Genomic DNA, 144,179 nt, shown 5'->3' with positions numbered 1-144,179 from the left:
AATGGAATGGATTGGAATGGAATGGAATGGAAAGTAATGGAATGGAATGGAATGGAATGGAATGGAATGGAATGGAATGGAATGGAATGGAATGGAATGGAATCAACCCGAGTAGAACTAAATGGAATGGAAAGGAATGGAATGGAATGGAATAGAATGGAATGGAATGGAATTCAATGGAGTAGAATGGAATGGAATAGAATGGAATGGAATGGAATGGAATGGAGTGGAATGGAATGGAATGGAATGGAATAGAATGGAATCAACCCGACTAGAACGGAATGGAATGGAATGGAATGGAATGGAATGGAATGCAATGGAATGGAATGGAATGGAATGGAATGGAATGGAGTGGAATGGAATGGAATGGAATGAAATGGAATGGAATGGAATGGAATCCACCCGAGTAGAATGGAATGGATTGGAATGGAATGGAAAGAATGGAATGGAATCGAGTGGAATCGAATGGAATGGAATGGAATGGAATGGAATGGAATGGAATGGAATGGAATGGAATGGAATGGAATCAACCCGAGTAGAATGGAATGGATTGGAATGGAATGGAATGGAATGGAATCGAATGGAATCGAATGGAATGGAATGGAATGGAATGGAATGAAATGGAATGGAATGGAATCAACCCGAGTAGAACGGAATGGAATGGAATGGATTGGAATGGGATGGAATGGAATCGAATGATCTCGAATGGAATCGAATGGAATGGAATCGAATGGAATCGAATGGAATGCAATGGAATGGAATGGAGTGGAATGGAATGGAATGGAATGGCATCAACCCGAGTAGAATGGAATGGATTGGAATGGAATGGAATGGAATGGAATGGAATCGAATGGAATCGAATGGAATGGAGTGGAATGGAATGGAATGGAATGGAATGGAATGGAATCAACCCGAGTAGAACTGAATGGAATGGATTGGAATGGAATGGAAAGGAATGGAATGGAATGGAATGGAATGGAATGGAATGGAATGGAATGGAATTCAATGGAATAGAATGGAATGGAATCGAATGGAATCGAATGGAGACGAATGGAATGGAATGGAATGGAATGGAATGGAATGGAATGGAATGGAATGGAATCAACCAGAGTAGAATGGAATGTATTGGAATGGAATGGAATGGAATGAAATGGAATGGAATGGAATGGAATGGAATGGAATGGAATGGAATGGAGTGGAATGGAATGGAGTCAATCAGATTAGAACGGAATGGAATGGAATGGAATGGAATGGAATGGAATGGAATGGAATGGAATGGAATGGAATTCAATGGAATAGAATGGAATGGAAGGGAATGGAATGGAATGGAATGGAATGGAATGGAATGGAATGGAATGGAATGGAATGGAATAGAATGGAATTAACCCGAGTAGAACGGAATGGAATGGAATGGAATGGAATGGAATGGAATGGAATGGAATCGAATGGAATGGAATGGAATGGAATGGAATGGAATGGAATGAAACTGAATGGAATGGAATGGAATAGAATGGAATGGAATTCAATGGAATAGAATGGAATGGAATGGAATGGAATAAAATGAAATGGAATGGAATGGAATCGAATGGAATGGAATGGAATAGAATGGAATGGAATGGAATGGAATGGAGTGGAATCAACCCGAGTAGAACAGAATGGAATGGAATGGAATGGAATGGAATGGAATCGAATGGAATCGAATGGAATGGAATGGAATGGAATGGAATGGAATGGAATGGAATGGAATCAACCCAAGTAGAATGGAATGGATTGGAATGGAATGGAATGGAATGGAATGGAATCGAATCGAATGGAACGCAATTGAATGGAATGGAATGGAATGGAATGGAATGGAATGGAATGGAATGGAATCAACCCGAGTAGAATGGAATGGATTGGAATGGACTGGAATGGAATGGAATGGAATTCAATCAATCCGAGTAGAATGGAATGGAATGGTATGGAATGGAATTCAATGTAATAGAATGGAATTGAATCAACCCGCGTGTAACGGAATGGAATGGAACGGAAAGGAACGGAACGGAATGGAACGGAATCAACCCGATCAGAAAGGAACGGAATTTGGCGGGACGGAACGGGACGGGACGCGTCGGGATGGGACGGAATGGAACGGAACGGAACGGCATGGAATCAACACGAGTAGAATGGAATGGAGTGGAATGGAACGGAATGGAATGGAATGGAATGGAATGGAATGGAATGGAATGGAATGGAATGGAATGGAAATCAACCTGAGTAGAACGGAATGGAATGGAATGGAATGGAATGGAATGGAATGGAATGGAATGGAATGGAATGGAAAGAACCCGAGTGGAATGGAATGGAATGGAATGGAATGGAATGATGAACCCGAGTAGAATGGAATGGTTTGGAATGAAATGGGATGGAATGGAATGGAATGGAATGGAATCGAATGGAATCGAATGGAATGGAATGGAATTGAATGGAATGGAATGGAATGGAATGGAATCAATCCGAGTAGAACGGAATTGGTTGGAATGGAAACGAAAGAATTGGAATGGAATGGAATGGAATGGAATGGAATGGAATGGAATGGAGTGGAATCAACCCGAGTAGAACGGAATGGAATGGAATGCAATGGAATGGAATGGAATCGAATGGAATGGAATGGAATGGAATGGAATGGAATCAACCCGAGTAGAATGGAATGGATTGGAATGGAAAGGAATGCAATGAAATTCAATGGAATAGAATGGTATGGAATGGAATGCAATAAAATGAAATGGAATGGAATTGAATGGAATGGAATTCAATGGAATAGAATGGAATGGAATGGAATGGAATAAAATGAAATGGAATGGAATGGATTCGAATGGAATAGAATGGAATCGAATGGAATGAAATGGAATAGAATGGAATGGAATGGAATGGAATGGAGTGTAATCAACCCGAGTAGAACAGAATGGAATGGAATGGAATGGAATGGAATGGAATGGAATGGAATGGAATCGAATGGAATGGTATGGAATGGAATGGAATGGAATGGAGTGGAATCAACCCGAGTAGAACGGAATGGAATGGAATGGAAAGGAATGGAATGGAATGGAATGGAATGGAATGGAATGGAATGGAATGGAATTTAATGGAATGGAATGGAATCGAAAGGAATAGAATGGAATGGAATGGAATGGAATGGAATGGAATGGAATTGAATGGAATGGAATGGAATCAACCAGAGTAGAACTAAATGGAATGGAAAGGAATGGAATGGAATGGAATAGAATGGAATGGAATGGAATTCAATGGAGTAGAATGGAATGGAATAGAATGGAATGGAATGGAATGGAATGGAATGGAATGGAATGGAATAGAATGGAATCAACCCGACTAGAACGGAATGGAATGGAAAGGAATGGAATGAAATGGAATGGAATGGAATGGAATGGAATGGAATGGAATCAAATGGAATGGAATGGAATGGAATGGAATGGAATGGAATGGAATGGAATGGAATGGAATGGAATGGAATGGAATGGAATGGAATGGAATGGAATCCTCCCAAGTAGAATGGAATGGATTGGAATGGAATGGAAAGAATGGAATGGAATCGAGTGGAATCGAATGGAATGGGATGGAATGGAATGGAATGGAATGGAATGGAATGGAATCAACCCGAGTAGAATGGAATGGATTGGAATGGAATGGAATGGAATGGAATGGAATGGAATGGAATGGAATGGAATGGAATGGAATGGAATGAAATGGAATGGAATGGAATCAACCCGAGTAGAACGGAATGGAATGGAATGGAATGGAATGGGAAGGAATGGAATCGAATGATATCGAATGGAATCGAATGGAATGGAATCGAATGGAATCGAATGGAATTCAATGGAATGGAATGGAATGGAATGGAATGGAATGGAATGGAATCAACCCGAGTAGAATGGAATGGATTGGAATGGAATGGAATGGAATGGAATGGAATGGAATCGAATGGAATCGAATGGAATGGAGTGGAATGGAATGGAATGGAATGGAATGGAATGGAATGGAATCAACCCGAGCAGAACGGAATGGAATGGAATGGAATGTAATAGAATGGAATGGAATGGAATGGAATGGAATGGAATTCAATGGATTAGAATGGAATGGAATCGAATGGAATCGAATGGAGACGAATGGAATGGAATGGAATGGAATGGAATGGAATGGAATGGAATGGAATCAACCAGAGTGGAATGGAATCAACCAGTGTAGAATGGAATGTATTGGAATGGAATGGAATGGAATGGAATGGAATCGAATGGAGTGGAATGGAGTCAATCAGAGTAGAACGGAATGGAATGGAATGGAATGGAATGGAATGGAATGGAATGGAATGCAATGGAATGGAATTCAATGGAATAGAATGGAATGGAAGGGAATGGAATGGAATGGAACGGAATCGAATGGAATCGAATGGAATCGAATGGAATGGAATGGAATAGAATGGAATCAACCCGAGGAGAACGGAATGGAATGGAATGGAATGGAATCGAATGGAATGGAATGGAATGGAATGGAATGGAATGGAATGGAATGGAATGGAATGAAACTGAATGGAATGGAATGGAATGGAATGGAATGGAATGGAATGGAATGGAATGGAATGGAATGGAATCAACCCGAGTAGAATGGAATGGATTGGAATGGAATGGAATGGAATGGAATGGAATGGAATGGAATGGAATGGAATCAATCCGAGTAGAATGGAATGGAATGGAATTCAATGTAACCGAAAGGAATTGAATCAACCCATGTGGAACGGAACGGGATGGGACGGGACGGGACGGGATGGGACGGGTCGGAATGGGACGGAATGGAACGGAATGGAACGGCATAGAATCAACCCGAGTAGAATGGAATGGAATGGAAAGGAATAGAATAGAATAGAATGGAATTGAACCAACCCGCGTGGAACGGAATGGAACGGAATGGAAACGAGCGGAACGGAATGCAAAGGAATCAACCCGAGTAAAACGGAACGGGACGGGACGGGACGGGACGGGACGGAACGGAACCAAACTCAATGGAATCAACCCGAGTAGAACGGAATGGAATAAATGGAAAGGAATGGAATGGAATGGAATGGAATGGAATGGAATGGAGTGGAATGGAATGGAATGGAATGGAATGGAAATCAACCCGAGTAGAACGGAATGGAATGGAATTGAATGGAATGGAATGGAATGGAATGGAATGGAATGGAATGGAATGGAATGAGCCCGAGTGGATTGGAATGGAATGGAATGGAATGGAATGGAATGGTATGGAATCGAATGGAATGCTCAACCCGAGTGGAATGGAATGGAATGGAATGGAATGGAATGGAATGGAATGGAATGGAATGGAAATCAACCTGAGTAGAACGGAATGGAATGGAATGGAATGGAATGGAATGGAATGGAATGGAATGGAATGAACCCGAGTGGAATGGAATGGAATGGAATGGAATGGAATGATGAACCCGAGTAGAATGGAAGGGTTTGGAATGAAATGGAATGGAATGGAATCGAATGGAATGGAATGGAATGGAATGGAATGGAATGGAATGGAATGGAATGGAATGGAATGGAATGGAATGGAATGGAATGGAATCAACCCGAGTAGAAAAGAATGGGTTGGAATGGAATGCAATGGAATGGAATGGAATGGAATGGAATGGAATGGAAGGGAATGGAATGGAGTGGAATCAACCCGAGTAGAACGGAATGGAATGGAATGGAATGGAATGGAATGGAATGGAATGGAATGGAATGGAATGGAATAGAAAGGAATGGAATGGAATGGAATGGAATGGAATGGAATGGAATGGAATGGAATGGAATGGAATGGATTGGAATGGAATGGAATGGAATGGAATCAACCCGAGTAGAATGGAATGGATTGGAATGGAATGGAATGGAATGGAATGGAATGGAATGGAATGGAATCGAATGGAATGGAATAGAATGGAATGGAATGGAATGGAATCGAACGGAATCGAATGGAATAGAATGGAATATAACGGAATGGAATGGAGTGGAATGGAATGGAATGGAGTCAACCCGAGTAGAATGGAATGGATTGGAATGGAATGGAATGGAAAGTAATGGAATGGAATGGAATGGAATGGAATGGAATGGAATGGAATGGAATGGAATGGAATGGAATGGAATGGAATCAACCCGAGTAGAACTAAATGGATTGGAAAGGAATGGAATGGAATGAAATTGAATGGAATGGAATTGAATTCAATGGAGTAGAATGCAATGGAATAGAATGGAATGGAATGGAATGGAATGGAATGGAATGGAATGGAATGGAATGGAAAGCAATGGAATGGAATGGAATGCAATGGAATGGAATGGAATCAACCAGACTAGAACGGAATGGAATGGAATGGAATGGAATGGAATGGAATGCCATGGAATGGAATGGAATGGAATCGAATGGAATGGAATGGAATGGAATGGAATGGAATGGAATGGAATGGAATGGAATCGAACGGAATCGAATGGATTAGAATGGAATATAATGGAATGGAAAGGAATGGAATGGAATGGAGTCAACCCGAGTAGAATGGAATGGATTGGAACGGAATGGAATGGAAAGTAACGGAATGGAATGGAATTGAATGGAATGGAATGGAATGGAATGGAATGGAATGGAATGGAATCAACCCGAGTAGAAGTAAATGGAATGGAAAGGTATGGAATGGAATGGAATTGAATGGAATGGAATGGAATTCAATGGAGTAGAATGGAATGGAGTAGAATGGAATGGAATGGAATGGAATCGAATGGAATGGAATGGAATGGAATGGAATGGAATGGAATAGAATGGAATCAACCCGACTAGAACGGAATGGAATGGAATGGAATGGAATGGAATGGAATGGAATGGAATGGAATGGAATGGAATGGAATGGAATCGAATGGGATGGTATATAATGGAATGGAATGGAATGGAATGGAGTGGAATCAACCCGAGTAGAACGGAATACAATGGAATGGAATGGAATGGAATGGAATGGAATGGAATGGAATGGAATGGAATGGAATTTAATGGAATGGAATGGAATCGAAAGGAATAGAATGGAATGGAATGGAATGGAATGGAATGGAATGGAATGGAATGGAATGGAATCAACCCGAGTAGAATGGAATGGATTGGAATGGAATGGAATGGAATGGAATCGAATGGAATCGAATGGAATTGAATGGAATGGAATGGAATGAAATGGAATGGAATCGAACGGAATCGAATGGAATGGAATGGATTATAATGGAATGGAATGGAATGGAATGGAATGGAATGGAGTCAACCCGAGTAGAATGGAATGGATTGGAATGGAATGGAATGGAAAGTAATGGAATGGAATGGAATGGAATGGAATGGAATGGAATGGAATGGAATGGAATGGAATGGAATCAACCCGAGTAGAACTAAATGGAATGGAAAGGAATGGAATGCAATGGAATAGAATGGAATGGAATGGAATTCAATGGAGTAGAATGGAATGGAATAGAATGGAATGGAATGGAATGGAATGGAGTGGAATGGAATGGAATGGAATGGAATAGAATGGAATCAACCCGACTAGAACGGAATGGAATGGAATGGAATGGAATGGAATGGAATGGAATGGAATGGAATGGAATGGAATGGAATCAACCCGAGTAGAATGGAATGGATTGGAATGGAATGGAATGGAATGGAATCGAATGGAATCGAATGGAATGGAATGGAATGGAATGGAATGAAATGGAATGGAATGGAATCAACCCGAGTAGAACGGAATGGAATGGAATGGATTGGAATGGGATGGAATGGAATCGAATGATCTCGAATGGAATCGAATGTAATGGAATCGAATGGAATCGAATGGAATGCAATGGAATGGAATGGAATGGAATGGAATGGAATGGAATGGCATCAACCCGAGTAGAATGGAATGGATTGGAATGGAATGGAATGGAATGGAATGGAATCGAATGGAATCGAATGGAATGGAGTGGAATGGAATGGAATGGAATGGAATGGAATGGAATGGAATCAACCCGAGTAGAACGGAATGGAATGGAATGGAATGGAATGGAAAGGAATGGAATGGAATGGAATGGAATGGAATGGAATGGAATGGAATGGAATGGAATGGAATTCAATGGAATAGAATGGAATGGAATCGAATGGAATCGAATGGAGACGAATGGAATGGAATGGAATGGAATGGAATGGAATGGAATGGAATGGAATCAACCAGAGTAGAATGGAATGTATTGGAATGGAATGGAATGGAATGAAATGGAATGGAATGGAATGGAATGGAATGGAATGGAATGGAATGGAATGGAATGGAGTCAATCAGAGTAGAACGGAATGGAATGGAATGGAATGGAATGGAATGGAATGGAATGGAATGGAATTCAATGGAATAGAATGGAATGGAAGGGAATGGAATGGAATGGAATGGAATGGAATGGAATGGAATGGAATGGAATAGAATGGAATTAACCCGAGTAGAACGGAATGGAATGGAATGGAATGGAATGGAATGGAATGGAATGGAATCGAATGGAATGGAATGGAATGGAATGGAATGGAATGCAATGGAATGAAACTGAATGGAATGGAATGGAATAGAATGGAATGGAATTCAATGGAATAGAATGGAATGGAATGGAATGGAATAAAATGAAATGGAATGGAATGGAATCGAATGGAATGGAATGGAATAGAATGGAATGGAATGGAATGGAATGGAGTGGAATCAACCCGAGTAGAACAGAATGGAATGGAATGGAATGGAATGGAATGGAATGGAATGGAATGGAATGGAATCGAATGGAATGGAATGGAATGGAATGGAATGGAATGGAATGGAATGGAATCAACCCAAGTAGAATGGAATGGATTGGAATGGAATGGAATGGAATGGAATGGAATCGAATCGAATGGAACGCAATTGAATGGAATGGAATGGAATGGAATGGAATGGAATGGAATGGAATGGAATCAACCCGAGTAGAATGGAATGGATTGGAATGGACTGGAATGGAATGGAATGGAATTCAATCAATCCGAGTAGAATGGAATGGAATGGTATGGAATGGAATTCAATGTAATAGAATGGAATTGAATCAACCCGCGTGTAACGGAATGGAATGGAACGGAAAGGAACGGAACGGAATGGAACGGAATCAACCCGATCAGAAAGGAACGGAATTTGGCGGGACGGAACGGGACGGGACGCGTCGGGATGGGACGGAATGGAACGGAACGGAACGGCATGGAATCAACACGAGTAGAATGGAATGGAGTGGAATGGAACGGAATGGAATGGAATGGAATGGAATGGAATGGAATGGAATGGAATGGAATGGAAATCAACCTGAGTAGAACGGAATGGAATGGAATGGAATGGAATGGAATGGAATGGAATGGAATGGAAAGAACCCGAGTGGAATGGAATGGAATGGAATGGAATGGAATGATGAACCCGAGTAGAATGGAATGGTTTGGAATGAAATGGGATGGAATGGAATGGAATGGAATGGAATCGAATGGAATCGAATGGAATGGAATGGAATTGAATGGAATGGAATGGAATGGAATGGAATCAATCCGAGTAGAACGGAATTGGTTGGAATGGAAACGAAAGAATTGGAATGGAATGGAATGGAATGGAATGGAATGGAATGGAATGGAGTGGAATCAACCCGAGTAGAACGGAATGGAATGGAATGCAATGGAATGGAATGGAATCGAATGGAATGGAATGGAATGGAATGGAATGGAATCAACCCGAGTAGAATGGAATGGATTGGAATGGAAAGGAATGCAATGAAATTCAATGGAATAGAATGGTATGGAATGGAATGCAATAAAATGAAATGGAATGGAATTGAATGGAATGGAATTCAATGGAATAGAATGGAATGGAATGGAATGGAATAAAATGAAATGGAATGGAATGGAATCGAATGGAATAGAATGGAATCGAATGGAATGAAATGGAATAGAATGGAATGGAATGGAATGGAATGGAGTGTAATCAACCCGAGTAGAACAGAATGGAATGGAATGGAATGGAATGGAATGGAATGGAATGGAATGGAATGGAATCGAATGGAATGGTATGGAATGGAATGGAATGGAATGGAGTGGAATCAACCCGAGTAGAACGGAATGGAATGGAATGGAAAGGAATGGAATGGAATGGAATGGAATGGAATGGAATTTAATGGAATGGAATGGAATCGAAAGGAATAGAATGGAATGGAATGGAATGGAATGGAATGGAATGGAATTGAATGGAATGGAATGGAATCAACCAGAGTAGAACTAAATGGAATGGAAAGGAATGGAATGGAATGGAATAGAATGGAATGGAATGGAATTCAATGGAGTAGAATGGAATGGAATAGAATGGAATGGAATGGAATGGAATGGAATGGAATGGAATGGAATAGAATGGAATCAACCCGACTAGAACGGAATGGAATGGAAAGGAATGGAATGAAATGGAATGGAATGGAATGGAATGGAATGGAATCAAATGGAATGGAATGGAATGGAATGGAATGGAATGGAATGGAATGGAATGGAATGGAATGGAATCCTCCCAAGTAGAATGGAATGAATTGGAATGCAATGGAAAGAATGGAATGGAATCGAGTGGAATCGAATGGAATGGAATGGAATGGAATGGAATGGAATGGAATGGAATGGAATCAACCCGAGTAGAATGGAATGGATTGGAATGGAATGGAATGGAATGGAATCGAATGGAATGGAATGGAATGGAATGGAATGGAATGGAATGAAATGGAATGGAATGGAATCAACCCGAGTAGAACGGAATGGAATGGAATGGAATGGAATGGGAAGGAATGGAATCGAATGATATCGAATGGAATCGAATGGAATGGAATCGAATGGAATCGAATGGAATTCAATGGAATGGAATGGAATGGAATGGAATGGAATGGAATGGAATGGAATCAACCCGAGTAGAATGGAATGGATTGGAATGGAATGGAATGGAATGGAATGGAATCGAATGGAATCGAATGGAATGGAGTGGAATGGAATGGAATGGAATGGAATGGAATGGAATCAACCCGAGTAGAACGGAATGGAATGGAATGGAATGTAATAGAATGGAATGGAATGGAATGGAATGGAATGGAATTCAATGGAATAGAATGGAATGGAATCGAATGGAATCGAATGGAGACGAATGGAATGGAATGGAATGGAATGGAATGGAATGGAATGGAATGGAATGGAATGGAATGGAATGGAATGCAATGGAATGGAATGGAATGCAATGGAATGGAATGGAATCAACCCGACTAGAACGGAATGGAATGGAATGGAATGGAATGGAATGGAATGCCATGGAATGGAATGGAATGGAATCGAATGGAATGGAATGGAATGGAATGGAATGGAATGGAATGGAATGGAATCAAATGGAATGGAATGGAATCCACCCGAGTAGAATGGAATGGATTGGAATGGAATGGAAAGGAATGGAATGGAATCGAGTGGAATTGAATGGAATGGAATGGAATGGATATGAATGGAATGGAATGGAATGGAATGGAATCAAACTGAGTAGAATGCAATGGATTGGAATGGAATGGAATGGAATGGAATCGAATGGAATCGAAAGAAATGGAATGGAATGGAATGGAATGAAATGGAATGGAATGGAATCAACCCAAGAAGAACGGAATGGAATGGAATGGAATGGAATGGGATGGAATGGAATCGAATGATATCGAATGGAATAGAAGGGAATGGAATGGAATAGAATGGAATCAACCCGAGTGGAACGGAATGGAATGGAATGGAATGGAATGGAATGGAATGGAATGGAATGGAATGCAATCGAATGGAATCGAATGGAATGCAATGGAATTGAATGGAATCGAATGGAATGGAATGGAATGGAATGGAATGGAATGGAATGGAATGGAATGGAATCAACCCGAGTAGAATTAAATGGAATGGAAAGGAATGGAATGGAATGGAATAGAATGGAATGGAATGGAATTCAATGGAGTGGAATGGAATGGAATGGAATGGAATGGAATCGAATGGAATCGAATGGAATCGAATGGAATCGAATGGAATGGAATGGAATAGAATGGAATCAACCCGAGTAGAACGGAATGGAATGGAATGGAATGGAATGGAATGGAATGGAATGGAATGGAATGGAATGGAATGGAATGGAATGGAATGGAATGGAATGGAATGGAATGGAATCGAATGGAATGCTCAACCCGAGTGGAATGGAATGGAATGGAATGGAATGGAATGGAATGGAATGGAATGGAATGGAAATCAACCTGAGTAGAACGGAATGGAATGGAATGGAATGGAATGGAATGGAATGGAATGGAATGGAATGAACCCGAGTGGAATGGAATGGAATGGAATGGAATGGAATGATGAACCCGAGTAGAATGGAAGGATTTGGAATGAAATGGAATGGAATGGAATCGAATGGAATGGAATGGAATGGAATGGAATGGAATGGAATGGAATGGAATGGAATGGAATGGAATCAACCCGAGTAGAAAAGAATGGGTTGGAATGGAATGCAATGGAATGGAATGGAATGGAATGGAATGGAATGGAATGGAAGGGAATAGAATGGAGTGGAATCAACCCGAGTAGAACGGAATGGAATGGAATGGAATGGAATGGAATGGAATGGAATAGAAAGGAATGGAATGGAATGGAATGGAATGGAATGGAATGGAATGGAATGGAATGGAATGGAATGGATTGGAATGGAATGGAATGGAATGGAATCAACCCGAGTAGAATGGAATGGATTGGAATGGAATGGAATGGAATGGAATGGAATGGAATGGAATGGAATGGAATCGAATGGAATGGAATAGAATGGAATGGAATGGAATGGAATCGAACGGAATCGAATGGAATAGAATGGAATATAACGGAATGGAATGGAGTGGAATGGAATGGAATGGAGTCAACCCGAGTAGAATGGAATGGATTGGAATGGAATGGAATGGAAAGTAATGGAATGGAATGGAATGGAATGGAATGGAATGGAATGGAATGGAATGGAATGGAATGGAATGGAATCAACCCGAGTAGAACTAAATGGATTGGAAAGGAATGGAATGGAATGAAATTGAATGGAATGGAATTGAATTCAATGGAGTAGAATGCAATGGAATAGAATGGAATGGAATGGAATGGAATGGAATGGAATGGAATGGAATGGAATGGAATGGAATGCAATGGAATGGAATGGAATGCAATGGAATGGAATGGAATCAACCAGACTAGAACGGAATGGAATGGAATGGAATGGAATGGAATGGAATGCCATGGAATGGAATGGAATGGAATCGAATGGAATGGAATGGAATGGAATGGAATGGAATGGAATGGAATGGAATCGAACGGAATCGAATGGATTAGAATGGAATATAATGGAATGGAAAGGAATGGAATGGAATGGAGTCAACCCGAGTAGAATGGAATGGATTGGAACGGAATGAAATGGAAAGTAACGGAATGGAATGGAATTGAATGGAATGGAATGGAATGGAATGGAATGGAATGGAATGGAATCAACCCGAGTAGAAGTAAATGGAATGGAAAGGTATGGAATGGAATGGAATTGAATGGAATGGAATGGAATTCAATGGAGTAGAATGGAATGGAGTAGAATGGAATGGAATGGAATGGAATCGAATGGAATGGAATGGAATGGAATGGAATGGAATGGAATAGAATGGAATCAACCCGACTAGAACGGAATGGAATGGAATGGAATGGAATGGAATGGAATGGAATGGAATGGAATGGAATGGAATGGAATGGAATGGAATCGAATGGGATGGTATATAATGGAATGGAATGGAATGGAATGGAGTGGAATCAACCCGAGTAGAACGGAATACAATGGAATGGAATGGAATGGAATGGAATGGAATGGAATGGAATGGAATGGAATGGAATTTAATGGAATGGAATGGAATCGAAAGGAATAGAATGGAATGGAATGGAATGGAATGGAATGGAATGCAATGGAATGGAATGGAATGGAATCAACCCGAGTAGAATGGAATGGATTGGAATGGAATGGAATGGAATGGAATCGAATGGAATCGAATGGAATTGAATGGAATGGAATGGAATGAAATGGAATGGAATCGAACGGAATCGAATGGAATGGAATGGATTATAATGGAATGGAATGGAATGGAATGGAATGGAATGGAGTCAACCCGAGTAGAATGGAATGGATTGGAATGGAATGGAATGGAAAGTAATGGAATGGAATGGAATGGAATGGAATGGAATGGAATGGAATGGAATGGAATGGAATAGAATGGAATGGAATGGAATTCAATGGAGTAGAATGGAATGGAATAGAATGGAATGGAATGGAATGGAATGGAGTGGAATGGAATGGAATGGAATGGAATAGAATGGAATCAACCCGACTAGAACGGAATGGAATGGAATGGAATGGAATGGAATGGAATGGAATGGAATGGAATGGAATGGAATGGAATGGAATGGAATGGAATGGAATCAACCCGAGTAGAATGGAATGGATTGGAATGGAATGGAATGGAATGGAATCGAATGGAATCGAATGGAATGGAATGGAATGGAATGGAATGAAATGGAATGGAATGGAATCAACCCGAGTAGAACGGAATGGAATGGAATGGATTGGAATGGGATGGAATGGAATCGAATGATCTCGAATGGAATCGAATGGAATGGAATCGAATGGAATCGAATGGAATGCAATGGAATGGAATGGAATGGAATGGAATGGAATGGAATGGCATCAACCCGAGTAGAATGGAATGGATTGGAATGGAATGGAATGGAATGGAATGGAATCGAATGGAATCGAATGGAATGGAGTGGAATGGAATGGAATGGAATGGAATGGAATGGAATGGAATCAACCCGAGTAGAACGGAATGGAATGGAATGGAATGGAATGGAAAGGAATGGAATGGAATGGAATGGAATGGAATGGAATGGAATGGAATGGAATGGAATGGAATTCAATGGAATAGAATGGAATGGAATCGAATGGAATCGAATGGAGACGAATGGAATGGAATGGAATGGAATGGAATGGAATGGAATGGAATGGAATCAACCAGAGTAGAATGGAATGTATTGGAATGGAATGGAATGGAATGAAATGGAATGGAATGGAATGGAATGGAATGGAATGGAATGGAATGGAATGGAATGGAGTCAATCAGAGTAGAACGGAATGGAATGGAATGGAATGGAATGGAATGGAATGGAATGGAATGGAATGGAATTCAATGGAATAGAATGGAATGGAAGGGAATGGAATGGAATGGAATGGAATGGAATGGAATGGAATGGAATGGAATGGAATGGAATAGAATGGAATTAACCCGAGTAGAACGGAATGGAATGGAATGGAATGGAATGGAATGGAATGGAATGGAATGGAATCGAATGGAATGGAATGGAATGGAATGGAATGGAATGCAATGGAATGAAACTGAATGGAATGGAATGGAATAGAATGGAATGGAATTCAATGGAATAGAATGGAATGGAATGGAATGGAATAAAATGAAATGGAATGGAATGGAATGGAATGGAATGGAATGGAATAGAATGGAATGGAATGGAATGGAATGGAGTGGAATCAACCCGAGTAGAACAGAATGGAATGGAATGGAATGGAATGGAATGGAATGGAATGGAATGGAATCGAATGGAATGGAATGGAATGGAATGGAATGGAATGGAATGGAATGGAATCAACCCAAGTAGAATGGAATGGATTGGAATGGAATGGAATGGAATGGAATGGAATCGAATCGAATGGAACGCAATTGAATGGAATGGAATGGAATGGAATGGAATGGAATGGAATGGAATGGAATCAACCCGAGTAGAATGGAATGGATTGGAATGGACTGGAATGGAATGGAATGGAATTCAATCAATCCGAGTAGAATGGAATGGAATGGTATGGAATGGAATTCAATGTAATAGAATGGAATTGAATCAACCCGCGTGTAACGGAATGGAATGGAACGGAAAGGAACGGAACGGAATGGAACGGAATCAACCCGATCAGAAAGGAACGGAATTTGGCGGGACGGAACGGGACGGGACGCGTCGGGATGGGACGGAATGGAACGGAACGGAACGGCATGGAATCAACACGAGTAGAATGGAATGGAGTGGAATGGAACGGAATGGAATGGAATGGAATGGAATGGAATGGAATGGAATGGAATGGAATGGAAATCAACCTGAGTAGAACGGAATGGAATGGAATGGAATGGAATGGAATGGAATGGAATGGAATGGAATGGAAAGAACCCGAGTGGAATGGAATGGAATGGAATGGAATGGAATGATGAACCCGAGTAGAATGGAATGGTTTGGAATGAAATGGGATTGAATGGAATGGAATGGAATGGAATCGAATGGAATCGAATGGAATGGAATGGAATTGAATGGAATGGAATGGAATGGAATGGAATCAATCCGAGTAGAACGGAATTGGTTGGAATGGAAACGAAAGAATTGGAATGGAATGGAATGGAATGGAATGGAATGGAATGGAATGGAGTGGAATCAACCCGAGTAGAACGGAATGGAATGGAATGCAATGGAATGGAATGGAATCGAATGGAATGGAATGGAATGGAATGGAATGGAATCAACCCGAGTAGAATGGAATGGATTGGAATGGAAAGGAATGCAATGAAATTCAATGGAATAGAATGGTATGGAATGGAATGCAATAAAATGAAATGGAATGGAATTGAATGGAATGGAATTCAATGGAATAGAATGGAATGGAATGGAATGGAATAAAATGAAATGGAATGGAATGGAATCGAATGGAATAGAATGGAATCGAATGGAATGAAATGGAATAGAATGGAATGGAATGGAATGGAATGGAGTGTAATCAACCCGAGTAGAACAGAATGGAATGGAATGGAATGGAATGGAATGGAATGGAATGGAATGGAATGGAATCGAATGGAATGGTATGGAATGGAATGGAATGGAATGGAGTGGAATCAACCCGAGTAGAACGGAATGGAATGGAATGGAAAGGAATGGAATGGAATGGAATGGAATGGAATGGAATGGAATGGAATGGAATTTAATGGAATGGAATGGAATCGAAAGGAATAGAATGGAATGGAATGGAATGGAATGGAATGGAATGGAATGGAATTGAATGGAATGGAATGGAATCAACCAGAGTAGAACTAAATGGAATGGAAAGGAATGGAATGGAATGGAATAGAATGGAATGGAATGGAATTCAATGGAGTAGAATGGAATGGAATAGAATGGAATGGAATGGAATGGAATGGAATGGAATGGAATGGAATAGAATGGAATCAACCCGACTAGAACGGAATGGAATGGAAAGGAATGGAATGAAATGGAATGGAATTGAATGGAATGGAATGGAATCAAATGGAATGGAATGGAATGGAATGGAATGGAATGGAATGGAATGGAATGGAATGGAATGGAATCCTCCCAAGTAGAATGGAATGAATTGGAATGCAATGGAAAGAATGGAATGGAATCGAGTGGAATCGAATGGAATGGAATGGAATGGAATGGAATGGAATGGAATGGAATCAACCCGAGTAGAATGGAATGGATTGGAATGGAATGGAATGGAATGGAATCGAATGGAATGGAATGGAATGGAATGGAATGGAATGGAATGAAATGGAATGGAATGGAATCAACCCGAGTAGAACGGAATGGAATGGAATGGAATGGAATGGGAAGGAATGGAATCGAATGATATCGAATGGAATCGAATGGAATGGAATCGAATGGAATCGAATGGAATTCAATGGAATGGAATGGAATGGAATGGAATGGAATGGAATGGAATGGAATCAACCCGAGTAGAATGGAATGGATTGGAATGGAATGGAATGGAATGGAATGGAATCGAATGGAATCGAATGGAATGGAGTGGAATGGAATGGAATGGAATGGAATGGAATGGAATCAACCCGAGTAGAACGGAATGGAATGGAATGGAATGTAATAGAATGGAATGGAATGGAATGGAATGGAATGGAATTCAATGGAATAGAATGGAATGGAATCGAATGGAATCGAATGGAGACGAATGGAATGGAATGGAATGGAATGGAATGGAATGGAATGGAATGGAATGGAATGGAATGGAATGGAATGCAATGGAATGGAATGGAATGCAATGGAATGGAATGGAATCAACCCGACTAGAACGGAATGGAATGGAATGGAATGGAATGGAATGGAATGCCATGGAATGGAATGGAATGGAATCGAATGGAATGGAATGGAATGGAATGGAATGGAATGGAATGGAATGGAATGGAATCGAATGGAATGGAATGGAATGGAATCCACCCGAGTAGAATGGAATGGATTGGAATGGAATGGAAAGGAATGGAATGGAATCGAGTGGAATTGAATGGAATGGAATGGAATGGATATGAATGGAATGGAATGGAATGGAATGGAATCAAACTGAGTAGAATGCAATGGATTGGAATGGAATGGAATGGAATGGAATCGAATGGAATCGAAAGAAATGGAATGGAATGGAATGGAATGAAATGGAATGGAATGGAATCAACCCAAGAAGAACGGAATGGAATGGAATGGAATGGAATGGGATGGAATGGAATCGAATGATATCGAATGGAATAGAAGGGAATGGAATGGAATAGAATGGAATCAACCCGAGTGGAACGGAATGGAATGGAATGGAATGGAATGGAATGGAATGGAATGGAATGGAATGCAATCGAATGGAATCGAATGGAATGCAATGGAATTGAATGGAATCGAATGGAATGGAATGGAATGGAATGGAATGGAATGGAATGGAATGGAATGGAATGGAATGGAATGGAATCAACCCGAGTAGAATTAAATGGAATGGAAAGGAATGGAATGGAATGGAATAGAATGGAATGGAATGGAATTCAATGGAGTGGAATGGAATGGAATGGAATGGAATGGAATCGAATGGAATCGAATGGAATCGAATGGAATCGAATGGAATGGAATGGAATAGAATGGAATCAACCCGAGTAGAACGGAATGGAATGGAATGGAATGGAATGGAATGGAATGGAATGGAATGGAATGGAATGGAATGGAATGGAATGGAATCAATACGAGTAGAATGGAATGGATTGGAATGGAATGGAATGGAATGGAATGGAATGGAATGGAATGGAATGGAATGGAATCGAATGGAATAGATTGGAATGGAAAGAAATGGAATGGAATGGAATGGAATGGAATGGAATCGAATGGAATGGAATGGAATGGAATGGAATGGAATGGAATGGAATGGAATGGAATGGAATGGAATGGAATGGAGTGGAATCAACCCGAGTAGAATGGAATGGATTGGAATGGAATGGAATGGAATTGAATGGAATTGAATGGAATCGAATGGAATCGAATTGAATAGAATGGAATAGATTGGAATGGAATGGAATGGAATGGAATGGAATGTAATGGAATGTAATGGAATGGTATCAACCCGAGTAGAACGGAATGGAATGGAATGGAATGGAATGGAATGGAATGGATTGGAATGGAATGGAATGGAATGGAATTCAATGGAATAGAATGGAATGGAATGGAATGGAATGGAACGGAATGGAATGGAGTGGAATCGAATGGAATCGAATGGAGTCGAGTGCAATGGAATGGAATGGAATCAACCCGAGTAGAATGGAATGGATTGGAATGGAATGGAATGGAAGGGAATGGAATGGAATGGAATGGAATGGAATGGAATGGAATGGAATGGAAAGGAATGGAATGGAATCAACCCGAGTAGAACGGAAAGGAATGGAATGGAATGGAATGGAATGCAATGGAATGGAATGGAATCGAATCGAACGGAATCGAATGGAATAGAATGGAATATAATGGAATGGAAAGGAATGGAATGGAATGGAGTCAACCCGAGTAGAATGGAATGGATTGGAATGGAATGGAATGGAAAGTAACGGAATGGAATGGAATTGAATGGAATGGAATGGAATGGAATGGAATGGAATGGAATGGAATGAACCCGAGTAGAACTAAATGGAATGGAAAGGGATGGAAAGGAATGGAATTGAATGGAATGGAATGGAATTCAATGGAGTAGAATGGAATGGAATTGAATGGAATGGAATGGAATGGAATCGAATGGAATGCAATGGAATGGAATGGAATGGAATAGAATGGAATCAACCCGACTAGAACGGAATGGAATGGAATGGAATGGAATGGAATGGAATGGAATGGAATGGAATGGAATGGAATGGAATCGAATGGAATGGTATGGAATGGAATGGAATGGAATGGAGTGGAATCAACCCGAGTAGAACGGAATGGAATGGAATGGAATGGAATGGAATGGAATGGAATTTAATGGAATGGAATGGAATCGAAAGGAATAGAATGGAATGGAATGGAATGGAATGGAATGGAATGGAATGGAATGGAATGGAATGGAATGGAATCAACCCGAGTAGAATGGAATGGATTGGAATGGAATGGAATGGAATCGAATCGAATGGAATCGAATGGAATTGAATGGAATGGAATGGAATGGAATGGAATGGAATGGAATGGAATCGAACGGAATCGAATGGAATGGAATGGATTATAATGGAATGGAATGGAATGGAATGGAATGGAATGGAATGGAATGGAATGGAATGGAGTCAACCCGAGTAGAATGGAATGGATTGGAATGGAATGGAATGGAAAGTAATGGAATGGAATGGAATGGAATGGAATGGAATGGAATGGAATGGAATCAACCCGAGTAGAATTAAATGGAATGGAAAGGAATGGAATGGAATGGAATAGAATGGAATGGAATGGAATTCAATGGAGTAGAATGGAATGGAATAGAATGGAATGGAATGGAATGGAATGGAATGGAATGGAATGGAATGGAATGGAATGGAATGGAATGGAATGGAATAGAATGGAATCAACCCGACTAGAACGGAATGGAATGGAATGGAATGGAATCGAATGGAATGGAATGGAATGGAATGGAATGGAATGGAATGGAATGGAATCGAATGGAGTGGAATGGAATGGAATGGAATGGAATGGAATGGAATGGAACGGAATGGAATCCACCCGAGTAGAATGGAATGGATTGGAATGGAATGGAAAGAATGGAGTGGAATCGAGTGGAATCGAATGGAATGGAATGGAATGGAATGGAATGGAATGGAATGGAATCAACCCGAGTAGAATGGAATGGATTGGAATGGAATGGAATGGAATGGAATCGAATGGAATCGAATGGAATGGAATGGAATGGAATGGAATGAAATGGAATGGAATGGAATCAACCCGAGTAGAACGGAATGGAATGGAATGGATTGGAATGGGATGGAATGGAATGGAATGGAATGGAATCAACCCGAGTAGAATGGAATGGATTGGAATGGAATGGAATGGAATGGAATGGAATCGAATGGAATCGAATGGAATGGAGTGGAATGGAATGGAATGGAATGGAATGGAATGGAATGGAATGGAATGGAATGGAATCAACCCGAGTAGAACGGAATGGAATGGAATGGAATGGAATGGAATGGAATGGAATGGAATGGAACGGAATGGAATGGAATGGAATGGAATTCAATGGAATAGAATGGAATGGAATCGAATGGAATCGAATGGAGACGAATGGAATGGAATGGAATGGAATGGAATGGAATGGAATGGAATGGAATGGAATGGAGTGGAATCAACCCGAGTAGAACGGAATGGAATGGAATGGAATGGAATGGAATGGAATGGAATGGAATGGAATGGAATGGAATGGAATTCAATGGAATTCAATGGAATAGAATGGAATGGAATGGAATGGAATCGAATGGAGACGAATGGAATGGAATGGAATGGAATGGAATGGAATCAACCAGAGTAGAATGGAATGTATTGGAATGGAATGGAATGGAATGTAATGGAATGGAATGGAATGGAATGGAATGGAATGGAATGGAATCAATCAGAGTAGAACGGAATGGAATGGAATGGAATGGAATGGAATGGAATGGAATGGAATGGAATTCAATGGAATAGAATGGAATGGAAGGGAATGGAATGGAATGGAATGGAATCGAATGGAATCAAATGGAATCGAACGGAATGGAGTGGAATAGAATGGAATCAACCCGAGTAGAACGGAATGGAATGGAATGGAATGGAATGGAATGGAATGGAATGGAATGGAATGGAATGGAATGGAATGGAATCGAATGGAATGGAATGGAATGGAATGGAATCAAATGGAATGGAATGGAATGGAATGGAATGGAATGGAATTCAATGGAATTCAATGGAATAGAATGGAATGGAATGGAATGGAATCGAATGCAGACGAATGGAATGGAATGGAATGGAATGGAATGGAATCAACCAGAGTAGAATGGAATGTATTGGAATGGAATGGAATGGAATGGAATGGAATGGAATGGAATGGAATGGAATGGAATGGAATGGAATGGAATCAATCAGAGTAGAACGGAATGGAATGGAATGGAATGGAATGGAATGGAATGGAATGGAATTGAATGGAATTCAATGGAATAGAATGGAATGGAAGGGAATGGAATGGAATGGAATGGAATCGAATGGAATCAAATGGAATCGAACGGAATGGAAAGGAATAGAATGGAATCAACCCGAGTAGAACGGAATGGAATGGAATGGAATGGAATGGAATGGAATGGAATGGAATGGAATCGAATGGAATGGAATGGAATGGAATGGAATGGAATGGAATGGAATGGAATGGAATGAAATGGAATGGAATGGAATGGAATGGAATGGAATGGAATGGAATGGAATAGAATGGAATCAACCCGAGTAGAATGGAATGGATTGGAATGGAATGGAATGGAATGGAATGGAATGGAATGGAATGGAATGGAATGGAATGGAATGGAGTCAATCCGAGTAGAATGGAATGGAATGGAGTTCAATCTAACCGAAAGGAATTGAATCAACCCATGTGGAATGGAACGGGATGGGACGGGACAGGACGGGATGGGACGGATCGGGATGGGACGGAATGGAACGGAACGGAATGGCATGGAATCAACCCGAGTAGAATGGAATGGAATGGAATGGAATGGAAGGGAAAGGAATAGAATAGAATAGAATGGAATTGAACCAACCCGCGTGGAATGGAATGGAAACTAAAGGAAACGAGCGGAACGGAATGGAAAGGAATCAACCTGAGTAAAACGGCACGGGACGGGACGGGACGGGACGGGACGGGACGGAACCAAACTCAATGGAATCAACCCGAGTAGAACGGAATGGAGTAAATGGAATGGAATGGAATGGAATGGAATGGAATGGAATGGAATGGAATGGAATGGAATCGAATGGAATGGAATGGAATCGAATGGAATGGAATGGAATGGAATGGAATGGAATGGAATGGAATGGAATGGAATGGAATGGAATGGAATCGAACGGAATCGAATGGAATAGAATGGAATATAATGGAATGGAATGGAATGGAATGGAATGGAATGGAATGGAGTCAACCCGAGTAGAATGGAAAGGATTGGAATGGAATGGAATGGAAAGTAATGGAATGGAATGGAATGGAATGGAATGGAATGGAATGGAATGGAATGGAATGGAATGGAATCAACCCGAGTAGAACTAAATGGAATGGAAAGGAATGGAATGGAATGGAATTGAATGGAATGGAATGGAATTCAATGGAGTAGAATGGAATGGAATAGAATGGAATGGAATGGAATGGAATGGAATGGAATGGAATGGAATGGAATGGAATGGAATAGAATGGAATCAACCCGACTAGAACGGAATGGAATGGAATGGAATGGAATGGAATGGAATGGAATGGAATGGAATCGAATGGAATGGAATGGAATGGAATGGAATGGAATGGAATGGAATGGAGTGGAATCCACCCGAGTAGAATGGAATGGATTGGAATGGAATGGAAAGGAATGGAATGGAATCGAGTGGAATGGAATGGAATCGAGTGGAATGGAATGGAATGGAATGGAATGGAATGGAATGGAATGGAATGGAATCAACCCGAGTAGAATGGAATGGATTGGAATGGAATGGAATGGAATGGAAACGAATGGAATCGAAAGAAATGGAATGGAATGGAATGGAATGAAATGGAATGGAATCAACCCGAGTAGAACGGAATGGAATGGAATGGAATGGGATGGAATGGAATCGAATGATATCGAATGGAATCAAATGGAATGGAATGGAATAGAATGGAATCAACCCGAGTGGAACGGAATGGAATGGAATGGAATGGAATGGAATGGAATGGAATGGAATGGAATGGAATCTAATGGAATCGAATGGAATGCTATGGAATGGAATGGAATGGAATGGAATGGAATGGAATGGAATGGAATGGAATGGAATGGAATCAACCCGAGTAGAATGGAATGGATTGGAATGGAATGGAATGGAATGGAATGGAATCGAATGGAATCGAATGGAATGGAGTGGAATGGAATGGAATGGAATGGAATGGAATGGAATGGAATGGAATGGAATGGAATCAACCCGAGTAGAACGGAATGGAATGGAATGGAATGGAATGGAATGGAATGGAGTGGAATGGAATGGAATTCCATGGAATGGAATGGAATGGAATCGAATGGAATCGAATGGAGACGAATGGAATGGAATGGAATGGAATGGAATGGAATCAACCAGAGTAGAATGGAATGTATTGGAATGGAATGGAATGCAATGGAATGGAATGGAATGGAATGGAATGGAATGGAATCGAATGGAATGGAATGGAATGGAATTTAATGGAATCAATCAGAGTAGAACGGAATGGAATGGAATGGAATTTAATGGAATCAATCAGAGTAGAACGGAATGGAATGGAATGGAATGGAATGGAATGGAATTCAATGGAATAGAATGGAATGGAAGGGAATGGAATGGAATGGAATGGAATCGAATGGAATCAAATGGAATCGAACGGAATGGAATGGAATAGAATGGAATCAACCCGAGTAGAACGGAATGGAATGGAATGGAATGGAATGGAATGGAATGGAATCGAATGGAACGGAATGGAATGGAATGGAATGGAATGGAATGGAATGGAATGGAATGGAATGGAATGGAATGAAATGGAATGGAATGGAATGGAATGGAATGGAATGGAATGGAATGGAATGGAATCAACCCGAGTAGCATGGAATGGATTGGAATGGAAAGGAATGGAATGGAATGGAATGGAATGGAATGGAATGGAATGGAATGGAATGGAATGGAATGGAATCAATCCGAGTAGAATGGAATGGAATGGAATTCAATGTAACCGAAAGGAATTGAATCAACCCATGTGGAACGGAACGGGATGGGACGGGACGGGACGTGATGGGACGGTTCGGGATGGGACGGAATGGAACGGAACGGAATGGCATGGAATCAACCCGAGTAGAATGGAATGGAATGGAATGGAATGGAATGGAAAGGAATAGAATACAATAGAATGGAATTGAACCAACCCGCGTGGAACGGAATGGAACGCAACGAAAACGAGCGGAACGGAATGGAAAGGAATCAACCTGAGTAAAACGGCACGGGACGGGACGGGACGGAACGGGACGGGACGGAACGGAACGGAACCAAACTCAATGGAATCAACCCGAGTAGAACGGAATGGAGTAAATGGAAAGGAATGGAATGGAATGGAATGGAATGGAATGGAATGGAATGGAATGGAATGGAATGGAATGGAATGGAATGGAAATCAAACCGAGTAGAACGGAATGGAATGGAATGGAATGGAATGCAATGGAATGGAATGGAATGGAATTGAATGGAATGGAATGGAATGAGCCCGAGTGGAATGGAACGGAATGGAACGGAATGGAATGGAATGGAATGGAATGGAATGGAATGGAATGGAATGGAATGGAATGATCAACCCGAGTGGAATGGAATGGAATGGAATGGAATGGAATGGAGTGGAATCAACCCGAGTAGAACGGAATGGAATGGAATGGAATGGAATTGAATGGAATGGAATGGAATGGAATGGAATTCAATGGAATAGAATGGAATGGAATGTAATGGAATAAAATGAAATGGAATGGAATGGAAACGAATGGAATAGAATTGAATGGAATGGAATAGATTGGAATGGAATGGAATGGAATGGAATGGAATGGAATGGAATGGAATGGAATGGAATGGAATCGAATGGAATGGAATGGAATGGAATGGAATGGAATCGAATGGAATGGAATGGAATGGAATGGAATGGAATTCAATGGAATTCAATGGAATAGAATGGAATGGAATGGAATGGAATCGAATGCAGACGAATGGAATGGAATGGAATGGAATGGAATGGAATGGAATCAACCAGAGTAGAATGGAATGTATTGGAATGGAATGGAATGGAATGGAATGGAATGGAATGGAATGGAATGGAATGGAATGGAATCAATCAGAGTAGAACGGAATGGAATGGAATGGAATGGAATGGAATGGAATGGAATGGAATGGAATGGAATTCAATGGAATAGAATGGAATGGAATGGAATGGAATGGAATGGAATGGAATGGAATGGAATCGAATGGAATCAAATGGAATCGAACGGAATGGAAAGGAATAGAATGGAATCAACCCGAGTAGAACGGAATGGAATGGAATGGAATGGAATGGAATGGAATGGAATGGAATGGAATGGAATCGAATGGAATGGAATGGAATGGAATGGAATGGAATGGAATGGAATGGAATGGAATGAAATGGAATGGAATGGAATGGAATGGAATGGAATGGAATGGAATAGAATGGAATCAACCCGAGTAGAATGGAATGGATTGGAATGGAATGGAATGGAATGGAATGGAATGGAATGGAATGGAATGGAATGGAATGGAATGGAGTCAATCCGAGTAGAATGGAATGGAATGGAGTTCAATCTAACCGAAAGGAATTGAATCAACCCATGTGGAATGGAACGGGATGGGACGGGACAGGACGGGATGGGACGGATCGGGATGGGACGGAATGGAAAGGAACGGAATGGCATGGAATCAACCCGAGTAGAATGGAATGGAATGGAATGGAATGGAAGGGAAAGGAATAGAATAGAATAGAATGGAATTGAACCAACCCGCGTGGAACGGAATGGAAACTAAAGGAAACGAGCGGAACGGAATGGAAAGGAATCAACCTGAGTAAAACGGCACGGGACGGGACGGGACGGGACGGGACGGGACGGAACCAAACTCAATGGAATCAACCCGAGTAGAACGGAATGGAGTAAATGGAATGGAATGGAATGGAATGGAATGGAATGGAATGGAATGGAATGGAATGGAATGGAATGGAATGGAATGGAATGGAATGGAATGGAATGGAATGGAATGGAATGGAATGGAGTCAACCCGAGTAGAATGGAATGGATTGGAATGGAATGGAATGGAAAGTAATGGAATGGAATGGAATGGAATGGAATGGAATGGAATGGAATGGAATGGAATGGAATGGAATCAACCCGAGTAGAACTAAATGGAATGGAAAGGAATGGAATGGAATGGAATTGAATGGAATGGAATGGAATTCAATGGAGTAGAATGGAATGGAATAGAATGGAATGGAATGGAATGGAATGGAATGGAATGGAATGGAATGGAATGGAATGGAATAGAATGGAATCAACCCGACTAGAACGGAATGGAATGGAATGGAATGGAATGGAATGGAATGGAATGGAATGGAATGGAATGGAATGGAATCCACCCGAGTAGAATGGAATGGATTGGAATGGAATGGAAAGGAATGGAATGGAATCGAGTGGAATGGAATGGAATCGAGTGGAATGGAATGGAATGGAATGGAATGGAATGGAATGGAATGGAATGGAATGGAATCAACCCGAGTAGAATGGAATGGATTGGAATGGAATGGAATGGAATGGAAACGAATGGAATCGAAAGAAATGGAATGGAATGGAATGGAATGAAATGGAATGGAATCAACCCGAGTAGAACGGAATGGAATGGGATGGAATGGAATCGAATGATATCGAATGGAATCGAATGGAATGGAATGGAATAGAATGGAATCAACCCGAGTGGAACGGAATGGAATGGAATGGAATGGAATGGAATGGAATGGAATGGAATCTAATGGAATCGAATGGAATGCTATGGAATGGAATGGAATGGAATGGAATGGAATGGAATGGAATGGAATGGAATGGAATGGAATGGAATCAACCCGAGTAGAATGGAATGGATTGGAATGGAATGGAATGGAATGGAATGGAATCGAATGGAATCGAATGGAATGGAGTGGAATGGAATGGAATGGAATGGAATGGAATGGAATGGAATGGAATGGAATGGAATGGAATGGAATGGAATGGAATGGAATCAACCCGAGTAGAACGGAATGGAATGGAATGGAATTTAATGGAATGGAATGGAATGGAATGGAATGGAGTGGAATGGAATGGAATTCCATGGAATGGAATGGAATGGAATCCAATGGAATCGAATGGAGACGAATGGAATGGAATGGAATGGAATGGAATGGAATCAACCAGAGTAGAATGGAATGTATTGGAATGGAATGGAATGCAATGGAATGGAATGGAATGGAATGGAATGGAATGGAATCGAATGGAATGGAATGGAATGGAATTTAATGGAATCAATCAGAGTAGAACGGAATGGAATGGAATGGAATTTAATGGAATCAATCAGAGTAGAACGGAATGGAATGGAATGGAATGGAATGGAATGGAATTCAATGGAATAGAATGGAATGGAAGGGAATGGAATGGAATGGAATGGAATCAAATGGAATCAAATGGAATCGAACGGAATGGAATGGAATAGAATGGAATCAACCCGAGTAGAACGGAATGGAATGGAATGGAATGGAATGGAATGGAATCTAATGGAATGGAATGGAATGGAATGGAATGGAATGGAATGGAATGGAATGGAATGGAATGGAATGGAATGGAATGGAATGGAATGAAATGGAATGGAATGGAATGGAATGGAATGGAATGGAATGGAATGGAATGGAATGGAATGGAATCAACCCGAGTAGCATGGAATGGATTGGAATGGAAAGGAATGGAATGGAATGGAATGGAATGGAATGGAATGGAATGGAATGGAATGGAATGGAATCAATCCGAGTAGAATGGAATGGAATGGAATTCAATGTAACCGAAAGGAATTGAATCAACCCATGTGGAACGGAACGGGATGGGACGGGACGGGACGTGATGGGACGGTTCGGGATGGGACGGAATGGAACGGAACGGAATGGCATGGAATCAACCCGAGTAGAATGGAATGGAATGGAATGGAATGGAATGGAAAGGAATAGAATAGAATAGAATGGAATTGAACCAACCCGCATGGAACGGAATGGAACGCAACGAAAACGAGCGGAACGGAATGGAAAGGAATCAACCTGAGTAAAACGGCACGGGACGGGACGGGACGGGACGGGACGGGATGGAACGGAACGGAACCAAACTCAATGGAATCAACCCGAGTAGAACGGAATGGAGTAAATGGAAAGGAATGGAATGGAATGGAATGGAATGCAATGGAATGGAATGGAATGGAATGATCAACCCGAGTGGAATGGAATGGAATGGAATGGAATGGAATGGAGTGGAATCAACCCGAGTAGAACGGAATGGAATGGAATGGAATGGAATGGAATGGAATTCAATGGAATAGAATGGAATGGAATGTAATGGAATAAAATGAAATGGAATGGAATGGAAACGAATGGAATAGAATGGAATGGAATGGAATAGATTGGAATGGAATGGAATGGAATGGAGTGGAATCAACCCGAGTAGAACAGAATGGAATCGAAAGGAATGGAATGGAATGGAATGGAATGGAATGGAATGGAATGGAATGGAATGGAATGGAATGGAATGGAATGGAATGGAATGGAATGGAATGGAATGGAATCAACCCAAGTAGAATGGAATGGATTGGAATGGAATGGAATGGAATGGAATGGAATCGAATCGAATGGAACGCAATGGAATGGAATGGAATGGAATGGAATGGAATGGAATGGAATGGAATGGAATGGAATCAATCCGAGTAGAATGGAATGGAATGGAATTCAATGTAACCGAAAGGAATTGAATCAACCCATGTGGAACGGAACGGGATGGGACGGGACGGGACGGGATGGGACGGGTCGGGATGGGACGGAATGGAACGGAACGGAATGGCATGGAATCAACCCGAGTAGAATGGAATGGAATGGAATGGAATGGAAGGGAAAGGAATAGAATAGAATAGAATGGAATTGAACCAACCAGCGTGGAACGGAATGGAGCGGAACGGAATGGCATAGAATCAACCCGAGTAGAATGGAATGGAATGGAATGGAATGGAAGGGAAAGGAATAGAATAGAATAGAATGGAATTGAACCAACCCGCGTGGAACGGAATGGAACGTAACGGAAACGAGCGGAACGGAATGGAAAGGAATCAACCCGAGTAAAACGGCACGGGACGGGACGGGACGGGACGGGACGGGACGGGACGTGTCGGGACGGAACGGAACGGAACGGAACTCAATGGATTCAAGCCGAGTAGAACGGAATGGAATGGAATGGAAAGGAATGGAATGGAATGGAATGGAATGGAATGGAATGGAATGGAATGGAATGGAATGGAATGGAATGGAATGGAAATCAACCTGAGCAGAACGGAATGGAATGGAATGGAATGGAATGGAATGGAATGGAATGGAATGGAATGGAATGGAATGCACCCGAGTGGAATGGAATGGAATGGAATGGAATGGAATGGAATGAACCCGAGTGGAATGGAATGGAATGGAATGGAATGGAATGATGAACCCGAGTAGAATGGAATGGTTTGGAATGGAATGGAATGGAATGGAATCGAATGGAATGGAATGGAATGGAATGGAATGGAATGGAATTCCATGGAATGGAATGGAATCAACCCGAGTAGAACGGAATGGGTTGGAATGGAAAGGAATGGAATGGAATGGAATGGAATGGAATGGAATGGAATGGAATGGAATGGAATCAACCCGAGTAGAACGGAATGGAATGGAATGGAATGGAATGGAATGGAATGGAATGGAATGGAATGGAATGGAATGGAATGGAATCGAAAGGAATGGAATGGAATGGAATGGAATGGAATGGAATGGAATGGAATGGAATGGAATTGAATCAACCCGAGTAGAATGGAATGGATTGGAATGGAATGGAATGGAAAGTAATGGAATGGAATGGATTGGAATGGAATGGAAAGGAATGGAATGGAATGGAATGGAATCAACCCGAGTAGAACTAAATGGAATGGAACGGAATGGAATGGAATGGAATAGAATGGAATGGAATGGAATTCAATGGAGTAGAATGGAATGGAATAGAATGGAATGGAATGGAATGGAATGGAATGGAATTGAATGGAATGGAATGGAATGGAATGGAATAGAATGGAATCAACCCGATTAGAACGGAATGGAATGGAATGGAATGGAATGGAATGGAATGGAATGGAATGGAATGGAATGGAATGGAACCGAATGGAATGTAATGGAATGGAATGGAATGGAATGGAAAGGAATGGAATGGAATGGAATCCACCCGAGTAGAATGGAATGGATTGGAATGGAATGGAATGGAATGGAATGGAATCGAGTGTAATGGAATGGAATGGAATGGAATGGAATGGAATGGAATGGAATGGAATGGAATGGAATTGAATGGAATCGAATGGAATGGAATGGAATGGAATGGAATCAACCCAAGTAGAATGGAATGGATTGGAATGGAATGGAAAGGAATGGAATGGAATCGAATCGAATGGAACGCAATGGAATGGAATGGAATGGAATGGAATGGAATGGAATGGAATGGAATGGAATCAATCCGAGTAGAACGGAATGGAATGGAATGGAATGGAATCAACCCGAGTAGAACGGAATGGAATGGAATGGAATGGAATGGAATGGAATCTAATGGAATGGAATGGAATGGAATGGAATGGAATGGAATGGAATGGAATGGAATGAAATGGAATGGAATGGAATGAAATGGAATGGAATGGAATGGAATGGAATGGAATGGAATGGAATGGAATGGAATGGAATGGAATGGAATGGAATGGAATCAACCCGAGTAGCATGGAATGGATTGGAATGGAAAGGAATGGAATGGAATGGAATGGAATGGAATGGAGTGGAATGGAATGGAATGGAATCAATCCGAGTAGAATGGAATGGAATGGAATTCAATGTAACCGAAAGGAATTGAATCAACCCATGTGGAACGGAACGGGATGGGACGGGACGGGACGTGATGGGACGGTTCGGGATGGGACGGAATGGAACGGAACGGAATGGCATGGAATCAACCCGAGTAGAATGGAATGGAATGGAATGGAATGGAATGGAAAGGAATAGAATAGAATAGAATGGAATTGAACCAACCCGCGTGGAACGGAATGGAACGCAACGAAAACGAGCGGAACGGAATGGAAAGGAATCAACCTGAGTAAAACGGCACGGGACGGGACGGGACGGGACGGGACGGGATGGAACGGAACGGAACCAAACTCAATGGAATCAACCCGAGTAGAACGGAATGGAGTAAATGGAAAGGAATGGAATGGAATGGAATGGAATGCAATGGAATGGAATGGAATGGAATGATCAACCCGAGTGGAATGGAATGGAATGGAATGGAATGGAGTGGAATCAACCCGAGTAGAACGGAATGGAATGGAATGGAATGGAATGGAATTCAATGGAATAGAATGGAATGGAATGTAATGGAATAAAATGAAATGGAATGGAATGGAAACGAATGGAATAGAATGGAATGGAATGGAATAGATTGGAATGGAATGGAATGGAATGGAGTGGAATCAACCCGAGTAGAACAGAATGGAATCGAATGGAATGGAATGGAATGGAATGGAATGGAATGGAATGGAATGGAATGGAATGGAATGGAATGGAATGGAATCGAATGGAATGGAATGGAATGGAATGGAATCAACCCAAGTAGAATGGAATGGATTGGAATGGAATGGAATGGAATGGAATGGAATCGAATCGAATGGAACGCAATGGAATGGAATGGAATGGAATGGAATGGAATGGAATGGAATGGAATGGAATCAATCCGAGTAGAATGGAATGGAATGGAATTCAATGTAACCGAAAGGAATTGAATCAACCCATGTGGAACGGAACGGGATGGGACGGGACGGGACGGGATGGGACGGGTCGGGATGGGACGGAATGGAACGGAACGGAATGGCATGGAATCAACCCGAGTAGAATGGAATGGAATGGAATGGAATGGAAGGGAAAGGAATAGAATAGAATAGAATGGAATTGAACCAACCAGCGTGGAACGGAATGGAGCGGAACGGAATGGCATAGAATCAACCCGAGTAGAATGGAATGGAATGGAATGGAATGGAAGGGAAAGGAATAGAATAGAATAGAATGGAATTGAACCAACCCGCGTGGAACGGAATGGAACGTAACGGAAACGAGCGGAACGGAATGGAAAGGAATCAACCCGAGTAAAACGGCACGGGACGGGACGGGACGGGACGGGACGGGACGGGACGTGTCGGGACGGAACGGAACTCAATGGATTCAAGCCGAGTAGAACGGAATGGAATGGAATGGAATGGAATGGAATGGAATCTGATGGAATGGAATGGAATGGAATGGAATGGAATGGAATGGAATGGAATGGAATGGAATGGAAATCAACCTGAGCAGAACGGAATGGAATGGAATGGAATGGAATGGAATGGAATGGAATGGAATGGAATGGAATGGAATGGAATGCACCCGAGTGGAATGGAATGGAATGGAATGGAATGGAATGGAATGGAATGGAATGAACCCGAGTGGAATGGAATGGAATGGAATGGAATGGAATGATGAACCCGAGTAGAATGGAATGGTTTGGAATGGAATGGAATGGAATGGAATCGAATGGAATGGAATGGAATGGAATGGAATGGAATGGCATGGAATGGAATGGAATTCAATAGAATGGAATGGAATCAACCCGAGTAGAACGGAATTGGTTGGAATGGAAAGGAATGGAATGGAATGGAATGGAATGGAATGGAATGGAATGGAATGGAATGGAGTGGAATCATCCCGAGTAGAACGGAATGGAATGGAATGGAATGGAATGGAATGGAATGGAATGGAATGGAATGGAATGGAATGGAAAGGAATGGAATCGAAAGGAATGGAATGGAATGGAATGGAATGGAATGGAATGGAATGGAATGGAATTGAATCAACCCGAGTAGAATGGAATGGATTGGAATGGAATGGAATGGAATGGAATGGAATGGAATGGAATCAATGGAATGGAATGGAATCGAATGGAATGGAATGGAATGGAATGGAATGGAATGGAATGGAATCGAACGGAATCGAATGGAATGGAATGGAATATAATGGAATGTAATGTAATGGAATGGAATGGAATGGAGTCAACCCGAGTAGAATGGAATGGATTGGAATGGAATGGAATGGAAAGTAATGGAATGGAATGGATTGGAATGGAATGGAAAGGAATGGAATGGAATGGAATGGAATCAACCCGAGTAGAACTAAATGGAATGGAAAGGAATGGAATGGAATGGAATAGAATGGAATGGAATGGAATTCAATGGAGTAGAATGGAATGGAATAGAATGGAATGGAATGGAATGGAATGGAATGGAATTGAATGGAATGGAATGGAATGGAATGGAATAGAATGGAATCAACCCGATTAGAACGGAATGGAATGGAATGGAATGGAATGGAATGGAATGGAATGGAATGGAATGGAATGGAACCGAATGGAATGTAATGTAATGGAATGGAATGGAATGGAATGGAAAAGAATGGAATGGAATGGAATCCACCCGAGTAGAATGGAATGGATTGGAATGGAATGGAATGGAATGGAATGGAATCGAGTGGAATGGAATGGAATGGAATGGAATGGAATGGAATGGAATGGAATGGAATGGAATCAACCCGAGTAGAATGGAATGGATTGGAATGGAATGGAATGGAATGGAATCGAATGGAATCGAATGGAATGGAATGGAATGGAATGAAATGGAATGGAATGGAATCAACCCGAGTAGAACGGAATGGAATGGAATGGAATAGAATGGAATGGAATGGAATGGAATGGAATGGAATAGAATGGAATGGAATGGAATGGAATGGAATGGAATGGAATGGAATGGAATCGAATGATATCGAATGGAATCGAATGGAATGGAATGGAATAGAATGGAATCAACCCGAGTGGAACGGAATGGAATGGAATGGAATAGAATGGAACAGAATGGAATGGAATGGAATAGAATGGAATGGAATGGAATGGAATGGAATGGAATGGAATGGAATGGAATGGAATGGAATGGAATCGAATGGAATCGAATGGAATGCAATAGAATGGAATGGAATGGAATGGAATGGAATGGAATGGAATGGAATGGAATGGAATAGAATCAACCCGAATAGAACGGAAGGGAATGGATTGGAATGGAATGGAATGGAATGGAATGGAATGGAATGGAATAGAATGGAATGGAATGGAATGGAATGGAATGGAATGGAAAGGAATCGAATGGAATCGAATGGAATCGAATGGAATGTAATGGAATAGAATGGAATCAACCCGAGTAGAACGGAATGGAATGGAATGGAATGGAATGGAATGGAATGGAATGGAATGGAATGGAATGGAATGGAATGGAATGGAATGGAATGGAATGGAATGGAATGGATTGGAATGGAGTGGAATGGAATGGAAGGGAATCAACACGAGTAGAATGGAATGGATTGGAATGGAATGGAATGGAATGGAATGGAATGGAATGGAATCGAATGGAATAGATTGGAATGGAATGGAATGGAATGGAATGGAATGGAATGGAATGGAATGGAATCGAATGGAATCGAATGGAATGGAATGGAATGGAATGGAATGGAATGGAATCAACCCGAGTAGAACGGAATGGAATGGAATGGAATGGAATGGAATGGAATGGAATGGAATGGAATGGAATGGAATGGAATGGAATCGAAAGGAATGGAATGGAATGGAATGGAATGGAATGGAATGGAATGGAATGGAATGGAATGGAATCAACCCGAGTAGAATGGCATGGATTGGAATGGAATGGAATGGAATGGAATGGAATGGAATCGAATTGAATCGAATGGAATGGAATGGAATCGAATGGAATGGAATGGAATGGAATGGAATTGAATGGAATTGAATGGAATCGAATGGAATCGAATTGAATAGAATGGAATAGATTGGAATGGAATGGAATGGAATGGAATGGAATGGAATGGAATGGAATGGAATGGAATCAACCCGAGTAGAACGGAATGGAATGGAATGGAATGGAATGGAATGGAATGGAATGGAATGGAATGGAATGGAATGGAATGGAATGGAATGGAATGGAATTCAATGGAATAGAATGGAATGGAATGGAATGGAATGGAACGGAATGGAATGGAATGGAATCGAATGGAATCGAATGGAGTCGAATGCAATGGAATGGAATGGAATCAACCCGAGTAGAATGGAATGGATTGGAATGGAATGGAATGGAAGGGAATGGAATGGAATGGAATGGAATGGAATGGAATGGAATGGAATGGAATGGAATGGAATGGAATGGAATGGAATGGAATGGAATGGAAAGGAATGGAATGGAATCAACCCGAGTAGAACGGAATGGAATGGAATGGAATGGAATGGAATGCAATGGAATGGAATGGAATGGAATGGAATGGAATCGAACGGAATCGAATGGATTAGAATGGAATATAATGGAATGGAAAGGAATGGAATGGAATGGAGTCAACCCGAGTAGAATGGAATGGATTGGAATGGAATGGAATGGAAAGTAACGGAATGCAATGGAATTGAATGGAATGGAATGGAATGGAATGGAATGGAATGGAATCAACCCGAGTAGAACTAAATGGAATGGAAAGGGATGGAATGGAATGGAATTGAATGGAATGGAATGGAATTCAATGGAGTAGAATGGAATGGAATAGAATGGAATGGAATGGAATGGAATCGAATGGAATGGAATGGAATGGAATGGAATGGAATGGAATAGAATGGAATCAACCCGACTAGAACGGAATGGAATGGAATGGAATGGAATGGAATGGAATGGAGTGGAATGGAATGGAATGGAATGGAATCGAATGGGATGGTATATAATGGAATGGAATGGAATGGAATGGAGTGGAATCAACCCGAGTAGAGCGGAATGGAATGGAATGGAATGGAAGGGAATGGAATGGAATGGAATGGAATGGAATGGAATTTAATGGAATGGAATGGAATCGAAAGGAATAGAATGGAATGGAATGGAATGGAATGGAATGGAATGGAATGGAATGGAATGGAATGGAATGGAATGGAATCAACCCGAGTAGAACTAAATGGAATGGAAAGGGATGGAATGGAATGGAATTGAATGGAATGGAATGGAATTCAATGGAGTAGAATGGAATGGAATAGAATGGAATGGAATGGAATGGAATCGAATGGAATGGAATGGAATGGAATGGAATGGAATGGAATAGAATGGAATCAACCCGACTAGAACGGAATGGAATGGAATGGAATGGAATGGAATGGAATGGAATGGAATGGAATGGAATGGAATGGAATGGAATGGAATCGAATGGGATGGTATATAATGGAATGGAATGGAATGGAATGGAGTGGAATCAACCCGAGTAGAACGGAATGGAATGGAATGGAATGGAATGGAATGGAATGGAATGGAATGGAAAGAAATGGAATGGAATTTAATGGAATGGAATGGAATCGAAAGGAATAGAATGGAATGGAATGGAATGGAATGGAATGGAATGGAATGGAATGGAATGGAATGGAATGGAATGGAATCAACCCTAGTAGAATGGAATGGATTGGAATGGAATGGAATGGAATGGAATCGAAAGGAATGGAATGGAATGGAGTGGAATCAACCCGAGTAGGACGGAATGGAATGGAATGGAATGGAATGGAATGGAATGGAATGGAATGGAATGGAATGGAATCGAAAGGAATGTAATGGAATGGAATGGAATGGAATGGAATGGAATGGAATGGAATTGAATCAACCCGAGTAGAATGGAATGGATTGGAATGGAATGGAATGGAATGGAATGGAATTGAAAGGAATGGAATCGAATGGAATGGAATGGAATGGAATGGAATGGAATGGAATGGAATGGAATGGAATGGAATGGAATCGAACGGAATCGAATGGAATGGAATGGAATATAATGGAATGTAATGTAATGGAATGGAATGGAATGGAGTCAAACCGAGTAGAATGGAATGGATTGGAATGGAATGGAATGGAAACTAATGGAATGGAATGGATTGCAATGGAATGGAAAGGAATGGAATGGAATGGAATGGAATCAACCCGAGTAGAACTAAATGGAATGGAAAGGAATGGAATGGAATGGAATAGAATGGAATGGAATGGAATTCAATGGAGTAGAATGGAATGGAATAGAATGGAATGGAATGGAATGGAATGGAATGGAATGGAATGGAATGGAATGGAATCAACACGAGTAGAATGGAATGGATTGGAATGGAATGGAATGGAATGGAAACGAATGGAATCGAATGGAATGGAATGGAATGGAATGGAATGAAATGGAATGGAATGGAATCAACCCGAGTAGAACGGAATGGAATGGAATGGAATAGAATGGAATGGAATGGAATGGAATGGAATGGAATAGAATGGAATGGAATGGAATGGAATGGAATGGAATGGAATGGAATGGAATGGAATCGAATGATATCGAATGGAATCGAATGGAATGGAATGGAATAGAATGGAATCAACCCGAGTGGAACGGAATGGAATGGAATGGAATAGAATGGAACAGAATGGAATGGAATGGAATAGAATGGAATGGAATGGAATGGAATGGAATGGAATGGAATGGAATGGAATGGAATGGAATCGAATGGAATCGAATGGAATGCAATAGAATGGAATGGAATGGAATGGAATGGAATGGAATGGAATGGAATGGAATGGAATCAACCCGAATAGAACGGAAGGGAATGGATTGGAATGGAATGGAATGGAATGGAATGGAATGGAATGGAATAGAATGGAATGGAATGGAATGGAATGGAATGGAATGGAATGGAAAGGAATCGAATGGAATCGAATGGAATCGAATGGAATGTAATGGAATAGAATGGAATCAACCCGAGTAGAACGGAATGGAATGGAATGGAATGGAATGGAATAGAATGGAATGGAATGGAATGGAATGGAATGGAATGGAATGGAGTTGAATGGAATGGAAGGGAATCAACACGAGTAGAATGGAATGGATTGGAATGGAATGGAATGGAATGGAATGGAATGGAATGGAATGGAATGGAATCGAATGGAATAGATTGGAATGGAATGGAATGGAATGGAATGGAATGGAATGGAATCGAATGGAATCGAATGGAATGGAATGGAATGGAATGGAATGGAATGGAATGGAATGGAATGGAATGGAATGGAATGGAATGGAATCAACCCGAGTAGAATGGAATGGATTGGAATGGAATGGAATGGAATTGAATGGAATTGAATGGAATCGAATGGAATCGAATTGAATAGAATGGAATAGATTGGAATGGAATGGAATGGAATGGAATGGAATGGAATGGAATGGAATGGAATCAACCCGAGTAGAACGGAATGGAATGGAATGGAATGGAATGGAATGGAATGGAATGGAATGGAATGGAATTCAATGGAATAGAATGGAATGGAATGGAACGGAATGGAACGGAATGGAATCGAATGGAATCGAATGGAGTCGAATGCAATGGAATGGAATGGAATCAACCCGAGTAGAATGGAATGGATTGGAATGGAATGGAATGGAATGGAATGGAATGGAATGGAATGGAATGGAATGGAATGGAATGGAAAGGAATGGAATGGAATCAACCCGAGTAGAACGGAATGGAATGGAATGGAATGGAATGGAATGGAATGGAATGGAATGGAATGGAATGGAATGGAATGGAATGGAATGGAATCGAACGGAATCGAATGGATTAGAATGGAATATAATGGAATGGAAAGGAATGGAATGGAATGGAGTCAACCCGAGTAGAATGGAATGGATTGGAATGGAATGGAATGGAAAGTAACGGAATGGAATGGAATTGAACGGAATGGAATGGAATGGAATGGAATGGAATGGAATGGAATGGAATGGAATCAACCCGAGTAGAACTAAATGGAATGGAAAGGGATGGAATGGAATGGAACTGAATGGATTGGAATGGAATTCAATGGAGTAGAATGGAATGGAATAGAATGGAATGGAATGGAATGGAATCGAATGGAATGGAATGGAATGGAATGGATGGAATGGAATAGAATGGAATCAACCCGACTAGAACGGAATGGAATGGAATGGAATGGAATGGAATGGAATGGAATGGAATGGAATGGAATGGAATGGAATGGAATGGAATCGAATGGGATGGTATATAATGGAATGGAATGGAATGGAATGGAGTGGAATCAACCCGAGTAGAACGGAATGGAATGGAATGGAATGGAATGGAATGGAATGGAATGGAATGGAATGGAATTTAATGGAATGGAATGGAATCGAAAGGAATAGAATGGAATGGAATGGAATGGAATGGAAACGAATGGAATCGAAAGAAATGGAATGGAATGGAATGGAATGAAATGGAATGGAATGGAATGGTATGGAATGGAATGGAATGGAATGGAATGGAATCAATCCGAGTAGAATGGAATGGAATGGAATTCAATGTAACCGAAAGGAATTGAATCAACCCATGTGGAACGGAACGGGATGGGACGGGACGGGACGGGATGGGACGGGTCGGGATGGGACGGAATGGAACGGAACGGAATGGCATGGAATCAACCCGAGTAGAATGGAATGGAATGGAATGGAATGGAATGGAAAGGAATAGAATAGAATAGAATGGAATTGAACCAACCCGCGTGGAACGGAATGGAGCGGAACGGAATGGCATGGAATCAACCCGAGTAGAATGGAATGGAATGGAATGGAATGGAAGGGAAAGGAATAGAATAGAATAGAATGGAATTGAACCAACCCGCGTGGAACGGAATGGAACGTAACGGAAACGAGCGGAACGGAATGGAAAGGAATCAACCCGAGTAAAACGGCACGGGACGGGACGGGACGGGACGGGACGGGACGGGACGGGACGTGTCGGGACGGAACGGAACGGAACGGAACTCAATGGATTCAAGCCGAGTAGAACGGAATGGAATGGAATGGAATGGAATGGAATGGAATGGAATGGAATGGAATGGAATGGAATGGAATGGAATGGAATGGAATGGAAATCAACCTGAGCAGAACGGAATGGAATGGAATGGAATGGAATGGAATGGAATGGAATGGAATGCACCCGAGTGGAATGGAATGGAATGGAATGGAATGGAATGGAATGGAATGGAATGAACCCGAGTGGAATGGAATGGAATGGAATGGAATGGAATGATGAACCCGAGTAGAATGGAATGGTTTGGAATGGAATGGAATGGAATGGAATCGAATGGAATGGAATGGAATGGAATGGAATGGAATGGCATGGAATGGAATGGAATTCAATGGAATGGAATGGAATCAACCCGAGTAGAACGGAATGGGTTGGAATGGAAAGGAATGGAATGGAATGGAATGGAATGGAATGGAATGGAATGGAATGGAATGGAATGGAATGGAGTGGAATCAACCCGAGTAGAACGGAATGGAATGGAATGGAATGGAATGGAATGGAATGGAATGGAATGGAATGGAAAGGAATGGAATCGAAAGGAATGGAATGGAATGGAATGGAATGGAATGGAATGGAATGGAATGGAATGGAATTGAATCAACCCGAGTAGAATGGAATGGATTGGAATGGAATGGAATGGAATGGAATGGAATGGAATGGAATCGAATGGAATGGAATGGAATCGAATGGAATGGAATGGAATGGAATGGAATGGAATGGAATGGAATGGAATGGAATCGAACGGAATCGAATGGAATGGAATGGAATATAATGGAATGTAATGTAATGGAATGGAATGGAATGGAGTCAACCCGAGTAGAATGGAATGGATTGGAATGGAATGGAATGGAAAGTAATGGAATGGAATGGATTGGAATGGAATGGAAAGGAATGGAATGGAATGGAATGGAATCAACACGAGTAGAACTAAATGGAATGGAAAGGAATGGAATGGAATGGAATAGAATGGAATGGAATGGAATTCAATGGAGTAGAATGGAATGGAATAGAATGGAATGGAATGGAATGGAATGGAATGGAATTGAATGGAATGGAATGGAATGGAATGGAATGGAATAGAATGGAATCAACCCGATTAGAACGGAATGGAATGGAATGGAATGGAATGGAATGGAATGGAATGGAATGGAATGGAATGGAATGGAACCGAATGGAATGTAATGTAATGGAATGGAATGGAATGGAATGGAAAAGAATGGAATGGAATGGAATCCACCCGAGTAGAATGGAATGGATTGGAATGGAATGGAATGGAATGGAATGGAATCGAGTGGAATGGAATGGAATGGAATGGAATGGAATGGAATGGAATGGAATCAACCCGAGTAGAACGGAATGGAATGGAATGGAATAGAATGGAATGGAATGGAATGGAATGGAATGGAATAGAATGGAATGGAATGGAATGGAATGGAATGGAATGGAATGGAATGGAATGGAATGGAATCGAATGATATCGAATAGAATCGAATGGAATGGAATGGAATAGAATGGAATCAACCCGAGTGGAACGGAATGGAATGGAATGGAATAGAATGGAACAGAATGGAATGGAATGGAATAGAATGGAATGGAATGGAATGGAATGGAATGGAATGGAATGGAATGGAATGGAATCGAATGGAATCGAATGGAATGCAATAGAATGGAATGGAATGGAATGGAATGGAATGGAATGGAATGGAATGGAATGGAATGGAATGGAATCAACCCGAATAGAACGGAAGGGAATGGATTGGAATGGAATGGAATGGAATGGAATGGAATGGAATGGAATAGAATGGAATGGAATGGAATGGAATGGAATGGAATGGAAAGGAATCGAATGGAATCGAATGGAATCGAATGGAATGTAATGGAATAGAATGGAATCAACCCGAGTAGAACGGAATGGAATGGAATGGAATGGAATGGAATGGAATGGAATGGAATGGAATGGAATGGAATGGAATGGAATGGAATGGAATGGAGTGGAATGGAATGGAAGGGAATCAACACGAGTAGAAAGGAATGGATTGGAATGGAATGGAATGGAATGGAATGGAATTGAGTGGAATGGAATCGAATGGAATAGATTGGAATGGAATGGAATGGAATGGAATGGAATGGAATGGAATGGAATGGAATGGAATGGAATGGAATGGAATGGAATCGAATGGAATCGAATGGAATGGAATGGAATGGAATGGAATGGAATGGAATGGAATCAACCCGAGTAGAACGGAATGGAATGGAATGGAATGGAATGGAATGGAATGGAATGGAATGGAATGGAATGGAATGGAATGGAATCGAAAGGAATGGAATGGAATGGAATGGAATGGAATGGAATGGAATGGAATGGAATGGAATTGAATCAACCCGAGTAGAATGGAATGGATTGGAATGGAATGGAATGGAATGGAATGGAATCGAATCGAATGGAATCGAATGGAATGGAATGGAATCGAATGGAATGGAATGGAATGGAATGGAATGGAATGGAATGGAATGGAGTGGAATCGAACGGAATGGAATGGAATGGAATGGAATATAATGGAATGTAATGTAATGGAATGGAATGGAATGGAGTCAACCCGAGTAGAATGGAATGGATTGGAATGGAATGGAATGGAAAGTAATGGAATGGAATGGATTGGAATGGAATGGAAAGGAATGGAATGGAATGGAATGGAATCAACCCGAATAGAACTAAATGGAATGGAAAGGAATGGAATGGAATGGAATAGAATGGAATGGAATGGAATTCAATGGAGTAGAATGGAATGGAATAGAATGGAATGGAATGGAATGGAATGGAATGGAATTGAATGGAATGGAATGGAATGGAATGGAATAGAATGGAATCAACCCGATTAGAACGGAATGGAATGGAATGGAATGGAATGGAATGGAATGGAATGGAATGGAATGGAATGGAACCGAATGGAATGTAATGGAATGGAATGGAATGGAATGGAAAGGAATGGAATGGAATGGAATCCACCCGAGTAGAATGGAATGGATTGGAATGGAATGGAATGGAATGGAATGGAATCGAGTGGAATGGAATGGAATGGAATGGAATGGAATGGAATGGAATGGAATGGAATGGAATGGAATGGAATGGAATGGAATCGAATGGAATGGAATGGAATGGAATGGAATCAACCCAAGTAGAATGGAATGGATTGGAATGGAATGGAAAGGAATGGAATGGAATCGAATCGAATGGAACGCAATGGAATGGAATGGAATGGAATGGAATGGAATGGAATGGAATGGAATGGAATGGAATGGAATGGAATGGAATGGAATCAATCCGAGTAGAATGGAATGGAATGGAATTCAATGTAACCGAAAGGAATTGAATCAACCCATGTGGAACGGAACGGGATGGGACGGGACGGGACGGGATGGGACGGGTCGGGATGGGACGGAATGGAACGGAACGGAATGGCATGGAATCAACCCGAGTAGAATGGAATGGAATGGAATGGAATGGAAGGGAAAGGAATAGAATAGAATAGAATGGAATTGAACCAACCCGCGTGGAACGGAATGGAGCGGAACGGAATGGCATGGAATCAACCCGAGTAGAATGGAATGGAATGGAATGGAATGGAAGGGAAAGGAATAGAATAGAATAGAATGGAATTGAACCAACCCGCGTGGAACGGAATGGAACGTAACGGAAACGAGCGGAACGGAATGGAAAGGAATCAACACGAGTAAAACGGCACGGGACGGGACGGGACGGGACGGGACGGGACGGGACGTGTCGGGACGGAAAGGAACGGAACGGAACTCAATGGATTCAAGCCGAGTAGAACGGAATGGAATGGAATGGAATGGAATGGAATGGAATGGAATGGAATGGAATGGAATGGAATGGAATGGAATGGAATGGAATGGAATGGAATGGAAATCAACCTGAGCAGAACGGAATGGAATGGAATGGAATGGAATGGAATGGAATGGAATGGAATGGAATGCACCCGAGTGGAATGGAATGGAATGGAATGGAATGGAATGGAATGGAATGAACCCGAGTGGAATGGAATGGAATGGAATGGAATGGAATGGAATGATGAACCCGAGTAGAATGGAATGGTTTGGAATGGAATGGAATGGAATGGAATCGAATGGAATGGAATCGAATGGAATGGAATGGAATGGAATGGAATGGAATGGAATGGAATGGAATGGAATTCAATGGAATGGAATGGAATCAACCCGAGTAGAACGGAATGGGTTGGAATGGAAAGGAATGGAATGGAATGGAATGGAATGGAATGGAATGGAATGGAATGGAAAGGAATGGAATCGAAAGGAATGGAATGGAATGGAATGGAATGGAATGGAATGGAATGGAATTGAATCAACCCGAGTAGAATGGAATGGATTGGAATGGAATGGAATGGAATGGAATGGAATGGAATCGAATGGAATGGAATGGAATCGAATGGAATGGAATGGAATGGAATGGAATGGAATGGAATGGAATGGAATGGAATCGAACGGAATCGAATGGAATGGAATGGAATATAATGGAATGTAATGTAATGGAATGGAATGGAATGGAGTCAACCCGAGTAGAATGGAATGGATTGGAATGGAATGGAATGGAAAGTAATGGAATGGAATGGATTGGAATGGAATGGAAAGGAATGGAATGGAATGGAATGGAATCAACCCGAGTAGAACTAAATGGAATGGAAAGGAATGGAATGGAATGGAATAGAATGGAATGGAATGGAATTCAATGGAGTAGAATGGAATGGAATAGAATGGAATGGAATGGAATGGAATGGAATGGAATTGAATGGAATAGAATGGAATGGAATGGAATAGAATGGAATCAACCCGATTAGAACGGAATGGAATGGAATGGAATGGAATGGAATGGAATGGAATGGAATGGAATGGAATGGAATGGAACCGAATGGAATGTAATGGAATGGAATGGAATGGAATGGAATGGAAAAGAATGGAATGGAATGGAATCCACCCGAGTAGAATGGAATGGATTGGAATGGAATGGAATGGAATGGAATGGAATCGAGTGGAATGGAATGGAATGGAATGGAATGGAATGGAATGGAATGGAATGGAATGGAATCAACCCGAGTAGAATGGAATGGATTGGAATGGAATGGAATGGAATGGAATCGAATGGAATCGAATGGAATGGAATGGAATGGAATGGAATGGAATGGAATGGAATGGAATGGAATGGAATGGAAATCAACCTGAGCAGAACGGAATGGAATGGAATGGAATGGAATGGAATGGAATGGAATGGAATGGAATGCACCCGAGTGGAATGGAATGGAATGGAATGGAATGGAATGGAATGGGATGAACCCGAGTGGAATGGAATGGAATGGAATGGAATGGAATGGAATGATGAACCCGAGTAGAATGGAATGGTTTGGAATGGAATGGAATGGAATGGAATCGAATGGAATGGAATGGAATGGAATGGAATGGAATGGAATGGAATGGAATGGAATGGAATGGAATGGAATGGAATGGAATTCAATGGAATGGAATGGAATCAACCCGAGTAGAACGGAATGGGTTGGAATGGAAAGGAATGGAATGGAATGGAATGGAATGGAATGGAATGGAATGGAATGGAAAGGAATGGAATCGAAAGGAATGGAATGGAATGGAATGGAATGGAATGGAATGGAATGGAATGGAATTGAATCAACCCGAGTAGAATGGAATGGATTGGAATGGAATGGAATGGAATGGAATGGAATGGAATGGAATGGAATCGAATGGAATGGAATGGAATGGAATCGAATGGAATGGAATGGAATCGAATGGAATGGAATGGAATGGAATGGAATGGAATGGAATGGAATGGAATCGAACGGAATCGAATGGAATGGAATGGAATATAATGGAATGTAATGTAATGTAATGGAATGGAATGGAGTCAACCCGAGTAGAATGGAATGGATTGGAATGGAATGGAATGGAAAGTAATGGAATGGAATGGATTGGAATGGAATGGAAAGGAATGGAATGGAATGGAATGGAATCAACCCGAGTAGAACTAAATGGAATGGAAAGGAATGGAATGGAATGGAATAGAATGGAATGGAATGGAATTCAACGGAGTAGAATGGAATGGAATAGAATGGAATGGAATGGAATGGAATGGAATGGAATTGAATGGAATAGAATGGAATGGAATGGAATAGAATGGAATCAACCCGATTAGAACGGAATGGAATGGAATGGAATGGAATGGAATGGAATGGAATGGAATGGAATGGAATGGAACCGAATGGAATGTAATGGAATGGAATGGAATGGAATGGAATGGAAAAGAATGGAATGGAATGGAATCCACCCGAGTAGAATGGAATGGATTGGAATGGAATGGAATGGAATGGAATGGAATCGAGTGGAATGGAATGGAATGGAATGGAATGGAATGGAATGGAATGGAATGGAATGGAATGGAATCAACCCGAGTAGAATGGAATGGATTGGAATGGAATGGAATGGAATGGAATCGAATGGAATCGAATGGAATGGAATGGAATGGAATGGAATGGAATGAAATGGAATGGAATGGAATCAACCCGAGTAGAACGGAATGGAATGGAATGGAATAGAATGGAATGGAATGGAATGGAATGGAATGGAATAGAATGGAATGGAATGGAATGGAATGGAATGGAATGGAATGGAAAGGAATCGAATGATATCGAATGGAATCGAATGGAATGGAATGGAATAGAATGGAATCAACCCGAGTGGAACGGAATGGAATGGAATGGAATAGAATGGAACAGAATGGAATGGAATGGAATAGAATGGAATGGAATGGAATGGAATGGAATGGAATGGAATGGAATGGAATGGAATCGAATCGAATGGAATCGAATGGAATGCAATAGAATGGAATGGAATGGAATGGAATGGAATGGAATGGAATCAACCCGAATAGAACGGAAGGGAATGGATTGGAATGGAATGGAATGGAATGGAATGGAATGGAATAGAATGGAATGGAATGGAATGGAATGGAATGGAAAGGAATCGAATGGAATCGAATGGAATCGAATGGAATGTAATGGAATAGAATGGAATCAACCCGAGTAGAACGGAATGGAATGGAATGGAATGGAATGGAATGGAATGGAATGGAATGGAATGGAATGGAATGGAATGGAATGGAGTGGAATGGAATGGAAGGGAATCAACACGAGTAGAATGGAATGGATTGGAATGGAATGGAATGGAATGGAATGGAATGGAATGGAATGGAATCGAATGGAATAGATTGGAATGGAATGGAATGGAATGGAATGGAATGGAATGGAATGGAATGGAATCGAATGGAATCGAATGGAATGGAATGGAATGGAATGGAATGGAATGGAATGGAATGGAATGGAATGGAATGGAATGGAATCAACCCGAGTAGAATGGAATGGATTGGAATGGAATGGAATGGAATTGAATGGAATTGAATGGAATCGAATGGAATCGAATTGAATAGAATGGAATAGATTGGAATGGAATGGAATGGAATGGAATGGAATGGAATGGAATGGAATGGAATCAACCCGAGTAGAACGGAATGGAATGGAATGGAATGGAATGGAATGGAATGGAATGGAATGGAATGGAATGGAATGGAATGGAATGGAATTCAATGGAATAGAATGGAATGGAATGGAATGGAATGGAACGGAATGGAATGGAATGGAATCGAATGGAATCGAATGGAGTCGAATGCAATGGAATGGAATGGAATCAACCCGAGTAGAATGGAATGGATTGGAATGGAATGGAATGGAAGGGAATGGAATGGAATGGAATGGAATGGAATGGAATGGAATGGAATGGAATGGAATGGAAAGGAATGGAATGGAATCAACCCGAGTAGAACGGAATGGAATGGAATGGAATGGAATGGAATGCAATGGAATGGAATGGAATGGAATGGAATGGAATCGAACGGAATCGAATGGATTAGAATGGAATATAATGGAATGGAAAGGAATGGAATGGAATGGAGTCAACCCGAGTAGAATGGAATGGATTTGAATGGAATGGAATGGAAAGTAACGGAATGGAATGGAATTGAATGGAATGGAATGGAATGGAATGGAATGGAACGGAATGGAATGGAATCAACCCGAGTAGAACTAAATGGAATGGAAAGGGATGGAATGGAATGGAATTGAATGGAATGGAAAGGAATTCAATGGAGTAGAATGGAATGGAATAGAATGGAATGGAATGGAATGGAATCGAATGGAATGGAATGGAATGGAATGGAATGGAATGGAATAGAATGGAATCAACCCGACTAGAACGGAATGGAATGGAATGGAATGGAATGGAATGGAATGGAATGGAATGGAATGGAATGGAATCGAATGGGATGGTATATAATGGAATGGAATGGAATGGAATGGAGTGGAATCAACCCGAGTAGAACGGAATGGAATGGAATGGAATGGAATGGAATGGAATGGAGTGGAATAGAATGGAATGGAATTTAATGGAATGGAATGGAATCGAAAGGAATAGAATGGAATGGAATGGAATGGAATGGAATGGAATGGAATGGAATGGAATGGAATGGAATGGAATGGAATGGAATCAACCCGAGTAGAATGGAATGGATTGGAATGGAATGGAATGGAATGGAATCGAATGGAATCGAATGGAATGGAATGGAATGGAATGGAATGGAATGAAATGGAATGGAATGGAATCAACCCGAGTAGAACGGAATGGAATGGAATGGAATAGAATGGAATGGAATGGAATGGAATGGAATGGAATAGAATGGAATGGAATGGAATGGAATGGAATGGAATGGAATGGAATGGAATGGAATGGAATGGAAAGGAATCGAATGATATCGAATGGAATCGAATGGAATGGAATGGAATAGAATGGAATCAACCCGAGTGGAACGGAATGGAATGGAATGGAATAGAATGGAACAGAATGGAATGGAATGGAATAGAATGGAATGGAATGGAATGGAATGGAATGGAATGGAATGGAATGGAATGGAATGGAATCGAATCGAATGGAATCGAACGGAATGCAATAGAATGGAATGGAATGGAATGGAATGGAATGGAATGGAATCAACCCGAATAGAACGGAAGGGAATGGATTGGAATGGAATGGAATGGAATGGAATGGAATGGAATGGAATGGAATGGAATAGAATGGAATGGAATGGAATGGAATGGAATGGAATGGAAAGGAATCGAATGGAATCGAATGGAATCGAATGGAATGTAATGGAATAGAATGGAATCAACCCGAGTAGAACGGAATGGAATGGAATGGAATGGAATGGAATGGAATGGAATGGAATGGAATGGAATGGAATGGAGTGGAATGGAATGGAAGGGAATCAACACGAGTAGAATGGAATGGATTGGAATGGAATGGAATGGAATGGAATGGAATGGAATGGAATGGAATGGAATCGAATGGAATAGATTGGAATGGAATGGAATGGAATGGAATGGAATGGAATGGAATGGAATGGAATCGAATGGAATCGAATGGAATGGAATGGAATGGAATGGAATGGAATGGAATGGAATGGAATGGAATGGAATGGAATGGAATGGAATGGAATCAACCCGAGTAGAATGGAATGGATTGGAATGGAATGGAATGGAATTGAATGGAATTGAATGGAATCGAATGGAATCGAATTGAATAGAATGGAATAGATTGGAATGGAATGGAATGGAATGGAATGGAATGGAATGGAATGGAATGGAATCAACCCGTTTAGAACGGAATGGAATGGAATGGAATGGAATGGAATGGAATGGAATGGAATGGAATGGAATGGAATGGAATTCAATGGAATAGAATGGAATGGAATGGAATGGAATGGAACGGAATGGAATGGAATGGAATCGAATGGAATCGAATGGAGTCGAATGCAATGGAATGGAATGGAATCAACCCGAGTAGAATGGAATGGATTGGAATGGAATGGAATGGAAGGGAATGGAATGGAATGGAATGGAATGGAATGGAATGGAATGGAATGGAATGGAATAGAATGGAAAGGAATGGAATGGAATCAACCCGAGTAGAACGGAATGGAATGGAATGGAATGGAATGGAATGGAATGCAATGGAATGGAATGGAATGGAATGGAATGGAATCGAACGGAATCGAATGGATTAGAATGGAATATAATGGAATGGAAAGGAATGGAATGGAATGGAGTCAACCCGAGTAGAATGGAATGGATTTGAATGGAATGGAATGGAAAGTAACGGAATGGAATGGAATTGAATGGAATGGAATGGAATGGAATGGAACGGAATGGAATGGAATCAACCCGAGTAGAACTAAATGGAATGGAAAGGGATGGAATGGAATGGAATTGAATGGAATGGAATGGAATTCAATGGAGTAGAATGGAATGGAATAGAATGGAATGGAATGGAATGGAATCGAATGGAATGGAATGGAATGGAATGGAATGGAATGGAATAGAATGGAATCAACCCGACTAGAACGGAATGGAATGGAATGGAATGGAATGGAATGGAATGGAATGGAATGGAATGGAATGGAATCGAATGGGATGGTATATAATGGAATGGAATGGAATGGAATGGAGTGGAATCAACCCGAGTAGAACGGAATGGAATGGAATGGAATGGAATGGAATGGAATGGAGTGGAATGGAATGGAATGGAATTTAATGGAATGGAATGGAATCGAAAGGAATAGAATGGAATGGAATGGAATGGAATGGAATGGAATGGAATGGAATGGAATGGAGTGGAATCAACCCGAGTAGAACGGAATGGAATGGAATGGAATGGAATGGAATGGAATGGAATGGAATGGAATGGAAAGGAATGGAATCGAAAGGAATGGAATGGAATGGAATGGAATGGAATGGAATGGAATGGAATGGAATTGAATCAACCCGAGTAGAATGGAATGGATTGGAATGGAATGGAATGGAATGGAATGGAATGGAATGGAATCGAATGGAATGGAATGGAATCGAATGGAATGGAATGGAATGGAATGGAATGGAATGGAATGGAATGGAATGGAATCGAACGGAATCGAATGGAATGGAATGGAATATAATGGAATGTAATGTAATGGAATGGAATGGAATGGAGTCAACTCGAGTAGAATGGAATGGATGGGAATGGAATGGAATGGAATGGAATCGAATGGAATGGAATGGAATGGAGTGGAATCAACCCGAGTAGAACGGAATGGAATGGAATGGAATGGAATGGAATGGAATGGAATGGAATGGAATGGAATGGAATCGAACGGAATCGAATGGAATGGAATGGAATATAATGGAATGTAATGTAATGGAATGGAATGGAATGGAGTCAACTCGAGTAGAATGGAATGGATTGGAATGGAATGGAATGGAAAGTAATGGAATGGAATGGATTGGAATGGAATGGAAAGGAATGGAATGGAATGGAATGGAATCAACCCGAGTAGAACTAAGTGGAATGGAAAGGAATGGAATGGAATGGAATAGAATGGAATGGAATGGAATTCAATGGAGTAGAATGGAATGGAATAGAATGGAATGGAATGGAATGGAATGGAATGGAATTGAATGGAATGGAATGGAATGGAATGGAATAGAATGGAATCAACCCGATTAGAACGGAATGGAATGGAATGGAATGGAATGGAATGGAATGGAATGGAATGGAATGGAACCGAATGGAATGTAATGGAATGGAATGGAATGGAATGGAATGGAAAAGAATGGAATGGAATGGAATCCACCCGAGTAGAAAGGAATGGATTGGAATGGAATGGAATGGAATGGAATGGAATCGAGTGGAATGGAATGGAATGGAATGGAATGGAATGGAATGGAATGGAATGGAATGGAATGGAATGGAATCAACCCGAGTAGAATGGAATGGATTGGAATGGAATGGAATGGAATGGAATCGAATGGAATCGAATGGAATGGAATGGAATGGAATGGAATGAAATGGAATGGAATGGAATCAACCCGAGTAGAACGGAATGGAATGGAATGGAATAGAATGGAATGGAATGGAATGGAATGGAATGGAATAGAATGGAATGGAATGGAATGGAATGGAATGGAATGGAATGGAATGGAATGGAATCGAATGATATCGAATGGAATCGAATTGAATGGAATGGAATAGAATGGAATCAACCCGAGTGGAACGGAATGGAATGGAATGGAATAGAATGGAACAGAATGGAATGGAATGGAATAGAATGGAATGGAATGGAATGGAATGGAATGGAATGGAATGGAATGGAATGGAATGGAATGGAATCGAATGGAATCGAATGGAACGCAATAGAATGGAATGGAATGGAATGGAATGGAATGGAATGGAATGGAATGGAATGGAATGGAATCAACCCGAATAGAACGGAAGGGAATGGATTGGAATGGAATGGAATGGAATGGAATGGAATGGAATGGAATAGAATGGAATGGAATGGAATGGAATGGAATGGAATGGAAAGGAATCGAATGGAATCGAATGGAATCGAATGGAATGTAATGGAATAGAATGGAATCAACCCGAGTAGAATGGAATGGAATGGAATGGAATGGAATGGAATGGAATGGAATGGAATGGAATGGAATGGAATGGAATGGAGTGGAATGGAATGGAAGGGAATCAACACGAGTAGAATGGAATGGATTGGAATGGAATGGAATGGAATGGAATGGAATGGAATGGAATGGAATCGAATGGAATAGATTGGAATGGAATGGAATGGAATGGAATGGAATGGAATGGAATAGAATGGAATCGAATGGAATAGATTGGAATGGAATGGAATGGAATGGAATGGAATCGAGTGGAATGGAATGGAATGGAATGGAATGGAATGGAATGGAATGGAATGGAATCGAATGGAATAGATTGGAATGGAATGGAATGGAATGGAATGGAATCGAGTGGAATGGAATGGAATGGAATGGAATGGAATGGAATGGAATGGAATGGAATGGAATGGAATTGAATGGAATGGAATGGAATGGAATGGAATGGAATGGAATCAACCCAAGTAGAATGGAATGGATTGGAATGGAATGGAAAGGAATGGAATGGAATCGAATCGAATGGAACGCAATGGAATGGAATGGAATGGAATGGAATGGAATGGAATGGAATGGAATGGAATGGAATGGAATGGAATCAATCCGAGTAGAATGGAATGGAATGGAATTCAATGTAACCGAAAGGAATTGAATCAACCCATGTGGAACAGAACGGGATGGGACGGGACGGGACGGGATGGGACGGGTCGGGATGGGACGGAATGGAACGGAACGGAATGGCATGGAATCAACCCGAGTAGAATGGAATGGAATGGAATGGAATGGAAGGGAAAGGAATAGAATAGAATAGAATGGAATTGAACCAACCCGCGTGGAACGGAATGGAGCGGAACGGAATGGCATGGAATCAACACGAGTAGAATGGAATGGAATGGAATGGAATGGAAGGGAAAGGAATAGAATAGAATAGAATGGAATTGAACCAACCCGCGTGGAACGGAATGGAACGTAACGGAAACGAGCGGAACGGAATGGAAAGGAATCAACCCGAGTAAAACGGCACGGGACGGGACGGGACGGGACGGGACGGGACGGGACGTGTCGGGACGGAAAGGAACGGAACGGAACTCAATGGATTCAAGCCGAGTAGAACGGAATGGAATGGAATGGAATGGAATGGAATGGAATGGAATGGAATGGAATGGAATGGAATGGAATGGAAATCAACCTGAGCAGAACGGAATGGAATGGAATGGAATGGAATGGAATGGAATGGAATGGAATGGAATGGAATGGAATGGAATGGAATGCACCCGAGTGGAATGGAATGGAATGGAATGGAATGGAATGGAATGGAATGGAATGAACCCGAGTGGAATGGAATGGAATGGAATGGAATGGAATGATGAACCCGAGTAGAATGGAATGGTTTGGAATGGAATGAAGTGGAATGGAATGGAATGGAATGGAATGGAAAGGAATGGAATGGAATGGAATGGAATGGAATGGAATGGAATTCAATGGAATGGAATGGAATCAACCCGAGTAGAACGGAATGGGTTGGAATGGAAAGGAATGGAATGGAATGGAATGGAATGGAATGGAATGGAATGGAATGGAATGGAATGGAGTGGAATCAACCCGAGTAGAACGGAATGGAATGGAATGGAATGGAATGGAATGGAATGGAATGGAATGGAATGGAAAGGAATGGAATCGAAAGGAATGGAATGGAATGGAATGGAATGGAATGGAATGGAATGGAATTGAATCAACCCGAGTAGAATGGAATGGATTGGAATGGAATGGAATGGAATGGAATGGAATCGAATGGAATGGAATGGAATCGAATGGAATGGAATGGAATGGAATGGAATGGAATGGAATGGAATGGAATCGAACGGAATCGAATGGAATGGAATGGAATATAATGGAATGTAATGTAATGGAATGGAATGGAATGGAGTCAACCCGAGTAGAATGGAATGGATTGGAATGGAATGGAATGGAAAGTAATGGAATGGAATGGATTGGAATGGAATGGAAAGGAATGGAATGGAATGGAATGGAATCAACCCGAGTAGAACTAAATGGAATGGAAAGGAATGGAATGGAATGGAATAGAATGGAATGGAATGGAATTCAATGGAGTAGAATGGAATGGAATAGAATGGAATGGAATGGAATGGAATGGAATGGAATGGAATGGAATGGAATGGAATGGAATGGAATAGAATGGAATCAACCCGATTAGAACGGAATGGAATGGAATGGAATGGAATGGAATGGAATGGAATGGAATGGAACCGAATGGAATGTAATGGAATGGAATGGAATGGAATGGAATGGAAAAGAATGGAATGGAATGGAATCCACCCGAGTAGAATGGAATGGATTGGAATGGAATGGAATGGAATGGAATGGAATCGAGTGGAATGGAATGGAATGGAATGGAATGGAATGGAATGGAATGGAATGGAATGGAATGGAATGGAATCAACCCGAGTAGAATGGAATGGATTGGAATGGAATGGAATTTAATGGAATCGAATGGAATCGAATGGAATGGAATGGAATGGAATGGAATGAAATGGAAAGGAATGGAATCAACCCGAGTAGAACGGAATGGAATGGAATGGAATAGAATGGAATGGAATGGAATGGAATGGAATGGAATAGAATTTAATGGAATGGAATGGAATGGAATGGAATGGAATGGAATGGAATGGAAAGGAATCGAATGATATCGAATGGAATCGAATGGAATGGAATGGAATAGAATGGAATCAACCCGAGTGGAACGGAATGGAATGGAATGGAATAGAATGGAACAGAATGGAATGGAATGGAATAGAATGGAATGGAATGGAATGGAATGGAATGGAATGGAATGGAATGCAATGGAATGGAATCGAATGGAATCGAATGGAATGCAATAGAATGGAATGGAATGGAATGGAATGGAATGGAATGGAATGGAATGGAATGGAATGGAATGGAATGGAATGGAATGGAATCAACCCGAATAGAACGGAACGGAATGGATTGGAATGGAATGGAATGGAATGGAATGGAATGGAATGGAATAGAATGGAATGGAATGGAATGGAATGGAATGGAATGGAAAGGAATCGAATGGAATCGAATGGAATCGAATGGAATGTAATGGAATAGAATGGAATCAACCCGAGTAGAACGGAATGGAATGGAATGGAATGGAATGGAATGGAATGGAATGGAATGGAATGGAATGGAATGGAATGGAATGGAGTGGAATGGAATGGAAGGGAATCAACACGAGTAGAATGGAATGGATTGGAATGGAATGGAATGGAATGGAATGGAATGGAATGGAATGGAATCGAATGGAATAGATTGGAATGGAATGGAATGGAATGGAATGGAATGGAATGGAATGGAATGGAATCGAATGGAATCGAATGGAATGGAATGGAATGGAATGGAATGGAATGGAATGGAATGGAATGGAATCAACCCGAGTAGAATGGAATGGATTGGAATGGAATGGAATGGAATTGAATGGAATTGAATGGAATCGAATGGAATCGAATTGAATAGAATGGAATAGATTGGAATGGAATGGAATGGAATGGAATGGAATGGAATGGAATGGAATGGAATGGAATCAACCCGAGTAGAACGGAATGGAATGGAATGGAATGGAATGGAATGGAATGGAATGGAATGGAATGGAATGGAATGGAATGGAATTCAATGGAATAGAATGGAATGGAATGGAATGGAATGTAACGGAATGGAATGGAATGGAATCGAATGGAATGGAATGGAATGGAATTCAATGGAATAGAATGGAATGGAATGGAATGGAATGGAACGGAATGGAATGGAATGGAATCGAATGGAATCGAATGGAGTCGAATGCAATGGAATGGAATGGAATCAACCCGAGTAGAATGGAATGGATTGGAATGGAATGGAATGGAATGGAATGGAATGGAATGGAATGGAATGGAATGGAATGGAATGGAATGGAAAGGAATGGAATGGAATCAACCCGAGTAGAACGGAATGGAATGGAATGGAATGGAATGGAATGCAATGGAATGGAATGGAATGGAATGGAATGGAATCGAACGGAATCGAATGGATTAGAATGGAATATAATGGAATGGAAAGGAATGGAATGGAATGGAGTCAACCCGAGTAGAATGGAATGGATTTGAATGGAATGGAATGGAAAGTAACGGAATGGAATGGAATTGAATGGAATGGAATGGAATGGAATGGAACGGAATGGAATGGAATCAACCCGAGTAGAACTAAATGGAATGGAAAGGGATGGAATGGAATGGAATTGAATGGAATGGAATGGAATTCAATTGAGTAGAATGGAATGGAATAGAATGGAATGGAATGGAATGGAATCGAATGGAATGGAATGGAATGGAATGGAATGGAATGGAATAGAATGGAATCAACCCGACTAGAACGGAATGGAATGGAATGGAATGGAATGGAATGGAATGGAATGGAATGGAATGGAATGGAATGGAATGGAATCGAATGGGATGGTATATAATGGAATGGAATGGAATGGAATGGAGTGGAATCAACCCGAGTAGAACGGAATGGAATGGAATGGAATGGAATGGAATGGAATGGAATGGAATGGAATGGAATGGAATGGAATGGAATGGAATGGAATTTAATGGAATGGAATGGAATCGAAAGGAATAGAATGGAATGGAATGGAGTGGAATGGAATGGAATGGAATGGAATGGAATGGAATGGAATGGAATCAACCCGAGTAGAATGGAATGGATTGGAATGGAATGGAATGGAATGGAATGGAATGGAATGGAATGGAATGGAGTGGAATCAACCCGAGTAGAACGGAATGGAATGGAATGGAATGGAATGGAATGGAATGGAATGGAATGGAAAGGAATGGAATCGAAAGGAATGGAATGGAATGGAATGGAATGGAATGGAATGGAATTGAATCAACCCGAGTAGAATGGAATGGATTGGAATGGAATGGAATGGAATGGAATGGAATGGAATGGAATGGAATGGAATCGAACGGAATCGAATGGAATGGAATGGAATATAATGGAATGTAATGTAATGGAATGGAATGGAATGGAGTCAACCCGAGTAGAATGGAATGGATTGGAATGGAATGGAATGGAAAGTAATGGAATGGAATGGATTGGAATGGAATGGAAAGGAATGGAATGGAATGCAACGGAATCAACCCGAGTAGAACTAAATGGAATGGAAAGGAATGGAATGGAATGGAATAGAATGGAATGGAATGGAATTCAATGGATTAGAATGGAATGGAATAGAATGGAATGGAATGGAATGGAATGGAATGGAATGGATTGGAATGGAATGGAATGGAATGGAATAGAATGGAATCAACCCGATTAGAACGGAATGGAATGGAATGGAATGGAATGGAATGGAATGGAATGGAATGGAATGGAATGGAATGGAACCGAATGGAATGTAATGGAATGGAATGGAATGGAATGGAATGGAAAAGAATGGAATGGAATGGAATCCACCCGAGTAGAATGGAATGGATTGGAATGGAATGGAATGGAATGGAATGGAATCGAGTGGAATGGAATGGAATGGAATGGAATGGAATGGAATGGAATGGAATGGAATGGAATCAACCCGAGTAGAATGGAATGGATTGGAATGGAATGGAATGGAATGGAATCGAATGGAATGGAATGGAATGGAATGGAATGGAATGGAATGAAATGGAATGGAATGGAATCAACCCGAGTACAACGGAATGGAATGGAATGGAATAGAATGGAATGGAATGGAATGGAATGGAATGGAATAGAATGGAATGGAATGGAATGGAATGGAATGGAATGGAATCGAATCGAATGATATCGAATGGAATCGAATGGAATGGAATGGAATAGAATGGAATCAACCCGAGTGGAACGGAATGGAATGGAATGGAATAGAATGGAACAGAATGGAATGGAATGGAATAGAATGGAATGGAATGGAATGGAATGGAATGGAATGGAATGGAATGGAATGGAATGGAATCAAATGGAATCGAATGGAATGCAATAGAATGGAATGGAATGGAATGGAATGGAATGGAATGGAATGGAATGGAATGGAATGGAATGGAATGGAATCAACCCGAATAGAACGGAAGGGAATGGATTGGAATGGAATGGAATGGAATGGAATGGAATGGAATGGAATGGAATAGAACGGAATGGAATGGAATGGAATGGAATGGAATGGAAAGGAATCGAATGGAATCGAATGGAATCGAATGGAATGTAATGGAATAGAATGGAATCAACCCGAGTAGAACGGAATGGAATGGAATGGAATGGAATGGAATGGATTGGAATGGAATGGAATGGAATGGAATGGAATGGAATGGAGTGGAATGGAATGGAAGGGAATCAACACGAGTAGAATGGAATGGATTGGAAAGGAATGGAATGGAATGGAATGGAATGGAATGGAATGGAATCGAATGGAATAGATTGGAATGGAATGGAATGGAATGGAATGGAATGGAATGGAATGGAATGGAATGGAATCGAATGGAATCGAATGGAATGGAATGGAATGGAATGGAATCAACCCGAGTAGAATGGAATGGATTGGAATGGAATGGAATGGAATTGAATGGAATTGAATGGAATCGAATGGAATCGAATTGAATAGAATGGAATAGATTGGAATGGAATGGAATGGAATGGAATGGAATGGAATGGAATCAACCCGAGTAGAACGGAATGGAATGGAATGGAATGGAATGGAATGGAATGGAATGGAATGGAATGGAATGGAATGGAACGGAATGGAATTCAATGGAATAGAAAGGAATGGAATGGAATGGAATGGAACGGAATGGAATGGAATGGAATCGAATGGAATCGAATGGAGTCGAATGCAATGGAATGGAATGGAATCAACCCGAGTAGAATGGAATGGATTGGAATGGAATGGAATGGAAGGGAATGGAATGGAATGGAATGGAATGGAATGGAATGGAATGGAATGGAATGGAATGGAATGGAATGGAATGGAATGGAAAGGAATGGAATGGAATCAACCCGAGTAGAACGGAATGGAATGGAATGGAATGGAATGGAATGCAATGGAATGGAATGGAATGGAATGGAATGGAATCGAACGGAATCGAATGGATTAGAATGGAATATAATGGAATGGAATGGAATGGAATGGAATGGAATGGAATGGAATCAACCCGAGTAGAAGTAAATGGAATGGAAAGGGATGGAATGGAATGGAATTGAATGGAATGGAATGGAATTCAATGGAGTAGAATGGAATGGAATAGAATGGAATGGAATGGAATGGAATCGAATGGAATGGAATGGAATGGAATGGAATGGAATGGAATAGAATGGAATCAACCCGACTAGAACGGAATGGAATGGAATGGAATGGAATGGAATGGAATGGAATGGAATGGAATGGAATGGAATGGAATGGAATGGAATGGAATGGAATCGAATGGGATGGTATATAATGGAATGGAATGGAATGGAATGGAGTGGAATCAACCCGAGTAGAACGGAATGCAATGGAATGGAATGGAATGGAATGGAATGGAATGGAATGGAATGGAATGGAATGGAATTTAATGGAATGGAATGGAATCGAAAGGAATAGAATGGAATGGAATGGAATGGAATGGAATGGAATGGAATGGAATGGAATGGAATCAACCCGAGTAGAATGGAATGGATTGGAATGGAATGGAATGGAATGGAATCGAATGGAATCGAATGGAATTGAATGGAATGGAATGGAATGGAATGGAATGGAATCGAACGGAATCGAATGGAATGGAATGGATTATAATGGAATGGAATGGAATGGAATGGAATGGAATGGAATGGAGTCAACCCGAGTAGAATGGAATGGATTGGAATGGAATGGAATGGAAAGTAATGGAATGGAATGGAATGGAATGGAATGGAATGGAATGGAATGGAATGGAATGGAATGGAATGGAATGGAATGGAATCAACCCGAGTAGAACTAAATGGAATGGAAAGGAATGGAATGGAATGGAATAGAATGGAATGGAATGGAATTCAATGGAGTAGAATCGAATGGAATAGAATGGAATGGAATGGAATGGAATGGAGTGGAATGGAATGGAATGGAATGGAATAGAATGGAATCAACCCGACTAGAACGGAATGGAATGGAATGGAATGGAATGGAATGGAATGGAATGGAATGGAATGGAATGGAATGGAATCGAATGGAGTGGAATGGAATGGAATGGAATGGAATGGAATGGAATGGAATGGAATCCACCCGAGTAGAATGGAATGGATTGGAATGGAATGGAAAGAATGGAATGGAATCGAGTGGAATCGAATGGAATGGAATGGAATGGAATGGAATGGAATGGAATGGAATGGAATGGAATCAACCCGAGTAGAATGGAATGGATTGGAATGGAATGGAATGGAATGGAATCGAATGGAATCGAATGGAATGGAATGGAATGGAATGGAATGAAATGGAATGGAATGGAATCAACCCGAGTAGAACGGAATGGAATGGAATGGATTGGAATGGGATGGAATGGAATCGAATGATCTCGAATGGAATCGAATGGAATGGAATCGAATGGAATCGAATGGAATGCAATGGAATGGAATGGAATGGAATGGAATGGAATGGCATCAACCCGAGTAGAATGGAATGGATTGGAATGGAATGGAATGGAATGGAATGGAATCGAATGGAATCGAATGGAATGGAGTGGAATGGAATGGAATGGAATGGAGTGGAATGGAATGGAATGGAATGGAATGGAATGGAATGGAATCAACCCGAGTAGAACGGAATGGAATGGAATGGAATGGAATGGAATGGAATGGAATGGAATGGAATGGAAAGGAATGGAATCGCAAGGAATGGAATGGAATGGAATGGAATGGAATGGAATGGAATTGAATCAACCCGAGTAGAATGAAATGGATTGGAATGGAACGGAATGGAATGGAATGGAATCGAATGGAATGGAATGGAATCGAATGGAATGGAATGGAATGGAATGGAATGGAATGGAATGGAATCAAACGGAATCGAATGGAATGGAATGGAATATAATGGAATGTAATGTAATGGAATGGAATGGAATGGAGTCAACCCGAGTAGAATGGAATGGATTGGAATGGAATGGAATGGAAAGTAATGGAATGGAATGGATTGGAATGGAATGGAAAGGAATGGAATGGAATGGAATGGAATCAACCCGAGTAGAACTAAATGGAATGGAAAGGAATGGAATGGAATGGAATAGAATGGAATGGAATGGAATTCAATGGAGTAGAATGGAATGGAATAGAATGGAATGGAATGGAATGGAATGGAATGGAATTGAATGGAATGGAATGGAATGTAATGGAATAGAATGGAATCAACCCGATTAGAACGGAATGGAATGGAATGGAATGGAATGGAATGGAATGGAATGGAATGGAATGGAATGGAACCGAATGGAATGTAATGGAATGGAATGGAATGGAATGGAATGGAAAAGAATGGAATGGAATGGAATCCACCCGAGTAGAATGGAATGGATTGGAATGGAATGGAATGGAATGGAATGGAATCGAGTGGAATGGAATGGAATGGAATGGAATGGAATGGAATGGAATGGAATGGAATGGAATGGAATGGAATCAACCCGAGTAGAATGGAATGGATTGGAATGGAATGGAATGGAATGGAATCGAATGGAATCGAATGGAATGGAATGGAATGGAATGGAATGAAATGGAATGGAATGGAATCAACCCGAGTAGAACGGAATGGAATGGAATGGAATAGAATGGAATGGAATGGAATGGAATGGAATGGAATAGAATGGAATGGAATGGAATGGAATGGAATGGAATGGAATGGAATGGAATGGAATCGAATGATATCGAATGGAATCGAATGGAATTGAATGGAATAGAATGGAATCAACCCGAGTGGAACGGAATGGAATGGAATGGAATAGAATGGAACAGAATGGAATGGAATGGAATAGAATGGAATGGAATGGAATGGAATGGAATGGAATGGAATGGAATGGAATGGAATGGAATCGAATGGAATCGAATGGAATGCAATAGAATGGAATGGAATGGAATGGAATGGAATGGAATGGAATGGAATGGAATGGAATGGAATCAACCCGAATAGAACGGAAGGGAATGGATTGGAATGGAATGGAATGGAATGGAATGGAATGGAATGGAATAGAATGGAATGGAATGGAATGGAATGGAATGGAATGGAATGGAAAGGAATCGAATGGAATCGAATGGAATCGAATGGAATGTAATGGAATAGAATGGAATCAACCCGAGTAGAACGGAATGGAATGGAATGGAATGGAATGGAATGGAATGGAATGGAATGGAATGGAATGGAATGGAATGGAATGGAATGGAATGGAGTGGAATGGAATGGAAGGGAATCAACACGAGTAGAATGGAATGGATTGGAATGGAATGGAATGGAATGGGATGGAATGGAATGGAATGGAATCGAATGGAATAGATTGGAATGGAATGGAATGGAATGGAATGGAATGGAATGGAATGGAATGGAATGGAATGGAATGGAATCGAATGGAATAGATTGGAATGGAATGGAATGGAATGGAATGGAATCGAGTGGAATGGAATGGAATGGAATGGAATGGAATGGAATGGAATGGAATCGAATGGAATAGATTGGAATGGAATGGAATGGAATGGAATGGAATCGAGTGGAATGGAATGGAATGGAATGGAATGGAATGGAATGGAATGGAATGGAATGGAATGGAATGGAATGGAATGGAATTGAATGGAATCGAATGGAATGGAATGGAATGGAATGGAATCAACCCAAGTAGAATGGAATGGATTGGAATGGAATGGAAAGGAATGGAATGGAATCGAATCGAATGGAACGCAATGGAATGGAATGGAATGGAATGGAATGGAATGGAATGGAATGGAATGGAATGGAATGGAATGGAATCAATCCGAGTAGAATGGAATGGAATGGAATTCAATGTAACCGAAAGGAATTGAATCAACCCATGTGGAACGGAACGGGATGGGACGGGACGGGACGGGATGGGACGGGTCGGGATGGGACGGAATGGAACGGAACGGAATGGCATGGAATCAACCCGAGTAGAATGGAATGGAATGGAATGGAATGGAAGGGAAAGGAATAGAATAGAATAGAATGGAATTGAACCAACCCGCGTGGAACGGAATGGAGCGGAACGGAATGGCATGGAATCAACCCGAGTAGAATGGAATGGAATGGAATGGAATGGAAGGGAAAGGAATAGAATAGAATAGAATGGAATTGAACCAACCCGCGTGGAACGGAATGGAACGTAACGGAAACGAGCGGAACGGAATGGAAAGGAATGAACCCGAGTAAAACGGCACGGGACGGGACAGGACGGGACGGGACGGGACGGGACGTGTCGGGACGGAAAGGAACGGAACGGAACTCAATGGATTCAAGCCGAGTAGAACGGAATGGAATGGAATGGAATGGAATGGAATGGAATGGAATGGAATGGAATGGAATGGAATGGAATGGAATGGAATGGAAATCAACCTGAGCAGAACGGAATGGAATGGAATGGAATGGAATGGAATGGAATGGAATGGAATGGAATGGAATGGAATGGAATGGAATGGAATGGAATGCACCCGAGTGGAATGGAATGGAATGGAATGGAATGGAATGGAATGGAATGGAATGAACCCGAGTGGAATGGAATGGAATGGAATGGAATGGAATGATGAACCCGAGTAGAATGGAATGGTTTGGAATGGAATGGAATGGAATGGAATGGAATGGAATGGAATGGAATGGAATGGAATGGAATGGAATGGAATGGAATTCAATGGAATGGAATGGAATCAACCCGAGTAGAACGGAATGGGTTGGAATGGAAAGGAATGGAATGGAATGGAATGGAATGGAATGGAATGGAATGGAATGGAGTGGAATCAACCCGAGTAGAACGGAATGGAATGTAATGGAATGGAATGGAATGGAATGGAATGGAATGGAATGGAAAGGAATGGAATCGAAAGGAATGGAATGGAATGGAATGGAATGGAATGGAATGGAATGGAATTGAATCAACCCGAGTAGAATGGAATGGATTGGAATGGAATGGAATGGAATGGAATGGAATGGAATGGAATCGAATGGAATGGAATGGAATTGAATGGAATGGAATGGAATGGAATGGAATGGAATGGAATGGAATGGAATCGAACGGAATCGAATGGAATGGAATGGAATATAATGGAATGTAATGTAATGGAATGGAATGGAATGGAGTCAACCCGAGTAGAATGGAATGGATTGGAATGGAATGGAATGGAAAGTAATGGAATGGAATGGATTGGAATGGAATGGAAAGGAATGGAATGGAATGGAATGGAATCAACCCGAGTAGAACTAAATGGAATGGAAAGGAATGGAATGGAATGGAATAGAATGGAATGGAATGGAATTCAATGGAGTAGAATGGAATGGAATAGAATGGAATGGAATGGAATGGAATGGAATGGAATTGAATGGAATGGAATGGAATGGAATGGAATAGAATGGAATCAACCCGATTAGAACGGAATGGAATGGAATGGAATGGAATGGAATGGAATGGAATGGAATGGAATGGAATGGAATGGAATGGAACCGAATGGAATGGAATGGAATGGAATGGAATGGAATGGAATGGAAAAGAATGGAATGGAATGGAATCCACCCGAGTAGAATGGAATGGATTGGAATGGAATGGAATGGAATGGAATGGAATCGAGTGGAATGGAATGGAATGGAATGGAATGGAATGGAATGGAATGGAATGGAATGGAATGGAATGGAATGGAATCGAGTGGAATGGAATGGAATGGAATGGAATGGAATGGAATGGAATGGAATGGAATGGAATGGAATGGAATCAACCCGAGTAGAATGGAATGGATTGGAATGGAATGGAATTTAATGGAATCGAATGGAATGGAATGGAATGGAATGGAATGGAATGGAATGAAATGGAATGGAATGGAATCAACCCGAGTAGAACGGAATGGAATGGAATGGAATAGAATGGAATGGAATGGAATGGAATGGAATGGAATAGAATGGAATGGAATGGAATGGAATGGAATGGAATGGAATGGAAAGGAATCGAATGATATCGAATGGAATCGAATGGAATGGAATGGAATAGAATGGAATCAACCCGAGTGGAACGGAATGGAATGGAATGGAATAGAATGGAACAGAATGGAATGGAATGGAATAGAATGGAATGGAATGGAATGGAATGGAATGGAATGGAATGGAATGGAATGGAATGGAATCGAATGGAATCGAATGGAATGCAATAGAATGGAATGGAATGGAATGGAATGGAATGGAATGGAATGGAATGGAATGGAATGGAATGGAATGGAATCAACCCGAATAGAACGGAAGGGAATGGATTGGAATGGAATGGAATGGAATGGAATGGAATGGAATGGAATGGAATAGAATGGAATGGAATGGAATGGAATGGAATGGAATGGAAAGGAATCGAATGGAATCGAATGGAATCGAATGGAATGTAATGGAATAGAATGGAATCAACCCGAGTAGAACGGAATGGAATGGAATGGAATGGAATGGAATGGAATGGAATGGAATGGAGTGGAATGGAATGGAAGGGAATCAACACGAGTAGAATGGAATGGATTGGAATGGAATGGAATGGAATGGAATGGAATGGAATGGAATCGAATCGAATGGAATAGATTGGAATGGAATGGAATGGAATGGAATGGAATGGAATGGAATGGAATGGAATCGAATGGAATCGAATGGAATGGAATGGAATGGAATGGAATGGAATGGAATGGAATGGAATGGAATGGAATGGAATCAACCCGAGTAGAATGGAATGGATTGGAATGGAATGGAATGGAATTGAATGGAATTGAATGGAATCGAATGGAATCGAATTGAATACAATGGAATAGATTGGAATGGAATGGAATGGAATGGAATGGAATGGAATGGAATGGAATGGAATGGAATGGAATCAACCCGAGTAGAACGGAATGGAATGGAATGGAATGGAATGGAATGGAATGGAATGGAATGGAATGGAATGGAATGGAATGGAATGGAATGGAATTCAATGGAATAGAATGGAATGGAATGGAATGGAATGGAACGGAATGGAATGGAATGGAATCGAATGGAATCGAATTTAGTCGAATGCAATGGAATGGAATGGAATCAACCCGAGTAGAATGGAATGGATTGGAATGGAATGGAATGGAAGGGAATGGAATGGAATGGAATGGAATGGAATGGAATGGAATGGAATGGAATGGAATGGAAAGGAATGGAATGGAATCAACCCGAGTAGAACGGAATGGAATGGAATGGAATGGAATGGAATGCAATGGAATGGAATGGAATGGAATGGAATGGAATCGAACGGAATCGAATGGATTAGAATGGAATATAATGGAATGGAAAGGAATGGAATGGAATGGAGTCAACCCGAGTAGAATGGAATGGATTTGAATGGAATGGAATGGAAAGTAACGGAATGGAATGGAATTGAATGGAATGGAATGGAATGGAATGGAACGGAATGGAATGGAATCAACCCGAGTAGAACTAAATGGAATGGAAAGGGATGGAATGGAATGGAATTGAATGGAATGGAATGGAATTCAATGGAGTAGAATGGAATGGAATAGAATGGAATGGAATGGAATGGAATCGAATGGAATGGAATGGAATGGAATGGAATAGAATGGAATCAACCCGACTAGAACGGAATGGAATGGAATGGAATGGAATGGAATGGAATGGAATGGAATGGAATGGAATGGAATGGAATCGAATCGAATGGGATGGTATATAATGGAATGGAATGGAATGGAATGGAGTGGAATCAACCCGAGTAGAACGGAATGGAATGGAATGGAATGGAATGGAATGGAATGGAATGGAATGGAATGGAATGGAATGGAATTTAATGGAATGGAATGGAATCGAAAGGAATAGAATGGAATGGAATGGAATGGAATGGAATGGAATGGAATGGAATGGAATGGAATGGAATGGAATCAACCCGAGTAGAATGGAATGGATTGGAATGGAATGGAATGGAATGGAATCGAATGGAATGGAATGGAATGGAGTGGAATCAACCCGAGTAGAACGGAATGGAATGGAATGGAATGGAATGGAATGGAATGGAATGGAATGGAAAGGAATGGAATCGAAAGGAATGGAATGGAATGGAATGGAATGGAATGGAATGGAATGGAATTGAATCAACCCGAGTAGAATGGAATGGATTGGAATGGAATGGAATGGAATGGAATGGAATGGAATGGAATCGAATGGAATGGAATGGAATCGAATGGAATGGAATGGAATGGAATGGAATGGAATGGAATGGAATGGAATGGAATCGAACGGAATCGAATGGAATGGAATGGAATATAATGGAATGTAATGTAATGGAATGGAATGGAATGGAGTCAACCCGAGTAGAATGGAATGGATTGGAATGGAATGGAATGGAAAGTAATGGAATGGAATGGATTGGAATGGAATGGAAAGGAATGGAATGGAATGGAACGGAATCAACCCGAGTAGAACTAAATGGAATGGAAAGGAATGGAATGGAATGGAATAGAATGGAATGGAATGGAATTCAATGGTGTAAAATGGAATGGAATAGAATGGAATGGAATGGAATGGAATGGAATGGAATTGAATGGAATGGAATGGAATGGAATGGAATAGAATGGAATCAACCCGATTAGAACGGAATGGAATGGAATGGAATGGAATGGAATGGAATGGAAAGGAATGGAATGGAATGGAATGGAACCGTATGGAATGTAATGGAATGGAATGGAATGGAATGGAATGGAAAAGAATGGAATGGAATGGAATCCACCCGAGTAGAATGGAATGGATTGGAATTTAATGGAATGGAATGGAATGGAATCGAGTGGAATGGAATGGAATGGAATGGAATGGAATGGAATGGAATGGAATGGAATCAACCCGAGTAGAATGGAATGGATTGGAATGGAATGGAATGGAATGGAATCGAATGGAATCGAATGGAATGGAATGGAATGGAATGGAATGAAATGGAATGGAATGGAATCAACCCGAGCAGAACGGAATGGAATGGAATGGAATAGAATGGAATGGAATGGAATGGAATGGAATGGAATAGAATGGAATGGAATGGAATGGAATGGAATGGAATGGAATGGAATCGAATGATATCGAATGGAATCGAATGGAATGGAATGGAATAGAATGGAATCAACCCGAGTGGAACGGAATGGAATGGAATGGAATAGAATGGAACAGAATGGAATGGAATGGAATAGAATGGAATGGAATGGAATGGAATGGAATGGAATGGAATGGAATGGAATGGAATCAAATGGAATCGAATGGAATGCAATAGAATGGAATGGAATGGAATGGAATGGAATGGAATGGAATGGAATGGAATGGAATGGAATGGAATGGAATGGAATAGAATGGAATGGAATGGAATGGAATGGAATGGAATGGAAAGGAATCGAATGGAATCGAATGGAATCGAATGGAATGTAATGGAATAGAATGGAATCAACCCGAGTAGAACGGAATGGAATGGAATGGAATGGAATGGAATGGAATGGAATGGAATGGAATGGAATGGAATGGAATGGAGTGGAATGGAATGGAAGGGAATCAACACGAGTAGAATGGAATGGATTGGAATGGAATGGAATGGAATGGAATGGAATGGAATGGAATGGAATCGAATGGAATAGATTGGAATGGAATGGAATGGAATGGAATGGAATGGAATGGAATGGAATGGAATGGAATCGAATGGAATGGAATGGAATGGAATGGAATGGAATGGAATGGAATGGAATGGAATGGAATGGAATGGAATCAACCCGAGTAGAATGGAATGGATTGGAATGGAATGGAATGGAATTGAATGGAATTGAATGGAATCGAATGGAATCGAATTGAATAGAATGGAATAGATTGGAATGGAATGGAATGGAATGGAATGGAATGGAATGGAATGGAATGGAATCAACCCGAGTAGAACGGAATGGAATGGAATGGAATGGAATGGAATGGAATGGAATGGAATGGAATGGAATGGAATGGAATGGAATGGAATTCAATGGAATAGAATGGAATGGAATGGAATGGAATGGAACGGAATGGACTGGAATGGAATCGAATGGAATCGAATGGAGTCGAATGCAATGGAATGGAATGGAATCAACGCGAGTAGAATGGAATGGATTGGAATGGAATGGAATGGAAGGGAATGGAATGGAATGGAATGGAATGGAATGGAATGGAATGGAATGGAATGGAAAGGAAAGGAATGGAATGGAATCAACCCGAGTAGAACGGAATGGAATGGAATGGAATGGAATGGAATGCAATGGAATGGAATGGAATGGAATGGAATGGAATCGAACGGAATCGAATGGATTAGAATGGAATATAATGGAATGGAAAGGAATGGAATGGAATGGAGTCAACCCGAGTAGAATGGAATGGATTGGAATGGAATGGAATGGAAAGTAACGGAATGGAATGGAATTGAATGGAATGGAATGGAATGGAATGGAATGGAATGGAATGGAATCAACCCGAGTAGAAGTAAATGGAATGGAAAGGGATGGAATGGAATGGAATTGAATGGAATGGAATGGAATTCAATGGAGTAGAATGGAATGGAATAGAATGGAATGGAATGGAATGGAATCGAATGGAATGGAATGGAATCAATGGAATGGAATGGAATAGAATGGAATCAACCCGACTAGAACGGAATGGAATGGAATGGAATGGAATGGAATGGAATGGAATGGAATGGAATGGAATGGAATGGAATGGAATGGAATCGAATGGGATGGTATATAATGGAATGGAATGGAATGGAATGGAGTGGAATCAACCCGAGTAGAACGGAATGCAATGGAATGGAATGGAATGGAATGGAATGGAATGGAATGGAATGGAATGGAATGGAATTTAATGGAATGGAATGGAATCGAAAGGAATAGAATGGAATGGAATGGAATGGAATGGAATGGAATGGAATGGAATGGAATGGAATGGAATGGAATGGAATGGAATCAACCCGAGTAGAATGGAATGGATTGGAATGGAATGGAATGGAATGGAATCGAATGGAATCGAATGGAATTGAATGGAATGGAATGGAATGCAGTGGAATGGAATCGAACGGAATCGAATGGAATGGAATGGATTATAATGGAATGGAATGGAATGGAATGGAATGGAATGGAATGGAGTCAACCCGAGTAGAATGGAATGGATTGGAATGGAATGGAATGGAAAGTAATGGAATGGAATGGAATGGAATGGAATGGAATGGAATCAACCCGAGTAGAACTAAATGGAATGGAAAGGAATGGAATGGAATGGAATAGAATGGAATGGAATGGAATTCAATGGAGTAGAATGGAATGGAATAGAATGGAATGGAATGGAATGGAATGGAGTGGAATGGAATGGAATGGAATGGAATAGAATGGAATCAACCCGACTAGAACGGAATGGAATGGAATGGAATGGAATGGAATGCAATGGAATGGAATGGAATGGAATGGAATGGAATCGAATGGAGTGGAATGGAATGGAATGGAATGAAATGGAATGGAATGGAATGGAATCCACCCGAGTAGAATGGAATGGATTGGAATGGAATGGAAAGAATGGAATGGAATCGAGTGGAATCGAATGGAATGGAATGGAATGGAATGGAATGGAATGGAATGGAATGGAATGGAATCAACCCGAGTAGAATGGAATGGATTGGAATGGAATGGAATGGAATGGAATCGAATGGAATCGAATGGAATGGAATGGAATGGAATGGAATGAAATGGAATGGAATGGAATCAACCCGAGTAGAACGGAATGGAATGGAATGGATTGGAATGGGATGGAATGGAATCGAATGATCTCGAATGGAATCGAATGGAATGGAATCGAATGGAATCGAATGGAATGCAATGGAATTGAATGGAATGGAATGGAATGGAATGGCATCAACCCGAGTAGAATGGAATGGATTGGAATGGAATGGAATGGAATGGAATGGAATCGAATGGAATCGAATGGAATGGAGTGGAATGGAATGGAATGGAATGGAATGGAATGGAATGGAATCAACCCGAGTAGAACGGAATGGAATGGAATGGAATGGAATGGAATGGAATGGAATGGAATTCAATGGAATAGAATGGAATGGAATCGAATGGAATCGAATGGAGACGAATGGAATGGAATGGAATGGAATGGAATGGAATGGAATCAACCAGAGTAGAATGGAATGTATTGGAATGGAATGGAATGGAATGAAATGGAATGGAATGGAATGGAATGGAATGGAATGGAATGGAATGGAATGGAATGGAGTCAATCAGAGTAGAACGGAATGGAATGGAATGGAATGGAATGGAATGGAATGGAATGGAATTCAATGGAATAGAATGGAATGGAAGGGAATGGAATGGAATGGAATGGAATGGAATCGAATGGAATGGAATGGAATAGAATGGAATGGAATGGAATGGAATGGAGTGGAATCAACCCGAGTAGAACAGAATGGAATGGAATGGAATGGAATGGAATGGAATGGAATGGAATGGAATGGAATGGAATCGAATGGAATCGAATGATATCGAATGGAATCGAATGGAATGGAATGGAATAGAATGGAATCAACCCGAGTGGAACGGAATGGAATGGAATGGAATAGAATGGAACAGAATGGAATGGAATGGAATAGAATGGAATGGAATGGAATGGAATGGAATGGAATGGAATGGAATGGAATGGAATGGAATGGAATGGAATCAAATGGAATCGAATGGAATGCAATAGAATGGAATGGAATGGAATGGAATGGAATGGAATGGAATGGAATGGAATGGAATGGAATGGAATGGAATGGAATCAACCCGAATAGAACGGAAGGGAATGGATTGGAATGGAATGGAATGGAATGGAATGGAATGGAATGGAATGGAATGGAATAGAATGGAATGGAATGGAATGGAATGGAATGGAATGGAAAGGAATCGAATGGAATCGAATGGAATCGAATGGAATGTAATGGAATAGAATGGAATCAACCCGAGTAGAACGGAATGGAATGGAATGGAATGGAATGGAATGGAATGGAATGGAATGGAATAGAATGGAATGGAATGGAATGGAGTGGAATGGATTGGAAGGGAATCAACACGAGTAGAATGGAATGGATTGGAATGGAATGGAATGGAATGGAATGGAATGGAATGGAATGGAATGGAATGGAATGGAATGGAATGGAATCGAATGGAATCGAATGGAATGGAATGGAATGGAATGGAATGGAATGGAATGGAATGGAATGGAATGGAATGGAATCAACCCGAGTAGAATGGAATGGATTGGAATGGAATGGAATGGAATTGAATGGAATTGAATGGAATCGAAAGGAATCGAATTGAATAGAATGGAATAGATTGGAATGGAATGGAATGGAATGGAATGGAATGGAATGGAATGGAATCAACCCGAGTAGAACGGAATGGAATGGAATGGAATGGAATGGAATGGAATGGAATGGAATGGAATGGAATGGAATGGAAAGGAATTCAATGGAATAGAATGGAATGGAATGGAATGGAATGGAACGGAATGGAATGGAATGGAATCGAATGGAATCGAATGGAGTCGAATGCAATGGAATGGAATGGAATCAACCCGAGTAGAATGGAATGGATTGGAATGGAATGGAATGGAAGGGAATGGAATGGAATGGAATGGAATGGAATGGAATGGAATGGAATGGAATGGAATGGAAAGGAATGGAATGGAATCAACCCGAGTAGAACGGAATGGAATGGAATGGAATGGAATGGAATGCAATGGAATGGAATGGAATGGAATGGAATGGAATCGAACGGAATCGAATGGATTAGAATGGAATATAATGGAATGGAAAGGAATGGAATGGAATGGAGTCAACCCGAGTAGAATGGAATGGATTGGAATGGAATGGAATGGAAAGTAACGGAATGGAATGGAATTGAATGGAATGGAATGCAATGGAATGGAATGGAATGGAATGGAATCAACCCGAGTAGAAGTAAATGGAATGGAAAGGGATGGAATGGAATGGAATTGAATGGAATGGAATGGAATTCAATGGAGTAGAATGGAATGGAATAGAATGGAATGGAATGGAATGGAATCGAATGGAATGGAATGGAATCAATGGAATGGAATGGAATAGAATGGAATCAACCCGACTAGAACGGAATGGAATGGAATGGAATGGAATGGAATGGAATGGAATGGAATGGAATGGAATGGAATGGAATGGAATCGAATGGGATGGTATATAATGGAATGGAATGGAATGGAATGGAGTGGAATCAACCCGAGTAGAACGGAATGCAATGGAATGGAATGGAATGGAATGGAATGGAATGGAATGGAATGGAATGGAATGGAATTTAATGGAATGGAATGGAATCGAAAGGAATAGAATGGAATGGAATGGAATGGAATGGAATGGAATGGAATGGAATGGAATGGAATGGAATGGAATGGAATGGAATCAACCCGAGTAGAATGGAATGGATTGGAATGGAATGGAATGGAATGGAATCGAATGGAATCGAATGGAATTGAATGGAATGGAATGGAATGCAATGGAATGGAATCGAACGGAATCGAATGGAATGGAATGGATTATAATGGAATGGAATGGAATGGAATGGAATGGAATGTAATGGAGTCAACCCGAGTAGAATGGAATGGATTGGAATGGAATGGAATGGAAAGTAATGGAATGGAATGGAATGGAATGGAATGGAATGGAATGGAATGGAATGGAATGGAATCAACCCGAGTAGAACTAAATGGAATGGAAAGGAATGGAATGGAATGGAATAGAATGGAATGGAATGGAATTCAATGGAGTAGAATGGAATGGAATAGAATGGAATGGAATGGAATGGAATGGAATGGAATTGAATGGAATGGAATGGAATGGAATGGAATAGAATGGAATCAACCCGATTAGAAAGGAATGGAATGGAATGGAATGGAATGGAATGGAATGGAATGGAATGGAATGGAATGGAATGGAACCGTATGGAATGTAATGGAATGGAATGGAATGGAATGGAATGGAAAAGAATGGAATGGAATGGAATCCACCCGAGTAGAATGGAATGGATTGGAATGGAATGGAATGGAATGGAATGGAATCGAGTGGAATGGAATGGAATGGAATGGAATGGAATGGAATGGAATGGAATCAACCCGAGTAGAATGGAATGGATTGGAATGGAATGGAATGGAATGGAATCGAATGGAATCGAATGGAATGGAATGGAATGGAATGGAATGAAATGGAATGGAATGGAATCAACCCGAGTAGAACGGAATGGAATGGAATGGAATAGAATGGAATGGAATGGAATGGAATGGAATGGAATAGAATGGAATGGAATGGAATGGAATGGAATGGAATGGAATGGAATCGAATGATATCGAATGGAATCGAATGGAATGGAATGGAATAGAATGGAATCAACCCGAGTGGAACGGAATGGAATGGAATGGAATAGAATGGAACAGAATGGAATGGAATGGAATAGAATGGAATGGAATGGAATGGAATGGAATGGAATGGAATGGAATGGAATGGAATCAAATGGAATCGAATGGAATGCAATAGAATGGAATGGAATGGAATGGAATGGAATGGAATGGAATGGAATGGAATGGAATGGAATGGAATGGAATCAACCCGAATAGAACGGAAGGGAATGGATTGGAATGGAATGGAATGGAATGGAATGGAATGGAATGGAATAGAATGGAATGGAATGGAATGGAATGAAATGGAATGGAAAGGAATCGAATGGAATCGAATGGAATCGAATGGAATGTAATGGAATAGAATGGAATCAACCCGAGTAGAACGGAATGGAATGGAATGGAATGGAATGGAATGGAATGGAATGGAATGGAATGGAATGGAATGGAATGGAATGGAGTGGAATGGAATGGAAGGGAATCAACACGAGTAGAATGGAATGGATTGGAATGGAATGGAATGGAATGGAATGGAAAGGAATGGAATGGAATCGAATGGAATAGATTGGAATGGAATGGAATGGAATGGAATGGAATGGAATGGAATGGAATGGAATGGAATGGAATCGAATGGAATGGAATGGAATGGAATGGAATGGAATGGAATGGAATGGAATGGAATGGAATGGAATGGAATGGAATCAACCCGAGTAGAATGGAATGGATTGGAATGGAATGGAATGGAATTGAATGGAATTGAATGGAATCGAATGGAATCGAATTGAATAGAATGGAATAGATTGGAATGGAATGGAATGGAATGGAATGGAATGGAATGGAATGGAATGGAATGGAATGGAATCAACCCGAGTAGAACGGAATGGAATGGAATGGAATGGAATGGAATGGAATGGAATGGAATGGAATGGAATGGAATGGAATTCAATGGAATAGAATGGAATGGAATGGAATGGAATGGAACGGAATGGAATGGAATGGAATCGAATGGAATCGAATGGAGTCGAATGCAATGGAATGGAATGGAATCAACCCGAGTAGAATGGAATGGGTTGGAATGGAATGGAATGGAAGGGAATGGAATGGAATGGAATGGAATGGAATGGAATGGAATGGAATGGAATGGAAAGGAATGGAATGGAATCAACCCGAGTAGAACGGAATGGAATGGAATGGAATGGAATGGAATGCAATGGAATGGAATGGAATGGAATGGAATGGAATGGATTCGAACGGAATCGAATGGATTAGAATGGAATATAATGGAATGGAAAGGAATGGAATGGAATGGAGTCAACCCGAGTAGAATGGAATGGATTGGAATGGAATGGAATGGAAAGTAACGGAATGGAATGGAATTGAATGGAATGGAATGGAATGGAATGGAATGGAATGGAATGGAATCAACCCGAGTAGAAGTAAATGGAATGGAAAGGGATGGAATGGAATGGAATTGAATGGAATGGAATGGAATTCAATGGAGTAGAATGGAAAGGAATAGAATGGAATGGAATGGAATGGAATCGAATGGAATGGAATGGAATCAATGGAATGGAATGGAATAGAATGGAATCAACCCGACTAGAACGGAATGGAATGGAATGGAATGGAATGGAATGGAATGGAATGGAATGGAATGGAATGGAATGGAATCGAATGGGATGGTATATAATGGAATGGAATGGAATGGAATGGAGTGGAATCAACCCGAGTAGAACGGAATGCAATGGAATGGAATGGAATGGAATGGAATGGAATGGAATGGAATGGAATGGAATGGAATTTAATGGAATGGAATGGAATCGAAAGGAATAGAATGGAATGGAATGGAATGGAATGGAATGGAATGGAATGGAATGGAATGGAATGGAATGGAATCAACCCGAGTAGAATGGAATGGATTGGAATGGAATGGAATGGAATGGAATCGAATGGAATTGAATGGAATGGAATGGAATGCAATGGAATGGAATCGAACGGAATCGAATGGAATGGAATGGATTATAATGGAATGGAATGGAATGGAATGGAATGGAATGGAATGGAGTCAACCCGAGTAGAATGGAATGGATTGGAATGGAATGGAATGGAATGGAATCAACCCGAGTAGAACTAAATGGAATGGAAAGGAATGGAATGGAATGGAATAGAATGGAATGGAATGGAATTCAATGGAGTAGAATGGAATGGAATAGAATGGAATGGAATGGAATGGAATGGAGTGGAATGGAATGGAATGGAATGGAATAGAATGGAATCAACCCGACTAGAACGGAATGGAATGGAATGGAATGGAATGGAATGGAATGCAATGGAATGGAATGGAATGGAATGGAATCGAATGGAGTGGAATGGAATGGAATGGAATGAAATGGAATGGAATGGAATGGAATCCACTCGAGTAGAATGGAATGGATTGGAATGGAATGGAAAGAATGGAATGGAATCGAGTGGAATCGAATGGAATGGAATGGAATGGAATGGAATGGAATGGAATGGAATGGAATGGAATGGAATCAACCCGAGTAGAATGGAATGGATTGGAATGGAATGGAATGGAATGGAATCGAATGGAATCGAATGGAATGGAATGGAATGGAATGGAATGAAATGGAATGGAATGGAATCAACCCGAGTAGAACGGAATGGAATGGAATGGATTGGAATGGGATGGAATGGAATCGAATGATCTCGAATGGAATCGAATGGAATGGAATCGAATGGAATCGAATGGAATGCAATGGAATGGAATGGAATGGAATGGAATGGAATGGCATCAACCCGAGTAGAATGGAATGGATTGGAATGGAATGGAATGGAATGGAATGGAATCGAATGGAATCGAATGGAATGGAGTGGAATGGAATGGAATGGAATGGAATGGAATGGAATGGAATCAACCCGAGTAGAACGGAATGGAATGGAATGGAATGGAATGGAAAGGAATGGAATGGAATGGAATGGAATGGAATGGAATGGAATGGAATGGAATGGAATGGAATGGAATGGAATGGAATTCAATGGAATAGAATGGAATGGAATCGAATGGAATCGAATGGAGACGAATGGAATGGAATGGAATGGAATGGAATGGAATGGAATGGAATGGAATCAACCAGAGTAGAATGGAATGTATTGGAATGGAATGGAATGGAATGAAATGGAATGGAATGGAATGGAATGGAATGGAATGGAATGGAATGGAATGGAATGGAATGGAGTCAATCAGAGTAGAACGGAATGGAATGGAATGGAATGGAATGGAATGGAATGGAATGGAATGGAATTCAATGGAATAGAATGGAATGGAAGGGAATGGAATGGAATGGAATGGAATGGAATCGAATGGAATGGAATGGAATAGAATGGAACGGAATGGAATGGAATGGAGTGGAATCAACCCGAGTAGAACAGAATGGAATGGAATGGAATGGAATGGAATGGAATGGAATGGAATGGAATCGAATGGAATCGAATGATATCGAATGGAATCGAATGGAATGGAATGGAATAGAATGGAATCAACCCGAGTGGAACGGAATGGAATGGAATGGAATAGAATGGAACAGAATGGAATGGAATGGAATAGAATGGAATGGAATGGAATGGAATGGAATGGAATGGAATGGAATGGAATGGAATGGAATCAAATGGAATCGAATGGAATGCAATAGAATGGAATGGAATGGAATGGAATGGAATGGAATGGAATGGAATGGAATGGAATGGAATGGAATGGAATGGAATCAACCCGAATAGAACGGAAGGGAATGGATTGGAATGGAATGGAATGGAATGGAATGGAATGGAATGGAATAGAATGGAATGGAATGGAATGGAATGGAATGGAATGGAAAGGAATCGAATGGAATCGAATGGAATCGAATGGAATGTAATGGAATAGAATGGAATCAACCCGAGTAGAACGGAATGGAATGGAATGGAATGGAATGGAATGGAATGGAATGGAATGGAATGGAATGGAATGGAATGGAATGGAATGGAGTGGAATGGAATGGAAGGGAATCAACACGAGTAGAATGGAATGGATTGGAATGGAATGGAATGGAATGGAATGGAATGGAATGGAATGGAATCGAATGGAATAGATTGGAATGGAATGGAATGGAATGGAATGGAATGGAATGGAATGGAATGGAATGGAATGGAATGGAATCAACCCGAGTAGAATGGAATGGATTGGAATGGAATGGAATGGAATTGAATGGAATTGAATGGAATCGAATGGAATCGAATTGAATAGAATGGAATAGATTGGAATGGAATGGAATGGAATGGAATGGAATGGAATGGAATGGAATGGAATCAACCCGAGTAGAACGGAATGGAATGGAATGGAATGGAATGGAATGGAATGGAATGGAATGGAATGGAATGGAATGGAATGGAATGGAAAGGAATTCAATGGAATAGAATGGAATGGAATGGAATGGAATGGAACGGAATGGAATGGAATGGAATCGAATGGAATCGAATGGAGTCGAATGCAATGGAATGGAATGGAATCAACCCGAGTAGAATGGAATGGATTGGAATGGAATGGAATGGAAGGGAATGGAATGGAATGGAATGGAATGGAATGGAATGGAATGGAATGGAATGGAAAGGAATGGAATGGAATCAACCCGAGTAGAACGGAATGGAATGGAATGGAATGGAATGGAATGCAATGGAATGGAATGGAATGGAATGGAATGGAATCGAACGGAATTGAATGGATTAGAATGGAATATAATGGAATGGAAAGGAATGGAATGGAATGGAGTCAACCCGAGTAGAATGGAATGGATTGGAATGGAATGGAATGGAAAGTAACGGAATGGAATGGAATTGAATGGAATGGAATGGAATGGAATGGAATGGAATGGAATGGAATGGAATCAACCCGAGTAGAAGTAAATGGAATGGAAAGGGATGGAATGGAATGGAATTGAATGGAATGGAATGGAATTCAATGGAGTAGAATGGAATGGAATAGAATGGAATGGAATGGAATCGAATCGAATGGAATGGAATGGAATCAATGGAATGGAATGGAATAGAATGGAATCAACCCGACTAGAACGGAATGGAATGGAATGGAATGGAATGGAATGGAATGGAATGGAATGGAATGGAATGGAATGGAATCGAATGGGATGGTATATAATGGAATGGAATGGAATGGAATGGAGTGGAATCAACCCGAGTAGAACGGAATGCAATGGAATGGAATGGAATGGAATGGAATGGAATGGAATGGAATGGAATGGAATTTAATGGAATGGAATGGAATCGAAAGGAATAGAATGGAATGGAATGGAATGGAATGGAATGGAATGGAATGGAATGGAATGGAATGGAATGGAATGGAATCAACCCGAGTAGAATGGAATGGATTGGAATGGAATGGAATGGAATGGAATCGAATGGAATCGAATGGAATTGAATGGAATGGAATGGAATGCAATGGAATGGAATCGAACGGAATCGAATGGAATGGAATGGATTATAATGGAATGGAATGGAATGGAATGGAATGGAATGTAATGGAGTCAACCCGAGTAGAATGGAATGGATTGGAATGGAATGGAATGGAAAGTAATGGAATGGAATGGAATGGAATGGAATGGAATGGAATGGAATGGAATGGAATGGAATCAACCCGAGTAGAACTAAATGGAATGGAAAGGAATGGAATGGAATGGAATAGAATGGAATGGAATGGAATTCAATGGAGTAGAATGGAATGGAATAGAATGGAATGGAATGGAATGGAATGGAGTGGAATGGAATGGAATGGAATGGAATAGAATGGAATCAACCCGACTAGAACGGAATGGAATGGAATGGAATGGAATGGAATGGAATGCAATGGAATGGAATGGAATGGAATGGAATGGAATGGAGTGGAATGGAATGGAATGGAATGAAATGGAATGGAATGGAATGGAATCCACCCGAGTAGAATGGAATGGATTGGAATGGAATGGAAAGAATGGAATGGAATCGAGTGGAATCGAATGGAATGGAATGGAATGGAATGGAATGGAATGGAATGGAATGGAATGGAATGGAATCAACCCGAGTAGAATGGAATGGATTGGAATGGAATGGAATGGAATGGAATCAAATGGAATCGAATGGAATGGAATGGAATGGAATGGAATGAAATGGAATGGAATGGAATCAACCCGAGTAGAACGGAATGGAATGGAATGGATTGGAATGGGATGGAATGGAATCGAATGATCTCGAATGGAATCGAATGGAATGGAATCGAATGGAATCGAATGGAATGCAATGGAATGGAATGGAGTGGAATGGAATGGAATGGAATGGCATCAACCCGAGTAGAATGGAATGGATTGGAATGGAATGGAATGGAATGGAATGGAATCGAATGGAATCGAATGGAATGGAGTGGAATGGAATGGAATGGAATGGAATGGAATGGAATGGAATCAACCCGAGTAGAACGGAATGGAATGGAATGGAATGGAATGGAAAGGAATGGAATGGAATGGAATGGAATGGAATGGAATGGAATGGAATGGAATTCAATGGAATAGAATGGAATGGAATCGAATGGAATCGAATGGAGACGAATGGAATGGAATGGAATGGAATGGAATGGAATGGAATGGAATGGAATCAACCAGAGTAGAATGGAATGTATTGGAATGGAATGGAATGGAATGAAATGGAATGGAATGGAATGGAATGGAATGGAATGGAATGGAATGGAGTGGAATGGAATGGAGTCAATCAGATTAGAACGGAATGGAATGGAATGGAATGGAATGGAATGGAATGGAATGGAATGGAATTCAATGGAATAGAATGGAATGGAAGGGAATGGAATGGAATGGAATGGAATGGAATGGAATGGAATGGAATGGAATGGAATAGAATGGAATTAACCCGAGTAGAACGGAATGGAATGGAATGGAATGGAATGGAATGGAATGTAATGGAATCGAATGGAATGGAATGGAATGGAATGGAATGGAATGGAATGAAACTGAATGGAATGGAATGGAATAGAATGGAATGGAATTCAATGGAATAGAATGGAATGGAATGGAATGGAATAAAATGAAATGGAATGGAATGGAATCGAATGGAATGGAATGGAATAGAATGGAATGGAATGGAATGGAATGGAGTGGAATCAACCCGAGTAGAACAGAATGGAATGGAATGGAATGGAATGGAATGGAATCGAATGGAATCGAATGGAATGGAATGGAATGGAATGGAATGGAATGGAATGGAATGGAATCAACCCAAGTAGAATGGAATGGATTGGAATGGAATGGAATGGAATGGAATGGAATCGAATCGAATGGAACGCAATTGAATGGAATGGAATGGAATGGAATGGAATGGAATGGAATGGAATGGAATGGAATCAACCCGAGTAGAATGGAATGGATTGGAATGGACTGGAATGGAATGGAATGGAATTCAATCAATCCGAGTAGAATGGAATGGAATGGTATGGAATGGAATTCAATGTAATAGAATGGAATTGAATCAACCCGCGTGTAACGGAATGGAATGGAACGGAAAGGAACGGAACGGAATGGAACGGAATCAACCCGATCAGAAAGGAACGGAATTTGGCGGGACGGAACGGGACAGGACGCGTCGGGATGGGACGGAATGGAACGGAACGGAACGGCATGGAATCAACACGAGTAGAATGGAATGGAGTGGAATGGAACGGAATGGAATGGAATGGAATGGAATGGAATGGAATGGAATGGAATGGAATGGAATGGAAATCAACCTGAGTAGAACGGAATGGAATGGAATGGAATGGAATGGAATGGAATGGAATGGAATGGAAAGAACCCGAGTGGAATGGAATGGAATGGAATGGAATGGAATGATGAACCCGAGTAGAATGGAATGGTTTGGAATGAAATGGGATGGAATGGAATGGAATGGAATGGAATCGAATGGAATCGAATGGAATGGAATGGAATTGAATGGAATGGAATGGAATGGAATGGAATCAATCCGAGTAGAACGGAATTGGTTGGAATGGAAACGAAAGAATTGGAATGGAATGGAATGGAATGGAATGGAATGGAATGGAATGGAGTGGAATCAACCCGAGTAGAACGGAATGGAATGGAATGCAATGGAATGGAATGGAATCGAATGGAATGGAATGGAATGGAATGGAATGGAATCAACCCGAGTAGAATGGAATGGATAGGAATGGAAAGGAATGCAATGAAATTCAATGGAATAGAATGGTATGGAATGGAATGCAATAAAATGAAATGGAATGGAATTGAATGGAATGGAATTCAATGGAATAGAATGGAATGGAATGGAATGGAATAAAATGAAATGGAATGGAATGGAATCGAATGGAATAGAATGGAATCGAATGGAATGAAATGGAATAGAATGGAATGGAATGGAATGGAATGGAGTGTAATCAACCCGAGTAGAACAGAATGGAATGGAATGGAATGGAATGGAATGGAATGGAATCGAATGGAATGGTATGGAATGGAATGGAATGGAATGGAGTGGAATCAACCCGAGTAGAACGGAATGGAATGGAATGGAAAGGAATGGAATGGAATGGAATGGAATGGAATGGAATGGAATGGAATGGAATTTAATGGAATGGAATGGAATGGAATGGAATGGAATGGAATTGAATGGAATGGAATGGAATCAACCAGAGTAGAACTAAATGGAATGGAAAGGAATGGAATGGAATGGAATAGAATGGAATGGAATGGAATTCAATGGAGTAGAATGGAATGGAATAGAATGGAATGGAATGGAATGGAATGGAATGGAATGGAATGGAATGGAATAGAATGGAATCAACCCGACTAGAACGGAATGGAATGGAAAGGAATGGAATGAAATGGAATGGAATGGAATGGAATGGAATGGAATGGAATCAAATGGAATGGAATGGAATGGAATGGAATGGAATGGAATGGAATGGAATGGAATGGAATGGAATGGAATGGAATGGAATGGAATCCTCCCAAGTAGAATGGAATGGATTGGAATGGAATGGAAAGAATGGAATGGAATCGAGTGGAATCGAATGGAATGGAATGGAATGGAATGGAATGGAATGGAATGGAATGGAATCAACCCGAGTAGAATGGAATGGATTGGAATGGAATGGAATGGAATGGAATGGAATGGAATGGAATGGAATGGAATGGAATGGAATGAAATGGAATGGAATGGAATCAACCCGAGTAGAACGGAATGGAATGGAATGGAATGGAATGGGAAGGAATGGAATCGAATGATATCGAATGGAATCGAATGGAATGGAATCGAATGGAATCGAATGGAATTCAATGGAATGGAATGGAATGGAATGGAATGGAATGGAATGGAATGGAATCAACCCGAGTAGAATGGAATGGATTGGAATGGAATGGAATGGAATGGAATGGAATCGAATGGAATCGAATGGAATGGAGTGGAATGGAATGGAATGGAATGGAATGGAATGGAATCAACCCGAGCAGAACGGAATGGAATGGAATGGAATGTAATAGAATGGAATGGAATGGAATGGAATGGAATGGAATTCAATGGAATAGAATGGAATGGAATCGAATGGAATCGAATGGAGACGAATGGAATGGAATGGAATGGAATGGAATGGAATGGAATGGAATGGAATCAACCAGAGTGGAATGGAATCAACCAGTGTAGAATGGAATGTATTGGAATGGAATGGAATGGAATGGAATGGAATCGAATGGAGTGGAATGGAGTCAATCAGAGTAGAACGGAATGGAATGGAATGGAATGGAATGGAATGGAATGGAATGGAATGCAATGGAATGGAATTCAATGGAATAGAATGGAATGGAAGGGAATGGAATGGAATGGAACGGAATCGAATGGAATCGAATGGAATCGAATGGAATGGAATGGAATAGAATGGAATCAACCCGAGTAGAACGGAATGGAATGGAATGGAATGGAATCGAATGGAATGGAATGGAATGGAATGGAATGGAATGGAATGGAATGGAATGGAATGGAATGGAATGGAATGGAATGGAATGAAACTGAATGGAATGGAATGGAATGGAATGGAATGGAATGGAATGGAATGGAATGGAATGGAATCAACCCGAGTAGAATGGAATGGATTGGAATGGAATGGAATGGAATGGAATGGAATGGAATGGAATGGAATGGAATGGAATCAATCCGAGTAGAATGGAATGGAATGGAATTCAATGTAACCGAAAGGAATTGAATCAACCCATGTGGAACGGAACGGGATGGGACGGGACGGGACGGGATGGGACGGGTCGGAATGGGACGGAATGGAACGGAATGGAACGGCATAGAATCAACCCGAGTAGAATGGAATGGAATGGAAAGGAATAGAATAGAATAGAATGGAATTGAACCAACCCGCGTGGAACGGAATGGAACGGAATGGAAACGAGCGGAACGGAATGCAAAGGAATCAACCCGAGTAAAACGGAACGGGACGGGACGGGACGGGACGGGACGGAACGGAACGGAACCAAACTCAATGGAATCAACCCGAGTAGAACGGAATGGAATAAATGGAAAGGAATGGAATGGAATGGAATGGAATGGAATGGAATGGAGTGGAATGGAATGGAATGGAATGGAATGGAAATCAACCCGAGTAGAACGGAATGGAATGGAATTGAATGGAATGGAATGGAATGGAATGGAATGGAATGGAATGGAATGGAATGGAATGGAATGGAATGAGCCCGAGTGGATTGGAATGGAATGGAATGGAATGGAATGGAATGGAATGGAATCGAATGGAATGCTCAACCCGAGTGGAATGGAATGGAATGGAATGGAATGGAATGGAATGGAATGGAATGGAATGGAATGGAAATCAACCTGAGTAGAACGGAATGGAATGGAATGGAATGGAATGGAATGGAATGGAATGGAATGAACCCGAGTGGAATGGAATGGAATGGAATGGAATGGAATGATGAACCCGAGTAGAATGGAAGGGTTTGGAATGAAATGGAATGGAATGGAATCGAATGGAATGGAATGGAATGGAATGGAATGGAATGGAATGGAATGGAATGGAATGGAATGGAATGGAATGGAATGGAATGGAATGGAATGGAATGGAATGGAATGGAATGGAATCAACCCGAGTAGAAAAGAATGGGTTGGAATGGAATGCAATGGAATGGAATGGAATGGAATGGAATGGAATGGAAGGGAATGGAATGGAGTGGAATCAACCCGAGTAGAACGGAATGGAATGGAATGGAATGGAATGGAATGGAATGGAATGGAATGGAATGGAATAGAAAGGAATGGAATGGAATGGAATGGAATGGAATGGAATGGAATGGAATGGAATGGAATGGAATGGATTGGAATGGAATGGAATGGAATGGAATCAACCCGAGTAGAATGGAATGGATTGGAATGGAATGGAATGGAATGGAATGGAATCGAATGGAATGGAATAGAATGGAATGGAATGGAATGGAATCGAACGGAATCGAATGGAATAGAATGGAATATAACGGAATGGAATGGAGTGGAATGGAATGGAATGGAGTCAACCCGAGTAGAATGGAATGGATTGGAATGGAATGGAATGGAAAGTAATGGAATGGAATGGAATGGAATGGAATGGAATGGAATGGAATGGAATGGAATGGAATGGAATGGAATGGAATGGAATCAACCCGAGTAGAACTAAATGGATTGGAAAGGAATGGAATGGAATGAAATTGAATGGAATGGAATGGAATTCAATGGAGTAGAATGCAATGGAATAGAATGGAATGGAATGGAATGGAATGGAATGGAATGGAATGGAATGGAATGGAATGCAATGGAATGGAATGGAATGCAATGGAATGGAATGGAATCAACCAGACTAGAACGGAATGGAATGGAATGGAATGGAATGGAATGGAATGCCATGGAATGGAATGGAATGGAATCGAATGGAATGGAATGGAATGGAATGGAATGGAATGGAATGGAATGGAATGGAATCGAACGGAATCGAATGGATTAGAATGGAATATAATGGAATGGAAAGGAATGGAATGGAATGGAGTCAACCCAAGTAGAATGGAATGGATTGGAACGGAATGGAATGGAAAGTAACGGAATGGAATGGAATTGAATGGAATGGAATGGAATGGAATGGAATGGAATGGAATGGAATCAACCCGAGTAGAAGTAAATGGAATGGAAAGGTATGGAATGGAATGGAATTGAATGGAATGGAATGGAATTCAATGGAGTAGAATGGAATGGAGTAGAATGGAATGGAATGGAATGGAATCGAATGGAATGGAATGGAATGGAATGGAATGGAATGGAATAGAATGGAATCAACCCGACTAGAACGGAATGGAATGCAATGGAATGGAATGGAATGGAATGGAATGGAATGGAATGGAATGGAATGGAATGGAATCGAATGGGATGGTATATAATGGAATGGAATGGAATGGAATGGAGTGGAATCAACCCGAGTAGAACGGAATACAATGGAATGGAATGGAATGGAATGGAATGGAATGGAATGGAATGGAATGGAATGGAATGGAATTTAATGGAATGGAATGGAATCGAAAGGAATAGAATGGAATGGAATGGAATGGAATGGAATGGAATGGAATGGAATGGAATGGAATCAACCCGAGTAGAATGGAATGGATTGGAATGGAATGGAATGGAATGGAATCGAATGGAATCGAATGGAATTGAATGGAATGGAATGGAATGAAATGGAATGGAATCGAACGGAATCGAATGGAATGGAATGGATTATAATGGAATGGAATGGAATGGAATGGAATGGAATGGAGTCAACCCGAGTAGAATGGAATGGATTGGAATGGAATGGAATGGAAAGTAATGGAATGGAATGGAATGGAATGGAATGGAATGGAATGGAATGGAATGGAATGGAATCAACCCGAGTAGAACTAAATGGAATGGAAAGGAATGGAATGGAATGGAATAGAATGGAATGGAATGGAATTCAATGGAGTAGAATGGAATGGAATAGAATGGAATGGAATGGAATGGAATGGAGTGGAATGGAATGGAATGGAATGGAATAGAATGGAATCAACCCGACTAGAACTGAATGGAATGGAATGGAATGGAATGGAATGGAATGGAATGGAATGGAATGGAATGGAATGGAATGGAATCAACCCGAGTAGAATGGAATGGATTGGAATGGAATGGAATGGAATGGAATCGAATGGAATCGAATGGAATGGAATGGAATGGAATGGAATGAAATGGAATGGAATGGAATCAACCCGAGTAGAACGGAATGGAATGGAATGGATTGGAATGGGATGGAATGGAATCGAATGATCTCGAATGGAATCGAATGGAATGGAATCGAATGGAATCGAATGGAATGCAATGGAATGGAATGGAATGGAATGGAATGGAATGGAATGGAATGGCATCAACCCGAGTAGAATGGAATGGATTGGAATGGAATGGAATGGAATGGAATGGAATCGAATGGAATCGAATGGAATGGAGTGGAATGGAATGGAATCAACCCGAGTAGAACGGAATGGAATGGAATGGAATGGAATGGAAAGGAATGGAATGGAATGGAATGGAATGGAATGGAATGGAATGGAATGGAATGGAATGGAATTCAATGGAATAGAATGGAATGGAATCGAATGGAATCGAATGGAGACGAATGGAATGGAATGGAATGGAATGGAATGGAATGGAATGGAATGGAATGGAATCAACCAGAGTAGAATGGAATGTATTGGAATGGAATGGAATGGAATGAAATGGAATGGAATGGAATGGAATGGAATGGAATGGAATGGAATGGAATGGAATGGAGTCAATCAGAGTAGAACGGAATGGAATGGAATGGAATGGAATGGAATGGAATGGAATGGAATGGAATTCAATGGAATAGAATGGAATGGAAGGGAATGGAATGGAATGGAATGGAATGGAATGGAATGGAATGGAATGGAATGGAATGGAATAGAATGGAATTAACCCGAGTAGAACGGAATGGAATGGAATGGAATGGAATGGAATGGAATGGAATGGAATGGAATCGAATGGAATGGAATGGAATGGAATGGAATGGAATGCAATGGAATGAAACTGAATGGAATGGAATGGAATAGAATGGAATGGAATTCAATGGAATAGAATGGAATGGAATGGAATGGAATAAAATGAAATGGAATGGAATGGAATCGAATGGAATGGAATGGAATAGAATGGAATGGAATGGAATGGAATGGAGTGGAATCAACCCGAGTAGAACAGAATGGAATGGAATGGAATGGAATGGAATGGAATGGAATGGAATGGAATGGAATCGAATGGAATGGAATGGAATGGAATGGAATGGAATGGAATGGAATGGAATGGAATCAACCCAAGTAGAATGGAATGGATTGGAATGGAATGGAATGGAATGGAATGGAATGGAATCGAATCGAATGGAACGCAATTGAATGGAATGGAGTGGAATGGAATGGAATGGAATGGAATGGAATGGAATCAACCCGAGTAGAATGGAATGGATTGGAATGGACTGGAATGGAATGGAATGGAATTCAATCAATCCGAGTAGAATGGAATGGAATGGTATGGAATGGAATTCAATGTAATAGAATGGAATTGAATCAACCCGCGTGTAACGGAATGGAATGGAACGGAAAGGAACGGAACGGAATGGAACGGAATCAACCCGATCAGAAAGGAACGGAATTTGGCGGGACGGAACGGGACGGGACGCGTCGGGATGGGACGGAATGGAACGGAACGGAACGGCATGGAATCAACACGAGTAGAATGGAATGGAGTGGAATGGAACGGAATGGAATGGAATGGAATGGAATGGAATGGAATGGAATGGAATGGAATGGAAATCAACCTGAGTAGAACGGAATGGAATGGAATGGAATGGAATGGAATGGAATGGAATGGAATGGAAAGAACCCGAGTGGAATGGAATGGAATGGAATGGAATGGAATGATGAACCCGAGTAGAATGGAATGGTTTGGAATGAAATGGGATGGAATGGAATGGAATGGAATGGAATCGAATGGAATCGAATGGAATGGAATGGAATTGAATGGAATGGAATGGAATGGAATGGAATCAATCCGAGTAGAACGGAATTGGTTGTAATGGAAACGAAAGAATTGGAATGGAATGGAATGGAATGGAATGGAATGGAATGGAATGGAGTGGAATCAACCCGAGTAGAACGGAATGGAATGGAATGCAATGGAATGGAATGGAATCGAATGGAGTGGAATGGAATGGAATGGAATGGAATCAACCCGAGTAGAATGGAATGGATTGGAATGGAAAGGAATGGAATGAAATTCAATGGAATAGAATGGTATGGAATGGAATGCAATAAAATGAAATGGAATGGAATTGAATGGAATGGAATTCAATGGAATAGAATGGAATGGAATGGAATGGAATAAAATGAAATGGAATGGAATGGAATCGAATGGAATAGAATGGAATCGAATGGAATGAAATGGAATAGAATGGAATGGAATGGAATGGAATGGAGTGTAATCAACCCGAGTAGAACAGAATGGAATGGAATGGAATGGAATGGAATGGAATGGAATGGAATGGAATGGAATCGAATGGAATGGTATGGAATGGAATGGAATGGAATGGAGTGGAATCAACCCGAGTAGAACGGAATGGAATGGAATGGAAAGGAATGGAATGGAATGGAATGGAATGGAATGGAATGGAATGGAATGGAATTTAATGGAATGGAATGGAATCGAAAGGAATAGAATGGAATGGAATGGAATGGAATGGAATGGAATGGAATTGAATGGAATGGAATGGAATCAACCAGAGTAGAACTAAATGGAATGGAAAGGAATGGAATGGAATGGAATAGAATGGAATGGAATGGAATTCAATGGAGTAGAATGGAATGGAATAGAATGGAATGGAATGGAATGGAATGGAATGGAATGGAATGGAATAGAATGGAATCAACCCGACTAGAACGGAATGGAATGGAAAGGAATGGAATGAAATGGAATGGAATGGAATGGAATGGAATGGAATCAAATGGAATGGAATGGAATGGAATGGAATGGAATGGAATGGAATGGAATGGAATGGAATGGAATCCTCCCAAGTAGAATGGAATGAATTGGAATGCAATGGAAAGAATGGAATGGAATCGAGTGGAATCGAATGGAATGGAATGGAATGGAATGGAATGGAATGGAATGGAATCAACCCGAGTAGAATGGAATGGATTGGAATGGAATGGAATGGAATGGAATCGAATGGAATGGAATGGAATGGAATGGAATGGAATGGAATGAAATGGAATGGAATGGAATCAACCCGAGTAGAACGGAATGGAATGGAATGGAATGGAATGGGAAGGAATGGAATCGAATGATATCGAATGGAATCGAATGGAATGGAATCGAATGGAATCGAATGGAATTCAATGGAATGGAATGGAATGGAATGGAATGGAATGGAATGGAATGGAATGGAATCAACCCGAGTAGAATGGAATGGATTGGAATGGAATGGAATGGAATGGAATGGAATCGAATGGAATCGAATGGAATGGAGTGGAATGGAATGGAATGGAATGGAATGGAATGGAATCAACCCGAGTAGAACGGAATGGAATGGAATGGAATGTAATAGAATGGAATGGAATGGAATGGAATGGAATGGAATTCAATGGAATAGAATGGAATGGAATCGAATGGAATCGAATGGAGACGAATGGAATGGAATGGAATGGAATGGAATGGAATGGAATGGAATCAACCAGAGTGGAATGGAATCAACCAGTGTAGAATGGAATGTATTGGAATGGAATGGAATGGAATGGAATGGAATCGAATGGAGTGGAATGGAGTCAATCAGAGTAGAACGGAATGGAATGGAATGGAATGGAATGGAATGGAATGGAATGCAATGGAATGGAATTCAATGGAATAGAATGGAATGGAAGGGAATGGAATGGAATGTAACGGAATCGAATGGAATCGAATGGAATCGAACGGAATGGAATGGAATAGAATGGAATCAACCCGAGTAGAACGGAATGGAATGGAATGGAATGGAATCGAATGGAATGGAATGGAATGGAATGGAATGGAATGGAATGGAATGGAATGGAATGTAATGGAATGAAACTGAATGGAATGGAATGGAATGGAATGGAATGGAATGGAATGGAATGGAATGGAATGGAATGGAATCAACCCAAGTAGAATGGAATGGATTGGAATGGAATGGAATGGAATGGAATGGAATGGAATGGAATGGAATCAATCCGAGTAGAATGGAATGGAATGGAATTCAATGTAACCGAAAGGAATTGAGTCAACCCATGTGGAACGGAACGGGATGGGACGGGACGGGACGGGATGGGACGGGTCGGAATGGGACGGAATGGAACGGAATGGAACGGCATAGAATCAACCCGAGTAGAATGGAATGGAATGGAAAAGAATAGAATAGAATAGAATGGAATTGAACCAACCCGCGTTGAACGGAATGGAACGGAATGGAAACGAGCGGAACGGAATGCAAAGGAATCAACCCGAGTAAAACGGAACGGGACGGGACGGGACGGGACGGGACGGAACGGAACGGAACCAAACTCAATGGAATCAACCCGAGTAGAACGGAATGGAATAAATGGAAAGGAATGGAATGGAATGGAATGGAATGGAATGGAATGGAGTGGAATGGAATGGAATGGAATGGAATGGAAATCAACCCGAGTAGAACGGAATGGAATGGAATTGAATGGAATGGAATGGAATGGAATGGAATGGAATGGAATGGAATGAGCCCGAGTGGATTGGAATGGAATGGAATGGAATGGAATGGAATGGAATGGAATGGAATCGAATGGAATGCTCAACCCGAGTGGAATGGAATGGAATGGAATGGAATGGAATGGAATGGAATGGAATGGAATGGAAATCAACCTGAGTAGAACGGAATGGAATGGAATGGAATGGAATGGAATGGAATGGAATGGAATGGAATGGAATGGAATGAACCCGAGTGGAATGGAATGGAATGGAATGGAATGGAATGATGAACCCGAGTAGAATGGAACGGTTTGGAATGAAATGGAATGGAATGGAATCGAATGGAATGGAATGGAATGGAATGGAATGGAATGGAATGGAATGGAATGGAATGGAATGGAATGGAATGGAATGGAATGGAATGGAATGGAATGGAATCAACCCGAGTAGAAAAGAATGGGTTGGAATGGAATGGAATGGAATGGAATGGAATGGAATGGAATGGAATGGAAGGGAATGGAATGGAGTGGAATCAACCCGAGTAGAACGGAATGGAATGGAATGGAATGGAATGGAATGGAATGGAATGGAATGGAATGGAATAGAAAGGAATGGAATGGAATGGAATGGAATGGATTGGAATGGAATGGAATGGAATGGAATCAACCCGAGTAGAATGGAATGGATTGGAATGGAATGGAATGGAATGGAATGGAATGGAATCGAATGGAATGGAATAGAATGGAATGGAATGGAATGGAATCGAACGGAATCGAATGGAATAGAATGGAATATAACGGAATGGAATGGAGTGGAATGGAATGGAATGGAGTCAACCCGAGTAGAATGGAATGGATTGGAATGGAATGGAATGGAAAGTAATGGAATGGAATGGAATGGAATGGAATGGAATGGAATGGAATGGAATGGAATGGAATGGAATCAACCCGAGTAGAACTAAATGGATTGGAAAGGAATGGAATGGAATGAAATTGAATGGAATGGAATGGAATTCAATGGAGTAGAATGGAATGGAATAGAATGGAATGGAATGGAATGGAATGGAATGGAATGGAATGGAATGGAATGCAATGGAATGGAATGGAATGCAATGGAATGGAATGGAATCAACCAGACTAGAACGGAATGGAATGGAATGGAATGGAATGGAATGGAATGCCATGGAATGGAATGGAATGGAATCGAATGGAATGGAATGGAATGGAATGGAATGGAATGGAATGGAATGGAATGGAATGGAATCGAATGGAATGGAATGGAATGGAATCCACCCGAGTAGAATGGAATGGATTGGAATGGAATGGAAAGGAATGGAATGGAATCGAGTGGAATTGAATGGAATGGAATGGAATGGATATGAATGGAATGGAGTGGAATGGAATGGAATCAAACTGAGTAGAATGCAATGGATTGGAATGGAATGGAATGGAATGGAATCGAATGGAATCGAAAGAAATGGAATGGAGTGGAATGGAATGAAATGGAATGGAATGGAATCAACCCAAGAAGAACGGAATGGAATGGAATGGAATGGAATGGGATGGAATGGAATCGAATGATATCGAATGGAATAGAAGGGAATGGAATGGAATAGAATGGAATCAACCCGAGTGGAACAGAATGGAATGGAATGGAATGGAATGGAATGGAATGGAATGGAATGGAATGGAATCGAATGGAATCGAATGGAATGCAATTTAATGCAATGGAACGAAATGGAATGGAATGGAATGGAACGGAATGGAATGGAATGGAATGGAATGGAATGGAATGGAATCAACACGAGTAGAATTAAATGGAATGGAAAGGAATGGAATGGAATGGAATAGAATGGAATGGAATGGAATTCAATGGAGTGGAATGGAGTGGAATAGAATGGAATGGAATGGAATGGAATGGAATGGAATGGAATGGAATGGAATAGAATGGAATCAACCCGACTAGAACGTAATGGAATGGAATGGAATGGAATGGAATGGAATGGAATGGAATGGAATCGAATGGAATGGAATGGAATGGAATGGAATCGAATGGAATGGAATGGAACGGAATGGAATGGAATGGAATGGAATGGAATGGGATGGAATCCACCCGAGTAGAATGGAATGGATTGGAATGGAATGGAAAGCATGGAATGGAATCGAGTGGAATCGAATGGAATGGAATGGAATGGAATGGAATGGAATGGAATGGAATGGAATGGAATGGAATCAACCCGAGTAGAATGGAATGGATTGGAATGGAATGGAATGGAATGGAATCGAATGGAATAGAATGGAATGGAATGGAATGGAATGGAATGAAATGGAATGGAATGTAATCAACCCGAGTAGAACGGAATGGAATGGAATGGAATGGAATGGGATGGAATGGAATCGAATGATCTCGAATGGAATCGAATGGAATGGAATCGAATGGAATCGAATGGAATGCAATGGAATGGAATGGAATGGAATGGAATGGAATGGAATGGAATGGAATGGAATGGAATGGAATCAACCCGAGTAGAATGGAATGGATTGGAATGGAATGGAATGGAATCGAATGGAATCGAATGGAATGGAGTGGAATGGAATGGAAAGTAATGGAATGGAATGGAATGGAACGGAATCGAATGGAATCGAATGGAATCGAATGGAATGGAATGGAATAGAATGGAATCAACCCGAGTAGAACGGAATGGAATGGAATGGAATGGAATCGAATGGAATGGAATGGAATGGAATGGAATGGAATGGAATGGAATGGAATGGAATGGAATGGAATGGAATGGAATGGAATGGAATGGAATGAAACTGAATGGAATGGAATGGAATGGAATGGAATGGAATGGAATGGAATGGAATGGAATGGAATGGAATCAACCCGAGTAGAATGGAATGGATTGGAATGGAATGGAATGGAATGGAATGGAATGGAATGGAATGGAATGGAATGGAATCAATCCGAGTAGAATGGAATGGAATGGAATTCAATGTAACCGAAAGGAATTGAATCAACCCATGTGGAACGGAACGGGATGGGACGGGACGGGACGGGATGGGACGGGTCGGAATGGGACGGAATGGAACGGAATGGAACGGCATAGAATCAACCCGAGTAGAATGGAATGGAATGGAAAGGAATAGAATAGAATAGAATGGAATTGAACCAACCCGCGTGGAACGGAATGGAACGGAATGGAAACGAGCGGAACGGAATGCAAAGGAATCAACCCGAGTAAAACGGAACGGGACGGGACGGGACGGGACGGGACGGAACGGAACGGAACCAAACTCAATGGAATCAACCCGAGTAGAACGGAATGGAATAAATGGAAAGGAATGGAATGGAATGGAATGGAATGGAATGGAATGGAATGGAGTGGAATGGAATGGAATGGAATGGAATGGAAATCAACCCGAGTAGAACGGAATGGAATGGAATTGAATGGAATGGAATGGAATGGAATGGAATGGAATGGAATGGAATGGAATGGAATGGAATGGAATGAGCCCGAGTGGATTGGAATGGAATGGAATGGAATGGAATGGAATGGAATGGAATCGAATGGAATGCTCAACCCGAGTGGAATGGAATGGAATGGAATGGAATGGAATGGAATGGAATGGAATGGAATGGAATGGAAATCAACCTGAGTAGAACGGAATGGAATGGAATGGAATGGAATGGAATGGAATGGAATGGAATGGAATGAACCCGAGTGGAATGGAATGGAATGGAATGGAATGGAATGATGAACCCGAGTAGAATGGAAGGGTTTGGAATGAAATGGAATGGAATGGAATCGAATGGAATGGAATGGAATGGAATGGAATGGAATGGAATGGAATGGAATGGAATGGAATGGAATGGAATGGAATCAACCCGAGTAGAAAAGAATGGGTTGGAATGGAATGCAATGGAATGGATTGGAATGGAATGGAATGGAATGGAAGGGAATGGAATGGAGTGGAATCAACCCGAGTAGAACGGAATGGAATGGAATGGAATGGAATGGAATGGAATGGAATGGAATGGAATGGAATGGAATAGAAAGGAATGGAATGGAATGGAATGGAATGGAATGGAATGGAATGGAATGGAATGGAATGGAATGGAATGGATTGGAATGGAATGGAATGGAATGGAATCAACCCGAGTAGAATGGAATGGATTGGAATGGAATGGAATGGAATGGAATGGAATCGAATGGAATGGAATAGAATGGAATGGAATGGAATGGAATCGAACGGAATCGAATGGAATAGAATGGAATATAACGGAATGGAATGGAGTGGAATGGAATGGAATGGAGTGAACCCGAGTAGAATGGAATGGATTGGAATGGAATGGAATGGAAAGTAATGGAATGGAATGGAATGGAATGGAATGGAATGGAATGGAATAGAATGGAATGGAATGGAATGGAATCAACCCGAGTAGAACTAAATGGATTGGAAAGGAATGGAATGGAATGAAATTGAATGGAATGGAATGGAATTCAATGGAGTAGAATGCAATGGAATAGAATGGAATGGAATGGAATGGAATGGAATGGAATGGAATGGAATGGAATGGAATGCAATGGAATGGAATGGAATGCAATGGAATGGAATGGAATCAACCAGACTAGAACGGAATGGAATGGAATGGAATGGAATGGAATGGAATGCCATGGAATGGAATGGAATGGAATCGAATGGAATGGAATGGAATGGAATGGAATGGAATGGAATGGAATGGAATGGAATCGAACGGAATCGAATGGATTAGAATGGAATATAATGGAATGGAAAGGAATGGAATGGAATGGAGTCAACCCAAGTAGAATGGAATGGATTGGAACGGAATGGAATGGAAAGTAACGGAATGGAATGGAATTGAATGGAATGGAATGGAATGGAATGGAATGGAATGGAATGGAATCAACCCGAGTAGAAGTAAATGGAATGGAAAGGTATGGAATGGAATGGAATTGAATGGAATGGAATGGAATTCAATGGAGTAGAATGGAATGGAGTAGAATGGAATGGAATGGAATGGAATCGAATGGAATGGAATGGAATGGAATGGAATGGAATGGAATAGAATGGAATCAACCCGACTAGAACGGAATGGAATGCAATGGAATGGAATGGAATGGAATGGAATGGAATGGAATGGAATGGAATGGAATGGAATGGAATGGAATCGAATGGGATGGTATATAATGGAATGGAATGGAATGGAATGGAGTGGAATCAACCCGAGTAGAACGGAATACAATGGAATGGAATGGAATGGAATGGAATGGAATGGAATGGAATGGAATGGAATGGAATGGAATTTAATGGAATGGAATGGAATCGAAAGGAATAGAATGGAATGGAATGGAATGGAATGGAATGGAATGGAATGGAATGGAATGGAATGGAATGGAATGGAATGGAATCAACCCGAGTAGAATGGAATGGATTGGAATGGAATGGAATGGAATGGAATCGAATGGAATCGAATGGAATTGAATGGAATGGAATGGAATGAAATGGAATGGAATCGAACGGAATCGAATGGAATGGAATGGATTATAATGGAATGGAATGGAATGGAATGGAATGGAATGGAGTCAACCCGAGTAGAATGGAATGGATTGGAATGGAATGGAATGGAAAGTAATGGAATGGAATGGAATGGAATGGAATGGAATGGAATGGAATGGAATGGAATGGAATCAACCCGAGTAGAACTAAATGGAATGGAAAGGAATGGAATGGAATGGAATAGAATGGAATGGAATGGAATTCAATGGAGTAGAATGGAATGGAATAGAATGGAATGGAATGGAATGGAATGGAGTGGAATGGAATGGAATGGAATGGAATAGAATGGAATCAACCCGACTAGAACTGAATGGAATGGAATGGAATGGAATGGAATGGAATGGAATGGAATGGAATGGAATGGAATGGAATCAACCCGAGTAGAATGGAATGGATTGGAATGGAATGGAATGGAATGGAATCGAATGGAATCGAATGGAATGGAATGGAATGGAATGGAATGAAATGGAATGGAATGGAATCAACCCGAGTAGAACGGAATGGAATGGAATGGATTGGAATGGGATGGAATGGAATCGAATGATCTCGAATGGAATCGAATGGAATGGAATCGAATGGAATCGAATGGAATGCAATGGAATGGAATGGAATGGAATGGAATGGAATGGAATGGAATGGCATCAACCCGAGTAGAATGGAATGGATTGGAATGGAATGGAATGGAATGGAATGGAATCGAATGGAATCGAATGGAATGGAGTGGAATGGAATGGAATCAACCCGAGTAGAACGGAATGGAATGGAATGGAATGGAATGGAAAGGAATGGAATGGAATGGAATGGAATGGAATGGAATGGAATGGAATGGAATGGAATGGAATTCAATGGAATAGAATGGAATGGAATCGAATGGAATCGAATGGAGACGAATGGAATGGAATGGAATGGAATGGAATGGAATGGAATGGAATGGAATGGAATCAACCAGAGTAGAATGGAATGTATTGGAATGGAATGGAATGGAATGAAATGGAATGGAATGGAATGGAATGGAATGGAATGGAATGGAATGGAATGGAATGGAGTCAATCAGAGTAGAACGGAATGGAATGGAATGGAATGGAATGGAATGGAATGGAATGGAATGGAATTCAATGGAATAGAATGGAATGGAAGGGAATGGAATGGAATGGAATGGAATGGAATGGAATGGAATGGAATGGAATGGAATAGAATGGAATTAACCCGAGTAGAACGGAATGGAATGGAATGGAATGGAATGGAATGGAATGGAATGGAATGGAATCGAATGGAATGGAATGGAATGGAATGGAATGGAATGCAATGGAATGAAACTGAATGGAATGGAATGGAATAGAATGGAATGGAATTCAATGGAATAGAATGGAATGGAATGGAATGGAATAAAATGAAATGGAATGGAATGGAATCGAATGGAATGGAATGGAATAGAATGGAATGGAATGGAATGGAATGGAGTGGAATCAACCCGAGTAGAACAGAATGGAATGGAATGGAATGGAATGGAATGGAATGGAATGGAATGGAATGGAATCGAATGGAATGGAATGGAATGGAATGGAATGGAATGGAATGGAATGGAATGGAATCAACCCAAGTAGAATGGAATGGATTGGAATGGAATGGAATGGAATGGAATGGAATGGAATCGAATCGAATGGAACGCAATTGAATGGAATGGAATGGAATGGAATGGAATGGAATGGAATGGAATGGAATCAACCCGAGTAGAATGGAATGGATTGGAATGGACTGGAATGGAATGGAATGGAATTCAATCAATCCGAGTAGAATGGAATGGAATGGTATGGAATGGAATTCAATGTAATAGAATGGAATTGAATCAACCCGCGTGTAACGGAATGGAATGGAACGGAAAGGAACGGAACGGAATGGAACGGAATCAACCCGATCAGAAAGGAACGGAATTTGGCGGGACGGAACGGGACGGGACGCGTCGGGATGGGACGGAATGGAACGGAACGGAACGGCATGGAATCAACACGAGTAGAATGGAATGGAGTGGAATGGAACGGAATGGAATGGAATGGAATGGAATGGAATGGAATGGAATGGAATGGAATGGAAATCAACCTGAGTAGAACGGAATGGAATGGAATGGAATGGAATGGAATGGAATGGAATGGAATGGAAAGAACCCGAGTGGAATGGAATGGAATGGAATGGAATGGAATGATGAACCCGAGTAGAATGGAATGGTTTGGAATGAAATGGGATGGAATGGAATGGAATGGAATGGAATCGAATGGAATCGAATGGAATGGAATGGAATTGAATGGAATGGAATGGAATGGAATGGAATCAATCCGAGTAGAACGGAATTGGTTGGAATGGAAACGAAAGAATTGGAATGGAATGGAATGGAATGGAATGGAATGGAATGGAATGGAGTGGAATCAACCCGAGTAGAACGGAATGGAATGGAATGCAATGGAATGGAATGGAATCGAATGGAGTGGAATGGAATGGAATGGAATGGAATCAACCCGAGTAGAATGGAATGGATTGGAATGGAAAGGAATGGAATGAAATTCAATGGAATAGAATGGTATGGAATGGAATGCAATAAAATGAAATGGAATGGAATTGAATGGAATGGAATTCAATGGAATAGAATGGAATGGAATGGAATGGAATAAAATGAAATGGAATGGAATGGAATCGAATGGAATAGAATGGAATCGAATGGAATGAAATGGAATAGAATGGAATGGAATGGAATGGAATGGAGTGTAATCAACCCGAGTAGAACAGAATGGAATGGAATGGAATGGAATGGAATGGAATGGAATGGAATGGAATGGAATCGAATGGAATGGTATGGAATGGAATGGAATGGAATGGAGTGGAATCAACCCGAGTAGAACGGAATGGAATGGAATGGAAAGGAATGGAATGGAATGGAATGGAATGGAATGGAATGGAATGGAATGGAATTTAATGGAATGGAATGGAATCGAAAGGAATAGAATGGAATGGAATGGAATGGAATGGAATGGAATGGAATTGAATGGAATGGAATGGAATCAACCAGAGTAGAACTAAATGGAATGGAAAGGAATGGAATGGAATGGAATAGAATGGAATGGAATGGAATTCAATGGAGTAGAATGGAATGGAATAGAATGGAATGGAATGGAATGGAATGGAATGGAATGGAATGGAATAGAATGGAATCAACCCGACTAGAACGGAATGGAATGGAAAGGAATGGAATGAAATGGAATGGAATGGAATGGAATGGAATGGAATCAAATGGAATGGAATGGAATGGAATGGAATGGAATGGAATGGAATGGAATGGAATGGAATGGAATGGAATCCTCCCAAGTAGAATGGAATGAATTGGAATGCAATGGAAAGAATGGAATGGAATCGAGTGGAATCGAATGGAATGGAATGGAATGGAATGGAATGGAATGGAATGGAATCAACCCGAGTAGAATGGAATGGATTGGAATGGAATGGAATGGAATGGAATCGAATGGAATGGAATGGAATGGAATGGAATGGAATGGAATGAAATGGAATGGAATGGAATCAACCCGAGTAGAACGGAATGGAATGGAATGGAATGGAATGGGAAGGAATGGAATCGAATGATATCGAATGGAATCGAATGGAATGGAATCGAATGGAATCGAATGGAATTCAATGGAATGGAATGGAATGGAATGGAATGGAATGGAATGGAATGGAATGGAATCAACCCGAGTAGAATGGAATGGATTGGAATGGAATGGAATGGAATGGAATGGAATCGAATGGAATCGAATGGAATGGAGTGGAATGGAATGGAATGGAATGGAATGGAATGGAATCAACCCGAGTAGAACGGAATGGAATGGAATGGAATGTAATAGAATGGAATGGAATGGAATGGAATGGAATGGAATTCAATGGAATAGAATGGAATGGAATCGAATGGAATCGAATGGAGACGAATGGAATGGAATGGAATGGAATGGAATGGAATGGAATGGAATGGAATGGAATGGAATCAACCAGAGTGGAATGGAATCAACCAGTGTAGAATGGAATGTATTGGAATGGAATGGAATGGAATGGAATGGAATCGAATGGAGTGGAATGGAGTCAATCAGAGTAGAACGGAATGGAATGGAATGGAATGGAATGGAATGGAATGGAATGGAATGCAATGGAATGGAATTCAATGGAATAGAATGGAATGGAAGGGAATGGAATGGAATGTAACGGAATCGAATGGAATCGAATGGAATCGAACGGAATGGAATGGAATAGAATGGAATCAACCCGAGTAGAACGGAATGGAATGGAATGGAATGGAATCGAATGGAATGGAATGGAATGGAATGGAATGGAATGGAATGGAATGGAATGGAATGTAATGGAATGAAACTGAATGGAATGGAATGGAATGGAATGGAATGGAATGGAATGGAATGGAATGGAATGGAATGGAATCAACCCAAGTAGAATGGAATGGATTGGAATGGAATGGAATGGAATGGAATGGAATGGAATGGAATGGAATCAATCCGAGTAGAATGGAATGGAATGGAATTCAATGTAACCGAAAGGAATTGAGTCAACCCATGTGGAACGGAACGGGATGGGACGGGACGGGACGGGATGGGACGGGTCGGAATGGGACGGAATGGAACGGAATGGAACGGCATAGAATCAACCCGAGTAGAATGGAATGGAATGGAAAAGAATAGAATAGAATAGAATGGAATTGAACCAACCCGCGTTGAACGGAATGGAACGGAATGGAAACGAGCGGAACGGAATGCAAAGGAATCAACCCGAGTAAAACGGAACGGGACGGGACGGGACGGGACGGGACGGAACGGAACGGAACCAAACTCAATGGAATCAACCCGAGTAGAAAGGAATGGAATAAATGGAAAGGAATGGAATGGAATGGAATGGAATGGAATGGAATGGAGTGGAATGGAATGGAATGGAATGGAATGGAAATCAACCCGAGTAGAACGGAATGGAATGGAATTGAATGGAATGGAATGGAATGGAATGGAATGGAATGGAATGGAATGAGCCCGAGTGGATTGGAATGGAATGGAATGGAATGGAATGGAATGGAATGGAATGGAATCGAATGGAATGCTCAACCCGAGTGGAATGGAATGGAATGGAATGGAATGGAATGGAATGGAATGGAATGGAATGGAAATCAACCTGAGTAGAACGGAATGGAATGGAATGGAATGGAATGGAATGGAATGGAATGGAATGGAATGGAATGGAATGAACCCGAGTGGAATGGAATGGAATGGAATGGAATGGAATGATGAACCCGAGTAGAATGGAACGGTTTGGAATGAAATGGAATGGAATGGAATCGAATGGAATGGAATGGAATGGAATGGAATGGAATGGAATGGAATGGAATGGAATGGAATGGAATGGAATGGAATGGAATGGAATGGAATGGAATCAACCCGAGTAGAAAAGAATGGGTTGGAATGGAATGCAATGGAATGGAATGGAATGGAATGGAATGGAATGGAAGGGAATGGAATGGAGTGGAATCAACCCGAGTAGAACGGAATGGAATGGAATGGAATGGAATGGAATGGAATGGAATGGAATGGAATGGAATAGAAAGGAATGGAATGGAATGGAATGGAATGGATTGGAATGGAATGGAATGGAATGGAATCAACCCGAGTAGAATGGAATGGATTGGAATGGAATGGAATGGAATGGAATGGAATGGAATCGAATGGAATGGAATAGAATGGAATGGAATGGAATGGAATCGAACGGAATCGAATGGAATAGAATGGAATATAACGGAATGGAATGGAGTGGAATGGAATGGAATGGAGTCAACCCGAGTAGAATGGAATGGATTGGAATGGAATGGAATGGAAAGTAATGGAATGGAATGGAATGGAATGGAATGGAATGGAATGGAATGGAATGGAATGGAATGGAATGGAATCAACCCGAGTAGAACTAAATGGATTGGAAAGGAATGGAATGGAATGAAATTGAATGGAATGGAATGGAATTCAATGGAGTAGAATGGAATGGAATAGAATGGAATGGAATGGAATGGAATGGAATGGAATGGAATGGAATGGAATGCAATGGAATGGAATGGAATGCAATGGAATGGAATGGAATCAACCAGACTAGAACGGAATGGAATGGAATGGAATGGAATGGAATGGAATGCCATGGAATGGAATGGAATGGAATCGAATGGAATGGAATGGAATGGAATGGAATGGAATGGAATGGAATGGAATGGAATCGAATGGAATGGAATGGAATGGAATCCACCCGAGTAGAATGGAATGGATTGGAATGGAATGGAAAGGAATGGAATGGAATCGAGTGGAATTGAATGGAATGGAATGGAATGGATATGAATGGAATGGAGTGGAATGGAATGGAATCAAACTGAGTAGAATGCAATGGATTGGAATGGAATGGAATGGAATGGAATCGAATGGAATCGAAAGAAATGGAATGGAGTGGAATGGAATGAAATGGAATGGAATGGAATCAACCCAAGAAGAACGGAATGGAATGGAATGGAATGGAATGGGATGGAATGGAATCGAATGATATCGAATGGAATAGAAGGGAATGGAATGGAATAGAATGGAATCAACCCGAGTGGAACAGAATGGAATGGAATGGAATGGAATGGAATGGAATGGAATGGAATGGAATGGAATCGAATGGAATCGAATGGAATGCAATTTAATGCAATGGAATGGAATGGAATGGAATGGAATGGAACGGAATGGAATGGAATGGAATGGAATGGAATGGAATGGAATCAACACGAGTAGAATTAAATGGAATGGAAAGGAATGGAATGGAATGGAATAGAATGGAATGGAATGGAATTCAATGGAGTGGAATGGAGTGGAATAGAATGGAATGGAATGGAATGGAATGGAATGGAATGGAATGGAATGGAATAGAATGGAATCAACCCGACTAGAACGGAATGGAATGGAATGGAATGGAATGGAATGGAATGGAATGGAATGGAATCGAATGGAATGGAATGGAATGGAATGGAATCGAATGGAATGGAATGGAACGGAATGGAATGGAATGGAATGGAATGGAATGGGATGGAATCCACCCGAGTAGAATGGAATGGATTGGAATGGAATGGAAAGCATGGAATGGAATCGAGTGGAATCGAATGGAATGGAATGGAATGGAATGGAATGGAATGGAATGGAATGGAATGGAATGGAATCAACCCGAGTAGAATGGAATGGATTGGAATGGAATGGAATGGAATGGAATCGAATGGAATAGAATGGAATGGAATGGAATGGAATGGAATGAAATGGAATGGAATGTAATCAACCCGAGTAGAACGGAATGGAATGGAATGGAATGGAATGGGATGGAATGGAATCGAATGATCTCGAATGGAATCGAATGGAATGGAATCGAATGGAATCGAATGGAATGCAATGGAATGGAATGGAATGGAATGGAATGGAATGGAATGGAATGGAATGGAATGGAATGGAATCAACCCGAGTAGAATGGAATGGATTGGAATGGAATGGAATGGAATCGAATGGAATCGAATGGAATGGAGTGGAATGGAATGGAAAGTAATGGAATGGAATGGAATGGAACGGAATCAACCCGAGTAGAACGGAATGGAATGGTATGGAATGGAATGGAATGGAATGGAGTGGAATAGAATGGAATGGAATGGAATGGAATTCAATGGAATAGAATGGAATGGAATCGAAAGGAATCGAATGGAGACGAATGGAATGGAATGGAATGGAATGGAATGGAATCAACCAGAGTAGAATGGAATGTATTGGAATGGAATGGAATGGAATGGAATGGAATGGAATGGAATCGAATGGAATGGAATGGAATGCAATGGAATGGAATGGAATGGAATGGAATGGAGTCAATCAGAGTAGAACGGAATGGAATGGAATGCAATGGAATGGAATGGAATTCAAAGGAATAGAATGGAATGGAAGGGAATGGAATGGAAGGGAATGGAATCGAATGGAATCGAATGGAATCGAACGGAATGGAATGGAATAGAATGGAATCAACCCGAGTAGAACGGAATGGAATGGAATGGAATGGAATGGAATGGAATCGAATGGAATGGAATGGAATGTAATGGAATGGAATCAACCCGTGTAGAATGGAATGGATTGGAATGGAAAGGAATGGAATGGAATTCAATGGAATAGAATGGTATGGAATGGAATGCAATAAAATGAAATGGAACGGAATGGAATGTAATGGAATTCAATGGAATAGAATGGAATGGAATGGAATGGAATAAAATGAAATGGAATGGAATGGAATCGAATGGAATAGAATGGAATCGAATGGAATGCAATGGAATAGAATGGAATGGAATGGAATGGAATGGAGTGTAATCAACCCGAGTAGAACAGAATGGAATGGAATGGAATGGAATGGAATGGAATGGAATGGAATGGAATGGAATCGAATGGAATGGTATGGAATGGAATGGAATGGAATGGAGTGGAATCAACCCGAGAAGAACGGAATGGAATGGAATGGAATGGAATGGAATGGAATGGAATGGAATGGAATGGAATGGAATGGAATTTAATGGAAAGGAATGGAATCGAAAGGAATAGAATGGAATGGAATGGAATGGAATGGAATGGAATGGAATGGAATGGAATGGAATGGAATGGAAGGGAATCAACCCGAGTAGAATGGAATGGATTGGAATGGAATGGAATGGAATGGAATCGAATGGAATCGAATGGAATTGAATGGAATGGAATGGAATGGAATGGAATCGAACGGAATCGAATGGAATGGAATGGATTATAATGGAATGGAATGGAATGGAATGGAATGGAATGGAATGGAATGGAGTCAACCCGAGTAGAATGGAATGGATTGGAATGGAATGGAATGGAAAGTAATGGAATGGAATGGAATGGAATGGAATGGAATGGAATGGAATGGAATCAACCCGAGTAGAACTAAATGGAATGGAAAGGAATGGAATGGAATGGAATAGAATGGAATGGAATGGAATTCAATGGAGTAGAATGGAATGGAATATAATGGAATGGAATGGAATGGAATGGAATGGAATGGAATGGAATGGAATGGAATGGAATGGAATGGAATGGAATGGAATGGAATAGAATGGAATCAACCCGACTAGAACGGAATGGAATGGAATGGAATGGAATGGAATGGAATGGAATGGAATGGAATGGAATGGAATGGAATGGAATGGAATGGAATGGATTGGAATCGAATGGAGTGGAATGGAATGGAATGCAATGGAATGGAATGGAATGGAACGGAATGGAATCCACCCGAGTAGAATGGAATGGATTGGAATGGAATGGAAAGAATGGAGTGGAATCGAGTGGAATCGAATGGAATGGAATGGAATGGAATGGAATGGAATGGAATGGAATGGAATGGAATGGAATCAACCCGAGTAGAATGGAATGGATTGGAATGGAATGGAATGGAATGGAATCGAATGGAATGGAATGGAATGGAATGGAATGGAATGGAATGAAATGGAATGGAATGGAATCAACCCGAGTAGAACGGAATGGAATGGAATGGATTGGAATGGGATGGAATGGAATGGAATGGAATAGAATCAACCCGAGTAGAATGGAATGGATTGGAATGGAATGGAATGGAATGGAATGGAATCGAATGGAATCGAATGGAATGGAGTGGAATGGAATGGAATGGAATGGAATGGAATGGAATGGAATGGAATGGAATGGAATCAACCCGAGTAGAACGGAATGGAATGGAATGGAATGGAATGGAATGGAATGGAATGGAATGGAATGGAATGGAATGGAATGGAATTCAATGGAATAGAATGGAATGGAATCGAATGGAATCGAATGGAGACGAATGGAATGGAATGGAATGGAATGGAATGGAATGGAATGGAGTGGAATCAACCCGAGTAGAACGGAATGGAATGGAATGGAATGGAATGGAATGGAATGGAATGGAATGGAATGGAATGGAATGGAATGGAATGGAATGGAATGGAATGGAATGGAATTCAATGGAATTCAATGGAATAGAATGGAATGGAATGGAATGGAATCGAATGGAGACGAATGGAATGGAATGGAATGGAATGGAATGGAATCAACCAGAGTAGAATGGAATGTATTGGAATGGAATGGAATGGAATGGAATGGAATGGAATGGAATGGAATGGAAAGGAATGGAATGGAATGGAATGGAATCAATCAGAGTAGAACGGAATGGAATGGAATGGAATGGAATGGAATGGAATGGAATGGAATTCAATGGAATAGAATGGAATGGAAGGGAATGGAATGGAATGGAATGGAATCGAATGGAATCAAATGGAATCGAACGGAATGGAATGGAATAGAATGGAATCAACCCGAGTAGAACGGAATGGAATGGAATGGAATGGAATGGAATGGAATGGAATGGAATGGAATGGAACGGAATGGAATCGAATGGAATGGAGTGGAATGGAATGGAATGGAATGGAATGGAATGGAATGGAATGGAATGGAATGGAATTCAATGGAATAGAATGGAATGGAATGGAATGGAATCGAATGGAGACGAATGGAATGGAATGGATTGGAATGGAATGGAATCAACCAGAGTAGAATGGAATGTATTGGAATGGAATGGAATGGAATGGAATGGAATGGAATGGAATGGAATGGAATGGAATGGAATGGAATGGAATCAATCAGAGTAGAACGGAATGGAATGGAATGGAATGGAATGGAATGGAATGGAATGGAATTCAATGGAATAGAATGGAATGGAAGGGAATGGAATGGAATGGAATGAAATCGAGTGGAATCAAATGGAATCGAAAGGAATGGAATGGAATAGAATGGAATCAACCCGAGTAGAACGGAATGGAATGGAATGGAATGGAATGGAATGGAATGGAATGGAATGGAATGGAATGGAATGGAATGGAATGGAATGGAATGGAATGGAATCGAATGGAATGGAATGGAATGGAATGGAATGGAATGGAATGGAATGGAATGGAATGGAATAGAATGGAATCAACCCGAGTAGAATGGAATGGATTGGAATGGAATGGAATGGAATGGAATGGAATGGAATGGAATGGAATGGAATGGAGTGGAGTCAATCCGAGTAGAATGGAATGGAATGGAGTTCAATCTAACCGAAAGGAATTGAATCAACCCATGTGGAATGGAACGGGATGGGACGGGACGGGACGGGATGGGACGGATCGGGATGGGACGGAATGGAACGGAACGGAATGGCATGGAATCAACCCGAGTAGAATGGAATGGAATGGAATGGAAGGGAAAGGAATAGAATAGAATAGAATGGAATTGAACCAACCCGCGTGGAACGGAATGGAACGTAAAGGAAACGAGCGGAATGGAATGGAAAGGAATCAACCTGAGTAAAACGGCACGGGACGGGACGGGACGGGACGGGACGGGACGGAACCAAACTCAATGGAAACAACCCGAGTAGAACGGAATGGAGTAAATGGAATGGAATGGAATGGAATGGAATGGAATGGAATGGAATGGAATGGAATGGAATGGAATGGAATCGAACGGAATCGAATGGAATAGAATGGAATATAATGGAATGGAATGGAATGGAATGGAATGGAATGGAATGGAATGGAGTCAACCCGAGTAGAATGGAATGGATTGGAATGGAATGGAATGGAAAGTAGTGGAATGGAATGGAATGGAATGGAATGGAATGGAATGGAATGGAATGGAATCAACCCGAGTAGAACTAAATGGAATGGAAAGGAATGGAATGGAATGGAATTGAATGGAATGGAATGGAATTCAATGGAGTAGAATGGAATGGAATAGAATGGAATGGAATGGAATGGAATGGAATGGAATGGAATGGAATGGAATGGAATGGAATGGAATGGAATGGAATGAACCCGACTAGAACGGAATGGAATGGAATGGAATGGAATGGAATGGAATGGAATGGAATCGAATGGAATGGAATGGAATGGAATGGAATGGAATGGAATGGAATGGAATGGAATGGAATCAACCCGAGTAGAACGGAATGGAATGGAATGGAATGGAATGGAATGGAATGGAATGGAATGGAATGGAATTCAATGGAATAGAATGGAATGGAATCGAATGGAATCGAATGGAGACGAATGGAATGGAATGGAATGGAATGGAATGAAATGGAATGGAGTGGAATCAACCCGAGTAGAACGGAATGGAATGGAATGGAATGGAATGGAATGGAATGGAATGGAATGGAATGGAATGGAATGGAATGGAATGGAATGGAATTCAATGGAATTCAATGGAATAGAATGGAATGGAATGGAATGGAATCGAATGGAGACGAATGGAATGGAATGGAATGGAATGGAATGGAATCAACCAGAGTAGAATGGAATGTATTGGAATGGAATGGAATGGAATGGAATGGAATGGAATGGAATGGAATGGAAAGGAATGGAATGGAATGGAATGGAATCAATCAGAGTAGAACGGAATGGAATGGAATGGAATGGAATGGAATGGAATGGAATGGAATGGAATTCAATGGAATAGAATGGAATGGAAGGGAATGGAATGGAATGGAATGGAATCGAATGGAATCAAATGGAATCGAACGGAATGGAATGGAATAGAATGGAATCAACCCGAGTAGAACGGAATGGAATGGAATGGAATGGAATGGAATGGAATGGAATGGAATGGAATGGAATGGAACGGAATGGAATCGAATGGAATGGAGTGGAATGGAATGGAATGGAATGGAATGGAATGGAATGGAATGGAATGGAATGGAATTCAATGGAATAGAATGGAATGGAATGGAATGGAATCGAATGGAGACGAATGGAATGGAATGGATTGGAATGGAATGGAATCAACCAGAGTAGAATGGAATGTATTGGAATGGAATGGAATGGAATGGAATGGAATGGAATGGAATGGAATGGAATGGAATGGAATGGAATGGAATGGAATGGAATCAATCAGAGTAGAACGGAATGGAATGGAATGGAATGGAATGGAATGGAATTCAATGGAATAGAATGGAATGGAAGGGAATGGAATGGAATGGAATGAAATCGAGTGGAATCAAATGGAATCGAAAGGAATGGAATGGAATAGAATGGAATCAACCCGAGTAGAACGGAATGGAATGGAATGGAATGGAATGGAATGGAATAGAATGGAATCAACCCGAGTAGAATGGAATGGATTGGAATGGAATGGAATGGAATGGAATGGAATGGAATGGAATGGAATGGAATGGAGTGGAGTCAATCCGAGTAGAATGGAATGGAATGGAGTTCAATCTAACCGAAAGGAATTGAATCAACCCATGTGGAATGGAACGGGATGGGACGGGACGGGACGGGATGGGACGGATCGGGATGGGACGGAATGGAACGGAACGGAATGGCATGGAATCAACCCGAGTAGAATGGAATGGAATGGAATGGAAGGGAAAGGAATAGAATAGAATAGAATGGAATTGAACCAACCCGCGTGGAACGGAATGGAACGTAAAGGAAATGAGCGGAATGGAATGGAAAGGAATCAACCTGAGTAAAACGGCACGGGACGGGACGGGACGGGACGGGACGGGACGGAACCAAACTCAATGGAAACAACCCGAGTAGAACGGAATGGAGTAAATGGAATGGAATGGAATGGAATGGAATGGAATGGAATGGAATGGAATGGAATGGAATGGAATGGAATCGAACGGAATCGAATGGAATAGAATGGAATATAATGGAATGGAATGGAATGGAATGGAATGGAATGGAATGGAATGGAGTCAACCCGAGTAGAATGGAATGGATTGGAATGGAATGGAATGGAAATTAGTGGAATGGAATGGAATGGAATGGAATGGAATGGAATGGAATGGAATGGAATCAACCCGAGTAGAACTAAATGGAATGGAAAGGAATGGAATGGAATGGAATTGAATGGAATGGAATGGAATTCAATGGAGTAGAATGGAATGGAATAGAATGGAATGGAATGGAATGGAATGGAATGGAATGGAATGGAATGGAATGAACCCGACTAGAACGGAATGGAATGGAATGGAATGGAATGGAATGGAATGGAATGGAATGGAATGGAATGGAATGGAATGGAATGGAATGGAATGGAATGGAATGGAATGGAATGGAATGGAATCCACCCGAGTAGAATGGAATTGATTGGAATGGAATGGAAAGGAATGGAATGGAATCGAGTGGAATGGAATGGAATGGAATGGAATGGAATGGAATGGAATGGAATGGAATGGAATGGAATCAACCCGAGTAGAATGGAATGGATTGGAATGGAATGGAATGGAATGGAAAAGAATGGAATCGAAAGAAATGGAATGGAATGGAATGGAATGAAATGGAATGGAATGGAATCAACCCGAGTAGAACGGAATGCAATGGAATGGAATGGAATGGGATGGAAGGGAATCGAATGATATCGAATGGAATCGAATGGAATGGAATGGAATAGAATGGAATCAACCCGAGTGGAACGGAATGGAATGGAATGGAATGGAATGGAATGGAATGGAATTGAATGGAATGGAATCTAATGGAATCGAATGGAATGCTATGGAATGGAATGGAATGGAATGGAATGGAATGGAATGGAATGGAATGGAATGGAATGGAATCAACCCGAGTAGAATGGAATGGATTGGAATGGAATGGAATGGAATGGAATGGAATCGAATGGAATCGAATGGAATGGAGTGGAATGGAAAGGAATGGAATGGAATGGAATGGAATGGAATGGAATGGAATGGAATCAACCCGAGTAGAACGGAATGGAATGGAATGGAATGGAATGGAATGGAATGGAATGGAGTGGAATGGAATGGAATTCCATGGAATGGAATGGAATGGAATCGAATGGAATCGAATGGAGAAGAATGGAATGGAATGGAATGGAATGGAATGGAATCAACCAGAATAGAATGGAATGTATTGGAATGGAATGGAATGGAATGGAATGGAATGGAATGGAATGGAATGGAATGGAATGGAATGGAATTTAATGGAATCAATCAGAGTAGAACGGAATGGAATGGAATGGAATGGAATGGAATGGAATTCAATGGAATAGAATGGAATGGAAGGGAATGGAATGGAATGGAATGGAATCGAATGGAATCAAATGGAATCGAACGGAATGGAATGGAATAGAATGGAATCAACCCGAGTAGAACGGAATGGAATGGAATGGAATGGAATGGAATGGAATGGAATGGAATGGAATGGAATGGAATGGAATGGAATGAAATGGAATGGAATGGAATGGAATGGAATGGAATGGAATAGAATGGAATCAACCCGAGTAGAATGGAATGGATTGGAATGGAAAGGAATGGAATGGAATGGAATGGAATGGAATGGAATGGAATGGAATGGAATGGAATGGAATTGAATGGAATGGAATGGAATCAATCCGAGTAGAATGGAATGGAATGGAATTCAATGTAACCGAAAGGAATTGAATCAACCCATGTGGAAAGGAACGGGATGGGACGGGACGGGACGTGATGGGACGGGTTGGGATGGGACGGAATGGAACGGAACGGAATGGCATGGAATCAACCCGAGTAGAATGGAATGGAATGGAATGGAATGGAATGGAATGGAAAGGAATAGAATAGAATAGAATGGAATTGAACCAACCCGCGTGGAACGGAATGGAACGCAACGGAAACGAGCGGAACGGAATGGAAAGGAATCAAACCGAGTAAAACGGCACGGGACGGGACGGGACGGGACGGGACGGGACGGAACGGAACGGAACCAAACTCAATGGAATCAACCCGAGTAGAACGGAATGGAGTAAATGGAAAGGAATGGAATGGAATGGAATGGAATGGAATGGAATGGAATGGAATGGAATGGAATGGAATGGAATGGAATGGAATGGAAATCAAACCGAGTAGAACGGAATGGAATGGAATGGAATGGAATGGAATGGAATGGAATGGAATGGAATGGAATGGAATTGAATGGAATGGAATGGAATGAGCCCGAGTGGAATGGAATGGAATGGAACGGAATGGAATGGAATGGAATGGAATGGAATGGAATGGAATGGAATGATCAACCCGAGTGGAATGGAATGGAATGGAATGGAATGGAATGGAATGGAATGGAGTGGAATCAACCCGAGTAGAACGGAATGGAATGGAATGGAATGGAATGGAATGGAATGGAATGGAATGGAATGGAATGGAATGGAATTCAATGGAATAGAATGGAATGGAATGGAATGGAATAAAATGAAATGGAATGGAATGGAATCGAATGGAATAGAATGGAATCGAATGGAATGGAATGGAATAGATTGGAATGGAATGGAATGGAATGGAGTGGAATCAACCCGAGTAGAACAGAATGGAATCGAATGGAATGGAATGGAATGGAATGGAATGGAATGGAATGGAATGGAATGGAATGGAATGGAATGGAATGGAATCGAATGGAATGGAATGGAATGGAATGGAATCAACCCAAGTAGAATGGAATGGATTGGAATGGAATGGAATGGAATGGAATCGAATCGAATCGAATGGAACGCAATGGAATGGAATGGAATGGAATGGAATGGAATGGAATGGAATCAATCCGAGTAGAATGGAATGGAATGGAATTCAATGTAACCGAAAGGAATTGAATCAACCCATGTGGAACGGAACGGGATGGGACGGGACGGGATGGGATGGGACGGGTCGGGATGCGACGGAATGGAACGGAACGGAGTGGCATGGAATCAACCCGAGTAGAATGGAATGGAATGGAATGGAATGGAAGGGAAAGGAATAGAATAGAATAGAATGGAATTGAACCAACCCGCGTGGAACGGAATGGAACGTAACGGAAACGAGCGGAACGGAATGGAAAGGAAACAACCCGAGTAAAACGGCATGGGACGGGACGGGACGGGACGGGACGTGTCGGGACAGAACGGAACGGAACGGAACTCAATGGATTCAAGCCGACTAGAACGGAATGGAATGGAATGGAATGGAATGGAATGGAATGGAATGGAATGGAATGGAATGGAATGGAATGGAATGGAATGGAATGGAATGGAATCGAATGGAATGGAATGGAATGGAATGGAATGGAATGGAATGGAAATCAACCTGAGCAGAACGGAATGGAATGGAATGGAATGGAATGGAATGGAATGGAATGGAATGGAATGCACCCGAGTGGAATGGAATGGAATGGAATGGAATGGAATGGAATGAACCCGAGTGGAATGGAATGGAATGGAATGGAATGGAATGGAATGATGAACCCGAGTAGAATGGAATGGTTTGGAATGGAATGGAATGGAATGGAATCGAATGGAATGGAATGGAATGGAATGGAATGGAATGGAATGGAATTCAATGGAATGGAATGGAATCAACCCGAGTAGAACGGAATGGGTTGGAATGGAAAGGAATGGAATGGAATGGATTGGAATGGAATGGAATGGAATGGAATGGAATGGAGTGGAATCAACCCGAGTAGAACGGAATGGAATGGAATGGAATGGAATGGAATGGAATGGAATGGAATGGAATGGAATCGAAAGGAATGGAATGGAAAGGAATGGAATGGAATGGAATGGAATGGAATGGAATTGAATCAACCCGAGTAGAATGGAATGGATTGGAATGGAATGGAATGGAATGGAATGGAATGGAATGGAATGGAATCGAATGGAATGGAATGGAATCGAATGGAATGGAATGGAATGGAATGGAATGGAATGGAATGGAGTGGAATCGAACGGAATCGAATGGAATGGAATGGAATATAATGGAATGTAATGTAATGTAATGGAATGGAATGGAGTCAACCCGAGTAGAATGGAATGGATTGGAATGGAATGGAATGGAAAGTAATGGAATGGAATGGATTGGAATGGAATGGAAAGGAATGGAATGGAATGGAATGGAATCAACCCGAGTAGAACTAAATGGAATGGAAAGGAATGGAATGGAATGGAATAGAATGGAATGGAATGGAATTCAATGGAGTAGAATGGAATGGAATAGAATGGAATGGAATGGAATGGAATGGAATGGAATGGAATGGAATGGAACCGAATGGAATGTAATGGAATGGAATGGAATGGAATGGAAAGGAATGGAATGGAATGGAATCCACCCGAGTAGAATGGAATGGATTGGAATGGAATGGAATGGAATGGAATGGAATCGAGTGGAATGGAACGGAATGGAATGGAATGGAATGGAATGGAATGGAATGGAATGGAATGGAATTGAATGGAATCGAATGGAATGGAATGGAATGGAATGGAATCAACCAAAGTAGAATGGAATGGATTGGAATGGAATGGAATGGAATGGAATGGAATCGAATCGAATGGAACGCAATGGAATGGAATGGAATGGAATGGAATGGAATGGAATGGAATGGAATGGAATGGAATGGAATGGTATGGAATCAATCCGAGTAGAATGGAATGGAATGGAATTCAATCTAACCGAAAGGAATTGAATCAACCCATGTGGAACGGAACGGGATGGGACGGGACGGGACGGGATGGGACGGGTCGGGATGGGACGGAATGGAACGGAACGGAATGGCATGGAATCAACCCGAGTAGAATGGAATGGAATGGAATGGAATGGAAGGGAAAGGAATAGAATAGAATAGAATGGAATTGAACCAACCCGCGTGGAACGGAATGGAGCGGAACGGATTGGCATGGAATCAACCCGAGTAGAATGGAATGGAATGGAATGGAATGGAAGGGAAAGGAATAGAATAGAATAGAATGGAATTGAACCAACCCGCGTGGAACGGAATGGAACGTAACGGAAACGAGTGGAACGGAATGGAAAGGAATCAACCCGAGTAAAACGGCACGGGACGGGACGGGACGGGACGGGACGGGACGGGACGTGTCGGGACGGAACGGAACGGAACGGAACTCAATGGATTAAAGCCGAGTAGAACGGAATGGAATGGAATGGAATGGAATGGAATGGAATGGAATGGAATGGAATGGAATGGAATGGAATGGAAATCAACCTGAGCAGAACGGAATGGAATGGAATGGAATGGAATGGAATGGAATGGAATGGAATGGAATGCACCCGAGTGGAATGGAATGGAATGGAATGGAATGGAATGGAATGGAATGGAATGGAATGAACCCGAGTGGAATGGAATGGAATGGAATGGAATGGAATGATGAACCCGAGTAGAATGGAATGGTTTGGAATGGAATGGAATGGAATGGAATCGAATGGAATGGAATGGAATGGAATGGAATGGAATGGAATGGAATGGAATGGAATTCAATGGAATGGAATGGAATGAACCAGAGTAGAACGGAATGGGTTGGAATGGAAAGGAATGGAATGGAATGGAATGGAATGGAATGGAATGGAATGGAGTGGAATCAACCCGAGTAGAACGGAATGGAATGGAATGGAATGGAATGGAATGGAATGGAATGGAATGGAATGGAATGGAATGGAATGGAATGGAATCGAAAGGAATGGAATGGAATGGAATGGAATGGAATGGAATGGAATGGAATGGAATCGAAAGGAATGGAATGGAATGGAATGGAATGGAATGGAATGGAATGGAATGGAATGGAATGGAATGGAATGGAATCGAATGGAATGGAATGGAATCGAATGGAATGGAATGGAATGGAATGCAATGGAATGGAATGGAATGGAATCGAACGGAATCGAATGGAATGGAATGGAATATAATGGAATGTAATGTAATGGAATGGAATGGAATGGAGTCAACCCGAGTAGAATGGAATGGATTGGAATGGAATGGAATGGAAAGTAATGGAATGGAATGGATTGGAATGGAATGGAAAGGAATGGAATGGAATGGAATGGAATCAACCCGAGTAGAACTAAATGGAATGGAAAGGAATGGAATGGAATGGAATTCAATGGAGTAGAATGGAATGGAATAGAATGGAATGGAATGGAATGGAATGGAATGGAATGGAATGGAATGGAATGGAATGGAATGGAATGGAATGGAATGGAATGGAAAGGAATAGAATGGAATCAACCCGATTAGAACGGAATGGAATGGAATGGAATGGAATGGAATGGAATGGAATGGAATGGAATAGAATGGAATGGAATGGAATGGAACCGAATGGAATGTAATGGAATGGAATGGAATGGAATGGAATGGAAAGGAATGGAATGGAATGGAATCCACCCGAGTAGAATGGAATGGATTGGAATGGAATGGAATGGAATGGAATGGAATCGAGTGGAATGGAATGGAATGGAATGGAATGGAATGGAATGGAATGGAATGGAATGGAATGGAATCAACCCGAGTAGAATGGAATGGATTGGAATGGAATGGAATGGAATGGAATCGAATGGAATCGAATGGAATGGAATGGAATGGAATGGAATGAAATGGAATGGAATGGAATCAACCCGAGTAGAACGGAATGGAATGGAATGGAATAGAATGGAATGGAATGGAATGGAATGGAATGGAATAGAATGGAATGGAATGGAATAGAATGGAATGGAATGGAATGGAATGGAATGGAATAGAATGGAATGGAATGGAATGGAATGGAATGGAATGGAATAGAATGGAATGGAATGGAATGGAATGGAATGGAATGGAATGGAATGGAATGGAATCGAATGATATCGAATGGAATCGAATGGAATGGAATGGAATAGAATGGAATCAACCCGAGTGGAACGGAATGGAATGGAATGGAATAGAACGGAACAGAATGGAATGGAATGGAATAGAATGGAATGGAATGGAATGGAATGGAATGCAATGGAATGGAATGGAATCGAATGGAATCGAATGGAATGCAATGGAATGGAATGGAATGGAATGGAATGGAATGGAATGGAATGGAATGGAATCAACCCGAATAGAACGGAAGGGAATGGATTGGAATGGAATGGAATGGAACGGAATGGAATGGAATAGAATGGAATGGAATGGAATGGAATGGAATGGAATGGAATGGAAAGGAATCGAATGGAATCGAATGGAATCGAATGGAATGTAATGGAATAGAATGGAATCAACCCGAGTAGAACGGAATGGAATGGAATGGAATGGAATGGAATGGAATGGAATGGAATGGAATGGAATGGAATGGAATGGAATGGAATGGAATGGAATGGAATGGAAGGGAATCAACACGAGTAGAATGGAATGGATTGGAATGGAATGGAATGGAATGGAATGGAATGGAATGGAATGGAATCGAATGGAATAGATTGGAATGGAATGGAATGGAATGGAATGGAATGGAATGGAATGGAATCGAATGGAATCGAATGGAATGGAATGGAATGGAATGGAATGGAATGGAATCAACCCGAGTAGAATGGAATGGATTGGAATGGAATGGAATGGAATTGAATGGAATTGAATGGAATCGAATGGAATCGAATTGAATAGAATGGAATAGATTGGAATGGAATGGAATGGAATGGAATGGAATGGAATGGAATGGAATGGAATGGAATCAACCCGTGTAGAACGGAATGGAATGGAATGGAATGGAATGGAATGGAATGGAATGGAATGGAATGGAATGGAATGGAATGTAAGGGAATGGAATGGAATGGAATGGAATGGAATTCAATGGAATAGAATGGAATGGAATGGAATGGAATGGAACGGAATGGAATGGAATGGAATCGAATGGAATCGAATGGAGTCGAATGCAATGGAATGGAATGGAATCAACCCGAGTAGAATGGAATGGATTGGAATGGAATGGAATGGAAGGGAATGGAATGGAATGGAATGGAATGGAATGGAATGGAATGGAATGGAATTGAATGGAATGGAATGGAAAGGAATGGAATGGAATCAACCCGAGTGGAACGGAATGGAATGGAATGGAATGGAATGGAATGCAATGGAATGGAACGGAATGGAATGGAATGGAATGGAATGGAATCGAACGGAATCGAATGGAATAGAATGGAATATAATGGAATGGAAAGGAATGGAATGGAATGGAGTCAACCCGAGTAGAATGGAATGGATTGGAATGGAATGGAATGGAAAGTAACGGAATGGAATGGAATTGAATGGAATGGAATGGCATGGAATGGAATGGAATGGAATGGAATCAACCAGAGTAGAACTAAATGGAATGGAAAGGGATGGAATGGAATGGAATTGAATTGAATGGAATGGAATTCAATGGAGTAGAATGGAATGGAATAGAATGGAATGGAATGGAATGGAATGGAATGGAATGGAATGGAATGGAATGGAATGGAATGGAATAGAATGGAATCAACCCGACTAGAACGGAATGGAATGGAATGGAATGGAATGGAATGGAATGGAATGGAATGGAATCGAATGGAATGGTATGGAATGGAATGGAATGGAATGGAATGGAATGGAATGGAATGGAATGGAATGGAATGGAATGGAATGGAATGGAATGGAATGGAATGGAATCAACCCGAGTAGAATGGAATGGATTGGAATGGAATGGAATGGAATGGAATCGAATCGAATGGAATGGAATGGAATGGAATGGAATGGAATGGAATGAAATGGAATGGAATGGAATCAACCCGAGTAGAACGGAATGGAATGGAATGGAATGGAATGGAATGGAATGGAATGGAATGGAATGGAATGGAATGGAATGGAATGGAATCAACCAGAGTAGAATGGAATGTATTGGAATGGAATGGAATGGAATGAAATGGAATGGAATGGAATGGAATGGAATGGAATGGAATGGAATGGAATGGAATGGAATGGAATGGAATGGAGTCAATCAGAGTAGAACGGAATGGAATGGAATGGAATGGAATGGAATGGAATGGAATGGAATGGAATGGAATGGAATGGAATGGAATGGAATTCAATGGAATAGAATGGAATGGAAGGGAATGGAATGGAATGGAATGGAATGGAATGGAATGGAATGGAATAGAATGGAATTAACCCGAGTAGAACGGAATGGAATGGAATGGAATGGAATGGAATGGAATGGAATGGAATCGAATGGAATGGAATGGAATGGAATGGAATGGAATGGAATGAAACTGAATGGAATGGAATGGAATAGAATGGAATGGAATTCAATGGAATAGAATGGAATGGAATGGAATGGAATAAAATGAAATGGAATGGAATGGAATCGAATGGAATGGAATGGAATAGAATGGAATGGAATGGAATGGAATGGAGTGGAATCAAACCGAGTAGAACAGAATGGAATGGAATGGAATGGAATGGAATGGAATGGAATGGAATGGAATGGAATGGAATCGAATGGAATCGAATGGAATGGAATGGAATGGAATGGAATGGAATGGAATCAACCCAAGTAGAATGGAATGGATTGGAATGGAATGGAATGGAATGGAATGGAATCGAATCGAATGGAACGCAATGGAATGGAATGGAATGGAATGGAATGGAATGGAATGGAATGGAATGGAATGGAATGGAATCAACCCGAGTAGAATGGAATGGATTGGAATGGACTGGAATGGATTGGAATGGAATTCAATCAATCCGAGTAGAATGGAATGGAGTGGAATGGAATGGAATTCAATGTAATAGAATGGAATTGAATCAACCCGCGTGTAACGGAATGGAATGGAACGGAAAGGAACGGAACGGAATGGAACGGAATCAACCCGATAAGAAAGGATCGGAATTTGAGGGGACGGAACGGGACGGGACGCGTCGGGATGGGACGGAATGGAACGGAACGGAACGGCATGGAATCAACCCGAGCAGAATGGAATGGAGACGAATGGAATGGAATGGAATGGAATGGAATGGAATGGAATGGAATGGAATGGAATGGAAATCAACCTGAGTATAACGGAATGGAATGGAATGGAATGGAATGGAATGGAATGGAATGGAATGGAAAGAACCCGAGTGGAATGGAATGGAATGGAATGGAATGGAATGGAATGAGGAACCCGAGTAGAAAGGAATGGTTTGGAATGGAATGGAATGGAATGGAATGGAATGGAATGGAATGGAATCGAATGGAATCGAATGGAATGGAATGGAATTGAATGGAATGGAATGGAATGGAATGGAATGGAATGGAATGGAATGGAATGGAATAGAAAGGAATGGAATGGAATGGAATGGAATGGAATGGAATGGAATCAACCCGAGTAGAACAAAATGGAATGGAAAGGAATGGAATGGAATGGAATAGAATGGAATGGAATGGAATTCAATGGAGTAGAATGGAATGGAATAGAATGGAATGGAATGGAATGGAATGGAATGGAATGGAATGGAATGGAATGGAATGGAATGGAATAGAATGGAATCAACCCGATTAGAACGGAATGGAATGGAATGGAATGGAATGGAATGGAATGGAATGGAATGGAATGGAACCGAATGGAATGGAATGGAATGGAATGGAATGGAATGGAATGGAAAGGAATGGAATGGAATGGAATCCACCCGAGTAGAATGGAATGGATTGGAATGGAATGGAATGGAATGGAATGGAATCGAGTGGAATGGAATGGAATGGAATGGAATGGAATGGAATGGAATGGAATGGAATGGAATCAACCCGAGTAGAATGGAATGGATTGGAATGGAATGGAATGGAATGGAATCGAATGGAATCGAATGGAATGGAATGGAATGGAATGGAATGAAATGGAATGGAATGGAATCAACCCGAGTAGAACGGAATGGAATGGAATGGAATAGAATGGAATGGAATGGAATGGAATGGAACAGAATGGAATGGAATGGAATGGAATGAAATGGAATGGAATGGAATCGAATGATATCGAATGGAATCGAATGGAATGCAATGGAATAGAATGGAATCAACCCGAGTGGAACGGAATGGAATGGAATGGAATTGAATGGAATGGAATGGAATGGAATGGAATAGAATGGAATGGAATGGAATGGAATGGAATGGAATGGAATGGAATCGAATGGAATCGAATGGAATGCAATGGAATGGAATGGAATGGAATGGAATGGAATGGAATGGAATGGAACGGAATGGAATCAACCCGAATAGAATGGAAGGGAATGGATTTGAATGGAATGGAATGGAATGGAATGGAATGGAATGGAATAGAATCGAATGGAATGGAATGGAATGGAATGGAATGGAATCGAATGGAATCGAATGGAATCGAATGGAATCGAATGGAATGGAATGGAATAGAATGGAATCAACCCGAGTAGAACGGAATGGAATGGAATGGAATGGAATGGAATGGAATGGAATGGAATGGAATGGAATGGAATGGAATGGAATGGAATGGAATGGAATCAACACGAGTAGAATGGAATGGATTGGAATGGAATGGAATGGAATGGAATGGAATGGAATGGAATGGAATGGAATGGAAAGGAATGGAATGGAATCAACCCGAGTGGAACGGAATGGAATGGAATGGAATGGAATGGAATGCAATGGAATGGAACGGAATGGAATGGAATGGAATGGAATGGAATCGAACGGAATCGAATGGAATAGAATGGAATATAATGGAATGGAAAGGAATGGAATGGAATGGAGTCAACCCGAGTAGAATGGAATGGATTGGAATGGAATGGAATGGAAAGTAACGGAATGGAATGGAATTGAATGGAATGGAATGGCATGGAATGGAATGGAATGGAATGGAATCAACCAGAGTAGAACTAAATGGAATGGAAAGGGATGGAATGGAATGGAATTGAATTGAATGGAATGGAATTCAATGGAGTAGAATGGAATGGAATAGAATGGAATGGAATGGAATGGAATGGAATGGAATGGAATGGAATGGAATGGAATGGAATGGAATAGAATGGAATCAACCCGACTAGAACGGAATGGAATGGAATGGAATGGAATGGAATGGAATGGAATGGAATGGAATCGAATGGAATGGTATGGAATGGAATGGAATGGAATGGAATGGAATGGAATGGAATGGAATGGAATGGAATGGAATGGAATGGAATGGAATGGAATGGAATCAACCCGAGTAGAATGGAATGGATTGGAATGGAATGGAATGGAATGGAATCGAATGGAATGGAATGGAATGGAATGGAATGGAATGGAATGGAATGAAATGGAATGGAATGGAATCAACCCGAGTAGAACGGAATGGAATGGAATGGAATGGAATGGAATGGAATGGAATGGAATGGAATGGAATGGAATGGAATGGAATCAACCAGAGTAGAATGGAATGTATTGGAATGGAATGGAATGGAATGAAATGGAATGGAATGGAATGGAATGGAATGGAATGGAATGGAATGGAATGGAATGGAATGGAGTCAATCAGAGTAGAACGGAATGGAATGGAATGGAATGGAATGGAATGGAATGGAATGGAATGGAATGGAATGGAATGGAATGGAATGGAATTCAATGGAATAGAATGGAATGGAAGGGAATGGAATGGAATGGAATGGAATGGAATGGAATGGAATGGAATAGAATGGAATTAACCCGAGTAGAACGGAATGGAATGGAATGGAATGGAATGGAATGGAATGGAATGGAATCGAATGGAATGGAATGGAATGGAATGGAATGGAATGGAATGAAACTGAATGGAATGGAATGGAATAGAATGGAATGGAATTCAATGGAATAGAATGGAATGGAATGGAATGGAATAAAATGAAATGGAATGGAATGGAATCGAATGGAATGGAATGGAATAGAATGGAATGGAATGGAATGGAATGGAGTGGAATCAAACCGAGTAGAACAGAATGGAATGGAATGGAATGGAATGGAATGGAATGGAATGGAATGGAATCGAATGGAATCGAATGGAATGGAATGGAATGGAATGGAATGGAATGGAATCAACCCAAGTAGAATGGAATGGATTGGAATGGAATGGAATGGAATGGAATGGAATCGAATCGAATGGAACGCAATGGAATGGAATGGAATGGAATGGAATGGAATGGAATGGAATGGAATGGAATGGAATGGAATCAACCCGAGTAGAATGGAATGGATTGGAATGGACTGGAATGGATTGGAATGGAATTCAATCAATCCGAGTAGAATGGAATGGAGTGGAATGGAATGGAATTCAATGTAATAGAATGGAATTGAATCAACCCGCGTGTAACGGAATGGAATGGAACGGAAAGGAACGGAACGGAATGGAACGGAATCAACCCGATAAGAAAGGATCGGAATTTGAGGGGACGGAACGGGACGGGACGCGTCGGGATGGGACGGAATGGAACGGAACGGAACGGCATGGAATCAACCCGAGCAGAATGGAATGGAGACGAATGGAATGGAATGGAATGGAATGGAATGGAATGGAATGGAATGGAATGGAATGGAAATCAACCTGAGTATAACGGAATGGAATGGAATGGAATGGAATGGAATGGAATGGAATGGAATGGAAAGAACCCGAGTGGAATGGAATGGAATGGAATGGAATGGAATGGAATGAGGAACCCGAGTAGAAAGGAATGGTTTGGAATGGAATGGAATGGAATGGAATGGAATGGAATGGAATGGAATCGAATGGAATCGAATGGAATGGAATGGAATTGAATGGAATGGAATGGAATGGAATGGAATGGAATGGAATGGAATGGAATGGAATGGAATGGAATGGAATGGAATGGAATCAACCCGAGTAGAACTAAATGGAATGGAAAGGAATGGAATGGAATGGAATAGAATGGAATGGAATGGAATTCAATGGAGTAGAATGGAATGGAATAGAATGGAATGGAATGGAATGGAATGGAATGGAATGGAATGGAATGGAATGGAATGGAATGGAATAGAATGGAATCAACCCGATTAGAACGGAATGGAATGGAATGGAATGGAATGGAATGGAATGGAATGGAATGGAATGGAACCGAATGGAATGGAATGGAATGGAATGGAATGGAATGGAATGGAAAGGAATGGAATGGAATGGAATCCACCCGAGTAGAATGGAATGGATTGGAATGGAATGGAATGGAATGGAATGGAATCGAGTGGAATGGAATGGAATGGAATGGAATGGAATGGAATGGAATGGAATGGAATGGAATCAACCCGAGTAGAATGGAATGGATTGGAATGGAATGGAATGGAATGGAATCGAATGGAATCGAATGGAATGGAATGGAATGGAATGGAATGAAATGGAATGGAATGGAATCAACCCGAGTAGAACGGAATGGAATGGAATGGAATAGAATGGAATGGAATGGAATGGAATGGAACAGAATGGAATGGAATGGAATGGAATGAAATGGAATGGAATGGAATCGAATGATATCGAATGGAATCGAATGGAATGGAATGGAATAGAATGGAATCAACCCGAGTGGAACGGAATGGAATGGAATGGAATTGAATGGAATGGAATGGAATGGAATGGAATAGAATGGAATGGAATGGAATGGAATGGAATGGAATGGAATGGAATCGAATGGAATCGAATGGAATGCAATGGAATGGAATGGAATGGAATGGAATGGAATGGAATGGAATGGAACGGAATGGAATCAACCCGAATAGAATGGAAGGGAATGGATTTGAATGGAATGGAATGGAATGGAATGGAATGGAATGGAATAGAATCGAATGGAATGGAATGGAATGGAATGGAATGGAATCGAATGGAATCGAATGGAATCGAATGGAATCGAATGGAATGGAATGGAATAGAATGGAATCAACCCGAGTAGAACGGAATGGAATGGAATGGAATGGAATGGAATGGAATGGAATGGAATGGAATGGAATGGAATGGAATGGAATGGAATGGAATGGAATGGAATCAACACGAGTAGAATGGAATGGATTGGAATGGAATGGAATGGAATGGAATGGAATGGAATGGAATGGAATGGAATGGAAAGGAATGGAATGGAATCAACCCGAGTGGAACGGAATGGAATGGAATGGAATGGAATGGAATGCAATGGAATGGAACGGAATGGAATGGAATGGAATGGAATGGAATCGAACGGAATCGAATGGAATAGAATGGAATATAATGGAATGGAAAGGAATGGAATGGAATGGAGTCAACCCGAGTAGAATGGAATGGATTGGAATGGAATGGAATGGAAAGTAACGGAATGGAATGGAATTGAATGGAATGGAATGGCATGGAATGGAATGGAATGGAATGGAATCAACCAGAGTAGAACTAAATGGAATGGAAAGGGATGGAATGGAATGGAATTGAATTGAATGGAATGGAATTCAATGGAGTAGAATGGAATGGAATAGAATGGAATGGAATGGAATGGAATGGAATGGAATGGAATGGAATGGAATGGAATGGAATGGAATAGAATGGAATCAACCCGACTAGAACGGAATGGAATGGAATGGAATGGAATGGAATGGAATGGAATGGAATGGAATCGAATGGAATGGTATGGAATGGAATGGAATGGAATGGAATGGAATGGAATGGAATGGAATGGAATGGAATGGAATGGAATGGAATGGAATCAACCCGAGTAGAATGGAATGGATTGGAATGGAATGGAATGGAATGGAATCGAATGGAATGGAATGGAATGGAATGGAATGGAATGGAATGGAATGAAATGGAATGGAATGGAATCAACCCGAGTAGAACGGAATGGAATGGAATGGAATGGAATGGAATGGAATGGAATGGAATGGAATGGAATGGAATGGAATGGAATGGAATCAACCAGAGTAGAATGGAATGTATTGGAATGGAATGGAATGGAATGAAATGGAATGGAATGGAATGGAATGGAATGGAATGGAATGGAATGGAATGGAATGGAATGGAATGGAATGGAGTCAATCAGAGTAGAACGGAATGGAATGGAATGGAATGGAATGGAATGGAATGGAATGGAATGGAATGGAATGGAATGGAATGGAATGGAATTCAATGGAATAGAATGGAATGGAAGGGAATGGAATGGAATGGAATGGAATGGAATGGAATGGAATGGAATAGAATGGAATTAACCCGAGTAGAACGGAATGGAATGGAATGGAATGGAATGGAATGGAATGGAATGGAATCGAATGGAATGGAATGGAATGGAATGGAATGGAATGGAATGAAACTGAATGGAATGGAATGGAATAGAATGGAATGGAATTCAATGGAATAGAATGGAATGGAATGGAATGGAATAAAATGAAATGGAATGGAATGGAATCGAATGGAATGGAATGGAATAGAATGGAATGGAATGGAATGGAATGGAGTGGAATCAAACCGAGTAGAACAGAATGGAATGGAATGGAATGGAATGGAATGGAATGGAATGGAATGGAATGGAATCGAATGGAATCGAATGGAATGGAATGGAATGGAATGGAATGGAATGGAATCAACCCAAGTAGAATGGAATGGATTGGAATGGAATGGAATGGAATGGAATGGAATCGAATCGAATGGAACGCAATGGAATGGAATGGAATGGAATGGAATGGAATGGAATGGAATGGAATGGAATGGAATGGAATCAACCCGAGTAGAATGGAATGGATTGGAATGGACTGGAATGGATTGGAATGGAATTCAATCAATCCGAGTAGAATGGAATGGAGTGGAATGGAATGGAATTCAATGTAATAGAATGGAATTGAATCAACCCGCGTGTAACGGAATGGAATGGAACGGAAAGGAACGGAACGGAATGGAACGGAATCAACCCGATAAGAAAGGATCGGAATTTGAGGGGACGGAACGGGACGGGACGCGTCGGGATGGGACGGAATGGAACGGAACGGAACGGCATGGAATCAACCCGAGCAGAATGGAATGGAGACGAATGGAATGGAATGGAATGGAATGGAATGGAATGGAATGGAATGGAATGGAATGGAAATCAACCTGAGTATAACGGAATGGAATGGAATGGAATGGAATGGAATGGAATGGAATGGAATGGAAAGAACCCGAGTGGAATGCAATGGAATGGAATGGAATGGAATGGAATGAGGAACCCGAGTAGAAAGGAATGGTTTGGAATGGAATGGAATGGAATGGAATGGAATGGAATGGAATGGAATCGAATGGAATCGAATGGAATGGAATGGAATTGAATGGAATGGAATGGAATGGAATGGAATGGAATGGAATGGAATGGAATGGAATAGAAAGGAATGGAATGGAATGGAATGGAATGGAATGGAATGGAATCAACCCGAGTAGAACTAAATGGAATGGAAAGGAATGGAATGGAATGGAATAGAATGGAATGGAATGGAATTCAATGGAGTAGAATGGAATGGAATAGAATGGAATGGAATGGAATGGAATGGAATGGAATGGAATGGAATGGAATGGAATGGAATGGAATGGAATAGAATGGAATCAACCCGATTAGAACGGAATGGAATGGAATGGAATGGAATGGAATGGAATGGAATGGAATGGAATGGAACCGAATGGAATGGAATGGAATGGAATGGAATGGAATGGAATGGAAAGGAATGGAATGGAATGGAATCCACCCGAGTAGAATGGAATGGATTGGAATGGAATGGAATGGAATGGAATGGAATCGAGTGGAATGGAATGGAATGGAATGGAATGGAATGGAATGGAATGGAATGGAATGGAATCAACCCGAGTAGAATGGAATGGATTGGAATGGAATGGAATGGAATGGAATCGAATGGAATCGAATGGAATGGAATGGAATGGAATGGAATGAAATGGAATGGAATGGAATCAACCCGAGTAGAACGGAATGGAATGGAATGGAATAGAATGGAATGGAATGGAATGGAATGGAACAGAATGGAATGGAATGGAATGGAATGAAATGGAATGGAATGGAATCGAATGATATCGAATGGAATCGAATGGAATGGAATGGAATAGAATGGAATCAACCCGAGTGGAACGGAATGGAATGGAATGGAATTGAATGGAATGGAATGGAATGGAATGGAATAGAATGGAATGGAATGGAATGGAATGGAATGGAATGGAATGGAATCGAATGGAATCGAATGGAATGCAATGGAATGGAATGGAATGGAATGGAATGGAATGGAATGGAATGGAACGGAATGGAATCAACCCGAATAGAATGGAAGGGAATGGATTTGAATGGAATGGAATGGAATGGAATGGAATGGAATGGAATAGAATCGAATGGAATGGAATGGAATGGAATGGAATGGAATCGAATGGAATCGAATGGAATCGAATGGAATCGAATGGAATGGAATGGAATAGAATGGAATCAACCCGAGTAGAACGGAATGGAATGGAATGGAATGGAATGGAATGGAATGGAATGGAATGGAATGGAATGGAATGGAATGGAATGGAATGGAATGGAATGGAATGGAATCAACACGAGTAGAATGGAATGGATTGGAATGGAATGGAATGGAATGGAATGGAATGGAATGGAATGGAATCGAATGGAATAGATTGGAATGGAATGGAATGGAATGGAATGGAATGGAATGGAATGGAATCGAATGGAATGGAATGGAATGGAATGGAATGGAATGGAATGGAATGGAATGGAATGGATTGGAATGGAATGGAATGGAATGGAATGGAGTGGAATCAACCCGAGTAGAATGGAATGGATTGGAATGGAATGGAATGGAATTGAATGGAATCGAATGGAATCGAATGGAATGCAATGGAATGGAATGGAATGGAATGGAATGGAATGGAATGTAATGGAATGTAATGGAATGGAATCAACCCGAGTAGAACGGAATGGAATGGAATGGAATGGAATGGAATGGAATGGATTGGAATGGAATGGAATGGAATGGAATTCAATGGAATAGAATGGAATGGAATGGAATGGAATGGAACGGAATGGAATGGAGTGGAATCGAATGGAATCGAATGGAGTCGAGTGCAATGGAATGGAATGGAATCAACCCGAGTAGAATGGAATGGATTGGAATGGAATGGAATGGAAGGGAATGGAATGGAATGGAATGGAATGGAATGGAATGGAATGGAATGGAAAGGAATGGAATGGAATCAACCCGAGTAGAACGGAATGGAATGGAATGGAATGGAATGGAATGCAATGGAATGGAATGGAATCGAATCGAACGGAATCGAATGGAATAGAATGGAATATAATGGAATGGAAAGGAATGGAATGGAATGGAGTCAACCCGAGTAGAATGGAATGGATTGGAATGGAATGGAATGGAAAGTAACGGAATGGAATGGAATTGAATGGAATGGAATGGAATGGAATGGAATGGAATGGAATGGAATGAACCCGAGTAGAACTAAATGGAATGGAAAGGGATGGAAAGGAATGGAATTGAATGGAATGGAATGGAATTCAATGGAGTAGAATGGAATGGAATTGAATGGAATGGAATGGAATGGAATCGAATGGAATGCAATGGAATGGAATGGAATGGAATAGAATGGAATCAACCCGACTAGAACGGAATGGAATGGAATGGAATGGAATGGAATGGAATGGAATGGAATGGAATGGAATGGAATGGAATGGAATCGAATGGAATCGAATGGAATGTTATGGAATGGAATGGAATGGAATGGAGTGGAATCAACCCGAGTAGAACGGAATGGAATGGAATGGAATGGAATGGAATGGAATGGAATAGAATGGAATGGAATGGAATGGAATGGAGTGGAATCAAACCGAGTAGAACAGAATGGAATGGAATGGAATGGAATGGAATGGAATGGAATGGAATGGAATCGAATCGAATGGGATCGAATGGAATGGAATGGAATGGAATGGAATGGAATGGAATCAACCCAAGTAGAATGGAATGGATTGGAATGGAATGGAATGGAATGGAATGGAATCGAATCGAATGGAACGCAATGGAATGGAATGGAATGGAATGGAATGGAATGGAATGGAATGGAATGGAATGGAATGGAATGGAATGGAATGGAATGGAATCAACCCGAGTAGAATGGAATGGATTGGAATGGACTGGAATGGATTGGAATGGAATTCAATCAATACGAGTAGAATGGAATCGAATGGAATGGAATGGAATAGAATGGAATGGAATGGAATGGAATGGAGTGGAATCAAACCGAGTAGAACAGAATGGAATGGAATGGAATGGAATGGAATGGAATGGAATGGAATGGAATGGAATGGAATCGAATGGAATCGAATGGAATGGAATGGAATGGAATGGAATGGAATGGAATCAACCCAAGTAGAATGGAATGGATTGGAATGGAATGGAATGGAATGGAATGGAATCGAATCGAATGGAACGCAATGGAATGGAATGGAATGGAATGGAATGGAATGGAATGGAATGGAATGGAATGGAATGGAATCAACCCGAGTAGAATGGAATGGATTGGAATGGACTGGAATGGATTGGAATGGAATTCAATCAATCCGAGTAGAATGGAATGGAGTGGAATTGAATGGAATTCATTGTAATAGAATGGAATTGAATCAACCCGCGTGTAACGGAATGGAATGGAACGGAAAGGAACGGAACGGAATGGAACGGAATCAACCCGATAAGAAAGGAACGGAATTTGACGGGACGGAACGGGACGGGATGCGTCGGGATGGGACGGAATGGAACGGAACGGAACGGCATGGAATCAACCCGAGCAGAATGGAATGGAGAGGAATGGAATGGAATGGAATGGAATGGAATGGAATGGAATGGAATGGAATGGAATGGAATGGAATGGAATGGAAATCAACCTGAGTATAACGGAATGGAATGGAATGGAATGGAATGGAATGGAATGGAATGGAATGGAATGGAAAGAACCCGAGTGGAATGGAATGGAATGGAATGGAATGGAATGAGGAACCCGAGTAGAAAGGAATGGTTTGGAATGGAATGGAATGGAATGGAATGGAATGGAATGGAATCGAATGGAATCGAATGGAATGGAATGGAATTGAATGGAATGGAATGGAATGGAATGGAATGGAATGGAATGGAATGGAATGGAATGGAATGGAATAGAAAGGAATGGAATGGAATGGAATGGAATGGAATGGAATGGAATGGAATGGAATGGAATCAACCCGAGTAGAATGGAATGGATTGGAATGGAATGGAATGGAATGGAATGGAATGGAATGGAATGGAATCAACCCGAGTAGAACTAAATGGAATGGAAAGGAATGGAATGGAATGGAATAGAATGGAATGGAATGGAATTCAATGGAGTAGAATGGAATGGAATAGAATGGAATGGAATGGAATGGAATGGAATGGAATGGAATGGAATGGAATGGAATGGAATAGAATGGAATCAACCCGATTAGAACGGAATGGAATGGAATGGAATGGAATGGAATGGAATGGAATGGAATGGAATGGAATGGAACCGAATGGAATGGAATGGAATGGAATGGAATGGAATGGAATGGAAAGGAATGGAATGGAATGGAATCCACCCGAGTAGAATGGAATGGATTGGAATGGAATGGAATGGAATGGAATGGAATCGAGTGGAATGGAATGGAATGGAATGGAATGGAATGGAATGGAATGGAATGGAATCAACCCGAGTAGAATGGAATGGATTGGAATGGAATGGAATGGAATGGAATCGAATGGAATCGAATGGAATGGAATGGAATGGAATGGAATGAAATGGAATGGAACGGAATCAACCCGAGTAGAACGGAATGGAATGGAATGGAATAGAATGGAATGGAATGGAATGGAATGGAACAGAATGGAATGGAATGGAATGGAATGAAATGGAATGGAATGGAATGGAATCGAATGATATCGAATGGAATCGAATGGAATGGAATGGAATAGAATGGAATCAACCCGAGTGGAACGGAATGGAATGGAATGGAATTGAATGGAATGGAATGGAATGGAATGGAATAGAATGGAATGGAATGGAATGGAATGGAATGGAATGGAATGGAATCGAATGGAATCGAATGGAATGCAATGGAATGGAATGGAATGGAATGGAATGGAATGGAATGGAATGGAATGGAATGGAATGGAATGGAATCAACCCGAATAGAATGGAAGGGAATGGATTTGAATGGAATGGAATGGAATGGAATGGAATGGAATGGAATAGAATGGAATGGAATGGAATGGAATGGAATGGAATGGAATCGAATGGAATCGAATGGAATCGAATGGAATCGAATGGAATGGAATGGAATAGAATGGAATCAACCCGAGTAGAACGGAATTGAATGGAATGGAATGGAATGGAATGGAATGGAATGGAATGGAATGGAATGGAATGGAATGGAATGGAATGGAATGGAATGGAATCAACACGAGTAGAATGGAATGGATTGGAATGGAATGGAATGGAATGGAATGGAATGGAATGGAATGGAATGGAATCGAATGGAATAGATTGGAATGGAATGGAATGGAATGGAATGGAATGGAATGGAATGGAATGGAATGGAATGGAATGGAATCGAATGGAATGGAATGGAATGGAATGGATTGGAATGGAATGGAATGGAATGGAATTCAATGGAATAGAATGGAATGGAATGGAATGGAATGGAACGGAATGGAATGGAGTGGAATCGAATGGAATCGAATGGAGTCGAGTGCAATGGAATGGAATGGAATCAACCCGAGTAGAATGGAATGGATTGGAATGGAATGGAATGGAAGGGAATGGAATGGAATGGAATGGAATGGAATGGAATGGAATGGAATGGAAAGGAATGGAATGGAATCAACCCGAGTAGAACGGAATGGAATGGAATGGAATGGAATGGAATGCAATGGAATGGAATGGAATCGAATCGAACGGAATCGAATGGAATAGAATGGAATATAATGGAATGGAAAGGAATGGAATGGAATGGAGTCAACCCGAGTAGAATGGAATGGATTGGAATGGAATGGAATGGAAAGTAACGGAATGGAATGGAATTGAATGGAATGGAATGGAATGGAATGGAATGGAATGTAATGGAATGAACCCGAGTAGAACTAAATGGAATGGAAAGGGATGGAAAGGAATGGAATTGAATGGAATGGAATGGAATTCAATGGAGTAGAATGGAATGGAATTGAATGGAATGGAATGGAATGGAATCGAATGGAATGCAATGGAATGGAATGGAATGGAATAGAATGGAATCAACCCGACTAGAACGGAATGGAATGGAATGGAATGGAATGGAATGGAATGGAATGGAATGGAATGGAATGGAATGGAATGGAATGGAATGGAATGGAATGGAATCGAATGGAATCGAATGGAATGTTATGGAATGGAATGGAATGGAATGGAGTGGAATCAACCCGAGTAGAACGGAATGGAATGGAATGGAATGGAATGGAATGGAATGGAATAGAATGGAATGGAATGGAATGGAATGGAGTGGAATCAAACCGAGTAGAACATAATGGAATGGAATGGAATGGAATGGAATGGAATGGAATGGAATGGAATGGAATCGAATCGAATGGAATCGAATGGAATGGAATGGAATGGAATGGAATGGAATGGAATCAACCCAAGTAGAATGGAATGGATTGGAATGGAATGGAATGGAATGGAATGGAATCGAATCGAATGGAACGCAATGGAATGGAATGGAATGGAATGGAATGGAATGGAATGGAATGGAATGGAATCAACCCGAGTAGAATGGAATGGATTGGAATGGACTGGAATGGATTGGAATGGAATTCAATCAATACGAGTAGAATGGAATCGAATGGAATGGAATGGAATAGAATGGAATGGAATGGAATGGAATGGAGTGGAATCAAACCGAGTAGAACAGAATGGAATGGAATGGAATGGAATGGAATGGAATGGAATGGAATGGAATGGAATGGAATGGAATGGAATGGAATCGAATGGAATGCAATGGAATGGAATGGAATGGAATGGAATCGAATGGAATCGAATGGAATCGAATGGAATCGAATGGAATGGAATGGAATAGAATGGAATCAACCCGAGTAGAACGGAATGGAATGGAATGGAATGGAATGGAATGGAATGGAATGGAATGGAATGGAATGGAATGGAATGGAATGGAATGGAATCAACACGAGTAGAATGGAATGGATTGGAATGGAATGGAATGGAATGGAATGGAATGGAATGGAATGGAATGGAATCGAATGGAATAGATTGGAATGGAATGGAATGGAATGGAATGGAATGGAATGGAATGGAATCGAATGGAATGGAATGGAATGGAATGGATTGGAATGGAATGGAATGGAATGGAATTCAATGGAATAGAATGGAATGGAATGGAATGGAATGGAACGGAATGGAATGGAGTGGAATCGAATGGAATCGAATGGAGTCGAGTGCAATGGAATGGAATGGAATCAACCCGAGTAGAATGGAATGGATTGGAATGGAATGGAATGGAAGGGAATGGAATGGAATGGAATGGAATGGAATGGAATGGAATGGAATGGAAAGGAATGGAATGGAATCAACCCGAGTAGAACGGAATGGAATGGAATGGAATGGAATGGAATGCAATGGAATGGAATGGAATCGAATCGAACGGAATCGAATGGAATAGAATGGAATATAATGGAATGGAAAGGAATGGAATGGAATGGAGTCAACCCGAGTAGAATGGAATGGATTGGAATGGAATGGAATGGAAAGTAACGGAATGGAATGGAATTGAATGGAATGGAATGGAATGGAATGGAATGGAATGTAATGGAATGAACCCGAGTAGAACTAAATGGAATGGAAAGGGATGGAAAGGAATGGAATTGAATGGAATGGAATGGAATTCAATGGAGTAGAATGGAATGGAATTGAATGGAATGGAATGGAATGGAATCGAATGGAATGCAATGGAATGGAATGGAATGGAATAGAATGGAATCAACCCGACTAGAACGGAATGGAATGGAATGGAATGGAATGGAATGGAATGGAATGGAATGGAATGGAATGGAATGGAATCGAATGGAATCGAATGGAATGTTATGGAATGGAATGGAATGGAATGGAGTGGAATCAACCCGAGTAGAACGGAATGGAATGGAATGGAATGGAATGGAATGGAATGGAATAGAATGGAATGGAATGGAATGGAATGGAGTGGAATCAAACCGAGTAGAACATAATGGAATGGAATGGAATGGAATGGAATGGAATGGAATGGAATGGAATGGAATCGAATCGAATGGAATCGAATGGAATGGAATGGAATGGAATGGAATGGAATGGAATCAACCCAAGTAGAATGGAATGGATTGGAATGGAATGGAATGGAATGGAATGGAATCGAATCGAATGGAACGCAATGGAATGGAATGGAATGGAATGGAATGGAATGGAATGGAATGGAATCAACCCGAGTAGAATGGAATGGATTGGAATGGACTGGAATGGATTGGAATGGAATTCAATCAATACGAGTAGAATGGAATCGAATGGAATGGAATGGAATAGAATGGAATGGAATGGAGTGGAATCAAACCGAGTAGAACAGAATGGAATGGAATGGAATGGAATGGAATGGAATGGAATGGAATGGAATGGAATGGAATGGAATGGAATGGAATCGAATGGAATGGAATGGAATGGAATGGAATGGAATGGAATCAACCCAAGTAGAATGGAATGGATTGGAATGGAATGGAATGGAATGGAATGGAATCGAATCGAATGGAACGCAATGGAATGGAATGGAATGGAATGGAATGGAATGGAATGGAATGGAATGGAATGGAATGGAATGGAATCAACCCGAGTAGAATGGAATGGATTGGAATGGACTGGAATGGATTGGAATGGAATTCAATCAATCCGAGTAGAATGGAATGGAGTGGAATTGAATGGAATTCAATGTAATAGAATGGAATTGAATCAACCCGCGTGTAACGGAATGGAATGGAACGGAAAGGAACGGAACGGAATGGAACGGAATCAACCCGATAAGAAAGGAACGGAATTTGACGGGACGGAACGGGACGGGATGCGTCGGGATGGGACGGAATGGAACGGAACGGAACGGCATGGAATCAACCCGAGCAGAATGGAATGGAGAGGAATGGAATGGAATGGAATGGAATGGAATGGAATGGAATGGAATGGAATGGAATGGAATGGAAATCAACCTGAGTATAACGGAATGGAATGGAATGGAATGGAATGGAATGGAATGGAATGGAATGGAATGGAAAGAACCCGAGTGGAATGGAATGGAATGGAATGGAATGGAATGAGGAACCCGAGTAGAAAGGAATGGTTTGGAATGGAATGGAATGGAATGGAATGGAATGGAATGGAATCGAATGGAATCGAATGGAATGGAATGGAATGGAATGGAATGGAATGGAATGGAATGGAATGGAATGGAATGGAATGGAATGGAATGGAATGGAATAGAAAGGAATGGAATGGAATGGAATGGAATGGAATGGAATGGAATGGAATGGAATGGAATGGAATCAACCCGAGTAGAATGGAATGGATTGGAATGGAATGGAATGGAATGGAATGGAATGGAATGGAATGGAATCAACCCGAGTAGAACTAAATGGAATGGAAAGGAATGGAATGGAATGGAATAGAATGGAATGGAATGGAATTCAATGGAGTAGAATGGAATGGAATAGAATGGAATGGAATGGAATGGAATGGAATGGAATGGAATGGAATGGAATGGAATGGAATAGAATGGAATCAACCCGATTAGAACGGAATGGAATGGAATGGAATGGAATGGAATGGAATGGAATGGAATGGAATGGAACCGAATGGAATGGAATGGAATGGAATGGAATGGAATGGAATGGAAAGGAATGGAATGGAATGGAATCCACCCGAGTAGAATGGAATGGATTGGAATGGAATGGAATGGAATGGAATGGAATCGAGTGGAATGGAATGGAATGGAATGGAATGGAATGGAATGGAATGGAATGGAATGGAATCAACCCGAGTAGAATGGAATGGATTGGAATGGAATGGAATGGAATGGAATCGAATGGAATCGAATGGAATGGAATGGAATGGAATGTAATGAAATGGAATGGAATGGAATCAACCCGAGTAGAACGGAATGGAATGGAATGGAATAGAGTGGAATGGAATGGAATGGAATGGAACAGAATGGAATGGAATGGAATGGAATGAAATGGAATGGAATGGAATGGAATCGAATGATATCGAATGGAATCGAATGGAATGGAATGGAATAGAATGGAATCAACCCGAGTGGAACGGAATGGAATGGAATGGAATTGAATGGAATGGAATGGAATGGAATGGAATAGAATGGAATGGAATGGAATGGAATGGAATGGAATGGAATGGAATCGAATGGAATCGAATGGAATGCAATGGAATGGAATGGAATGGAATGGAATGGAATGGAATGGAATGGAATGGAATGGAATCAACCCGAATAGAATGGAAGGGAATGGATTTGAATGGAATGGAATGGAATGGAATGGAATGGAATGGAATAGAATGGAATGGAATGGAATGGAATGGAATGGAATGGAATCGAATGGAATCGAATGGAATCGAATGGAATCGAATGGAATGGAATGGAATAGAATGGAATCAACCCGAGTAGAACGGAATGGAATGGAATGGAATGGAATGGAATGGAATGGAATGGAATGGAATGGAATGGAATGGAATGGAATGGAATGGAATCAACACGAGTAGAATGGAATGGATTGGAATGGAATGGAATGGAATGGAATGGAATGGAATGGAATGGAATGGAATCGAATGGAATAGATTGGAATGGAATGGAATGGAATGGAATGGAATGGAATGGAATGGAATCGAATGGAATGGAATGGAATGGAATGGAATGGAATGGAATGGAATGGAATGGAATGGAATGGAATGGAATGGAGTGTAATCAACCCGAGTAGAATGGAATGGATTGGAATGGAATGGAATGGAATTGAATGTAATTGAATGGAATCGAATGGAATCGAATTGAATAGAATGGAATAGATTGGAATGGAATGGAATGGAATGGAATGGAATGGAATGTAATGGAATGTAATGGAATGGAATCAACCCGAGTAGAACGGAATGGAATGGAATGGAATGGAATGGAATGGAATGGATTGGAATGGAATGGAATGGAATGGAATTCAATGGAATAGAATGGAATGGAATGGAATGGAATGGAACGGAATGGAATAGAGTGGAATCGAATGGAATCGAATGGAGTCGAGTGCAATGGAATGGAATGGAATCAACCCGAGTAGAATGGAATGGATTGGAATGGAATGGAATGGAAGGGAATGGAATGGAATGGAATGGAATGGAATGGAATGGAATGGAATGGAAAGGAATGGAATGGAATCAACCCGAGTAGAACGGAATGGAATGGAATGGAATGGAATGGAATGCAATGGAATGGAATGGAATCGAATCGAACGGAATCGAATGGAATAGAATGGAATATAATGGAATGGAAAGGAATGGAATGGAATGGAGTCAACCCGAGTAGAATGGAATGGATTGGAATGGAATGGAATGGTAAGTAACGGAATGGAATGCAATTGAATGGAATGGAATGGAATGGAATGGAATGGAATGTAATGGAATGAACCCGAGTAGAACTAAATGGAATGGAAAGGGATGGAAAGGAATGGAATTGAATGGAATGGAATGGAATTCAATGGAGTAGAATGGAATGGAATTGAATGGAATGGAATGGAATGGAATCGAATGGAATGCAATGGAATGGAATGGAATGGAATAGAATGGAATCAACCCGACTAGAACGGAATGGAATGGAATGGAATGGAATGGAATGGAATGGAATGGAATGGAATGGAATGGAATGGAATGGAATCGAATGGAATCGAATGGAATGGTATGGAATGGAATGGAATGGAATGGAGTGGAATCAACCCGAGTAGAACGGAATGGAATGGAATGGAATGGAATGGAATGGAATGGAATTTAATGGAATGGAATGGAATCGAAAGGAATAGAATGGAATGGAATGGAATGGAATGGAATGGAATGGAATGGAATGGAATGGAATGGAATGGAACGGAATGGAATCAACCCGAGTAGAATGGAATGGATTGGAATGGAATGGAATGGAATGGAATGGAATGGAATGGAATGGAATGGAATGGAATGGAATCGAGAGGAATGGAATGGAATGGAATGGAATGGAATGGAATGGAATGGAATGAAATGGAATGGAATGGAATGGAATGGAATGGAATGGAATGGAATGGAATGGAATGGAATAGAATGGAATCAACCCGAGTAGAATGGAATGGATTGGAATGGAATGGAATGGAATGGAATGGAATGGAATGGAATGGAATGGAATGGAGTCAATCCGAGTAGAATGGAATGGAATGGAGTTCAATCTAACCGAAAGGAATTGAATCAACCCATGTGGAATGGAACGGGATGGGACGGGACAGGACGGGATGGGACGGATCGGGATGGGACGGAATGGAACGGAACGGATTGGCATGGAATCAACCCGAGTAGAATGGAATGGAATGGAATGGAATGGAAGGGAAAGGAATAGAATAGAATAGAATGGAATTGAACCAACCCGCGTGGAACGGAATGGAAACTAAAGGAAACGAGCGGAACGGAATGGAAAGGAATCAACCTGAGTAAAACGGCACGGGACGGGACGGGACGGGACGGGACGGGACGGGACGGAACCAAACTCAATGGAATCAACCCGAGTAGAACGGAATGGAGTAAATGGAATGGAATGGAATGGAATGGAATGGAATGGAAT

The sequence above is a fragment of the Gorilla gorilla genome, chromosome 17, assembly GCF_029281585.2.
Source record: "Gorilla gorilla gorilla isolate KB3781 chromosome 17, NHGRI_mGorGor1-v2.1_pri, whole genome shotgun sequence".
NCBI classification, from domain to species: domain Eukaryota; kingdom Metazoa; phylum Chordata; class Mammalia; order Primates; family Hominidae; genus Gorilla; species Gorilla gorilla.
Note: the sequence above shows the minus strand (reverse complement) of the source record.